The 144179-nt window shown below is 39.4% G+C and overlaps 1 long non-coding RNA gene across 1 annotated transcript; it reads left to right on the top strand.

Moving 5' to 3' along the window:
* The first annotated feature begins 53462 nt into the window (after positions 1–53462).
* LOC122022640 lies at positions 53463–54142 on the top strand. The gene is made up of 3 exons (XR_006123048.1): positions 53463–53634; positions 53819–53877; positions 54089–54142. It is a non-coding gene; the product is annotated as an uncharacterized LOC122022640 (long non-coding RNA).
* Positions 54143–144179: the final 90037 nt, after the last annotated feature.

Genomic DNA, 144179 nt, shown 5'->3' with positions numbered 1-144179 from the left:
TTCGGAGACATCTCTTTAGATAGAGCTACTCCATGCCTAAAAGGTAAGAAACCTTTCTTGGAATCCTGCATGCTAAAACGAGTAAGGATTGTATCTATATATGAAGCTTGGGACAGACACAATATTCTTTTCTTGCGATCCCTTATAACTTTGATCCCAAGAATGTGTGCACAATCTCCTAAGTCCTTCATATCAAATTGTTTGGACAACCATACCCTTACGTCCGATAATACCTTGACATTGTTGCCAATTAACAAAATATCATTTACGTATAGTACAAGAAATACCACCACGTTTCTGTTACACTTCTTGTATACACAAGACTCATCCTGACACTGAATAAATCCATATGACTGGATTAATTCATTAAACCGGATGTTCCAAGACCTTGAAGTTTGCTTCAGTCCATAAATGGACCGATTAAGCTTCCACACTAGATGCTCTTTGCCTTTTTCAATGAATCCTTTTGGTTGCTTCATATGGATGTTCTCTTCAAGACTTCCATTAAGGAAAGCTGTCTTGACATCCATTTGCCAAATCTCATAATCCATATAAGCAGCAATGGATAAGAGTATCCGGATAGACTTAATCATGGCTACTGGTGAAAAAGTCTACTCATAATTGATTCCCTCTTTCTGAGTGTACCCTTTCGCAACAAGCCTAGCTTTGAAGGTTTCTACCTTCCCGTCTGTCCCTCTTTTTCTTTTGTAGATCCACTTGCATCAAACGGCTTTTACACCATCAGGTGGTTCTACGAGCTCCCAGACCTTATTAGAGTACATAGACTCTATTTCAGAATTCATTGCCTTTTGCCAAGATGCTACATCTATATCTTGGAGTGCTTCGTCATATGTTCAGGGATCAGGTTCATGTTTACCCGGGATCAAGTCCGAAGACTCTCCCAAAAACATGAATCTTTCAGGCTGCGTTACAACCCACCCACTACGACGAGGCACTGTCTGTGGTTGTGTATCATGTGTGACACGTGTTGTAGTCTCTTGTGGTACTTCATCTTGTACTGTTGGTGCTGAAGTAGACGTATCCTCTCTAAGTTCTTCTAAAACAACTTTGCTACTGGGCTTGTGATCCATTATATAATCTTCTTCTAAAAACTGGGCATTGGTGCTAACAATGACCTTCTTGTCTTTATGACTATAAAATAAACCACCTTTCGTTCCTTTGGGATACCCAACAAACACGCGAACTTCTGTACGAGATTTTAACTTATCAGCATCTGGTTTTAGCACATATCCTGAACTACCCCAAATCCGAATATCTTAGATTGGGTTTTCGTCCATTCCACAATTCTGTGGGAGTAGAAGAAACTGATTTAGAAGGTACTAAGTTCAGAATGTAATCTGCTGTTTCCAGAGCGTATCCCCAAAACGAATTTGGTAATTCTGAATAACTCATCATCGATCTAACCATCTCTATAAGAGTCCTATTCTTTCATTCTACCACACCATTCTGTTGGGGTGTACCAGGTGCAGACAGTTGGGATTGAATCCCGGCCTCTGATAAGTAATTCCTAAACTCTCCTAAGAGGTATTCGCCACCATGATCAGACCGTAGTGTCTTGATACTTTTACCTAGTCGTTTCTCCACATCAGCCTTGTATTCTTTGAACTTATCAAAGCACTCGGACTTGCGGCGCATTAGGTAAATGTATCCGTATCTTGAATAATCATCTATGAAAGAGACAAAATATTCAAAACCACCTCTTGCCTGGACAGACATAGGACCACACAAATCAGAATGAACCAATTCTAACACTTCTTTGGCTCTATACCCATTGGCCTTGAAAGGCCTTTTGGTCATTTTACCTTCCAAGCAAGAATCACAAGTTGGAAAATTTTCCAACTCTAATGAACTCAAAAGTCCATCGGCTATAAGTCTCTGAATCCTACTTAAGTTAATATGACCAAGCCTTAGAAGCCAAAGATATGCTTGGTTCATTTCCGAAGGTTCTTTTCTCTTATTAGAGTTAGAAGATGAGTTATAAATTTCCATGTTTTGCTTTGTGGGAGAAATTGGATTTAAAGTATACAAATTACCAACTAATGCACCAGAACAGATAATCACTTTATTTCTCTTAATAACTACATCGTTACTAAAGGAAACTGAATATCCATCTAGAAACAGTTTAGAAACTGAAATTAAATTCTTTCTAAAACTGGGTACATAAAGACAATTTCTTAAAACCAAATATCTATATCTATTAAAAGATAAGTAGACGTCTCCCACTACAACAGCCGCCACCTTAGTAGCATTGCCCATGTAGACGGTAATCTCTCCTTCAGATAGTCGTCGGGTTTCCTGGAACCTCTGCAAGGAATTGCAAACATGATCAGTGGCTCCTGTATCTTCACACCAGGTGCTGGTAGATAACACCGCTAAACATGTTTCAACAACTAGAGTATGAGATATACCTTTGTTGCTTTGATTCCTACGAGGACAGTCTGCCTTCCAATGCCCTGACTGCTTGCAGATGAATCACTTGCCCTTCGGCTTCTTCATTCCAGCTTTAGATCCTGTACTCTGAGATTTATTCACTTTCTTTGATGGACCAACTTGCTTCTTCTTCTTCTTTCCTTTCGGTTTAGAAGTAGAACCATTTTCAGCATAGTGAATATGCAAATTGTGACGAAACAAACCTTCTACTGCTTGAAGTTCTGTCAGTAGTTCCGCCAATGAATATACCCTTTTGTTCATATTGTAATTCAGGCGGAATTGCTCAAAACTTCTAGGTAGTGTTTGGAGGATCATATCGATCTGGGTTTCCCCATCAATTTCTCCTCCAAGGATCTGTATTTCGTTCAGATAAGCCATCATCTTTAGGATATGATCCCTCACAGGAGTACCCTCTTGCATGGTGGCTGTCATTATCTTTCTCATGGCTTCTTGTCTAGAATCCCGATCCTGATCACCGAAGAGTTCCTTGAGATTGTTCATAATATCATAAGCTGTTGGTAAATCTTGATGCTGATGTTGCAATACATTTGACATTGAAGCCAAAATGTAACACCGCGCCATCTCATCTGCCTTTACCCATTTCCTATGATATTCAATCTCCTCTTGGGTAGATTCACTAGTGAGTGCATCAGGACAATGCTCAGTCAGTACAAACTTATAGCTTTCAGCAGTAAGAACAATATCCAGGTTCCTTTTCCAATCTATGTAGTTAGGACCAGTAAGTCTATTCTGTTGTAGTATGATAGACAGTGGGTTGAAAGTCATCCTAAGAATCACAAATAACTTTTGGTCAGAACTCTAAATTTAGAATAATATTGATTCCTCAAACAATACTATTTTAAATTAACCAACACCTCAAAACACCGCGAATATTGTATGCCACGATAGTGTGGACGTATACAAATTCAGCATTTGTAAAAGGAGGGTTTTAACCCATTAATTTTATTATCTTGTCAACCTAACTTTTTGACAAATAAAATTAATAGTTGGTATCCTTTGGTCACACAAATAATAGCAGTGACTCCGATGGGGAAGATACTATTAGATGTGCCTAAGTGTATACCATTACTTGACACTAAGTCCATTAATAAGATTGTGCCCCTTCTGATGGGGAAGATCACACGCTCTTAATTAATTTCCTATAGTCATCCTAAATGTAAGTTTGTTCTAGTGATCCATAAACAAGCTCATCCGATATGGAGGAAGGCACTTAGAGCCAACGCGCAAGCTTGTTTGCATCACTTACAAACCAGTAATGGAGACCGTGGAATTTATTTAAAATCCCTCTCCCACTTAGTTATTTATAAATGAAGAATTTTAACTATGCTAGCCTACTAAACATGTATACTAACATACACACACATCACAATATAAAAGCAATAAATAGAAAATCTAATTTTCAACTATTATGGCTTTTATCTATGGTTGTCCTCCGTGTGTTGTCATCTCAAGCTGCTGCCATATTTGGCCACTGCCACCGGGTCTTGCTGTCGCATCCATCTTGCTCCTTGTTCTGCTGCGCCTCTGGTCCTTAAAAGGTTCCACGCCTTGCAAGATTCGTTCCGCGACACAAATAGAATTTTACATTTTTCCGATCCTATATTCCTCGAAGGAATGTACATGTAAACTAGATCGAACATAAAATAAAATTTACATCCATCGATCCTATATTCCATAAAAGGAATGTACATGTAACTAGATCAAAAATAAAATCCTAATAAAAACTAAATACAGCTTCTGCTGTATTTTATAATACAATCATGCACACATATATAAATGCCCTTGGCATGTCCAAGGGTCCAATCACACATAAAAAACTATAAGCCATAATAGTTGGATCCTGCATCCACAAAGTTAGAACATCCTACTATTAACCTGCCTAAATTATGTATGACATGTGCATAATTAAACTAATACCAAATACACAGAGGCAAAACCCTAGCTCTTATACCAATTGTTGGTTGCTACTCGGAAAACCTAATGGTATCACTGTACAAAAATTTTGTACAAAGGTCTGAACCTTTTCCTAGCTACCATGTGTTCTTTTAAATTAAACTTGGATTGCCTGCGAAACTTAACACGTTTGATCTAAAGTTTAATCTATTTGTTCTTTTAGGTTTTGACTTGGATCTCCTGCGGAACTTAACACGTTCGATCCAAATCACCTAAGTTATTAATTCCATTAAATATTAGTTTCCATAATTGGTTCCCAGTACTGACGTGGCGAGGCACATGACCTTGTTGGATATGGGAGCAACCACCACCGACTAGACAAAACCTTTTAAGGAAAGCTAATATTTAATTTCCTAAAATAACTTTAGGTTAACCGAAAGGAACAATCAAATCACAAGGAAAAAAGAAAAATAACAAAGAACACAACATCGAAAATAAATTTGAAATACTAGAATCGCATGTCTCTTGTATTTGGTATTATTTCCAAAAATAATTAGTATGATGCGGAAAGGAAAAATACTAGTTATACCTTTTAGAAAAACCTCTTGATCTTCTACCGTATTCCTCTTCTAACCTCGGACGTTGTGTGGGCAACGATCTTCCAAGATGAGAAACCACCAAAGCACCTTCTCCTCCTCCTTGCTAGGTTCGGCCAAATCAAAAGCTTCACCAAGGATGAAGAAAAAACACCAACCAAGCTCCAAGGGATGCAAGCTTTCTCTCCTTCTTCTTCTTCTTCTCTAAGTAGTATCCGGCCACCACAAGAGCTCCAAACAAAGAAGGGTTTCGGCCACCACAAAGAGGAAGAGAGGGAGAGAGGATGGCCGGCTTAACACCAAGGAAAAGAGGGAGAGAATAATAGAAGTTGTCTCTCATGAAGGCACCCCAACCCCCTCTTTTATATTCCTTAGCTTTGGTAAATAAGGAAATTTAATTTCAATAAAATTTTCTTAACTTTCCTCGACAACAATTAATTAAGAAAAATTAAATAAAATTTCCTAATTAATTGTATGTGGCCGGCCACATCAACAAGACCAAACAAAGCAATTTCAATCACCAATTAAAATTCCTTATTTGTCTTCGGAAATTTTTAAAAAATAAAATTTCCTTTTAAAATCCCTTCATGGTTGATAAAAAGAAATTTCTATAATTTTAATTATTCTACATGTGTATAATTTATAAAGAAGAAAAATAAAATATCTTTCCAATCTACAAATAAGGAAAGAGATCTAATCTCTTTCTTTAATCTTTTGTAGATCCTTTTAAAAGAGATATTTTAATTTTTAATCTCTCCAATAAATTATATCTTTCACATAAGAAATATTTAAAATTAAAATTCCTTTTAATTTAATGGAGGTCGGCCACCTAAGTTTGGGTTCAAGCTAGGTCCGGCCACCCATGAATCAAGGCTTGGCCGGCCCTAGCTTGAACCACAAGATAGCTTGGCCGACCCCTATATCATGGGTACGAAGGTGGGTATAGGTGGGTATAGTACTCTATAAATAAGAGGCTACGATAGGGACCGAGAGGAGGAATTGGTTTTGGTCTCCCGATAAAATTAAGCATCCCGCGTTCGCCCTGAACACACAACTTAATTTTATCAATAATAATTCATTCCACTAGAGAACTATTATTGAACTACCGCACCAATCCCAAATTATATTTTTGGGCTCCTTCTTATTATGAGTGTGTTAGTCTCCCTGTGTTTAAGATGTCGAATGTCCACTAATTAAGTGAGTTACTGACAACTCATTTAATTAATATCTTAATCAAAGAATAGTACCACTCAACCTTATCGTCATGTCGGACTAAGTCCACCTGCAGGGTTTAACATGACAATCTTTATGAGCTCATCTTGGGGACATTATCAACCTAGATTACTAGGACACAGTTTCCTTCTATAATCAACAACACACACTATAAGTAATATCATTTCCCAACTTATCGAGCTTATTGATTTATGGAACTAAATCTCACCCATTGATAAATTTAAGAAATAAATATCAAATATATGTGCTTGTTATTATATTAGGATTAAGAGTACACACTTCCATAATAACTGAGGTCTTTGTTCCTTTATAAAGTTATTATAAAAGAAACGACCTCTATTGGTTCTACTCAATATACTCTAAGTGTACTAGTGTAATTATATAGTCAAGAAAAACTTATACCTAATTACACTACGACCTTCCAATGGTTTGTTCCTTTCCATTTTGGTCGTGAGCTGCTGTTTATAATTTATAAGGTATTGATAACATCCTCTTCTGTATGTGGCACCACATACTATGTTATCTACAATATAAATTAATTGAACAACTACAACTAAATGTAGACAATATGACCAAATGTGATTCTTTATTCAAAATAAATGTTTATAAAAGCTTAGGTTTTCAGTATACATTCCAACAACTAGGACACAGTTTTCTTCTATAATCAACAATATACCATATAAATAATATTATTTATCAACTTATCGGACCTATTGATTTAATGAACTAAATCTCGCCCATTGATAAATTAAAGAAATAAATACTAAATATATGTGTTTGTCATTATATCGGGATTAAGAGTAGGCACTTCCATAATAACAGAGGTCTTGTTCTTTTATCCAAACAGTATAAAAAGAACAACCTCAAATGGTCCTGCTCAATGCACTCAGTGTACTAGTATAATTTTATAGTCAAGATAAACTAATACTAAATAACACTACGACCGTTCCAATGGTTTGTCCCTATCCATTTTTGTCGTGAGCTACTATTTTTAATTTATAAGGAACTGATAACATGATCTTCTGTGTGACACCACACACCATGTGTTGGGTTCTTCGGACCGCGAAAATCGCTTTTTCACGTCGCGGAAACCCCGAGTCACCCAAAGCCATGGATCTCGTGCAAAGATTCGTAAACAAAATTTTCAAAAAACCCTTTCTTGTACGAGTTTGTAAAAACTTTAGATCTACACTAAAGTTAAGATCATTACCCTTGTAGCGAAGCCCTTCGCGTTCCCGCTTGTCCAAGATGTCGCCGGATCTCTAGTTGTCAAAGTAGACAACCTCTATATGTATCCACACGGACACAAGTAGAAGGAGATGACCAAAACACAAGGTGTGCTAGCACCAATGGAGTGTTCGGCCAAGGAATGGGAGAAGGAGAAGAGAGAGCACCCAAGGGAGAAGAAGAGTGAATGAATCAATGAATGGAAATTCAAAAAACCCCTTAGCCATCAAGTGGCCGGCCACTCTAGGAGGTGTAACCCCCACATTAATTCCAATTAATGTGGAGACCATTAAGAGTTGTAACCCCCATGAGGTGGCACTCTAGGATGATGTGGATCAACACTATTGGTCCACATCTTGCCACCTCACTAAATGACATGGCAACAAGTGTAACCTCCTCATTTAATGTGGGTCGGCCACATTAAATGCTATGGAGGCTTGTAACCTCCATGAGGTGGCACACATTGATGATGTGGAGCAATCCTATTGGTCCACATCTTGCCAACTCACTAGTGATGTGGCAAAAAGTCAAGTCAAACATGACTTTTTCTCTTCCTCTCAAATCAAGTCAAACTTGATCAAATCTCTCTCATGGTTGATCTAATCCAACTATATGATTCATGCCAACTTAATATAATGAATCTAATTCATTAAATTAAGTTTATTTAATGAGTCATAATCTAAATTAGACTCATTGAATACATGAATCAACTTGAGTCTAACTCAATTAGCCCAATTTGGATTACTCTTAATCCAATATGATTCATCAAATGAATCTAATCCTCTTGGTTCATCATATGAACCAAATCTCCATCTAATTGTCCTTAGTGTGTGACCCTATAGGTTCTTGTAACGTTGGCAATGCCCTAAACCCATTTAGGAGAATAAGTAATGAGCGGTATCTAGCAACACATCATTACTACCCAAGTTACAAGAATGTCGAGATCCGACATCACCTTGTGACTACCAATTGTGACTCCTCACAAAATATGTCAAATGTCCTTCTATCCTTGACATCTAGATTGATCAATGTGAGGCATAGACCGTGTCATCCTCTAATCAATCTAAATCTTGAACTCCAAGTAGACTCACTCGATCAAATGAGCTCAGCATCTCATGTTGACTCATTTGGGCATGGCCATGCACTTCGTGGTCTAACTCTATCAAGAATATTGATGTCGCTCCCGTCATATGGGAGGGATAGATCCCATCTACATCACTCACATCCCTCTACATAATTTATTACATACCCATTAATCGCCTTTACGGGTGACGTTTGACGAAACCAAAGTACATAACCCCTTATGTAGGGATCCATGGTGACTTCAGGTCTAAGGACTAATAGTCATACTAATAGCCACATGAGAAAATATATGACACTCATATAACGATCCATGATATTTTCTCATGGCGGGTCATTCAGTATACATTCTCTAATGCATACCCATGTGTCAGCTTGATATCTCTATATCCATGACTTGTGAGATCAAGTCATTGAGCTAACCTACATGCTAGTCTTATTGTATTAACATTGTCCCTGAATGTTAATAATCGACTAGGAATGATTTAGAGTAGTGTTCCCTATATCATCTCACTATCGATTCAACCAATCGATTGATATAGGTAAGAACCTTTCTACTCTAGGACGTTACTATACTTATTTTATCTGGCACTAATACAAATAAGCATAATAACCAAAAATCAAATGCCTTAATATATATACATGAATATGATATACATGAGTCCATACAATCATCAAATGATTGGCTCTAGGGCTCTAACTAACAATCTCCCACTAGCACTAGTGCCAATCAGTATAGGCTCTAAGGCCTAATGACCTAGTGTGACCATCATGCTTCCTCTGTGCCAAAGCCTTGGTCAAGGGATCTGCGATGTTAGCCTCTATAGGTACTCTGCAAATCTTCACATCTCCTCTATCGATAATCTCTCGAATGAGATGGAAGCGCCGTAGTATGTGCTTAGTCCGCTGGTGTGAGCGAGGTTCCTTCGCCTGTGCTATAGCTCCATTGTTGTCACAATAGAGCTGAACTGGATCAGCGATGCTAGGAACCACCCCAAGTTCAGTGATGAAATTACGGATCCAAACTGCCTCCTTTGCTGCCTCTGATGCAGCAATATACTCGGCCTCTGTTGTAGAATCAGCTACTGTGTCCTGCTTCGAACTCTTCCAGCTTACATCACCACCATTTAAGCAAAATACGAACCCTGACTGCGATCGGTAATCATCCTGATCGGTCTGGAAGCTGGCATCACTGTAACCCTTTACAGTTAGCTCATCATTGCCTCCATATATCAAGAAATATTCTTTAGTCCTTCGTAAGTACTTAAGAATATTCTTGACCGCTATTCATCTCCTCTCTAGAAGAGGGACCTTGAGTCTTCGAAAGACTCACTCCATGTGACATCGGCAGAAATCCCTTCTTGGAATTCTGCATGGCAAACCGAAGGAGTACCTTGTCAATGTATGTACTCTAACTTAGGCCAATCAATCTCTTAGATCTATCTCTATAGATCTGTAACCCAAGAATGCAGGATGCCTCACCTAAGTCCTTCATTGAGCAGCAACTCCCTAGCCAGGCCTTGACAGACTGAAGCATAGGGATGTCTTTCCCAATGAGTAGTATGTCATCCACATACAATATGAGGAAAACAACTATGTCCCCTACAACCTTCTTGTAGACACAAGGCTCATCTTCGTTCTTGATGAAACCAAACTGTTTGATCGCATCATCGAATCGAAGATTCCAGCTCCGAGAAGCTTGCTTTAGTCCATAAATGGACCTATGCAGCTTGCATACTCTACTAGTATGCTGTGGATCTACAAAACCCTCAGGTTGTGTCATGTACATATCCTTGAGTAGGTTTCCATTCAGAAACGCAGTTTTGACATCCATCTGCTATATCTCATAGTCATGGTAGGCTGCAATAGCAAGCATGATCCGAATGGACTTAAACATCGCCACTACAGAAAAGGTTTCATCATAGTCAATACCATGAATCTGCTTGAAACCTTTAGCAACCAAGCGACCCTTATAGATAAGTCCATCCATGTCAGTCTTTCTCTTAAAGACCCACTTGCACCCAATGGGTTTTACCCCTTCAGGTGGATCAACCAAAGTCTATACTTGGTTGGTGTACATGGATTCCATCTTGGATCTCATGGCTTCTAGCCATTTCTCGGAATCTGGTCTCATCACAACTTCTTGATAGGTGGTAGGCTCATCCTCTATGAGCACAATGTCATCATGGTCAGACAAGAGAAAAGAGTATCTCTCAGGCTGACGACGTACCCTATCAGACCTGCGAAGAGGTATGTCTACTTGAACTGGTTGTTGTTCCTAAACTCCTTGTGGAACATCATTCACAACACTTTGTGGTTCCAGTTCAATTTCCATCGAGGCATCAGTGCTATTGTTCGCATCTTGAACTTCTTCAAGATTGAACGTGCTCCCACTAGTCTTTCTAGAAACAAAGTCCCTTTCTAGAAAGACTCCAGTCTTTGCCACAACTACCTTGTGCTGACTGGGAGTGTAGAAGTAATATCCCTTAGTTTCCTTGGGATATCCGATGAAATAGCACTTGTCGGATTTGGGTCCTAATTTGTCTGAGACTTGACGTCGTACGTAAGCCTCATAGCCCCAAATCCTCATGAAAGACACCTGGGCATCTCTCCCAGTCCATATCCTATATGGTGTCTTTATCACGACCTTGGATGGAACTCAGTTGAGAATGAAAGCTGCCGTGTCTAGAGCATAGCCCCAAAGGTATGTCGGAAGATCTGTGTGACTCATCATAGATCGTACCTTATCTAATAAGGTACGATTCCTCCTTTCGGATACACCATTCCACTGTGGTGTTCCAGGAGGAGTGAGTTGGGATAGAATCTCACACTCAGCTAAATAGTCACGAAACTCATGGCTTAAGTATTCACCACCTCGATCTGATCGAAGTATCTTAATACTCTTGCCAAGCTGGTTCTGTACTTCATTCTTGAATTCTTTGAACTTTTCAAAGGATTCCGACTTATGTGTCATCAAGTACACATAACCGTATCTACTGAAATCATCAGTAAGTGTGATGAAGTACCTATAACCGGCTCTAGCAGCGACATTGAAAGGGCCACATCCATCACTATGTATGAGTCCTAACAGATCAGTCGCTCTCTCGCTGTGCCCACTAAAGGGAGTCTTGGTCATCTTGCCTCGTAGGCATGACTCGCATATCTCATATGATTCTAAATCAAATGAGTCCAGCAAACCATCCTTATGGAGCTGGGATAAGCGCTTGTTATTTATATGACCTAAGTGACAGTGCCAGAGATAGGTGTGGTTCATATCGTTCGATTTGAATCTCTTAGTACTAACGTTATAGATAGAGCTCTCAAGGTCTAGAATATAGAGTCCGTTCATCAGAGGTGCACTATAATAGAACATATCGTTTAAATAGAAAGAACAACATTTGTTCTTTATTATAAACGAGAATCCTTTCTTGTCCAAACAAGAAACTGATATATTGTTCTTAGTCAATGCAGGCACATAACAACAATCGTTTAACTCTAGTATAAGCCCAGAGGGCAGAGATAGAAAATAAGTCCCTACAGCAACAGCAGCAACCCGTGCTCCATTGCCTACTCATAGGTGTATCTCGCCCTTTGTCAATGCTCTGCTATTTCTCAGTGCTTGTACATTAGTACAAATGTGCGAAGCACATCCGGTATCTAATACCCACGACGAAGAAATAGAGAGGTTGACTTCTATAACATTTATACCTGAAGTAGAAATCTTATTTCTCTTCTTGTTAAGATCTTCCAGGTGTCCTGTGAAGTTCCTCTTCCAGTGCCCTGCTTGTCCTTGATATAGTTGACGAAGATGTGCAACCATATCGTAAGCACCCATTAACTCATGTTGCTTCTAAAGCTCAGAGTTCATGGTTGCGAGCATTAGACAGGACACATCTAATGCGTCATCTTGATGCTTCTTGTAAGCATCGGCCACCGCATGGCGGTGGCGGGAGGAGCCCGAATGGGGTGCTCCAAAACATACGCTTTACGTTCGAGTGAGAACTATTCTCGTGTTCTGTACCGATCACCAGAAATTTGCTCCGTTGAGCTTGTCCTTCTTAAGGACAGATCGCAGAGAGAAAGTGTTCGTATTCGACGTCATGGTTATCTACAACAGAAAATTTGCAGAAATATATATCATATTCTTTAAAAATCATTTAATTAGGCCTTTAATTAAATGACGCTCCCACTGAATTCTATAATTCTTGTGGGACAAGATCCACATCATACTAACCCTTGAGTTAGCTTTGGCTAATACGCCCGAGGCTTAGTATGATCGGTAGGTAACGATTACCAATTACATCTCTATTCAACTCTTGTTTATAGAATCAATATCCGTATTTATATTAAAACTCGAGTTAGCTTTGGCTAATACGCCCGAGAGTTAATATAAACGTGATTTTGTCCTACCTTTCCAACTATTGGAAGAATGCCTATAGTTGACTCGATCCAACCGAGTAACTAGGAATACTCAATCTAATTGAGTTTGTATTCACCTATGCATTGATAGGCGGGACCAAGATTGTCCCTCCGTACCCTACCAAGATAATATGTATTGCTCTGCTTTGGCAGATTCAACAATACATGTGATCGAGGTAGTGATAGGTATCACGGCACGGTTAGGCATTTAGAGTTGGTTCGATCTAGATCTAATCTAATCGAGAAGGATGCATCTTGTGCACGACTTAGATCTAATCTAATCGCAAGGGTGCATCATGTGCACGACTTAGATCTAATCTAATCGTTAAGGCTCTAATTAATTAATTAATTATTAAACATGCATCAGATACATAACAATTAATTAATTAATCTATTTGTGATTTAGTCATGGCCCTACTACGATCTTCTCAAGCCAATGAGAAGATCGAATGGTCAACCTAGGGTCAACAACTTCTCCAAGCTCCTCCCTTTGACCACCTTGTGTTGCTCGTGCCCGCCTCGGAACTCCGTCTCGTGTGGACCCTCCACCGCTCCAATTTGTACATTACAATTCGAAACTTGAGTTACATTCGAGTCTAAATCTAATTTACAACCAGAATAAGAGAAAGGCACGACGCACAGGCCGTGGAAAAAAAAAAAAATACAGCACACACAATCATATGACGGCACGCAGGCCGTATTATGAATTACAACACAAATCCAATCTTATTGGGTATTTTGGGCCATGACTATCACAAATTAATATATAATTCAAAATTATATATTTTTCATAATTTTACTGTAATTTTAAAAATAATTTTTACAATTTTTATGAGTAAAATTTCCCGGCGGTCCCGTGCGCAATCGCGGAACGGATCCCCTTGCGGGGCCCAGGGGCAGCGCCCCTACCCGCGATCTAACCATCGCGAGGGTTCTTTTGCGATCCAACAGCGCCTAAACCCGCTGTCCCAAAATGATTTGGGTCGAGACATTGCCGTTTCGGAAAATTCTTCCCGGCGGGTTCGTTTTTAGCGATTTCGGGTGCAATCGCTAAGCAAATTCCCTTGCGGGGTTAGGGGCAATGCCCCTACCCACGATCTAACCATCGTGAGTTGCTCCTTTGCGATCTAATGGCACCCGACCCCGCTGTCCCAAATGGATTTGGGGCAAAAACGAAGTCGTTTAAAAGAAAACTTTCCGGTAGCCGAAGCCTACAAGTGCCGAGACACTTGTGCTTCGATTCTACAGAAAAATTACTCATAAAAACTCTAAAAACTCAATTTTTAAAGAAAATCACAGAAGGTATATTTTTTATAAAAATACAAACGAACTCGTACATGTCTTTGCACGTGGCTCTGATACCACTGTTGGGTTCTTCGGACCGCGAAAACCGCTTTTTCGCGTCGCGGAAACCCCGAGTCACCCAAAGCCATGGATCTCGTGCAAAGATTCGTAAACAAAATTTTCGAAAAACCCATTCTTGTACGAGTTTGTAAAAACTTTAGATCTACACTAAAGTTAAGATCATTACCCTTGTAGCGAAGCCCTTCGCGTTCCCGCTTGTCCAAGATGTCGCCGGATCTCTAGTTGTCAAAGTAGATAACCTCTATATGTATCCACACGGACACAAGTAGAAGGAGATGACCAAAACACAAGGTGTGCTAGCACCAATGGAGTGTTCGGCCAAGGAATGAGAGAAGGAGAAGAGAGAGCATCCAAGGGAGAAGAAGAGTGAATGAATCAATGAATGGAAATTCAAAAAACCCCTTAGCCATCAAGTGGCCGGCCACTCTAGGAGGTGTAACCCCCACATTAATTCCAATTAATGCGGAGACCATTAAGAGTTATAACCCCCATGAGGTGGCACTCTAGGATGATGTGGATCAACACTATTGGTCCACATCTTGCCACCTCACTAAATGACATGGCAACAAGTGTAACCTCCTCATTTAATGTGGGCCGACCACATTAAATGCTATGGAGGCTTGTAACCTCCATGAGGTGGCACACATTGATGATGTGGAGCAATCCTATTGGTCCACATCTTGCCAACTCACTAGTGATGTGGCAAAAAGTCAAGTCAAACATGACTTTTTCTCTTCCTCTCAAATCAAGTCAAACTTGATCAAATCTCTCTCATGGTTGATCTAATCCAACCATATGATTCAAGCCAACTTAATATAATGAATCTAATTCATTAAATTAAGTTTATTTAATGAGTCATAATCTAAATTAGACTCATTGAATACATGAATCAACTTGAGTCCAACTCAATTAGCCCAATTTGGATTACTCTTAATCCAATATGATTCATCAAATGAATCTAATCCTCTTGGTTCATCATATGAACCAAATCTCCATCTAATTGTCCTTAGTGTGTGACCCTATAGGTTCTTGTAACGTTGGCAATGCCCTAAACCCATTTAGGAGCATAAGTAATGAGCGGTATCTAGCAACACATCATTACTACCCATGTTACAAGAATGTCGAGATTCGACATCACCTTGTGACTACCAATTGTGACTCCTCACAAAATATGTCAAATGTCCTTCTATCCTAGACATCTAGATTGATCAATGTGAGGCATAGACCGTGTCATCCTCTAATCAATCTAAATCTTGAACTCCAAATAGACTCACTCGATCAAATGAGCTCAACATCTCATGTTGACTCATTTGGGCATGGCCATGCACTTCGTGGTCTAACTCTATCAAGAATATTGATGTCGCTCCCGTCATATGGGAGGGATAGATCTCATCTACATCACTCACATCCCTCTGCATAATTTATTACATACCCAGTAATCGCCTTTATAGTCCACCCTGTTACGGGTGACGTTTGACGAAACCAAAGTACATAACTCCTTATGTAGGGATCCATGGCGACTTCAGGTCTAAGGATTAATAGTCATACTAATAGCCACATGAGAAAATATATGACACTCATATAATGATCCATGATACTTTCTCATGGCGGGTCATTCAGTATACATTCTCTAATGCATACCCATGTGTCAGCTTGATATCTCTATATCCATGACTTGTGAGATCAAGTCATTGAGCTGACCTACATGATAGTCTTATTGTATTTACATTGTCCCTGAATGTTAAAACTCGACTAGGAATGATTTAGAGTAGTGTTCCCTATATCATCTCACTATCGATTCAACCAATTGATTGATATAGGTAAGAACCTTTCTACTCTAGGACGTTACTATACTTATTCTATCTGGCACTAATACAAATAAGCATAATAACCAAAAATCAAATGCCTTAATATATATACATGAATATGATATACATGGGTCCATACAATCATCAAATGATTGGCTCTAGGGCTCTAACTAACACCATGTTATCTACAATATAAATAAACAACTACATTTAATATAAATGAAGATATATTTGACCAACATGATTCTTATTTCAAAATAAATGTTTATTCAAAAATCTAGGCTTTTAGTATACATTTTAACACTTATTTCTGACGGTCACCGCATTTTGCTGTCTATAATCGATGCACAACCTCATAGTACTATCATTTTTCTTGACGAACAATACCGGAGAACCCAATGGAGATACACTAGGGCAAATAAATCCCTTGTCCAATAACTCCTGGAGTTGGACTTTAGCTCGTCTAACTCTTTCGGTGTCATACGGTAAGGAGCTTTTGATCCCGGTGCGATTCCCAGAATCAAGTAAATAGCAAACTCCACTTGCCTTCGGGGAGGCAAACTTGGTAGCTCATCTGGAAATACATCCGGATACGCTCAGACCACTGGAACGTCTAAGAGCTAAGAACTACTGGTGTCGTAAGCATTAATTAAAGATAATAGAAATCCCTGATAGCCATGTGACAACAGCTTCTGAGTCTAAATCGTAGAAATGGTCGATATATCATCATCCATGATGTCAGTGAAATCCCATGAGGGTTGGTTCAGAGGTCGGAATGCGACCACCCTCGTGTGGCAATCAACCGTGGCATGATATGCTGACAACCAATCCATGCCAAGGATAATGTCGAACTCGACCATTTCCAGTACTAATAAATCAGCAGTGAGTATATTGTTGTCGAAGTCCAATGGACATCCTCTGACCTCTTGAGTGACGTCCAATGTATCACCGGACGGTAGGGCGATGGTCAGTCACCATGGTCTAAGGATAGATAGTCTGCCAATCTCCCTCATAAATGTACAACAAATAAAGGAATGCGAACTACTAGTATCAATTAGCATATCAGCACTAAATGCATATAGTAAAACCACGTGAATTCATCCAGTCTCTGGCGGGGGTGGAGGTGGTAGCACTGCTAGAGGCTGCTACGCCTGAGTCTAAGCCTACCACTGAGGCGGTGTTGGATACTGAGCCAAAGATGGATATGAGGGCTACGACTGATACTGAACCGATGGCTGGGGCTTCGACTGGTACTGAACCAGTGACTGAGGCTGTAGTTGATACTGCCCCTACATCAGATACTGAGGTCCTGAAATAGAACTCTATGATACCATATGGGCATTGGAGTGCTCTTGTTTGAGCATGTCATATGCAGCTATTGCAGGGGATGCCCTCTACTGGCAATGCAAAGATTGGGCTTTCTGCCCTCCTCGCTGAGTCCCTGTCTGACTGAACTGTCCTCCCTTAATCAAAACCCTGGAAGGCACTTTCTGAGCCTTCAGTAAACAATCTCGGCTCATGTGCTCAGGCAATTTGCAATAATAGCAAACTAACTGCCCTAGGGAGAAGGCTAATGTGATGTGATCTCTTGACCCACATCGGGTGCGGTGAATGTCACTGGCAGGTTGTTTCTGGTTCTACTGAGAAGATCGGGAACGTCCTGATGAAGACTGCCCTCACTTCTGAGGTAGACTAGATACCCCAGAAGTACCTTGACCTAAACAACTACGACCACTCTGTTGCTGTTCAGTAGCCTATGGCTACTGGTTCTGTCCTGAAGTCCGATCTATCTGCCCCCTTTTCTTATCTGCATTAGTTCTCTGCTGAGTCGACTCGATCATAAGGGCTCGATCCAATGCCTCAATGTAAGATGAATTACCAAAATCCACAATCTTTACTTGAAGATGTCCATCCAGTCCTTGAACAAACTGAAGTATACATGGCCTATCCTCAACAACTAACTCTGGACAAAATCTGGCTAACCAATTAAATTTAGCATTGTATTCCGTCACTGTATGAATGTTCTGCCGAAGACTTAGAAAATCCTGACGGCGTGTCATCTGATATGACCGTGGAAAATACTAGCTCTCAAAAGCCTCTCTAAATTTCGCTCAAGTGATGTGCTGCTCGCCTATGATCGAGCGCTGCGTGTCCCACCAGATATCGGCCTCGTCCCGTAAATGGAAAGTAACCAGCTCTGCCTTCTCCCACTCATAGCAAGCCATATAGAAGAAAGTCTGCTCCAAGGTCTCTATCCAAGACTGAGCCACACTTGGATAGGTCTCTCCACGGAATAACGTGAATCAATTTTTCATCGACTCCGCCAAAGCTGGGATCCTAGCTCGTGCCGCAATAATATCAGTAGGGTGAGTAAAGATCACCGCGGGAACTGGCGGAACCACTGGAGCTGGTACTATAAGTGGTACTACTGGATAGGCCGTGGAAGGTACCCCTGGTGCTGTTGCATAAGTCGGGGTAGGTACCGCTGGTGGCACTGCAGGCAAAATATAGATAGGAGCGACTGGTACTGCTGGTGTGATTGTTGAGTATGCAATAGCAGGAACGACTAGTGGGGGTGCTAGGTATGCCGCAGATGGTATCGCTGATGGTACAGTGGACACTGTAAGTGTGGGTTCGACGGGTACGGTCGAGGTAGGTACCTCTGAAGAAGGAACCGTCGAAATCTGGGAGCCCGATGTGCCCATGGTACCATGAAGAGTCTGTCCCTAACCGACATGCTTGACCCTAGTAGCCCTCTCTAGCGACTTTGTCGCCAGGGATTCCAACGCCCCTTGCGTGGCCGTCCTACACCACGTCTCGACGCGGAAACACGTGTAGCTCACTTCATGTCTGTTAAATCATTACACAAGTATTACTATGGTTACCAAAATCTTAAAATTAATCATCATACCTATTTGCCATCTGGAGATGTTCCATCGCTGCCAAGTCCCCAATTGAGCTTGTCAAGAATACTTCGGAATTCTGAAACATGAAAATCAACAGAAAATCCATATAAATCTGAAAATACCCAGACTAACTCACAAAATTGAGCTCTGATACCAAATAAATTATCGTGCCCCGGGGGAGTCCCTGCTAGTGAAATTTCGACAGCATCTCCCCTATACAGGTGACAATCTGGAGCCTGACTACACAGCCCTCAGGGCCTCTCAATCCTCAGCCAACACGGCTAGTACATATACAATAATTAAATAAATAATCTATGTAGTTTATATAGTGCAGCCTCCGGCTGACAATCACAACCACACAGTTTAATAAAAACCTACTCCACTACATCGAGGAAAACACAACCCACAACGTAAAACTAACGCAGCGAAAAACATGGGCATCATACCCAAATCAAGATATAAAATCCACGAGTGCAAGACACACGCATCACCAGTATGTATATACATAACAAGAAAACAAAGACTGAAAATAGAAAGCCATCACAACACGGAGTGGGAACTGGCGACTGGAACCTCCTAATAGCTTCAACCTGAAATAGGAAAATAAAGCAACGGGGTAAGTTCAATGAACTCAGCGGGTATCAAGCTGACATGCATAATAAGATATAGCTATCAGTAATAATCATGGAGTAAAGTCTCCTGATCAATAACAAGAAATGCAAAAACTGAACCAACAATGATGTTGTACTCACCAGGACCTCCTATCCGGATATAAGGGTCGTCAGACCAAATACCTCATGTCTCCTATATGCATGTCAATCATATGCAACCACAAAAATGAAGCATCCAATATGCAGTAATCACAAGCAATAAATACAATCCATATATATGATGCAAATGACATGGTCACCCCTAACGGCAGTCAACCACCTCACATGCGATGGTGAGATCGAGTGGGTAGGGCTATGATAATTGTGCACTCTGCCATCACTTCTCCTAAGTAACCGAGTGGACAGGATGCTATTGGAGTACACCTATCCTCCTACCCCAAACAGAGTGGGGGAGCCAAAGCTCTCATCTCCCTGTGTCATAATCAAGAGGAGGGATCTCTGCCAGCTACCACGTTGCAGTCACACTACTCATGAGCAGACCAGCGGAGCCCTGATAGAGCAATCTGCACACACACCTTGCTTGAAATACCACTAACCCATGAGTGGTTGTGTGTCTGTAGGTCATGTAACTAGGGATGTGCTCCACAACAATGGAGCCGACAATCGCACAGCCTATAATCATGCAAAATGGTGCATGACACTAAGCATGTAAATCCTCAAAATACCAGCCTCCTTATAATGTGTACCAAAAAGAAAACCAAGTCCATAATAATGATCTAAGTACACATGTCAGATGATAAACCTAGGTACACATGACAAGTAATAAAACTAGTAGCTAGACATGTATCCGATAACGTATTGTTTGTCACTACATAATTACACATGGCAAGAATCAAAAAGGGCATACACATAAATTCACAACAGATAACAAAATAGGTATAATACGAGTATCAAATAGTGACATACCTAGCAGATATCAGCATAACTCTTACTACTAGTTATAACTCACAAAGCATATCAGAATGACAATATCAAAAAGATAAGTTAAAGGTACTCATCTCAAAAATGTAGATCGTATAAAATAGACCCCACGTCGAGACGATCGTCTCGAATCAAAGTCCTGTAACAACATGCATATAATTAATCCACTCTAATCACTAATCAAAATTTCCATTAAACCAAGAAACCTTAATTCATTCATTGAACTTGGTTAACTAAATAAATCGGATACAGCCTGAAGCCTAGATTGAATCCAACATATAACCTCAATCGTTCCGAAACCACATGATCATCTATCCTTAACCATACCAGCATTAATTCAGATTAAGCAAAAATAGGAATCCAATTCCAACAACTTACCTTATTACAAGTCTTCTCCTATTGATGCACCGCCAGGAAGATCAGCTGCAAGAAATTGCTAGTCGGAGGTAATTGCTACTGGAGAATGGTGGCATCGACTATGGATCACTCCCGAACAGCTATGCTAGGACCTACAGTGGAGTTACTGATCTCCACCACAAATGTCCCAAACCAGCAGTAAGCATAAACAACACCTCACATCGAGCAATCACAGATTTATCAGTGTATAATTCAGATTAATCAATTCGTTACCTATTTGGCAGCACACGGCTCGATGGTTAATCGAAGAAGATGGATGGTCGGAGTCATGACTCAAGAGTGAAACTAGGGCAGAGGGGAGGCGCTCGGTGGTGAAGATGGGAGAGCTTAAGTCTCCGGTGGTCGGCGATCGGCTGGCACCGATGTGCTGGCTCGTGCGGGAAGAAGGATCGGTAGGGAAAGGGGTAGGTGAATTGGGCACATATCCTCTCGGTGAAGATGACAGAGGAAGGAAGGAGGTGCTCTGCCGAGGTGCGTCCGTGCAGAGATGGCCGAGGAAGAAGGAAGAAACCCGCAAGGAAGAAGGGCACGGCGGTAGGTTTCTCGCGTGGAGGAGGCGACGGCGGAGTAGGAAGGCGAAGGGGAGAGGAAGGCAGTGGATCGATTGGAGGATTCAGCGTCGCGAGCAAGGGGGAATCGATGTGGGGGAACCTAGGGCACGGGTAAGGAAGAGAAGGAAAAGAAATGGAATGTTATAAACTTAGGGTTTTTAATTAAACCCTAGGTTAAATTCCTCAATGAACTCCCATTTTTGGGTATTCCAAACAGGCTTTTCCAAAGCCTATATATGCATCCTCTTAAACTCGTCGTACGAGCTCTGATTAAATTCTAGAAAATTTCTAAAAATTCTAAAAATTTTCATTAAGGTTATTCGTCTATTTAACCTTATTATTTAATTATTATTTGGATACCTTATTTTACACACAAACTTCAAACACATTTCCAAAGTCAAGATCATTAGAATATAGATCTTCAATGTATTCAAATCCTAACAATTTAGTGTTCAAAGTAGAGAACAGGGTATACCTTTGAAACAAAGCATCGACAACAATATTTTCCATACCTTGTTTATACTTGATCACATAAGGGAATGATTCAATGAATTCTACCCATTTTGCATGACGTCTATTCAACTTACTTTGGCTCTTCAAATGCTTCAATAATTCATGATTAGTTTGAATAACAAACTCTTTGGCCCACAAGTAATGCTGCCAAGTCTCTAAAGCCCTTACCAATGCATACATCTCCTTGTCATAAGTTGGATAGTTTAAAGCTGCTCCACTGAGTTTCTCACTAAAATAAGTAAGCGGTCGACCTTCTTGTATTAGCATATCTCCAATACCTATTCCTGATGCATCACACTCAACTTCAAAAGTTTTAGCAAAGTTAGGTAATGCAAGTAATGGTGCCGAACTTAGCTTCTCCTTAAGTAAGTTGAAAGCTGAAACTTGTTCACTATCCCAATGAAACCCAACATTTTTTTTAACAACTTTAGTCAATGGTGTAGTTATAGAACTAAAATTTTTTAACAAACCTTCTATAGAAACTTGCCAACCCATGAAAGCTACGTACCTTAGTTATCGTTTTTGGTGTTGGCCATTCACGTATTGTCCTAACTTTTTCTTCATTAACTGCTATTCCCTTAGCACTAACAATATAAACAAGAAACTCTATCTAATTAGTGAAAAAGTACATTTTTGAAGGTTAGCATACAATTTTTCATTTCTCAAAACAAGTAGAACTTTTTGTAAATGATTGAGATGCTCATCTAAATTTTTACTATAAATCAAGATGCCATCAAAATATGCTACAACAAAGTTCCCAATATAAGCACACAAAATATGGTTCATTAATCTCATAAAAATACTAGGTGCATTAGTTAGCCCAAATGACATGACCAACCATTCACACAAATCATACCTAGTCTTAATAGTAGTTGTCTATTCATCTCCCTCACGCGTGCGAATTTTATGATAGCCAGACTTCAAATCAATTTTAGAGAAAATGCAAAAACGATGTAGTTCATCTAGCATATCATCTAATCTAGGAATAGGATGATGATACTTTACTACAATCTTGTTGATAACCCAACAATCAATGCACATTCTCTAGGTTCCATCCTTCTTAGGCACAAGCAAAACAGGAACTGCACAAGGACTCAAACTTTCTCGAACATACCCTTTTCACATCAACTCTTCAACTTGGTTTTGAAGCTCCTTTATTTCCATAGGATTGCTCCTATAGGTTGGCTGATTAGGAATGACTGCTCTTGGGATGAAGTCAATATGGAGCTCTATTCCCCTAAGTGACAACAATCCATCAGGAACTTCTTTCGGAAAGACATTATCAAATTCCTACAAAAGAGATTTAACAACACTAGGCAAAGAAGGGTTAAGATTGTTAGTGTTGTACAAAAGTACAATCATCGGCTGTTGAGAATAATATACTCTCTTAACCTCTCTTTCTTTTGCATAAAAGCTCTCTTTTTTACTCCCTTGCTCTTGATTTTTTTTCTCTTTTTCAATCTTTTTTTCACTCCTCTCATCCACACTTTTTCTTTTCTCACACTCCTTTTCTTTTACATTTTTTTTCTCTCACAATCTTTTCTTTTTTCACTCTCATTTTTTATTCTCAATTGATCTTCATATACTTGCTTAGGAGTTAATGGTACAAGAGTTACAAGTTTACCATGCATCTTAAAAGATTATTTATTTGTAAACCCATCATGCATGACCCTCCTATCAAATTGCCATGGTCTACCTAAAAGCAGATGACTTACATGCGTTGGTACTACATCACAAATAACATCATCATGATACCTACCAATGGATAATGAAATCAACATTTGCTTAGTGGCCTTAACTTCCCCGCAATCATTCAACCATTATAGTTTATAAGGTCTAGGATGTTTAGTGGTAGGTAAGCATAATTTCTCAACCAAGATAGTACTAGCTATTGGGACCTTGACGCCGCTAGAGGGGGGGGAGGGAGGGTGGTGAATAGCGACTCACCCAACGTTTACTTCCTACAATGGTTAGTATGCACAGCGGAATACAAAAACAAATACTAACAAGAGAAAGCAAACCTAACACGTTGATTTAACGTGGTTTGGAGATAAAGCTTCTAATCCATGGTTGTCCATAAGGTGGGTGATCCCGATCCATCGGTGGATGACTCCCTGGAAAACCTCCGTCTAGCTCGAGTAGCTCCTTGTGGGTGGAGAAATCTCGCCACAAACTCGCAGAAGCTCTTGATCACTCAAGAAGACCTTAGAGACTCTAATAGAGGTTAACTACCTCTATTGTCATCAACATTGGCCAAGCACCCCGAGCTCTATTAAATAGAGCTCGGGAGAAAACACCTAGCTGTGTTTCCCGCCACCAGTCGACTGGTACAACCACCAATCGATTGGACATAAGTGAAATTCGATCGTTATAAGCCAACGGTCGGCTACCAGTCGACTGATGAAAATACTAGTTGACTGCTACAGTAACTCTACAGTACTGCTACACTACACACTAATATTTTACCCTAAGTACAATCTCTCATGCACTCATCCTTGCCCGCACAACCTAGGCCTAGCCTTCTAGCCTCCTCCATCTGCCTTGCGTCCCTCGGATGCCTCCCCATCCTTCACGCCTTGCCTTCTGGAGCCTCCATTAGCCTTGTCATTATTGTCCGGTATTCACTGCCAAGAGCCATGCTCCGAGACTTCATCCTTTTCCAAGTCACACTTGGACTTACATTGCCAAGACTGCATACTTAGACTTACACCGCCAAGACTCACCCTTGGAGTTTCCTCATTTGCCAATATCACCCTTGGACTTTCCTTATTGTACTTGTATCCTGCATACTCACAATGCATATCAAATACAACAATAAACCTAACTTAAATCTTTACACAAACATCAAAACCTAGGGTACCCAGATTGCTCCAACACTAGCCACATTAGTGTAACTTCCCCCATCTATAATCATACTACATACCATGTCTTTGATGTGGCAACGGGTATGAAATATGTTGTCTCATTGTTCTTCATCTTCTTCCTTCATTTTCACATTTAGAGCATGCATAGTGACAAGGGTTTCACCTTCAATGGCATACTCTTCTACTTCACTTTCCATCAATGGTGGCAAGGGATTATCATCTTCGGACTCACTCTCAGTTTCAATATCACCATTTTTTTTCAAAAGCATACTTCTTTTGTTTGGACATCGTGAATCAATATGTGCTCTTCCCAAACACTTAAAGCATTTAATATCTCTATTTCTTGAAGATTGGATAGGTTCTTTACCTTTAACCTATGGAGAATTATCATCTTTATTCTTTAAAAACTCGGTCATACTCTTTGATGTAACTTTATCATCTCTTTTGTTCCAACTAGATTTCTAAGTGGATGAATTAGAACTTTGACCATGCTTGATTGAACCCTTCCTTTTGAGTTGCCTTTCAACTTTCATGGGCATATGCACCATATCTTCCAGCTCCAAATAATGTTGCAACTCTACTATATTTGCAATTTCTGAACTCAAACCTTGTAAAATCTTGCCATGGTTGCTTCTCAGTGTTGGGTTCGTCGGGCCGCGAAAATCGCTTTTTCGCGTCGCGGAAACCCCGAGTCACCCAAAGCCATGGATCTCGTGCAAAGATTCGTAAACAAAATTTTTCGAAAAACTTTTTCTTGTCCGAGTTTGTAAAAACTTTAGATCTACACTAAAGTTAAGATCATTACCCTTGTAGCGAAGCCCTTCGCGTTCCCGCTCGTCCAAGAAGTTGCCGGATCTCTAGACCGTCAAGCGTCGGTCCTCTAGAAGTATCCACACGAACAATTCTTGATGGAGAAAACCTAAACAAAGGTGTGCTAGCACCTTGATAGGTCACGGCAAAGAAGAGGAGGGAGAGCAAGGAGAGAACAAAAGGAAGAAGGAGTTACACCACATCAATGGAAAAATGAATTCCCACACCAACACAAAGTGGCCGGTCACTCTCAAAAACTCCCAAATTAATTGCATTAATTGCAATTAATATGAAGCCATTAAAGAGAATGGCTTTGTAACTTCCATGAGGTGGCACCCATGATGATGTGGAACATCATTATTGGTCCACCTAATGCCAACTCACCAATGAGGTGGCAAAAGGTCAAGTCAAAATTGACCTTTGGTCTGCCTTCTCAAGTCAAGTCAAACTTGACTCAATCTCTACCATGGTTGATCTAATCTAACCATTTGATTCGAGCCAACTTAATATAATGAATCTAATTCATTAAATTAAATTGATTCAATGAGTCAAAATCTAAATTACACTCATTGAACACATGAATCAACTTGAGTCGAACTCAAGTTAGCCCAATTAGGATTACTCTTAATCCAATTTGATTCATCAAATGAATCTAATCCTCTGGGTTCATCATATGAACCTAATCTCCATCTAATTGTCCTAAGTGTGTGACCCTATAGGTTCTTGTAACGTTGGAAATGCCCTAAACCCATTTAGAAGCATAAGTAATGAGCGGTATCTAGCAACACATCATTACTACCTAAGTTACAAGAATGTCGAGATCCGACATCACCTTGTGACTACTAATTGTGACTCCTCACAATATATGAGACATTATCCTTCTATCCTAGACATCTAGATTGATCAATATGAGGCATAGACCGTGTCATCCTCTAATCAACCTAAATCTTGAACTCCAAGTAGACTCACTCGATCAAATGAGCTCAACATCTAATGTTGACTCATTTGGGTATGACCATGCACTTAGTGGTCTCACTCTATCAAGAATACCGATGTCGCTCCCGTCATATGGGAGGGATAGATCCCATCTACATCACTCACATCCCTCTACATAATTCGTTATATACCCAGTAATCGCCTTTATAGTCCACCCAACGGGTGACGTTTGACGAAACCAAAGTACATAACTCCTTATGTAGGGATCCATGGTGACTTCAGGTCTATGGACTAATAGTCATATTAATAGCCACATGAGAAAGTATATGACACTCATATAACGATCCATGATACTTTCTCATGGCAGGTCATTCAGTAGACATTCTCAAATGCATACCCATGTGTCAGCTTGATATCTCTATATCCATGACTTGTGAGATCAAGTCATCGAGCTGACCTACATGCTAGTCTTATTGTATTAACATTGTCCCTGAATGTTAATACTCGACTAGGAATGATTTAGAGTAGTGTTCCCTATATCATCTCACTATCGATTCAACCAATCGATTGATATAGGTAAGAACCTTTCTACTCAAGGACGCTATTATACTTAGTCTATTTGGCACTAATATAAATAAGTATAATAACCAAACAAATGCCTTTATTAATATACAAGAATATGATACAATGAGTCCATACAATCATCAAATGATTGGCTCTAGGGCTCTAACTAACAATCTCCCACTAGCACTAGTGCCAATCAGTATAGGTTCTAAGGCCTAATGACCTAGTGTGACCATCATGCTTCCTCTGTGCCAAAGCCTTGGTCAAGGGATCTGTGATGTTAGCCTCTGTAGGTACTCTGCAAATCTTCACATCTCCTCTATCGATAATCTCTCAAATGAGATGGAAGCGCCGTAGTATGTGCTTGGTCCGCTGGTGTGACGTTCCTGTGCTATAGCTCCATTGTTGTCACAATAGAGCTCAATGGGGTCAACAATGCTAGGAACCACCCCAAGTTCGATGATGAACTTGCGGATCCAAGCGCCTCCTTCACGCCTCCGATGCGCAATGTACTCATTGTAGAATCATCTACTATATCCTGCTTGAACACTTCCAATGACAAGACCACCATTTATGCAAAATACGAACCCCGATTGCGATCTATAGTCATCCTCGGTCTGGAAGCTAGCATCACCGTAACCCTTTACAGCTAGCTCATCATTGCCTCCATATATCAAGAAATATTCTTTAGTCCTTCTTAAGTACTTAAGAATATTCTTGACCGCTATCCAATGACTTTCACCTGGATCTGACTGGTATCTACTCGTCATGCTCAAAGCATACGAGACATCAGGTTGAGTACATAGCATGGCGTACATGATCGATCCTATGGCTGAGGCATAAGGGATCTGATCCATGCGGTCTCTCTCCTCTCTAGAAGAAGGACCTTGAGTCTTCGAAAGACTCACGCCATGTGACATCGGCAGAAATCCCTTCTTGGAATTCTGCATGGCAAACCGAAGGAGTACCTTGTCAATGTATGTACTCTGACTTAGGCCAAGCAATCTCTTAGATCTATCTCTATAGATCTGTATCCCTAGAATGCGGGATGCCTCACCTAAGTCCTTCATTGAGAAGCAACTCCCTAGCCAAGTCTTGACAGACTGAAGCATAGGGATGTCCTTCCCAATGAGTAGTATGTCATCCACATACAATATGAGGAAGACAACTATGTCTCCTACAACCTTCTTGTAGACACAAGGTTCATCTTCGTTTTTGATGAAACCAAACTGTTTGATTGCATCATCGAATCGAAGATTCCAGCTCCGAGAAGCTTGCTTTAGTCCATAAATGGACCTATGCAGCTTGCATACTCTGCTAGTATGTTGTGGATCTACAAAACCCTCAGGTTGTGTCATGTACACATCCTCGAGCAGGTTTCCATTCAGAAACGCGGTTTTGACATCCATCTGCCATATCTCATAGTCATGGTAGGCTGCAATAGCAAGCATGATCCGAATGGACTTAAACATCGCTACTGGAGAAAAGGTTTCATCATAGTCAATACCATGAATCTGCTTGAAACCTTTAGCTACCAAGCGACCCTTATAAATAAGTCCATCCATGTCAGTCTTTCTCTTAAAGACCCACTTACACCCAATGGGTTTTACCCCTTCAGGTGGATCAACCAAAGTCCATACTTGGTTGGTGTACATGGATTCCATTTCGGATCTCATGGCTTCTAGCCATTTCTCGGAATCTGGTCTCATCACAGCTTCTTGATAGGTGGTAGGCTCATCCTCTATGAGCACAATGTCATCATGGTCAGACAAGAGAAATGAGTATCTCTCAGGCTGACGACGTACCCTATCAGACCTGCGAAGAGGTATGTCTACTTGAACTGGCTGTTGGTCCTCAACTCCTTGTGGAACAACATCATCCACAACACTTTGTGGTTCCAGTTCAATTTCCATCGAGGCATCAATGCTATTGTTCGCATCTTGAACTTCTTCAAGATCGAACGCGACTAGGCTTTCTAGAAACAAATTCCCTTTCTAGAAAGACCCCAGTCTTTGCCACAACTATCTTGTGCTGACTGGGAATGTAGAAGTAATATCCCTTAGTTTCCTTGGGATATCCGATGAAATAGCACTTGTCGGATTTGGGTCCTAATTTGTCTGAGACTTGACGTCGTACGTAAGCCTCACAGCCCCAAATCCTCATGAAAGACACCTGGGCATCTCTCCCAGTCCATATCTTATATGGTGTCTTTATCACGGCCTTGGATGGAACTCGGTTGAGAATGAAAGCTGCCGTGTCTAGAGCATATCCCCATAGATATGTCGGAAGATCTGTGTGACTCATCATAGATCGTATCATATCTAATAAGGTACGATTCCTCCTTTCGGATACACCATTCCACTGTGGTGTTCCAGGAGGAGTGAGTTGAGATAAAATCCCACACTCAGCTAAATAGTCATGAAACTCATGGCTTAAGTATTCACCACCTCGATCTGATCGAAGTATTTTAATACTCTTGCCAAGCTGGTTCTGTACTTCATTCTTGAATTCTTTGAACTTTTCAAAGGATTCGGACTTATGTGTCATCAAGTACACATAACCATATCTACTGAAGTCATCAGTAAATGTGATGAAGTAGCTGTAACCGCCTCTAGCAGCGACATTGAAAGGGCCACATACATCACTATGTATGAGTCCTAACAAATCAGTTGCTCTCTCGCTGTGCCCACTAAAAGGAGTCTTGGTCATCTTGCCTCGTAGGCATGACTCGCATATCTCATATGATTCAAAATCAAATGAGTCCAGCAAACCATCCTTATGGAGCTGGGATAAGCGCTTGTCATTTATATGACCTAAGCGATAGTGCCAGAGATAAGTTTGGTTCAGGTCATTTGACTTGAACTTCTTGGTATTTATGTTATAAATTGGGCTCTCAAGGTCTAGAATATAGAGTCCGTTTATTAGTGGTGCACTACAATAGAACATATCTTTTAAATAAACAGAAGAACATTTGTCTTTTATTATAAAAGAGTATCCTTTCTTGTCTAAACAAGAAACTGAAACTATGTTCTTAGTAAGAGCAGGCACATAACAACAATCATTTAAATCTAGTACAAGCCCAGAGGGCCGAGATAGCTGATAAATTCCTACAGCAACAGCAGCAACCCGTGCTCCATTGCCTACTCGTAGGTCCACCTCGCCCTTTGCCAATGCTCTGCTATTTCTCAGCGCCTGCACATCAGCACAAATGTGAGAAGCACATCCAGTATCCAATACCCATGATGTAGAAATAGATAGATTGACTTCTATAACATATATACCTGAAGTGGAAGTCTCACTTCGCTTCTTCTTAAGATCCTCCAAGTATACCTTGCAGTTCCTCTTCCAGTGCCCGGTCTGACCGCAGTGGAAGCAGGTAGCATCCTTGGCGACCCCTCCTTTAGGCTTCAGTGCCTTGCCTTTGCCCTTGGTTTGGGACTTTCCCTTACCTTTGGGCTTGCCCTTGCCCTTGTGCTTCTGGACCATCAGAATGGGCTTAACCTTCTTAAGGTTAATCTCAGCAGTTCGTAACATACTAAGTAGCTCGGGCAGTGACTTGTCAATCTCGTTCATGTTATAGTTGAGAACGAATTGACTATAGCTATCCGGCAAGGACTGCAAGATCAAGTCAGTGGCCAGCTCTTGGCCAAGTGGGAACCCCAGTCTTTGTAGGTTCTCTATGTACCCAATCATCTTGAGTACATAAGGACCTACGGGAGCCCCGTCTGACATCTTGCACTGAAACAGTGCCTTAGAGATCTCAAATCTCTCATGCCTCGCTTGTCCCTGATATAGTTGGCGAAGATGCTCAACCATATCGTAAGCGCCCATCAACTCGTGTTGCTTCTGAAGCTCAGAATTCATGGTCGCGAGCATTAGACAGGACACATCTAATGCGTCATCTTGATGTTTCTTGTAAGCATCTTTGTAAGCTCGCGGGGCATTGGCAGGAGGAGCCTCCGGAATGGGCTGCTCCAGAACGTACTGTAACGCCCGCCCTCCCTGCTAACAACAAGGGACGGGGCTACGATACTCTACGTACGTATTACAGCGGAAGACTTAAAATTATTTTTCTTAACTTAATTAAAACCGAACTACACTAACATGGTTTCATAACATGGTAGCAAAATAAATAAAAACTTAACATCAAGTCACCCATATTGTATTACATTTCACAAAACCAAAGCATAGTTCTTAAAGGTTTTAAAGCAGGTTCTTAATTAGTTGCCTAGCCACCGCCACACACATCTTCGTTGCCCCTCCTGCTGCTCCTTTAACTCATCCAGCTTTTTCCTTTATCTGTGGCACAAGGAAAGTAAGCTATGAGCACTCATGGCTCAGTAAGTTCCTTTCCTACTCACTAAAACCAACAATCAACACATAATCAAATAATGTCTCAACTTAACATGATCTCAACTAGTCATGGCATAACATATCATACTCTTTAAGCTTATCATGCAACATAACTAACATTGTAACTAGTCATGGCATATCATCTCTTAAAGCATAGCATGAAACATAACATAATCATATCATGACATATTATCTCTTAAAACATAGCATGAAACATAACATAATCATATCATTGCATATCATCTCTTAAAACATAGCATGAAACATAACATAATTATATCATGGCATATCATCTCTTAAAGCATAACATGAAACATAACATAATCATATCATGGCATATCATAAATCATAGCATCATCACAACATGATAATAAGGTATATGCAATATGATTTTTGAAAACATGTATCCGAAAAACATGTATATGTGTCATGATCTTTAAAACCATTTCTTCTTACATATATACTTGAACATAATCTCAACTTAAAGGGGATCCGGCTATGTACCACTTATATATTGCGTGCAACCTATGTAGGCCCAAGGTAGCAAGTCTTGAACCCAACAAGGCAAACATACTAGGCCCGAGTCTTACTCCATCGACCTAGGGGCACTTAGGAGTCCATCCCTAACGAGGCCCGAGTCTTATTCCATCGACCCCGGGGCGCTTATGGAGCCCACCCTTGGTACAAGCCACATAAAGTAAAGTACATGTCATTCATATATCATAAAAGCATGCATCACTTAGGCACACATCATGTCATAAAATTATGCATCACTTAGGCATACATCATATCATAAAAGTATGCATCACTTAGGCATACATCATGTCATAAAAGTATGCATCACTTAGGCATACATCATATCATAAAGGTATGCATCACTTAGGCATACATCATGTCATAAAGAAAAACATGCATATTTTCACCACATAGCATATCATAAAAAGCATGCATATTCTAAGCATATAGCATATCATCAAGCATGCATATTCTAAGCACATATCATATCATCAAAGCATGCATATTTCTAAACATATATCATATCATAAAAACATGCATATTCTAAGCATATAGCATATCCTCAAAGCATGCATATTTCTAAACACATGTCATATCATAAAAACATGCATATTTTAAGCACATAACATATCATTAAAGCATGCATATTTCTAACCACATATATCATAAAAACATGCATATTCTAAACACATATCATATCATAGAAAGTATAAATCACAAGCATACATGTTTAAGCATAAGGGTGTATCATGTGATTATACTATCATAAGAAACATGGTAACATAGTTAACTTGCATTCTAAGCTTCCTAAACCCTTGGGTTCCTATCATGGACGAACCCCCTTAGGTCTCAATTTAGGTAAAAACAACCTCCAAGCATGCGAAACCTAAATCATCTTCACATAAATTTCATAGGAAGCATTATAAGCATGATTAACTTGGTTTCTAAGTTCTCCAACTCCTTAAACTCATGTGGCCGAACCCTATCAGTATATAAACAAGGTCCCAAATGTCATGAAAGCATGGAAACCTTAAACCATATTTATAGCATTTTTTTCAAGTAACATAGTAAGCATATTGAGCTAGTTCTTAAGTCCTTCAAGCCCTTAACGTATATCTTGGTCAAACTTTTAACAAGTGTTCATTAGGGATAAAAACAAACATACAAGCATGTGAACTTGAACTAACATCATGTATAAATTCATAACAAGACATCATACAATAGGTATGGCCGAAACTTACCCTAGCCTCATTTAGGTCACTAAACAACATATAGTATGAGAACTTTGGTTTTCTACTTATCATATTTCATGTAGAGTGACATAAGAATATTTAATTCTTGTTCTAGGGTTTCTAGGGCATCTATTCATTCATGGACGAAACACACAATGATCCATTTTAGTCATGGAAAAATTATACAAATATGTGACACACTCAACACCTAATCATATTTTCATAAGAAGTACTTTTAACACATTTGGTTTCATTTCTAAGGCCTCTAGGTCTTTTAAACCCTACTTGGCCGAAACTCACAGAATATAAACTTGCTTCAAATAGCCTAAAAGCATAAGAAATCATACAAGTTTCATAGCATGTATAAAGACAAGCATAATAAACATACATGTGAATTGTGTCTTAGGCTTCCTAGGTTTCTTTCCTTTTTTTTCTTTTATTTTTTCCTCATGGCCGAAACCTACCAATCTTTAAACTAGGTTTTAAGTGGCCTAAAGCATGGAAAACCTAAGTAAGTTTCATGGCAAAAATTACTAAGAACATCATATACAAAGTCGGTTCATAAACAAGCTAGGACCCTTATGATCTTACATGTCATATATCATGTAACTAATTTTCTATACTCAATTTAAACATAAGAGCATTAAACAAATTTCATATCATAATATCACAGAGGTCTTGAGCATATTAGAATTTTGTTTAAGTTTTTCTAAACTATCCATCTTATCATGGCCGAAAATCTAAAATAAGAGTTCATGAATTTCTAGCAATGTACAACATGCAATTCTTTAAGAGAACTCTATATTCTATCATACAAACATGGTTATTTAAATTTAAAGGTCTTCCTAACCCTAAGCCCTTTTCTTGGCCGAAACATGTAAATGGATTTCTTTGGTTTCAAGTAACTTTCAAGCAAGAAAACCAATAAAAACCCTTAGTAGTTCATGGGAGAAATTTTGTACTAGTTTAGTTAAACAATATTTTTCCCTAACCTCCTTAACATATTTTTGGCCGAAATTCTAGGGTTAGGTACTCCTCTGATCAAACATCATTTAAGTATAAAAACATGAAGAAAATCCTTCCTACATAGCATAGAAAGAATATCATGAAATAAGGACTTGTTTAAATCATCCTAGATTTGAAAACCCTTTCTTTAGCCGAATTTTCTTAAATTCTTTCCTAGGTTTTCTAATCCTTATAGAATCCGAAAATCACATAAAAGCCTTGTACCACAGGTGAGGGGAAGCTTACATCCTTTTCGCTTGTGGATCTAAGGTATGGTGGAGAAGAAGTAGCCTCTTCTTCTAGTTCCTTTCCCTTGATTCCATTGCTAAGTCCTCCTTGTATCTTAGGCTTTCTTCGGGAAAAACTTGGCTTTGGGGCCGAAGATGGAGGAGAGGGGACTGAGGTGTTCTCGGTGAGGGAGAGGATGAATGAGAGAAAATGAGAGAAAATAGAATTTTCCCTTTTACATATTCTCTTTTATGTTAAGGGGGAAGAGGTAGCAAACTTGGTTTTTGCTTTCCTTCTCCCTTAGCCTTTTTTTTCTATTTATTTTTATTTTTATTTATTTATTTATCCTCATCATTCATGGTGAAATAAGGGGGAATGAATCCCCTTAATTAGCCTCTTTTATTTTCGGCAAGAGAAGAGAGAAAGAGGGAGAGAAAGGGAGGAAGACAAGTTGCCTTTCTCTTGCTCCTTACTTGTTTTCTTTTGGCTAGCTTTTACTCTTACCTTTATCATGAGTTTCCCTCCTTTGCTATCAATATCTTCTCTCTATCCCAATTGGTTTCCACTAATTAATTCTATGAAATATAATATAAGAGATTCATGGTTCAATCCTTGACCTTCACTTCTTTTTATTTCATTTTATTTCTTTTTGCTTCAACTCACTTCCTATTATTTTTCTAAGGAAAAATCCCACATTCATATATTTATCTTACAAGCTTAGTGGGTATTACAGTACCCCGTACCTCATAAAAAGTTCGTCCTCGAACTTTAAAATAGTTGCATTAGGTGGCACTGAACTTTCGGCTGAGTGCATCGGCAACTTTGTTTGCCTTTCCTGGGTGATAAAGAATCTCGCTGTCATAATCTTTAACTAATTCGAGCCATCGACGTTGTCTCATATTCAGATCTTTTTGCGTGAAGAAATATTTCAGACTCTGATGGTCGGTATAAATCTTACACTGAGCTCCATATAAATAATGTCTCCATATTTTGAGAGCGAAGACCACGGCTGCTAGTTCTAAGTCGTGAATGGGATAATTCTTCTCATGTTCTTTAAGTTGTCTAGAAGCGTAGGCAATGACTTTGCCATCTTGCATGAGTACAGCTCCAAGTCCTGTGATGGAAGCATCGCTGTACATATCGAAACCTCTGTTGGTTTCCGGAAGAGTAAGAATCGGAGTACTGGTCAGTCTCCTTTTTAATTCCGCGAAACTCTTCTCGCAAGCTTTTGTCCATTCATACTTTGTATTTTTCTTGGTGAGGGCTGTCATAGGGGCTGCGATTTTGGAGAAATTCTCTACGAATTTCCTGTAATAACCTGCTAGTCCGAGAAAACTCCTGACTTCGCTGGCATTCCTTGGTCGGTTCCAGTTATTTATAGCTTCGATTTTACTTGGATCCACCGTAACTCCATCTTTGGAAATGACATCACCTAGAAATATTACCCGGTCAAGCCAAAACTCGCATTTGGAGAATTTTGCATATAATTGTTTCTCTTGGAGGATCTGTAGTACAGTATTCAGGTGTTCAGCATGTTCTTCTGGGGTTCTCGAGTAGATAAGTATATCGTCAATAAAGACGATTACAAACTTATCAAGATACGCCGTAAATACTCGATTCATCAGGTCCATAAATACTGCAGGAGCCTTGGTTACTCCGAAAGGCATAACTATGAACTCATAGTGTCCATATCGGGTTCGGAATGCTGTTTTTGGTATATCATCTGTTTTCACCTTCACTTGATGTGTAACAACCCAATTTTCCTCATTAGGAGTTTTAAAAAGTTCTTAAAAATATTTAGAAATGCTATAGAAATATTCTAGAGATTTTTAGAGATTTTTAGAGTATTTTTATGTAATTTTTGGAGTTCGTTTGGTATTTTTACTAAGAGGAAGAAGTTAAAAAAAAAAAAGAGAAAAAGAATATGTTGAAGTGGGGTTTTGAACCCAAGATCTCGAACTAGAACCCGATTCTTAACCGAACTCAGCCAACCATCTAGTCTGCGAATATTTTGTTAATCAAAAAGGAGAAATATTCTATTTAAGCAGTAGTTAATGAATAGGAAATAAATAGGAAGGAAAATAGTTATAGCCGAGTTTCGAACCAGCGACCTTTGGCTCGGTCAAAACCCAGCTGACCAGGTGTGCTGGCGATCATTGCTGGTAAAATAAGAAGCAAAATTTATTTAAGTAATGATTAAAACAGAAAATAAATTGGAAAAAGAGTTCGGCTGGGGATTTGAACCTGCGGCCTTTGGCTTGGTCAAATCCCGGCTGACCAAGTGATCCAGCCACCGGTTCTGTTTAGAAAAGGTAGGAAAATTATTTAACAAGTTAACATAATATGGAGATTATAAAGAGGGATAAGTTGAGGTGGTAAATTCCCAAACCGAAAACCCTTTTCCCTCTCCTTTCCTCTCCCGATCGCGAGCGACGGCGATTCCTTCTTGGGCGAAGACAAAGTCGCGGCTAGGGCATAGTTTTCCGGTGGCCGGCCAAGGTTCATCCGAGAGCTCTTCGCCTTCCCGAGATCCTCTCACCGAGAAGAAGCTATAGGCGCAAGGAGAGGCCGGGAAACTCGAGCTATCCGAACCCTAGAAGCCTTTTCTCCTTCGGTAGAGAGTCCAAGAACGCTAGGTAAGTTGCTACTCACCTACAGTAGGATAGCTCCGAGATTTATTGCTTGTTCCTCTCCTTGTTCCCGAAGCTTTGCATGAGTTTCCTTGCCTTTTCTATTTTCGGATTCAAGCTAGCTTCTTGTTTGGATTTCGAAGCATGTTTAAAGAAGTTTTTGCTTTTGGTGCTGGCTGCCATGAAACCTAAAGAAAGAAGGAGAATTTGTATAGGTTAGGCATGCAATTTAGATCCTTCTGTCTTATGATTGCATTTCAGATTGAGACGTTCCCTTTTGCTTCTGATCAGTTTGTATTCGGCTTCCGGATTTTAATGGCTTTGTTTCCATGCTTCAGATTTAAGAGCAGCAAGTGTATCATTGTTTTCTTACAGCATTAGGATAGCTTGAAGTTTAAAGGGCAGCAAGTGCTTTATTGTTTTCCTTGTTTCGGATTTCCCTCTGTACATCTTTGGGGTGGCTTGAAGATTTTTATTGCTCTTTAAAGGAATAAGTTTTCATAGGTTTTACATAGATTTTATAAAGCCATTATTATTGAACCTCTAAGGGCAGGTTTTATAGAAGTTAAAGCTTCAACAAGTTCAGTTCTTTTGGTGCTATAATGTGGCACGTACAACCCTTAATCTATGCACCTAGGATTAGTTTTCCCTCGCAAATCAGTGAGCTTGAATGGTCTAAATTAATGTATGCAAATCTTTGATTTCCTTGTTATCGAACAGCATGTACAGTTAGATGCCATTCCTTATGTTCACAGCAAGTCTTAACGAAGTGAACTCGTTCTATGCAACTCTAGAATTCATATGTACATATAGTGTTCTATCTAATCCTTTTAGGGATTCATGAGAAGTTATAAGTACAGTAAAGACCAAGTCTGGAGAAGAAAAGATAAATATCATCATGGTTTATAATGCAGTTTTCATATGCAGTTATCTTAGTTAACGCAGATGTGTAAGCATTCGTTTGTTTTAATGCAGATTTTTGTGAGCAATCATTTTGGTTTTAAATCAGATTTTTCTTATAAGCTGTAGAATGAATCAGATTTGTTAGGTTCATACTAATTATTGTAGTGTACTAGTTTTAGAGCTTACATTGCAAATATTTGACTGTTAGCTTAGCGTGCAGAATTTTAAGTGCAGATTTCTTTCATTAAATGCAGAATTCATTAAGTGCAGATTTTAGATAAGCTGTTATGCCGATTTTTATTGAGCTAGTATGCAGATTTCTGTTGAGTATTAGTGCAGATTTTTGATAACTATTGTATGTGCAGATTTCCTTTGTATTCTATGCATGATTATGTGTTACATAGTTAATTTCATTCATAGATGCATCCGAAAGATACCCTAACAGTATTTTGGGTTTAAGAAAAGTATAAGAAAGATAAAGAAAAGTATAAGAAAGATAAAGAAAAGAAAGAAAAGGCCGAGGCCTTAAGTAGATCCCAAGGTCAAGACTTTAGGGATTTTTGGCACACAAGGTGCCTATTAAAATGCTGAGGCATTTAAAGAAGAAGTAATTAAGATTTAAAAGTATTTTACTTTTAAGAAGAGGCTAGTACCCGACTTCCGAGGTTGTCGTTAAACAAATCCAGGTGTCCAATTCCGAGGTCTTGGCCCTGGTAGACCGAGGTCTGCTCTTTTAGGATTGGTGGCTCGCTACCCCAACCTATTAGGGAATGCGCATAAGATGGTACTACGCCTGGGCCCAAGAAGAAAGTTGATTATTATTTTGAAGTATTATAAGTATAAGTTTTTGAACAAGTAAAACGAGTTTTACATAAGTATAAAGCATTAAAGAATAAGTCTTTAAACAAGTGGAATAAGATTCAGAAGATGTTTAGAATTCAGTAAGTTTAGTTCTTTATTCTACCATGTTTATCTAGTGGATGAGTAGTTTCATGTTTACCTATTAGATGAGTAGCATGATTAGCGAGTAGAATTACATGAGTAGATTTCTTAGCTTTTCTTTGCTATTAGTTTGACATGAGCAGTTATGTTTATGCTTTATTCCTTTTTAGAGCATATAGTTTTTAGTTCTTTTCGTATACATGCACATTCGTGATTTTGTGAGTTAGATAGCGCTTACTAAGCAAATTTTTCTTATAGACTATACTTCCTCTTACTGCAGATACAGGAAAGGAAAAGATATAGAAAGGAAGACGACAAGGTGGCGCGGATGGTGTGTGATGCCAGGACTATGGAAGCCTTGGGACTTAGTTTAAGAATTTATTAAGATTGTCATTTATTAAGAATGTATTAGATAAGTCATTTAGTCTTCCGCTGTTAGTTAATTATATGTTTATTTTGTTTCCACTATTTATTACTTGCATGATTTGATTTCATTAAACTGCGTGGTGATGTTATTCCTTTTGTGTGTTTGATATGTGTTCCAGCCGCATGTGGCTGTGTATATTATGTTATGTATGTCAGTTTAAGGTCACCGGTACAAGGGAGATTCTGCCGAAATTTTTCGGTAGGGTTTCCATGTGATTTTTAATCATACCGGTTAAGTAGAGTTAGTAGTTAAGTAACGGTCATCCTTAGAGAATAGTAGTAGTAAGAAGGGTGGTCGTTACATGATGATAACCGGATCGTAGATCTATCTTTGAGAAAACGGTCGCACCCTTCAGTTGATCGAACAGGTCATCGATTCGTGGGAGTGGGTACCGGTTCTTGATCGTCACATTATTCAGCGCTCGATAATCTATACACATTCGCATAGACCCATCCTTCTTCTTTACGAACAGCACTGGAGCTCCCCAAGGAGAGTGACTAGGACGAATAAGTCCCTTGTCGAGTAATTCGGATAACTGTTCCTGAAGTTCCTTTAATTTAGCCGGAGCCATACGATAAGGTGCTTTTGAAATCAGCTGAGTACCAGGAATCAATTCGATTCCGAATTCTATCTCTCTGTCAGGGGCCAACCCTGGTAGTTCATCGGGAAATACTTTTGGATAGTTGCATACTACTCTGACGTCTTCTAACTTCGGGTCTTTGACTTGATTGATATCAACCACGTGTGCTAGAAACCCCATACATCCCTTATCTAACATCTTTTGTGCTTTAATAGATGACAATAACTTCTCCGTTCCTTTTGATTCCCCGTAAAATTCAAACTCTGGCTCGTTCTCGGGTCGGAAAATCACTTTTCTTCTACGCCACTCGATTGATGCGTCGTACTTGCTAAGGAAATCCATGCCCAAAATTATGTCATAATCCTGTATATCAAGTACTATCAGATTGCAGTAGAGTTCTCTGTTTGCGATCTGAATAAGTACTGCTTGCAGCATATGATCCGATAGCAAAATCTCCCCCGATGGTAAGGTTGTTAAGAAGGTGTCCTCTAGAGTTCGGAGTGGTATGTCTAGCTTCTTCATAAAAGGTGTTGAGACAAACGAGTGTGTTGCCCCGGTATCAAATAATACTACAGCATACTGATTGTAAATAAGTAGCTGACCTGTGACAACGGTAGAGGCATTCGCCACGTCCTCCTTGGTAAGAGAGTAGACTCTGGCATCGGTCATAGTAGGAGGGGCCTCCAATCTTCCTTGGCTGATTGAAGTCCCTTCTATGGCGGTATGCATATGGTGAAGCTGTGCGGGGGCACTCCTGTTCTGAAAGTTCTGCGAAGGTAGTGCCTGAGACTGAGTAGGGCAATTTCTTGCCAAATGACCTTCCCTTCCGCAGTTGTAGCACTTTTTGGTGCTCAGAAGACATACTCCAGAATGCATCTTTCCACATGTGGCACACAGAGGGTACTTAGTCTGCTTATTGGCCGGACCACCTTTTGTTTTATTCCACTGTTTCCTCTTTCCACCTGAGTTTCCTTTCTAGTCGGTTCTGGTACTGTGCAATTTTTTTGTCCTCCGGTCAGTACTTGGTTCTTGCCCTTATTCATTGCTTCCTGATAGTGCTCGGTAATCAGGGCACTGCTGACTAGCTCCTCTGCAGTCTGCGGTCTATTAATTCCGCCGGCTACGTTCAGAGCTATCTCGGGTCGGAGCATTTTTAACATTAACTGGACCCTTTCTTTTTAAGTTCGGGCCAGTTCTGGGCACAATCGGGCTAGGCGGTTGAACCTCTTGACGGCTTCATTAACTGACAGATCACCCTGTCGGATCTCAGTGAACTCGTCATAGTGCTTGTTGGTCACTTGCATATGGAAGAATTCCTCTAAGAACTCTGTCTCAAAATCTGTCCACTGCATTTGGTTTACTTGTCTTTTCGCCTTTACTCTGTCCCACCACATCCGGGCATCTCCGGTAAGATTGAACGACGTGCATTTGACCTTCTCGTGTTCAGGCCAATCCAATAATTCCATTATGTTCTCCACGGTTTTGAGCCAGGCTTGCGCATCCCATGGTTCACAGTTTCCCGAGAATGCTTCCGGCTTAAGCCTTTGCCACTGAATCAAATAGGCCTCTTGTCGGACCATCGGAGTAGGGGCTGCCGGGGGCACTGGTGCGGCTGTAGGTACAACAGGTAGTGGATTCACCGGTGGGGTGACTGGGTTGCCTTGCTGACCCATTAAGGTAGTGATCAACTGCTGTTGCTCTACGATCTGATGCTGGAGGTCTGCGACTACCTGTGTCAGATCTGGTGGAGTCACTGTTCCTCCGGTTCGGGCATTGCGTGTCCTAACCATGTTTATCTAAATAAGGACAAACAGACTAGTGTAAGTGGTTATCGTTTTTAGCCAATCTAACCTATTGTTTTGTTTCTATCTATTTGTTCTGGTATTATTCCTAACCTACCAATATGTAATCCTAATCTAATTTATAACTAAAAGTATAGAATAAAGCATCAAACATAAGCAAGTAGAACATGAAACTAAAGCATAAACAACATAAGGAAAAATAAGGAATATAATGACAAACAATGTAACATAAGAAAATAAAGCATAAGCAATGTAGTAAAGAAAATGAAGCATAGGCAATATAACAAGAAAGAAAAAAATAAAGCATAAGTCATATAATCATGAAAATTAAGCATAAACATGTAACAAGAAAATTAAACATAAGCATATAACAAGTAAATTTAGCATAAACATTCTTACTTTGAGCGGCAGGTAGGAGGCTCGATGTGTGTGTAGTGAGCTGGCAATAACATGGCTCTGATACCAACCTGTAACGCCCGCCGGCTACGATACTCTACGTACGTATTACAGCGGAAGACTTAAAATTATTTTTCTTAACTTAATTAAAACCGAACTACACTAACATGGTTTCATAACATGGTAGCAAAATAAATAAAAACTTAACATCAAGTCACCCATATTGTATTACATTTCACAAAACCAAAGCATAGTTCTTAAAGGTTTTAAAGCAGGTTCTTAATTAGTTGCCTAGCCACCGCCACACACATCTTCGTTGCCCCTCCTGCTGCTCCTTTAACTCATCCAGCTTTTTCCTTTATTTGTGGCACAAGGAAAGTAAGCTATGAGCACTCATGGCTCAGTAAGTTCCTTTCCTACTCACTAAAACCAACAATCAACACATAATCAAATAATGTCTCAACTTAACATGATCTCAACTAGTCATGGCATAACATATCATACTCTTTAAGCTTATCATGCAACATAACTAACATTGTAACTAGTCATGGCATATCATCTCTTAAAGCATAGCATGAAACATAACATAATCATATCATAGCATATCATCTCTTAAAACATAGCATGAAACATAACATAATTATATCATGGCATATCATCTCTTAAAGCATAGCATGAAACATAACATAATCATATCATGGCATATCATAAATCATAGCATCATCACAACATGATAATAAGGTATATGCAATATGATTTTTGAAAACATGTATCCGAAAAACATGTATATGTGTCATGATCTTTAAAATCATTTCTTCTTACATATATACTTGAACATAATCTCAACTTAAAGGGGATCCCGGCTATGTACCACTTACATATTGCGCGCAACCTATGTAGGCCCAAGGTAGCAAGTCTTGATTCCTACAAGGCAAACATACTAGGCCCGAGTCTTACTCCATCGACCTAGGGGCACTTAGGAGCCCATCCCTAACGAGGCCCGAGTCTTATTCCATCGACCCCGGGGCGCTTATGGAGCCCACCCTTGGTACAAGCTACATAAAGTAAAGTACATGTCATACTTATACATATCATACATCATAAAAGCATGCATCACTTAGGCACACATCATATCATAAAAGTATGCATCACTTAGTCATACATCATGTCATAAAAGTATGCATCACTTAGGCATACATCATATCATAAAAGTATGCATCACTTAGGCATACATCATGTCATAAAAGTATGCATCACTTAGGCATACATCATATCATAAAGGTATGCATCACTTAGGCATACATCATGTCATAAAGAAAAACATGCATATTTTCACCACATAGCATATCATAAAAAGCATGCATATTCTAAGCATATAGCATATCATCAAACATGCATATTCTAAGCACATATCATATCATCAAAGCATGCATATTTCTAAACACATATCATATCATAAAAAATGCATATTCTAAGCATATAGCATATCCTCAAAGCATGCATATTTCTAAACACATATCATATCATAAAAACATGCATATTTTAAGCACATAACATATCATTAAAGCATGCATATTTCTAACCACATATATCATAAAAACATGCATATTCTAAACACATATCATATCATAGAAAGTATAAATCACAAGCATACATGTTTAAGCATAAGGGTGTATCATGTGATTATACTATCATAAGAAACATGGTAACATAGTTAACTTGGGTTCTAAGCTTCCTAAACCCTTGGGTTCCTATCATGGCCGAACCCCCTTAGGTCTCAATTTAGGTAAAAACAACCTCCAAACATGCGAAACCTAAATCATCATCACATAAATTTCATAGGAAGCATTATAAGCATGATTAACTTTGTTTCTAAGTTCTCCAAGTCCTTAAACTCATGTGGCAAAACCCTATCAGTATATAAACAAGGTCCCAAATGTTATGAAAGCATGGAAACCTTAAACCATAATTATAGCATTTTTTTCAAGTAATATAGTAAGCATATTGAGCTAGTTCTTAAGTCCTTCAAGCCCTTAACGTATATCTTGGTCAAACTTTTAACAAGTGTTCATTAGGGCTAAAAACAAACATACAAGCATGTGAACTTGAACTAAAATCATGTATAAATTCATAACAAGACATCATACAATAGGTATGGCCGAAACTTACCCTAGCCTCATTTAGGTCACTAAACAACATATAGTATGAGAACTTTGGTTTTCTACTTATCATATTTCATGTAGAGTGACATAAGCATATTTAATTCTTGTTCTAGGGTTTCTAGGGCATCTATTCCTTCATGGCTGAAACATTCAATGATCCATTTAGGTCATGGAAAAATTATACAAATATGTGACACACTCAACACCTAATCATATTTTCATAAGAAGTACTTTTAACACATTTGGTTTCATTTCTAAGGCCTCTAGGTCTTTTAAACCCTACTTGGCCGAAACTCACAGAATATAAACTTGCTTCAAATAGCCTAAAAGCATAAGAAATCATACAAGTTTCATAGCATGTATAAAGACAAGCATAATAAACATACATGTGAATTGTGTCTTAGGCTTCCTAGGTTTCTTTCCTTTTTTTTCTTTTATTTTTTCCTCATGGCCGAAACCTACCAATCTTTAAACTAGGTTTTAAGTGGCCTAAAGCATGGAAAACCTAAGTAAGTTTCATGACAAAAATTACTAAGAACATCATATACAAAGTTGGTTCATAAACAAGCTAGGACCCTTATGATCTTACATGTCATATATCATGTAACTAATTTTCTATACTCAATTTAAACATAAGAGCATTAAACAACTTTCATATCATAATATCACAGAGGTCTTGAGCATATTAGAATTTTGTTTAAGTTTTTCTAAACTATCCATCTTATCATGGCCGAAAATCTAAAATAAGAGTTCATGAATTTCTAGCAATGTACAACATGCAATTCTTTAAGAGAACTCTATATTCTATCATACAAACATGGTTATTTAAATTTAAAGGTCTTCCTAACCCTAAGCCTTTTTCTTGGCCGAAACATGTAAATGGATTTCTTTGGTTTCAAGTAACTTTCAAGCAAGAAAACCAATAAAAACCCTTAGTAGTTCATGGGAGAAATTTTGTACTAGTTTAGTTAAACAATATTTTTCCCTAACCTCCTTAACATATTTTTGGCCGAAATTCTTGGGTTAGGTACTCCTCTGATCAAGCATCATTTAAGTATAAAAACATGAAGAAAATCCTTCCTACATAGCATAGAAAGAATATCATGAAATAAGGACTTGTTTAAATCATCCTAGATTTGAAAACCCTTTCTTTAGCCGAATTTTCTTAAATTCTTTCCTAGGTTTTCTAATCCTTATAGAATCCGAAAATCACATAAAAGCCTTGTACCACAGGTGAGGGGAAGCTTACATCCTTTTCGCTTGTGGATCTAAGGTATGGTGGAGAAGAAGTAGCCTCTTCTTCTAGTTCCTTTCCCTTGATTCCTTTGCTAAGTCCTCCTTGTATCTTAGGCTTTCTTCGGGAAAAACTTGGCTTTGGGGCCGAAGATGGAGGAGAGGGGACTGAGGTGTTCTCGGTGAGGGAGAGGATGAATGAGAGAAAATGAGAGAAAATAGAATTTTCCCTTTTACATATTCTCTTTTATGTTAAGGGGGAAGAGGTAGCAAACTTGGTTTTTGCTTTCCTTCTCCCTTAGCCTTTTTTTCTATTTATTTTTATTTTTATTTATTTATTTATCCTCATCATTCATGGTGAAATAAGGGTGAATGAATCCCCTTAATTAGCCTCTTTTATTTTCGGCAAGAGAAGAGAGAAAGAGGGAGTGAAAGGGAGGAAGGCAAGTTGCCTTTCTCTTGCTCCTTACTTGTTTTCTTTTGGCTAGCTTTTACTCTTACCTTTATCATGAGTTTCCCTCCTTTGCTATCAATATCTTCTCTCTATCCCAATTGGTTTCCACTAATTAATTCTATGAAATATAATATAAGAGATTCATGGTTCAATCCTTGACCTTCACTTCTTTTTATTTCATTTTATTTCTTTTTGCTTCAACTCACTTCCTATTATTTTTCTAAGGAAAAATCCCACATTCATATATTTATCTTACAAGCTTAGTGGGTATTACACGTACAGTTTACGTTCCTGGGTGAGAACTATTCTCAAGTTCCTGTACCAGTCCAGGAAATTCGCTCCGTTGAGCTTGTCCTTCTCAAGGACAGATCGCAGGGAGAAGGAATTCGTGTTCGACGTCATGGTTATCTACAACATAAAATTTGCAGAAATAAATATCATATTCTTTTAAAATCATTTAATTAGGCCTTTAATTAAATGATGCTCCCACTGAATTCTATAATTCTTGTGGGACAAGATCCACATCATACTAACCCTTGAGTTAGATTTGGCTAATACGCCCAAGGCTTAGTATGATCGGTAGGTAACGATTACCAATTACATCTCTATGCAACTCTTGTTTATAGAATCAATATCTGCATTTATATTAAAACTCAAGTTAGCTTTGGCTAATACGCCCGAGAGTTAATATAAACGTGATTTTGTCCTACCTTTCCAACTATTGGAAGAATGCCTATAGTTGACTCGATCCAACCGAGTAACTAGGAATACTCAATCTAATTGAGTTTGTATTCACCCATGCGTTAATAGGCGGGACCAAGATTGTCCCTCCGTACCCTACCAAGATAATATATATGTATTGCTCTGCTTTGGCAGATTCAACAATACATGTGATCGAGGTAGTGATAGGTATCACGGCAAGGTTAGGCATTAGAGTTGAGTCGATTGAGATCTAATCTAATCGAAAAGGATGCATCTTGTGCACGACTTAGATCTAATCTAATCGCAAGGGTGCATCATGTGCACGACTTAGATCTAATCTAATCGTAAGGCACTAATTAATTAACTACTTATTAAATATGCATCACGTACACAAGCAATTAATTAATCTATTTGTGATTTAGTCATGGCCCTACTACGATCTTCTCAAGCCAATGAGAAGATCGATTGGTCAACCTAGGGTCAACAGCTTCTCCAAGCTCCTCCCTTTGACCACCTTGTGTTGCTCGTGCCCGCCTCGGAACTCCGTCTCGTGTGGACCCTCTACCGCTCCAATTTGTACATTACAATTTGAAACTTGAGTTACATTCGAGTCTAAATCTAATTTACAACAAGAATATAAGAGAAGGCACGATGCGCAGGTCGCGAATATAAAACAACACTCGCAAACACATAACGGCACGCAGGCCGTATTATGAATTACAACACAACCAATCATATTGGGTTTTTGGGCCATGACTATCATAAAATTAATATATAATTCAAAATTATATATTTTCATAATTTTCTATAATTTTAAAAATAATTTTTACAATTTTTACGAGTAAAATTTCCCGGCGGTCCCGTTTAGCGGTTTCGGGCGCAATCGCGGAACGGATCCCCTTGTGGGGCCAGGGGCAGCGCCCCTACCCGCGATCTAACCATCGCGAGGGTTCCTTTGCGATCCAACAGCGCCCAAACTCGCTGTCCCAAAATGATTTGGGCCGAGACATTGCCGTTTCGGAAAAAATCTTCCCGGCGGGTTCGTTTTTAGCGATTTCGGGTGCAATCGCGAAGTAAATTCCCTTGCGGGGTTAGGGGCAATGCCCCTACCCACGATCTAACCATCGTGAGTTGCTCCTTTGCGATCTAATGGCACCCGACCCCGCTGTCCCAAACGGATTTGGAGCAAAATAAAGCCGTTTAAAAGAAAACTTTTCGGTAGCCGAAGCCTACAAGTGCCGAGACACTTGTGCTTCGCTTCTACGGAAAAATTACTCATAAAAACTCTAAAAACTCAATTTTTACAGAAAATTACAGAAGGTATATTTTTCATAAAAATACAAACAAACTCGTACAAGTCTTTGCACGTGGCTCTGATACCACTGTTGGATCTTTCGGCCCGCGAAAACCGCTTTTCGCGTCGCGGAAACCCCGAATTACCCAAGGCCAACGGATCTGTGCAAGGGAAAAAAAACCGAACGAAAAATACGAGTACGAGTTTCAAAATCTTTAGATCTACTCCTAGATCTATGTGTTGAGAACTTTATCCTTGTAGCGAAGCCCTTCGCGTTCCCGCTCGTCCCAGAAGTTGCCGGATCTCTAGACCGTCAAGCGTCGGTCCTCTAGAAGTATCCACACGAACAATTCTTGATGGAGAAAACCTAAACAAAGGTGTGCTAGCACCTTGATAGGTCACGGCAAGGAAGAGGAGGGAGAGCAAGGAGAGAACACAAGGAAGAAGAAGGAGTTACACCACATCAATGGAAAAATGAATTCCCACACCAACACAAAGTGGCCGGTCACTCTCAAAAACTCCCAAATTAATTGCATTAATTGCAATTAATATGAAGCCATTAAAGAGAATGGCTTTGTAACTTCCAAGAGGTGGCACCCATGATGATGTGGAACATCATTATTGGTCCACATCATCATGGGTCCACCTAATGCCAACTCACCAATGAGGTGGCAAAAGGTCAAGTCAAAATTGACCTTTGGTCTTCCTTCTCAAGTCAAGTCAAACTTGACTCAATCTCTACCATGGTTGATCTAATCTAACCATTTGATTCGAGCAACTTAATATAATGAATCTAATTCATTAAATTAAATTGATTCAATGAGTCAAAATCTAAATTAGACTCATTGAACACATGAATCAACTTGAGTCGAACTCATGTTAGCCCAATTAGGATTACTCTTAATCCAATTTGATTCATCAAATAAATCTAATCCTCTTGGTTCATCATATGAACCTAATCTCCATCTAATTGTCCTAAGTGTGTGACCCTATAGGTTCTTGTAACGTTGGCAATGCCCTAAACCCATTTAGGAGCATAAGTAATGAACGGTATCTAGCAACACATCATTACTACCCAAGTTACAAGAATGTCGAGATCCGACATCACCTTGTGACTACTAATTGTGACTCCTCGCAATATATGAGATATTATCCTTCTATCCTAGACATCTAGATTGATCAATATGAGGCATAGACCGTGTCATCCTCTAATCAACCTAAATCTTGAACTCCAAGTAGACTCACTCGATCAAATGAGCTCAACATCTAATGTTGACTCATTTGGGCATGGCCATGGACTTAGTGGTCTCACTCTATCAAGAATACCGATGTCGCTCCCGTCATATGGGAGGGATAGATACCATCTACATCACTCACATCCCTCTACATAATTCGTTATATACCCAGTAATCGCCTTTATAGTCCACCCAGTTATGGGTGACGTTTGATGAAACCAAAGTACATAACTCCTTATGTAGGGATCCATGGTGACTTCAGGACTAAGGACTAATAGTCATACTAATAGCCACATGAGAAAGTATATGACACTCATATAATGATCCATGATACTTTCTCATGGCGGGTCATTCAGTATACATTCTCTAATGCATACCCATGTGTCAGCTTGATATCTCTATATCCATGACTTGTGAGATCAAGTCATCGAGCTGACCTACATGCTAGTCTTATTGTATTAACATTGTCCCTGAATGTTAATACTCGACTAGGAATGATTTAGAGTAGTGTTCCCTATATCATCTCACTATCGATTCAACCAATCGATTGATATAGGTAAGAACCTTTCTACTAAAGGACGCTATTCTACTTAGTCTATTTGGCACTAATATAAATAAGTATAATAACCAAACAAATGCCTTTATTAATATACAAGAATATGATACAATGAGTCCATACAATCATCAAATGATTGGCTCTAGGGCTCTAACTAACACTCAGCCCTCCTCCACATTGGTTCAAATCATGGCAATCTCCATCTCTTTGTGTTATTCATCCATGTTCTTGGATCCTTGGGTTAAAATCTATAGCTACAAATCTCGATAGTAATGTGATGGAATGAACCTCTTTCTCATAATTGATTTCATCTCTTCCCAAGTGCCAATGGGTCTCTCATTGTTTTTTCTCCTGCTTAGAATAACTTGATCCCACCAAATAATAGCATAATCAATAAATTCGACAACAACAAGTTTTACCTTCTTCTTTTCAGAGTAGATGTGATAATCAAATACTAATTCTACTTTCTTTTCCCACTCCAAATATGCGTCTAGATTACTTTTGCCTTGAAAAGAAGGAATTTTCATTTTGATATTTCCCAAGTTTCTATCAGTATAATCACTCATCCTTCCCCTTCTACCACCAATTCTGATAACACCAGATCTGCACTAGAAGCTCTATCATCAATGTCCTTAGAAATATCATCATCATCATCATTGTTGTCTTCATGGTTATATTACCTTGAACTTCATGTAGGAATTCTACCAACTTGACTATTTTGCAATTCAATAATTACAGCATCTTGTCTCTCCAATTTGTTGAGGATTTGATTGAATCTAATTTTCATGCATTCTAAGTGTTGTCTAAAGGCACATTGTTCAAGTGTTTCTCTAGGTCCTGCTTCTTCTCCACTTGTCGTTATTAATGCAATCTGTTATCACTCAATCACTCAACTCACTAATGTTAGCTCTTTAAAGAACTTAGAATTGTGGCAATTCCTTATAAACAATCATTGAATAATTGAAAATCTCAAGGGTATTAGGATAAAAGAAAGGAATTGATAGAAGAATCACTACAAGAAATTATAGATTTAACCACACCTAATAGACAACAGTTTTTTGAGAAACTGTTGTCTTTTTGTTATTTAACAACGATTTTGTTGAAAACTGTTGTTGTTAGTCGTGTTTTTTAAAAAAAGACAACAATGTTTAAAAAACCGTTGTCTTTGACATACATAAGACAACGGTTTTTTAAACATTGTTGTCTATGAGATATCTTTATTTGGCATACGACAACAGTTTTAATCAACCGTTGTCTATTAGTGTTGTTTAAAACTATGTTGAAACTATGTTGTCTATTAGTTTTAATCAACATAGTTATTTTGCCTATTTTAAGATGGATGGATTTATATCCCTTTATTAATTTCGTTTTCTTTTTACCACATCGCCCGCACTGCCACCAAAAACCCGCGCTAACCCTAATCGCGATCTTCTCCCCGACGGCGACCGCCATCTTCTCTCCTTCCAGTCCACGCCGGTCACAAGTTCGCGATCGCCGTGGCTCATTTTGTCCCGAGGTGCGTTTTTCTTCTTCTAATCTGGTGAAGAATCATAGCTCCTGAACTCTTTTCTCTCTTCTTTGCGCTTTTCTCGGAGGCATAAAAGTGTCTTGTTCTCTTTTAGTCAATTGTATATCATTTCTTTGAAACCACACTGCCAAAGAACACACCATCAGAAGCATCATGAACCACATATCTTTCCTACAACCTACGTGCCATGTATTACATATATCTTTTTCCATTCTTCCACTTTCATTATCTTCTGTCTTCTTAAAGTTTGAAGTAAACTTTGAGGGCCCAACATTGTCAATGTGTGCAGCATCTTTAGCCAATTGTAATTCTAAATCATCATCATTTTCTGGGTGGGCATCCAAATCTTTGAACAGAAGGCTTCCCCTGGCATCTGAATCTATGTTTAAAATGTCACTGCTAGCTGAAACATCTGGATTTGCTGGGTTTGCAAGGATCCTTTCAATCTTTTCATTTCTGCTAACTTCCTTGTCTCCTTGCAGCATTGTTTGCTTCATAGATTTTTCTAGCAAACAAGGATCATGAACTGCCTATGGCATCTCATCATACTTATGGTCTTCACCTAGTAGTTGATTTGCCCTGAATTCATTGCAATCTTGTGAGAAAGCACCGCCTGCTTTTGCATTATTGTGTTCTTCGTATAGCATAACTCCAGTTTCTTTTCGATTCATTGAGTTTCCACCAATTTCATCTGTATCTTCATCAACTACCAGCCCAGATACAAATTTCTGAGACATGGATGACTCTTTCTTTGAGCATGGTTCCTGCCTAGCTTCCTTCAGGGTTTCCACTGAATTTCCATTATCTTCTTTTATTTCAAGATGTGTCATGAGCTTGTTGTTCTTGTCAATGATTTGCTCTTATATACCTACACTAGATGTTATTCAAACATGATAGGCACAAGATTTTAGTCATCTATGAATGTAAAATAAGATCAGTATGATATTGGAAAATTAAAAGTGTCAAGCAATCTATGTAATAGTTTCAGTGGCACTAGATAACCTCCTAGCTTGTAGAATAGCTTCCTCTTGTAGTTTCTCAATATGCTGAATATTAGAGGATTTCACCATATATTGAATGTTAATTGACAAATTGTTAACTCAAGTTTCTCATAGTTGCCTGCAGACTAGCTTCCTATTTCTTTATTCTTCAATGAAACAATAGTTGCCTAAAGTTTTTCAATATTCTTGCTTGCTTGACAAATTTTTAATCTGCTTTTGGTATTCATTAATAGTCCTATCTTTGAGCTAGAGTTCACGTTATAGTTTATTTCAAATATTTTTTCATCTAAGGTGGTTTTGAACCCTTCACGTTTTTGCACTAAACCCTTCCCTTTCTTCACATCCATAGATAGTTTTTCTCTTATTAGCAGATTCTCTTATTTTAATAATTTAGTTACTTGATTGTATAGATTGTATGCTAAGAATATCTTATGTTTCTTGTTCATTGTGTTAAGATCTTGTTGTGTAAAATACCGGAAAATAGGCGGATATTACTAAGGGATTTTTTCGGAATTTTTGGAAATTTTTCGGAAATTTTTCCGAGCTCGTACGGACGAGTTATCGGGGATAAAAACGGGGTCCGGGAAAGCCTGTTTGGGCTATCCCATTTAAGCAGGAAAAGTTTGATTTTTCTTTTCCTTTTTATTTTCTATTTCTTTTCTTTTCCCCCGTGCCCGCGCCGTCCCTTCTTCACTTCCTCTTCTTTGCATTTCCCGACGGTTTTCCCTTCCCATACCGACGACGCTGCCGATTCTTCATCTCCTTCTTCCTATCGCCCACTGCCGACATCGCAGTGCCTTCCCCTACCCAAGACTCCAACCAATGTTACCTGTTCGCCGGCACCCGAGTACCACCGTCGATGTTCAACCGTGCCCTAGCACGGGCGTCGACCACTGGAAACCCCAGCGCTGCCGCCGCACGGGACATGCCGACCTTTCTTCTTCTCCTCCTCTGAGCGCCGGCAGCCGAGCACCTCTCCTCTGCCCTAGCATCTGTGCCGTAGCCGCTCAGCACCGCCCGACACCTCCGAGCACAGCCGGATCTCTTACACCTCCGCTGAAAGCTTCTACCTCTCCCTCACGAGCCGCCCTTACTACAACCTGTGCCCTAAGCACCGCTATCTCCTCCCTGTGCCCTAGCCGGTCTACCCAGCCGTCTCCTTCTTTGAGTCGCTAGCCGAAGTACTAGCAACATCTCCTGGTCGCAGAGGTTCATTTTTCTTCTGGAATATGGATGCTTCAAACGCTACATAATCCTGTTTGTTGAAATGTCTTTTAGAACTATCGATTGCGATTTGTGCTCTGTTGTGTCCAATTTTGCCATGAGGATTACTGTGTTGGAGTGGAAGTTTATGCTAATTTGGGAATGGTGGTTCTGGTTTTCGCAACAGCAGTTCCGGTTTTGTTCTCAGCAATAACTTCATTGTAGCTCCGGTTGATCATCCGGATTGAGGTGAGTTTTGTTTAGCTTTCGGGTTAATGTAGAGTGATGACATTCAGTAGTTAATTGTTCTGATTTGATGAAGAGAAGGGGTTTGATTGAGGAGTTAGATGCTCCAATTAATATTTATAATTGGATTTGGATTTAGGTTAGCTTCTCGGAGATTTGATATAGCTAATTAATTTATATGCAATTAGCTAAATCTGGATACCATGTATTACAGGACTCTGGTTCGTGACGAGCACTTCGACGTGGAGATTGTCTAGCTCGATCTACATTTGAGGCGGGTACCTTTTGACTTATCTTTTATGATATCGTCATTTGGATATGCATAGTACTTTATAGATGCAAGCAATGAACATGTTTACCTTTGGTATGTCACTGTTTGATATCCATAACATGTTAGATTTGTCGCCTATGTTGTATCCGTGCTTATATCTCGTGATTTGTTGCCATGAGTATCTTAGTTTCTAGAGTGACATACCATGTTTTACTGAGGTTAGGACTAGGTTCTGGACTTTTGGTTTCAGTCATGTGTATCGAGACTGTCTGATACTTAGGTTTTATGCCATGACTGGCTTGTGTACCTCTATTTGTATATCATATATGATTCGTGTACCTAGACCTTGATTCTTGATATGTGCATATTGTTGGTACATATGTTATGGAAGGAGATATGTTTAGGATCTAGGTTGCTATACCATAGAGGACCTGTATGCCCTAGATCCGTGGATTGACCTACTGATACTGTGGTACCCATATTATGTATATATGGATTTTTCTATGTTGATCAGGATATTCCATACTTATTATGTTCAGGACATAGGTTTTTTTGATATTCTATCTGACCTGTGTATTATAGATTTTGGTATGTGACTATCACTTTTACAGTACCCATTTTGTATATATGGATATGGTTATGTTGATCAGTTTTTGTTATGCATAGTGACATGCATCATGATTGCATGCTGTGCGATTGTCGGCTCCACTATGGTTGAGCCCATCGCAAGTTACATGTATTGCACACACCCCCACTCATGGTTTAGTGGTATATCAGGCAGGTGTGTGGCGGTTCTGCTGTTTGGCTCCGTTGGTCATATGACCCAGCGTGGTAGCCGGCAGACAGTTCCGCTCTGTTTGGCTCCGCTGGCATTTAGTGTAGCAGCGTAGTAGCCGGTGGATTTGGCTCCGTTGGTCAGGTGACTCAGCGTGGTAGCCGGCAGAGATACCTCCCCGTCATCGTGTACCGAGAGTTGAGAGCATTGAGCTCCCCCATTTATGATTTGGGGTCAGGACAGGAGTACTCCGACAGCATCCCGTCCACTCGGTCACTCATCAGGAGTAGTGACGACAGAGTGCACGGTTGTCACAGCCCTACCCACTCGGTCTCACCATTTGTGTGTGAGATGACTGACTGGCGTCAGAGGTGACCAGGACGCATCATTAGCATCATATGCATTGATGCATTTATATTCTTATGATTGTGTTTGCTGCATTTGGTTGCTGCATTTTGGTTGGATGCATACTTTTGACCTGCATACAGGATTATTGACACTTTCGGTTTGACGACCCTTTTGTCTGGATAGGAGTTTCTGGTGAGTACAACTTCCTCAGTTACTTTTCAGTTTTGCATATTCCCTATATATATGATTAGGAAGCTGTATTCCATGTTTGTTGCTGTTAGATATACCTTACTACTCATGTCCATTGGTATTCGCTGAGTTGTTGAACTCACCCCCGTTGACACTATCCTTTTTCAGGTACCAGGTTATTTATGGTGTCGCTTGGAGCATCCTGTCTGCTGGTCCCCACGTCACATCAGAAGACTTATCGGTTCAAGTATGTTTTGTTTGTTTTATGTATAAGTTTGTTTAGCTCTGTACTCTGGTTTTATTTTTGGAGTGTCGACGTTCTTATGTGGTATTTTGTATTTATGTTATTGGTTGTGTAAGTCTAGCCGGCTAGCAGTTTTATGTTTTGGTTTTGGTACAGCCGAGTGGGCTGCTTTATTTTTAACTGCGTGGTTGTGTCAGCCAGAGGCTGAATTTGATATTAACTGCGTGGTGTTTGTTTTCTTTTATTGTTATTATTCTAGCCGCATGTGGCTGAGGTATATAGTGCTTGTAGAAAAGTTTCAGATTGTCCGCCGTACAGGGGAGATGCTGCCGAAATTTCTTCGGACAGAGACTCCTCCGGGGCGTGACAATTTAGTGGTATCAGAGCAGGTATACGATACTTGCTATGTGTTTTGGATTTTCGAGATTTATCTGATATCAATTTATTTGGTATCAGAGATCGGCTTACGAGTCTTATTTTCCCGGTGTTTCAGATTTTCTGTTTTGGTCTTCTCGATGTGACTTTTCGGATTTTGGGACCTGGCAGCAGCAGGACATCTCCAAGCTATAGGAGGTATGTTGGTATATACTGTTGTCCTACCTCTCTGTTAGTATATGCCCTATATTACAGTTTATCATCTGTATTAGCATTCTTTATTAGTATCTATCTGGTTGATGTAGCACGTATTATATGTGATGGGATAGCCACTGATCTTTACCGACCTTAATAGAGATTAAGGAATATAGTCTCTGCAGATCTTTTATATCATACCATTAGTAGTATTAACTTCTGTTACTACTAATTGGTTAGGAAATGGAGGCACATACCAGCCTTTGTTATTATTAGTGTGTAGTAGATAGTACCTTCATATTCATGTTGACTAGTCAGTAGAATACCGATATACTTTAGTTAGTTTTCGTCGGTAGATGATTATTGTACTCTGGTTAGATCGATAATAGAAAACTGATTTACACATATTGACTTGGGGTAGTCGTGGGTTGATTTACCTTAGACGCTTGTAAGGCTTTATTGGTTCTTGATTAGTTAGTAGATGACTTATTTAGTTTTGTTGGACCGATCAGTAGAGGACCATCATACCCTATTTTATGGAGATGCTGATCTTTGGGTTGTTTGTGCTTAGTTTGATATCTAGAGCACATTTGAGTACATGTTTTGTACTGACGTGGAAAAGACTGAGTTGATCGTAAATCATTTTCGATTTTGGTCAGTCTTTAGAGGATCGATGTATCCTATTCCATGTGGACTTTAATTTTTCGACTGTATGTACCTAGTGGGATAACTTAGAAGGTGACCCTACCGTTTCAGAATGTCAGGTTGATTGGGTCAAATATGTTGATTATCCCTAGCTTTGTTTCGTGTACATATGACTGTAATGAGTTATAGGAGTTCTCTGATGGTTAGTTCATTTGCAGGAAGTGTGAGTATTCACATCTAGATATGGTTATTGTATGTTCCTTGTGGATTATAGCTTCTTAGTTAGCTGTACGTGTCTGATTGACATATTGGAGGTATCTTGTTGATTATGTGTGATTTGTGAATGCACCTGGGTTTAGTATGTCTTATTGGAAGTATATGTTGATTATACTCTTGGCATATGTGTATATTTGTCATGTGAGTATTGTTTGAGGGGTATTGTTGATTTTACCTACGATGATATATGCACACGGGTTCAGTATACATTGTTGGAGGTATCATGGTGATTTATACCTATGATGTGAGTATTTTTGGTGTGTACTAATTAGAGGATTATGTCGATCATACATATGTTGTGTGTGCACGTGTGTCAGATGTATGGTTGGTAGCATCATGATGATTCTACCTATGTTTAAAGTAGAATGTAAAATGTCTACATTATGATATTGGTTGTTTTACCCACTAGGAGGATGATAAAGTTGACTATGGATTTGATTTGCTTACTAGGTGGTTATACCCTAGGCTAACCACATTGATCTGTGGTAGAGAGATCTTGTGCAGTCTCTAGCTAGATAGTTAGGTGCTTGGGCACTTATGTATTGTTGTGGTAGAGCGTAGCTCTCACATGTTATGGATCGTTTGTGGTAGAGCGTAGCTTCCACATATTCTGGATTCCCACATATTTAGAGATTGTTTTGTAGTGGAGCGTTGCTCCTACATATTGCGGATTGTTTGTAGCGGAGCATTGCTCCCATATTTATTGTGGATACATATTTTGGATTATTTGTGGTGGAGCGTTGCTTCCACATATGGAGGATTTCTTATGGTAGAGCGTTGCTCCCACATATGTGGTATTTCGTGTGATAGAGCATTGCTCTCACACTAGAGGTTCTATTCTTTGGTGATTATATATCGTTGGTGATTAGATCTGTTTATTGTTGGGGATCTTATTGTTAGGAATGTCTGTGATACGGACATTATGTGTCTTGGTTTTACCATTAGTGCTTGCGGTGCCCTAGATGTTATCATGGACTCGATGATTTGGGTATCCCTAGAATGTTTGGATCGATTTCCATTGTCTTTGTTGACGATGTGGTGATCTATTTCGGATCCGCGGTGAGTCACGTACACCACCTTTGCTTAGATCTAGAGATGTTTCGACGAGAACATCTATATGTGATGATCAGTAGTGCTTATTTGGATTGTCTTATGTGATGATGATTAGGACACGCGGTCACCAGTAGGAGTATACCGTGGTTCCACAGGAGATCGAGGTTGTTACCGTTGGGAGTAGACGGAGTCTATAGAAGAGGCTCACAACTTCCTTTGTTTGGCTCGATATTTCCGGAGATACGTTGAGGATTTTTCACGGATTGCTATGTTACTTACACGCCTGATCATGAAAGGCGTGAAGTTTACTTGGACTGTGGAATGCAAGACCAGCTTCTAGGAGCTGAAATGGAGACTAGTGTCGGTTTCGATTTTTGGTTTTACCTTATGGAGAGAACGGATATGTCCTCTATACTGACGCACCTCTACCGGGTTTGGACGTTGTTTTGATGCAGTGCGATAGAGTAGTCTCCTATGCTTCTCGTCGGTTGAAGAAGCATGAGAAAAACTACCCTGTACATGATCTGGAGCAAGTCGCCATTATTTTTGCCATGAAGATTTGGCGACATTATTTATATGGCGTTACATTTGAGATTCTCACTGACCATAAGAGTCTCAAATATCTGTTTACTTAGAAGGAACTTAATCTCCGACAGAAGAGATGGATGGAGTTCCTGAAGGATTTTGATTGTACCATTAGCTATTACCAAGGGAGAGCTAATGTGGTTGCCGACGCACTTAGCAGGAAGTCCAGAGGGACTTTAACTTGACACCGAGTTGTGGTCACAGACTTGATTTAAGGTTTCTCTGATTTGGGTCTTGAGGGGTAAGGACAGACAGAGCAGGGTACTCTGGTTACCAAGGTTGCTCAGTCGTTGATCAGGACAAGGATACGAGAGCCATAGGCTGCTGATCAGTATTTGCAGTTTATTTACAGCCAGATAGCTTCCGGGCAGCAGACCAAGTTCACACGAGACGAGGAGAGTGTTATACACTACCGAGGCAGATTTTGCATGCTTCAGTCTCATCCGGTCCTATAGGAATTACTTCCGGAGGCTCATCGCTCATGATTTGCTGTCCGCCCATGCGGTACCCGTATGTACCAACATTTGAGATGTTTCTATTGGTGGAACGACATGAAAGAAGACATCGCAGATTTTGTAGCTAGATGTCTCGTCTGTCAGCAAGTGAAAGCCGAGCATTAGAGATCTGCCGGCTTAGTTCAGCAGATTTCTATTCCTGAGTGGAAATGAGAACATATTACTAAGGACTTTGTGATGAGTTTGTCGAGGACATGACGAGACCAAGACGCGATTTAGGTAATCGTTGATCAATTAACCAAATCTGCGCACTTTTTAGCGATCCGGAAGACTGATTTCCTGGATCGATTGGTAGATCTGTTTTGCCGGGAGATCATCAGATCACATGGTGTCCCGTTGACTATTATTTTGGATAGAGGCCCTGTTTCACGTCTCGTTTCTGGCAGAGTCTACAGCAGCCTTTAGGCACTGAGCTCTGTTACAGTACAGTTTTCCATCCGCAGACAGATGGACAGTCAGAGCGGACCTTTCAAACTCTAGAAGGATTGCTGAAGTCTTGTGTATTAGATTTTGGAGGCAGTTGGGAGAACCATTTGTCGTTGGTAGAGTTCGTCCATAACCACGGTTTGCATTCGACTATCCAAATGTCACACCGTTGAAGCATTGTATGGTAGGTCTTGTCGGACACCCACCCTCTAGATGAGGTTGGGGAGGCCCAGTTGTTGGGACCTCATAGAGCTCAGCTTGAGACAGACTTGGTCTGTACTATCAGACGGAGGATGTCAGAGGCGCAGGACCAAAAGAAGAGTTATGCAGACCGGAGTCGGAGACTCTTAGCGTTCTCTATTGGCGACCATGTATTTCTGCGAGATTCACCCACAAAAGGATGAAGAGATTTGGCCCCGAGGTAAGCTAGCTCCGCGATACATTGGACCTTTCCAGATCTCGGAAAGGATTGGAGCAGTAGCTTACCGGTTGACATTATCATCGTCCTTGGCAGGCATTATCATTCGGACGACGAGGCTACTTGGGAGCTCGAGGATACTATCCGAGCTAGATATTCTCATCTTTTCACTTGAGGTATGTGATTTGTTTACCGTTCAGCATTTATACTTTATATTTGTTGTTAGTACTTGCTGATAGTAGATATGAAATTTGGGGACCAAATTTTTTTTTAGTGGGGGAGAATGTAAAATACCGGAAAATAGGAGGATATTAATAAGGGATTTTTTGGGAATTTTTCGGAAATTTTTCCGAGCTCGTACGGACGAGTTATCGGGGATAAAAATGGGGTCCGGGAAAGCCTGTTTGGGCTATCCCATTTAAGCGAGGAAAAGTTTGATTTTTCTTTTCCTTTTTATTTTCTATTTCTTTTCTTTTCCCCCGTGCCCGCGCCGTCCCTTCTTCACTTCCTCTTCTTTGCTTTTCCCGATGGTTTTCCCTTCCCATACCGACGACGCTGCCGATTCTTCATCTCCTTCTTCCTATCGCCCACTGCCGACATCGCAGTGCCTTCCCCTACCCAAGACTCCAACCAATGTTACCTGTTCGCCGGCACCCGAGTACCACCGTCGATGTTCAATCGTGCCCTAGCACGGGCGTCGACCACTGGAAACCCCAGCGCTGCCGCCGCACGGGACATGCCGACCTTTCTTCTTCTCCTCCTCTGAGCGCCGGCAGCCGAGCACCTCTCCTCTGCCCTAGCGTCTGTGCCGTAGCCGCTCAGCACCGCCCGACACCTCCGAGCACAGCCGGATCTCTTACACCTCCGCTGAAAGCTTCTACCTCTCCCTCACGAGTCGCCCTTACTACAACCTGTGCCCTAAGCACCGCTATCTCCTCCCTGTGCCCTAGCCGGTCTACCCAGCCGTCTCCTTCTTTGAGTCGCTAGCCGAAGTACTAGCAACATCTCCTGGTCGCAGAGGTTCGTTTTTCTTCTGGAATATGGATGCTTCAAACGCTGCATAATACCTGTTTGTTGAAATGTATGTTAGAACTATCGATTGCGATTTGTGCTCTGTTGTGTCCAATTCTGCCATGAGGATTACTGTGTTGGAGTGGAAGTTTATGCTAATTTGGGAATGGTGGTTCTGGTTTTCGCAACAGCAGTTCCGGTTTTGTTCTCAGCAATAACTTCATTGTAGCTCCGGCTGATCATCCGGATTGAGGTGAGTTTTGTTTAGCTTTCGGGTTAATGTAGAGTGATGACATTTAGTAGTTAATTGTTCTGATTTGATGAAGAGAAGGGGTTTGATTGAGGAGTTAGATGCTCTAATTAAGATTTATAATTGGATTTGGATTTAGGTTAGCTTCTCGGAGATTTGATATAGCTAATTAATTTATATGTAATTAGCTAAATCTGGATACCATGTATTACAGGACTCTGGTTCGTGACGAGCACTTCGACGTGGAGATTATCTAGCTCGATCTACATTTGAGGCGGGTACCTTTTGACTTATCTTTTATGATATCGTCATTTGGATATGCATAGTACTTTATAGCTGCAAGCAATGAACATGTTTACCTTTGGTATGTCACTGTTTGATATCCATAGCATGTTAGATTTGTCGCCTATGTTGTATCCGTGCTTATATCTCGTGATTTGTTGCCATGAGTATCTTAGTTTCTAGAGTGACATACCATGTTTTACTGAGGTTAGGACTAGGTTCTGGACTTTTGGTTTCAGTCATGTGTATCGAGACTGTCTGATACTTAGGTTTTATGCCATGACTGGCTTGTGTACCTCTATTTGTATATCATATATGATTCGTGTACCTAGACCTTGATTCTTGATATGTGCATATTGTTGGTACATATGTTATGGAAGGAGATATGTTTAGGATCTAGGTTGCTATACCATAGAGGACCTGTATGCCCTAGATCCATGGATTGACCTACTGATACTGTGGTACCCATATTATGTATATATGGATTTTTCTATGCTGATCAGGATATTCCATACTTATTATGTTCAGGACATAGGTTTTTTGATATTCTATCTGACCTGTGTATTATAGATTTTGGTATGTGACCATCACTTTTACAGTACCCATTTTGTATATATGGATATGGTTATGTTGATCAGTTTTTGTTATGCATAGTGACATGCATCATGATTGCATGCTGTGCGATTGTCGGCTCCACTATGGTTGAGCCCATCGCCAGTTACATGTACTGCACACACCCCCACTCATGGTTTAGTGGTATATCAGGCAGGTGTGTGGCGGTTCTGCTGTTTGGCTCCGTTGGTCATATGACCCAGCGTGGTAGCCGGCAGACAGTTCCGCTCTGTTTGGCTCCGCTGGCATTTAGTGTAGCAGCGTAGTAGCCGGCAGACGGTGGACTCTATTGGCTCCGTTGGTCAGGTGAGTCAGCGTGGTAGCCGGCAGAGATACCTCCCCGTTATCGTGTACCGGGAGTTGAGAGCATTGAGCTCCCCCATTTATGATTTGGGGTCACAGGACAGAGTACTCCGACAGCATCCCGTCCACTCGGTCACTCATCAGGAGTAGTGACGACAGAGTGCACGGTTGTCACAGCCCTACCCACTCGGTCTCACCATTTGTGTGTGAGATGACTGACTGGCGTCAGAGGTGACCAGGACGCATCATTAGCATCATATGCATTGATGCATTTATATTCTTATGATTGTGTTTGCTGCATTTGGTTGCTGCATTTTGGTTGGATGCATACTTTTGACCTACATACAGGATTATTGACACTTTCGGTTTGACGACCCTTTTGTCTGGATAGGAGTTTCTGGTGAGTACAGCTTCCTCAGTTACCTTTCAGTTTTGCATATTCCCTATATATATGATTAGGAAGCTGTATTCCATATTTGTTGCTGTTAGATATACCTTACTACTCATGTCCATTGGTATTCGCTGAGTTGTTGAACTCACCCCCATTGACGCTATCTTTTTCAGGTACCAGGTTATTTATGGTGTCGCTTGGAGCATCCTGTCTGCTGGTCCCCACGTCACATCAGAAGACTTATCGGTTCACGTATGTTTTGTTTGTTTTATGTATCAGTTTGTTTAGCTCTGTACTCTGGTTTTATTTTTGGAGTGTCGACGTTGTTATGTGGTATTTTGTATTTATGTTATTGGTTGTGTAAGTCTAGCCGGCTAGCAGTTTTGTGTTTTGGTTTTGGTACAGCCGAGTGTGGTTGTGTCAGCCAGAGGCTGAATTTGATATTAACTGCGTGGTGTTTGTTTTCTTTTATTGTTATTATTCCAGCCGCATGTGGCTGAGGTATATAGTGCTTGTAGAAAAGTTTCAGATTGTCCGCCGTACAGGGGAGATGCTGCCGAAATTTCTTCGGACTGAGACTCCTCCGGGGCGTGACATGTTGTATACTGTTCAATTGTTTTGAAGGTAGGTGTTATCTCATTTCTAGCTGATTAGTACTTATAACAAGAATGGACAAAGAATGGATGTCAAAAGATAGACTATCTAGTGAATATGATATTGGAGTAGAGTCTTTCTTGCAATTTGCACTGGAAAACGCTAACGATCCTAATGCAATACCTTGCCCATGTGCAAGATGTGGTAACATAAAGAAGAAAAATGTTGAAACTATAAGGGCACATTTGTATTGTAATGGTATAGATTTTACATATCATACATGGATATGGCATGGGGAAAGAACTATGACAGAAAACTCAATGAACAGTAATGATCGCGTGGGGCAAGATGAATACAAATATTTTGCCGAGGAGCCTATTGATATGGTAAAAGCTGTATATGATAGTTATGCTGAGAATCCAAGCGAGTTCAATAAGCTACTTGAAGATGCCGAGAAATGTTTATATCCTGGATGCACAAAATTCACAAAGTTATCTGCAGTTGTGAAATTATTTAACTTGAAGGCAAAATATAGTTGGAGTGATAAAAGTTTTACCGATTTACTTATTTTGTTAGGAGAAATGCTTTCAGATGACAATGAATTACCTTTATCTTTGTATGACGCAAAGAAAAGCTTACGTGCATTAGGGATGGATTACGTGAAAATTCATGCTTATCCTAATGATTGTATCTTATACCGGAAGGAGTACGAAGATTTTGCCAATTGCCCTACTTGCGGGACATCAAGGTGGAAGTTGAGCAACAAATCCAAGATAAAAGAAGGAGTTCCTGCAAAGGTCTTGTGGTATTTCCCACCCATGCCAAGATTTCAAAGAATGTTTCGGAATAAGGCGATATCCAAGGAGTTAACCTGGCATACTGATAAAAGAATTCATGATGGAAACTTACATCATCCAGCTGACGCACCTTCTTGGAAATTAGTTGATCGCATGTGGCCTGATTTTGCTTTTGAGCCCAGAAATCTGAGATTGGATATATCAGCAGACGGGATTAATCCCCACAGTTTGTTGAGTTCTACATATAGTTGTTGGCCAGCTTTAATGATCACATACAACCTTCCACCATGGTTGTGTATGAAGAGAAAATTTATTATGCTCACTTTGTTGATATCTGGTCCTAGACAACCAGGAAATGATATTGATGTTTACTTAGCACCTCTGATTGATGATTTAAAATGTTTATGGGATAAAGGTGTCGAAACATATGATGCATATTGATCCTGTCTGAGAAGCTTACCGCGACGGAGATCCGGAAGAAAGGAACCCAATGTACTGAGGAAGAACAATTCCGATAGAACTTCGATCCGAGAAACCCAAAGCGGATCGAAAGAAAACCAGGATCACCGGAAGTAATCTGATAAGCAGGAAGAAATCGTAATCCACAAGGGGAGAGAAACCAAACTCCCCAGCTTCGAGGCCCCCTACACACAAGAGACCAACCAACACTATTGTCAGTGACCTAAGACCGGGGTGGGAATCCCTGGCTAGGCCCTCCGACGCTCAAGTTAGAGATCTCTCTTGATGTGAAGAAGGAAGAAGAAAGAAGATGAATAGTAGTCTGAAAAATTAGGGTCCTGAAAGTACACGATGATCTCAACCTGCCTCGCCAACGGAGAGGATTCCCCCTTTTATACCACTTCATATAACCTCCGCAGTCATGAAGTGGACCCCGGTTTGTTAGAGTTCGTTATGACATCAGCTGCGTACTTGGGGAAAATGATTTTTAAGGAATCTTTTTTGTACCCCAGATGTACCTTCTTTGTCGTTTAGCGCCTGCAAGACAATCTGAAAGTATATTTCCCGCCAAAATATATATTCTCTATCATGAATTATTCTATTCGATATATTCATGTATGATTCTTTTTCATGCGACTTTTGTCGTGTCAAAAAATAATATTTTATTCAACATGTTTCTAAGGTATTCATTGAAGGAACTGTGTGGGTTCTTGCTCGAAAGAACCCTCTTGACCGATATTGGCCTATCTTTATTCTGAAGGTATGTCCCGACCAATATTGGCTTACCTTCATTCGGCAGGCATGTATCGACCGATATTGGCCTATCTTTGCTTTGAAGGTATGTCCCGACCGATATTGGCTTACCTTCATGCGGCAGGCATGTATCGACCGATATTGGCCTATCTTTGCTTTGAAGGTATGTCCCGACCGATATTGGCTTACCTTCATGCGGCAGGCATGTATCGACCGATATTGGCCTATCTTTGCTCTGAAGGTATGTCCCGACCGATATTGGCTTACCTTCAGTCGGCAGGCATGTATCGACCGATATTGGTCTATCTTTGCTCTGAAGGTATATCCCGACCGATATTGGATTACCTTCATACGGCAGGCATGTATCGACTGATATTGGTCTATCTTTGCTCTGAAGGTATGTCCCGACCAATATTGGCTTACCTTCATACGGCAGGCATGTATCGACCGATATTGGCCTACCTTTGCTATGAAGGTATGTCCCGACCGATATTGGCTTACCTTCATTCGGCAGACATGTATCGACCGATATTGGCCTATCTCCTTTGATTCTTTCTTCCTTTTCTTTCCTCATCTGGAGACTCATAAAACCTACCCCATATCACATATCGAGAAGAAAGTTTCTCTCTTAAAGCTGTTCTGCTATGGACAATCAATGATTTTCCTGCATATGGGAACATGTCAGGATGTGTTGTGAAGGGATATCATGCATGCCCTATTTGTGCAGAAAAAACTTATTCAACAAGGTTGAAGCATTTTAGAAAAATGTCATATACAGGCCATAGAAGGTTTCTACCTTTATGTCATCCTTATCGAAGGCAAAAGAAGGCATTTAATGGGAATCAAGAATTTAACCTTGCACCAAAGCCATTGAGTGGCCATAAAGTTTTGGAAAGAGTTGAAAGAATTAATTATCAGTTGGGAAAAATCAGCGGAAAGCTATCATCAAAGAGGAATGATGGAGAAACATGTTGGAAAAAGAAATCAATATTCTTTGAACTTGAATATTGGAAAGAGCTACATGTTCGACATGTTCTTGATGTGATGCACATTGAAAAAAATGTCTGTGAAAGTCTCATCAGTACATTATTTGACATTCCAGGAAAAACAAAGGATGGAGTCGCAGCAAGATTAGACCTTATGGAAATGAATTTAAGAACTGAACTGGCACCAAGGATTGGGAAGAAAAGAACGTTTCTGCCAGCTACCTGTTACACTCTAAGTAAAGCTGAGAAAAGAAGTATTTGCAATTCTTTGTCAGGAATAAAGGTCCCTGAAGGTTACTCATCTAATGTTAAAAACCTTGTGTCGATGAAGGATTTGAAACTTGTTGGCCTTAAGTCACATGACTATCACACTTTAATGCAACAATTGCTTCCAGTGGTTATTCGTGGTGTCTTGCCAAAACATGTCAGAGATACTATCACTCGGTTGTGTTTCTTCTTCAATGCGTTATATAGTTAAGTAATAGACGTTTTAAAGATGGATGACTTGCAAAGAGAGATTGTAATGATATTGTGTTTGCTTGAAAAGTATTTCCCTCCTTCATTTTTTGATATAATGATTCATTTAACTGTTCATCTCGTGCGAGAGGTCAAATTGTGCGGACCCGTTTGGTATAGACACATGTACCCATTTGAAAGATACATGAAGATTTTGAAAGGTTATGTGTGCAATCACAATCGGCCTGAAGGGTGTATAGCCGAATGTTATATTGCTGAAGAGGCTGTCGAATTTTGCTCAGACTATCTATCTAATGTACACACAATTGGGATACCATCAAGTCATCACAAAGTAGAACGTACTAAGCCTTTATCGGGTGCAATAGTGCACTCCGCTAGGCATGATGAGTTGCAACAAGCACATCGTTACATATTGACGAATGATGATGAGATTGATCCTTATATCGAGTATGTTCTCTAACTTATCAATACTTTTATGCAATTTGAATTCATTCTATTGGTTTATTTATTTAAAATAATTCTATTAGGGCACACATGGTGGAGTTGAGAGCAAGATTTCCTCAAAAAGCTAAGTCCAAAAAGTGGCTACAAGATGAGCATAACCGAACATTTATTAACTGGTTGCATGATATTGTACGTTCCAAAACTACTATGTATTAGCATACATACAACTCTTGGTATCTTACGCAAAAATTTAAATTTTATTATATTGTTAACTATAGGTTGAACGTGCGGTTGACCATTCGACCCTTCAAATATCTGAAAGATTAAAGTGGATAGCGCGTGGACCTAGCAAGAAAGTGTTAAAGTATTCTAGTTATTTGATTGATGGGATTACTTATGCGACGAAAGAACGTGATGATGTATGAGTTGCTCAAAATTCTGGAGTAAGCTTAGTCGCAAAGACAATGCAAGTTGCCAGTGCAAAGGATAAAAATCCAATTGTGTCGGACATGATTTTTTATGGAGTTATTGAAGAAATATGGTTACTTGATTACCACAAATTTCAAATTCCAATGTTCAAATGTAATTGGGTGGAGAATAATAATGGTATAAAAGTAGATGATCTTGGTTTCACATTGGTAAATTTGAAACGAATTGGATTCAAATCAGATTCTAATATCTTGGGAAGTCAAGCGAAGCAAGTATTTTATATTGAAGATCCTAAAGATCCTGTATGGAGTATTGTCTTGCAACTCCTACTAGAGAGTCATTCGAATATGCAAATGGGGATGAATTGGAAGACACTATAGTCCACTATCAATCTTTTACCAGAGAGATACCATCAATGGATGCTTACGGAGTAGATGACAATGAACCCCAATGCCTTCGTGAAGATTGTGATGAGACTTGGGTTGAAAATGTTTAACCAATTATATTTTTCTTTTGAAGATATGTTTGTAGACAATATTGATATGTATCTTGTTTTTGAATATGATTTTGTGCACATTATGGTATTTCAAATTTTTATCTATGTATGTTGATTTTCTTTTGTAGGTGAATTTCTTATTGTGTATTTTTTTAAAATATTGATATGTTGTTTCACTTTTTTATCAATAGACTAAATTTAAGCTCTATGGCATCCTTTGAAAAGCTTAAAATCAAATCTGATGGTGATGACACAATTCATGCTTCAAGCAAGAAAATAGGACAACCTGCAATGATTGGGAAGGGCAAAGAAAAAATTGCATCTACATCCACTAACAACGGTTTACAAGTTGAGACAATGCTGGAATCTACAGACACTGAAACAACAAGAACATCTAGAGGTCGTACCCATCTGGATAAGCTTACTAAACAAAGGGTTCAAGGAATTCGAAACGAGGTAAGATTTAATAAACTTGGACAGCCAGTAGGAGAAGCTACTATTGCAATGCAAAGTTACATTGGCTTGCTTGCTCGAGAAAAGGTCAAGATATCTTACAAGACGTGGAAACAAGTTCCAAATGAAGTTAAAGAATTGATATGGGAATCAGTTAATGTAAGTAAGTTAAATAAATTCTGGTCAATTATCATGTTGCAAAATTTAATTGTCATATCATGGCATGCATGAAAAGATGAGTTAAAGATAGTAAAACAGTATGAATTGCCTGCTGTTCTTGCTACTCCAGCATTCAACAGTATGATTTTTATATATACAAGTTAAAGATTGGTTTTCTATTTCAAGTTGCTCTGCTGCATTCATTTCAGGTTTAGATTGTTCAGTTGAAGGTTCTTAAATTTCACAAAGTTCTGCTTCCTTTCTTTCAACTTCGTATGCTTCAATAGGAATTGCCTGCTGTTCTCCCTAATAGTTTTCTAATGAAAATCTCATGTATTGCCTTAACTGCTAAGCTAATTTTGCTCATTCCCTCTGAGTGTTTATAAATGGATGTTTTTCCATCCAGTTACAGAATCTGTTCTCGTCTGGCCAAACAGAAGATCAAAGAAATTGTTAAATTATCTTAAACAATTAATTCTACAGAAAGATTTTTTTTCTTTTATTTGAACTCTACAACAAGTAGAACTGCGAATAAAGATACTTGTGTATCTTGTAGTACTCTTCTGTCAATGGGCTAGACGAGAAGATGCATGAGGCGGGTATACTTTACTGGTCAACATTTTTTTTGGTAATATCCGATTTCGGTATGAGTTGTTTGTCTTATCTAAAATCAAACAGAATAGGCCACTGATAATCATCAAACCAGATGATAACCTGGAAAAAGAATACCTGGACGCCTTGGCTAGCAAGAAAATGCTTGAAATCTGCCAATTTCATATCTCCAAAACACTCAATGATGAGAATGCCTTAAACTTAATGAATGTGTGTGTTGTTTCAATGCTAGAATAATTTCCAGAAATTGTGTTTGCTTATGGTGTCAATGATGAATATAGGTACTAATCAGTTTATTGTATTCCCAATTGTGTTTTATAGCTGACATATGATGTTCCCCCAAGTTGGAAGAAGGGATGTCTGAATTCAGCAAGTAATAAGTGGCGTCAGTTTAAATCCCATCTCACTCAGACATTCATTTTGAAGAAGCTTGACAAACTCGAAGAGTTGGATGAACCACCTAGTGGCTATGGTCTTGCAAGAGATGATTGGATTTCTTTTGTCAGGACTCGCATATCTGACAACTTTATTGTAAGTTTAGTCTTTTGTTCTTTCAAAATAAGTAGATATTAAGGTAAATGATGAATTAGTAAATTTGATATGTGGAATGTTTCACTTGACTAGAAACTAAGTGAACAACAGAAGGAGAAAAGAAAGAAGAACATATACCCCCATCGCCTTGCTCGTAAAGGATATGCACGATATGCTGAAGAAATAGTAAATATATTTTGCTTATAAAATTCGTATAACGGTTTTGTTTAGCATTTAATAATCATTCTTATTTAACATATATCATTCAATTATTCTTGTTCTTAGGCAAATGAATTATGTGAAGATGATGAAATCAATAGAGCTATTATTTGGAAGAAAGGAAGGGTTAATAAAGAAGGGAAATTTGATGGCCAAGAGTTGAAACAAACAATAGACAAGATTGTGAGAAGCTATGAGTAAAAATCAATTATTGTATTTCAATTAAACTTTTAAAGTAATTTTTTTTTATTTGGATGACAGGATGATTATATACAACAGAAGCGTGAGGGTACACTCGAAATTAATGGGACAAAAGAAGATATTCTTACCAAAGCACTCAATTCAAGAGAGCATAGTGGACGTGTGAGGGCTGTTGGAGGTCCGAAAAGTAGCTAGAGGGGGGTGAATAGCTTCGCGTGTGCTTGTCGTGCTTGGTTGCTTGTTTCTTCAAAGTGATGCGCAGCGGAATACAAAGAAACAAACTACAACAATGCTAACAATAGGATTTTACTTGGTATCCACCTCACAAGAGGTGACTAGTCCAAGGATCCACGCACATACACACACCTCCACTAATAAACACTCCTTTTCGGTAACTACCGAAGGCGGAGAAGCCCTACAAGACTCTCAATACAAGTAGAAGAAAGGGTAGTAAAGAATAAGCAAAAGCTTACAAGAGATGCAGTAAAAACCCTAGCTTCTTCTTCTTCTCGTTGCAACTCGCCTCTTGACTTGGATGAACCTCCAAGAACCTTCAAGAACTGGCTGTGAGGAGCTTAGAGAGTGCTGGGGAGGAGCTGTGATGAATCTGGAATGAATCGGTGAAGTTTTTATGAAGGACTCGCACGCCAACAGCTATAAACGACGCCAACGGTCGAATCCCAATCGATTGGATTGCTCCCAATCGATTGGGGAGGCTTTGGATCGATCCACGGATCGATCCAGAGTGCCTCTGTGCTCTGAAAAAATGTCTGGATCGATCCACGGATCGATCCAGCGCTTATCGCGTGAAGCAACAGCGTCCCAATCGATCCACTGATCGATTGAGACCTCTGGATCGATCCACTGATCGATCCGGAGGCTTTCTGTTCGCTGGGAAAAAGCCTGGATCGATCCACTGATCGATCCGGAGGCCTTGATCGATCCACTGATCGATCTAGAGGCTTTTTGTTCTCTTGGAAAAGCTTGGATCGATCAACTGATCGATCCACTGATCAATCCACTAATCAATCCACTGATTGATTCAGCTCTTGGTTTTTACCCAAAACCAAGTCACAAGCCTCCCAAACCAACATCCGGTCAACCATGACTTGTTGGTACATAAAACCTAGCATCCGGTCACCCTTGACCAGCTAGGACTCTCTCACCAAGTGTCCGGTCAATCTCTTTAACCCACTTGGACTTTTTTCTTCTTGCCAAGTATCCGGTCATTCCCTTTGACCTACTTGGTCTTTTCTTCCTTGTACCAAGTATCCGATCAATCCCTTTGACCTACTTGGACTTTTCACCAAATGTTTGGTCAACCTTGACCCATCTGGATTTCCCTTGCCTGACTTCACTCACCAGGACTTTCATACTGCGTAGCTTCACTCACTAGGACTTTCATACTGTCTAGCTTCACTCACCAAGACTTTCACCAAACTTCACTCACTAGGACTTTCCTCGTCAAGTATCCAGTCAATTTTGACCTACTTGACTCTTCTTCATCTACACTGATCAGTCCCTGATCAGACTCTTCCCACATAGACAACTGCACCTACATTGTCCATGTGTCTACCTGTGTTGTCAAACATCGAAACCATGACCAAGACTCAAGCTTGGTCAACTAGGTCAACCTTGACCTGATGGATATTGCACCAACAATCTCCCCCTTTTTGATGTTTGACAATACCACATGTTGAGTTAGGAAATTAGACTAATCCCATAGCCTCAACTCCCTTCATGCCAATATATGAATGATGGTTTCCTTCATTCTCCTCCTTTTTTAGAGGGCAAACTCCCCCTTTAGGTAATGAAGACCTAACTTAACCATACATTCTCCTCCTATTGGCACACATCACAAACATGCCCCCATCTATGGGTACACATCAACAACTTAACTTGTTGAATAACTCTCCCCTTTGAGACTCTCCTCCTGAAGAGTTTCTCATCGTTGTTCACAACTTCACTTGTTGTGATCAACATGATAAAGAAGGTCACATACCCTTCATTTATCCTAAAATCTACATTCTCCCCAATGTAGTCAAATGCCCATCCTTGAGCATTTTGAACGTGTCACAACTTGTAACCACTTGAACAATGAGGATATGCACTCCCCATTAAAGTTCCAACGCTCAACCTTGAGCATATTTTTAAAAGAAGGTTAATCACCTTCCAAGGTTCATTAAAAAATAGGTTTCGTGCCCTTAGTGAGTAACTCCCCCTAAAGACATGGTGATAACTTCTGTCATTGCACCAACAATGACTTGGAATCCCTAAACCTTTAGGAAACCCAAAATTAGAAGTTTCGAGATTCAAATATTCAAAATTTGAAACAACCTCAGCCTAAACTTCTTCTTAGTCTCACTTAGCCAATCCATCCTTGTTTTCAACATGAAAACACTCTTTTTATGTATACAAATGTATTTAGAGGATTTGAAAAGGTTCTCTAGACTAAACATGGTTCAAAAGTGCTGAAATTAGGCTTTCCCAGCCAAAATCAGCAACTTGGATCGATTGGAGTTGGGTTCCAATCGATTGGACCATGTTGAATCGATTCACTGATCGATTCAGGCTTCCTGGATCGATCGACTAATCGATCCAGTGAGCTTCTGCTCGCGGAAACTGCCTTCTCAATCGATCCACTGATCGATTGAGGCACTCCAATCGATCGGGTGATCGATTGAAGCCCTGATATTTTTGAAATTAACTTTCAGTGAATTTCAGAAACCCCTAGAAAAATCTACAAAATTCCAAAAATCGCAAAAATTTTTGTAGACATTATTTAGGGTATACTTTATCATGGAAAAATAGTTTTCTAAGAAAATATTCATATTTTCAAAGATTGACACAAACTTGAAAACTTGCAAAAACTTTAGTGTTTTCTTCAAGTTTGTGTATAACTATTCAATGATGATTACTATCAAAATATAGCCTTCACCAAGGATTTCCAAAAGAATTTTAAAAATATTTTCAAAACCAATATCCCACCATGTTCCTTGGGCTTAATGCACATGACTTGTACATTACTTTCCCAATGATGGGAAAACACATAACTATGTGTTTTGATGAACTTAAAACTCAAGGAAATGCACTAACTCAGCATGTTGAGTTTTGTTCATCTTCCTAACATCTCACTTGTATCTATTGTGCATAAAACACGTACAAGTCATCTTATAGGTCTTTGTGAGATGTTAATTTTGGTTTTGCCCTAACCTAGGGTTCATGCATATTTATCTAGGCATCTTGTGGATATTGACCATCCACCTAGGATGTCATTTGGTATACCACTTGATGATAACTTTCATTTGTCCTTAATTTTAAGGAAATAACATAATGCATGATAATGTTATGGCATACATCAAAAAGAAATAATTTTCAGAAGAAAATTTCCTATAACTATATGATGTATGTATGTCATGACATGGTATTTTTGAGTTTTTCATAATAAGTCATGAATGCACAAATAAAATATGATGTCATGGCATATAATGGGCAACCAAACATGGCAAGATTTAGCATAATTAAAATATACCTAGATTATCTATCTAAGTATCCTTAACCCTTAGCTAATCCTAAAGCATAAACCCTAGATTTGCCCAATTTCCTTAAGAAAATGCCAAAACCCAACTTGACATTTCTTTAATCTCTTGAATTAATTATGCCAATTAAAAATTTAAAACATTCCTCAAATGTTGGCATATTTCATTTTCCCATAAGAGTAATCACTTTAAATTAAGGCTTAGATTTGCCTTAAATTCCTAAGACAATACCAAAGTCCCGATATGGTATTTCTTAACACTTGATTTCTTGTGCCATTTAAAGTCATCTCAAATTTCTTCCTTTATAGCACATTTTACTCTTTCCAAGAGTAACAATAAATCCATTTCATTTTCAAAAGTTAACAAAAACCTTGAAAATGCTCCTTGAGTGTCAATTTCTTCAAAGTTGGGTTAACTACCCTTCTTCTCAGAGTTGACACTCTCTAACCCATCTATGGGATAGATAAAATGCTCCTAGGAACCCAAAACCTATTGGTGCTCCTTGGATGCTCTAGGTATTCACTAGGGATAACTTCCCTAGATACCTTCCTAGTGACCTTGTTTGGCTTCTTAGAAGTCTTGGTCACTTTTTCTAGGTCAACTCTTGGGATTGCTTCCCTTGTAACCTTCTTTGTGACTTTCTTAGACTTCTTAGAAGTCTTAGTCACATTTGTTACAAAAATACTCTTAGGGATAACTTCCCTTGTATTTTTGGCTTGACCACTAGACCTAGGGTTGGTTCCATAACTATATGGAACCCTATGGTATGAGATTACATCCTTCTTAGCCTTTGGTTTGTATCCCAAACCCCTATGGCCATTAGATGACCTTTGTGCTCCTAGACCTAGGCTATGCTCATTTTTCCCTTTTATGATATTTTCCATCCTTTTTAGGGTCTTTTCCATTTTATCAAGCCTTGACCTCAAGACTTGATTTTCTATCACTAAGTCCTTAGTTTTTGGTTTTCCATTAAATTTATGAGCATTTTTATTTCTAGGCTTGTAGCTAAGGTCCTTAGTGTTATTGCCTAGATTTTTATCTACCTTCCTAATCCTAGGTGTGGTAGTTTTAGCATGGTAAGCTACATTATTTTCCTTAATTTTACCATGCTCTCTATTCTTATGGTAAATAGCATTAAAATGATATAAGTTAGAACTAGCATGCTTTTTACCATAATGTAAAGGGGTAGGCTCAATAAAAGTTACCTTCCTTTTTACCTTAGAGGCTCCCCCTTGACTTGAGCTTCCTCCTTGAGCCTTGACCATCTTCTTCCCCTTAGGGCATTGACTCCGGTAATGCCCCTTTTGATTGCAAGAGAAGCACACAATGTGCTCCTTGCTCTTCTTTGTTCCGGGGATGGTCTCCTTTGGCTTCTCCTTGCCCTTAGGTGTCACTTGGCCCTTCTTCTTGGCCAATTTAGGGCACTTGCTTTTGTAGTGCCCATGTTCCCTACATTCAAAACATATAATATGATTCTTATTATTAATTGAACTATTTATACCTTCTTGTGTAGGGGTGGCACTTGCTCCTCCATTTGATATGAATGTAGAGGCTTTCTCTTGATCCGAAATCGATTTCCCTCCAATTGATTTATCTTGACTTGTGTAGGTGGAAGCTTCTTCATCCTCTTCTTCTCTTGACCCGGATGTGGAGGATTCTCCTTCTTCTTGATCCGGTGTCACCAAGAGTTGCTCCCCCTCAATCCTAGAGGTGGAGGCTTCACCTTCTTCTTCATCCTCTTGTACATGAAACAAGGAATATGCTCCTTCCTTGCTCTTTTGATTACACTCCCTTGAGAATGAAGCTTCTTGGATTTCCTCTTCTTCGGAAGTTGAACATCTCTCAACTTCGGAGTCCTCCTCTTGATCTTGCTCCAATGAGTCACCCTCTTTGGATTCTTCTTGGTTAGGTACAGTGGAGGGGATCTCATGAGCCTTTTCCAATTTGCTCCATAGCTCTTTGGCATCTTCAACTTCTCCAATTTTCTCCAAGATGTTGCTCGGCAATAGATTGACCAAAAGCTTGGTCACTTTGTCATTGGCCTCACATCTTTGGATTTGTTCTTGGCTCCATTTGCTCCTTTTGAGAACTTTGCCCTTTGAATTCCTTGGAGCCTTAAAACCTTCCATTAGAGCAAACCATTGCTCTATCTCCATCATCAAGAAATTTTCAATTCTTGATCTCCAAGAATCGAAGCTTGTGGATGTGTATGGTGGAGCCACCCTTGTATCAAATCCAAGTCCATCTTGGAATTGCATCTTGAAGTTGAGCTTCTTGAATTCTTTGACTTTGATGAATTTGCTCCAACTTCTTCACCCTCTAGCTTTGCTTGTTATGTTTGCCCCTTCCGGCGGTGATTCCGGTGAAGAGCAACCTTGCTCTGATACCACTTGTTAGGACCGAAAAGTAGCTAGAGGGGGGGGGGTGAATAGCTTCGCGTGTGCTCGTCGTGCTTCGTTGCTTGTTTCTTCAAAGTGATGCGCAGCGGAATACAAAGAAACAAACTACAACAATGCTAACAATAGGATTTTACTTGGTATCCACCTCACAAGAGGTGACTAGTCCAAGGATCCACGCACATACACACACCTCCACTAATAAACACTCCTTTTCGGTAACTACCGAAGGCGGAGAAACCCTACAAGACTCTCAATACAAGTAGAAGAAAGGGTAGTAAAGAATAAGCAAAAGCTTACAAGAGATGCAGTAAAAACCCTAGCTTCTTCTTCTTCTCGTTGCAACTCACCTCTTGACTTGGATGAACCTCCAAGAACCTTCAAGAACTGGCGGTGAGGAGCTTAGAGAGTTCTGGGGAGGAGCTGTGATGAATCTGGAATGAATCGGTGAAGTTTTTCTGAAGGAATCGCACGCCAACAGCTATAAACGACGCCAACGGTCGAATCCCAATCAATTGGATTGCTCCCAATCGATTGGGGAGGCTTTGGATCGATCCACGGATCGATACAGAGTGCCTCTGTGCTCTGAAAAAATGTCTGGATCGATCCATAGATCGATCCAGCGCTTATCGCGCGAAGCAGCAGCGTCCCAATCGATCCACTGATCGATTGAGACCTCTGGATCGATCCACTGATCGATCCGGAGGCTTTTTGTTCGCTGGGAAAAGCCTGGATCGATCCACTGATCGATCCGGAGGCCTCGATCGATCCACTGATCGATCCAGAGGCTTTCTGTTCGCTTGGAAAAGGCTGGATCGATCCACTGATCGATCCACTGATCAATCCACTGATCAATCCACTGATTGATTCAGCTCTTGGTTTTTACCCAAAACCAAGTCCCAAGCCTCCCAAACCAACATCCGGTCAACCATGACTTGTTGGTACATAAAACCTAGCATCCGGTCACCCTTGACCAGCTAGGACTCTCTCACCAAGTGTCCGGTCAATCTCTTTAACCCACTTGGACTTTTTTCTTCTTGCCAAGTATCCGGTCATTCCCTTTGACCTACTTGGTCTTTTCTTCCTTGTACCAAGTATCCGATCAATCCCTTTGACCTACTTGGACTTTTCACCAAATGTTTGGTCAACCTTGACCCATCTGGATTTCCCTTGCCTGGCTTCACTCACCAGGACTTTCATACTGCCTAGCTTCACTCACTAGGACTTTCATACTGCCTAGCTTCACTCACCAGGACTTTCACCTAGCTTCACTCACTAGGACTTTCCTCGTCAAGTATCCAGTCAACTTTGACATACTTGACTCTTCTTCATCCACACTGATCAGTCCCTGATCAGACTCTTCCCACATAGACAACTGCACCTACATTGTCCATGTGTCTACCTGTGTTGTCAAACATCGAAACCATGACAAAGACTCAAGCTCGGTCAACTAGGTCAACCTTGACCTGACGGATATTGCACCAAGAATATCACTCCATCATTGTTCTTTAATGTTAGTAGATGGAAGACTGACAATGTTGATAGAGAGCTACTGATTGAGCAAAAGTGAGAGTTGGTGGAGGCTAGAAAATTAATTCAAGAACAAGATACACGCATTCAAAAACTTGAAACAATTGTCTACAAAAAGGGTGCATGGGGCAGTGACATTGATGACAAAGGAAGTTGCTCGGTAAAGTTACCTCAACAAAATGACAATAAACTGAACACCGATAAGACTTTCCCCAGTTATGAAGAGTTCAATGATGTCGAAAGGCAAGTTGTGGATAAAGAAGTTGCTTTACAGGTATATAAGTTGTGGTTATATTTATTATTAAAATAAAGAGTTAGTATAATTCAATGACACAACTATTTATCTTATAGGGTAAATCAGTTATTTTGACATTGGATTCTAGCACAGACATTGTTGCATATGGTACAGTTGTTGAGGTCATTGGAGTTAATCACTCTCTCCATGGTGTTCCATTACCCAAGAAATGTATGCGTGTATCCATCGATGAAGCAATGCAGAAATCAGCATGTTTACCAGTTCCGATTCCCAATGAATGTGAAACTATTGGTGATGCTGTTGGAACCCATGTGGCTTGGCCAAAACACCTGCTGATGCTACGTCAAAAGGTACATCTAAGATAATATTTCAAAGTAAATATCTATGAAACTATTTAGTATTGCACCTATCTAAAAAGTTTACAATTACAATTATTAGAAGCGTCAAATGAAGAAAACGGCACATGTAGAAAATAACCAGACTTTGTTATCAAGTGTGCCAAGATCATTGCGCATGGTGTATTGTTATTGTAAGCGTGATCTTGAGAATGGAAGGAAATTGTCAATTGCTTTAGATCATGAGGTATTTCAAGATGATTATGAACTGAACTTGCATCTTGAGGACATTAGTGCTTTGTATCACTTGGAGCCAATTTCAGGAAATTGTGTGGTTGTTTACATATGGTAAGTCTTCGAATTACCTTGCAGTATTGTTTGTTCTTTTTTAAATTTAGTATATAAGAAGCACATACTTTATTAGATCAGTATTTAATATCTAATGTAGTTCTGATTTTTTTTATTTCAAATGGCAGGCATCTTTATAAAAAGTTGGTAAAAGGAAATAAGATTGATAAATTTAGATTTGTAAATCCGCACAGCATCCCAAACTTTCAAAAAACCACACAAGACAAAATAGGTAAAATTGAACGGTTGAACCAGAGGGTGAGTTTTTTAGTAGATAGGATGAGTGGTGCATCAATTAATCAATTAGTTTTGGTGCCAAGTTGCAATGGGTAATGAACATCTTTAATATCATTTTCAAATGATTATTTTAGTGAATTGTATGCACTAATTTTGTATTTGTGTGTAGTTTCCATTGGAATTTGACTGTCATTAAACCTCATAAGGAGATTGTTTACTTGTTGGATTCTTTAAGTCATCGCATTCGTGATGAAGATTGGAAATATGTGTAGGACCATGATCGTTCGATAGAGGGGGGGGGAGTGAATATCGATTCGATCAAAACCTAGGTTAGACCGTTAGTGCTACCCGCACCAACAATATGTTGTGGAAATGTGAGTTTATATATGCTTTTTATTATGTATTTAATTTAGTCATAAAACACTTATATATCAACTATGTTGAATGTATATATGAAGGGCGTTAAGATTGTTTAATTCGAACAATGGAAGGAAAGGAAGAAAGCATGTACAATGGGAAGTAATCAAGGTATGGGTACTTCTATTTCAATCAATCAAGGTATGTGTATATTTATCATTAACAATATCAATTGCCTTTAACGTAGGTTCCTAGGCAGCCAGATGCGAAACAATGTGGTTATTACGTGATGAGATTTATGAGACAAATTACTGAAGAAAATGCAATGATCGAGGGGGATACACTACCATCGATAGTAATATTATCTTTATCATCTCAAATAATTAGAAGTTATTTAGTTATTATTTTTTTCAATTAATTATATTTTGTTCTTTAAGATCATATAATTTATGTGTGTTCACAGTTCACAAAAGCGGAGTACTCTCAAGAAGAAATTGATGAAGTGCGCTCTGAGATAGCCGAATGCATACAAGATCATATTTATGAATAGGTATATACATGAGTTCATATTATTTCATTTGACAATAATAATATTCAGTTAAATTGAATACATGCAGCTTATACTTGATTGCACCTGATTTGGAGATATCTGTCTCTGAGTCCATTTACCAAATCCAATCGGCATGACTAAACTGCACACTTGATGCACCAACATCAAATACAAACCGATAACTTAATCCTTTGTCAAATATAAAAAATGATTAACCTTAATCCTTTGTCAAATATTTATACTGTATTTTGGTTTACATAACAAACAATTTGGATCTCAATTTTATAATGTAGATGTCTTTGTTTAGAAGGGTAATAATCTTGTTACTGCAGCATCTTTATGCTTTAGTTTTTTTTCGAGATATTGAAATATCATTCAATTGAGCAGGGGCATCTATTGTTGGTTTAGTCGGTAATGTATTCCAAGCTAATTACAGTCCTGCAAAGGCAAGAGTGATTTGTCTCACCAAGACTATTGCAAAAAAATACGCAAGAAAAAATATCAACGCAAGTGTGTTTTTTTTTGTTGATTCCCTAAATGCAACTTAATGTATGTCTAACGGGGCTTTTACCATGTATAGTAACTAACAGAGATATTTAATGTTTGAGGTCCAAACTTTGATTGCATATATCACCCTGTAACATAAGTAATTCAATATTGGTAGGAAGAATCCATTTTTTAGATGCCTCCATTATTAATAATGACGAAGGGGGTATTTTACATCAAATTGAGATGATTATGGTCAATTTTTTCTAGGGTTCTATCAGTTCTAATAGGAAGATTCACTGGATCTCTTGGAAAGATATTTGTAAACCTAAGCTAGAAGGAGGATTGGGAGTAGAGAACACACTTGTCGAAATTTATGTCTAGCATGTACTGTGGGTCAGTCTCTCCTGTGGTGGTTTTACTCAAAAACAAAGCTTCACATTGTTGGAAAAGGACGTTACAGATGAGAAACGTAGCAGAAGAGCATATTAGATGGCGTTTAGGTGAAGATCATATTAATTTCTGGTTTGATACATGGTTAGATGTAGGTCCTTTGTTAAATCCCTCAGTCTCATCGTTAAATCTTGGGCTTTTATGTTCTTTACTAGTTCTATCTGTGTGATTTCCATGATCTAATTAGCGGTATCCTCTATGATGTTGTCAGAAGTTTGGATTGCTCTTTTCTACTCTCTATTCCGTGTAAAAACTAAATAAACTGTCTCTATGCTTTTGCATGATTGTCGGAGAATTTTATTCGAATATGAATTGGGGAAAATGCTAATATAGTTAGGAATTTTGATTCCTGCTAGAAGTTAGGCCGTTTACTGAGTCTATTTGAGTATCAAGAGAGTAGATCCTTATGATAATTGTGGGTTGATCAATTTGCTTGCTCTGTGAATTTAAATTAGTAAAGCTTGTTTGCTTAATTCTCTGTGTGCTGCTTTGTTGCTTCAGCCCTTGTTTGTATTTGAGATTTTGTATGCTCCGGAAATAAGTTGGAACTTGATTTTTCATGTCTAATTTAGCTAGATTCTATAACGCTTTTTTGATGCTCGATGATAGAACCAGAATCTGGTTGTTGCTCTAAGCCATTTCTGCAAGTAGATTTTCCTGAATTTGCTATTAATTAAGAAAATGCTATATGTAGATCTACAAGTCTTCGATTTTTAGATTAATTTAAATAATTATGCTGATTTACTAAATAAATTTTAGATTGAAAATGCGGACCTGTCTATTAAACTTTCACAAATCTCTCATAATTTGTGCATTACCTAAGTGAGTAGATGAAGAATGTGTGGTCTTGATAACCATTGTTAGCTTCAGCTCTCTAATTCCATAAATCAGAGACATCTGAGTGCGGTGTTTAGTGGGTTGTGTTTGATTCTCAAGACAGAATAACTTGTGGGTTGTGTTTAACAAGAAAAGAAAAAGGAAAAGGGGGAAAGAAATTAATATTCTACATTAGAATTCTTATCTTATCTTGATTTTTGAACACTAAGTTGCTGGCGGATTATCTCGCTAACAAAGCAGTTGAACCCATAGTAGATGGAGTTTCGCTAGACTTCAAATTGGATAGAATTTTTTTTGGTATATGTAAAGTTGATAGGTTTGGTTTACCATACTTAAGAGTTACTTGTAAAGCCATATAGCTGGTCTTTTAAGACATACTACTCTTTGACTTTTTGTAAAACTGTAATAAGGTCAGGTGTGAAATTTCCAAGAGATCCATTTTTTATGCCATTTACTTCTGGGAAATGAATTAACTTGCAATCATATGCTATTTACCTCAGGGAAAAGATAATGACCCGTTTATGTGAAAGGAGAAGGAAATAGAAGCTAGGAGGGAGGAGAAACCAGAAAAGGCTGCAGTTTAGAAGATGCACAGGCTATTTAGAAGATGCATAGGTAGAGAAGACGTGCTCCAACAAAACATGATATTTGGACTTTATATATATGTGTGATATATATAAACTTTTGGCTGTGTAAACTTTTGTGATGTTTGAATGTTGATGTTTGGTACTTTAATGATGTTTGGATGATGATGTTTGGTACTTTAATGAAATTTGCATTGTAAATATTGATTATGTAGGTTTTTTATCAATGAAATTTGCACTGGATGAAATTTGTACTGGATGTTTTTTATAAACCGTTGAGTAGGAAAAGATTAATAAGTTTTTTATTTATTGTCAAAATGTTGTATATTGTACCCAAAGACATCAGTTTAAATATGTCAAACTGTTGTCAATGGCGTTAAAAGACAATAGTGACAAACTGATGTTATTTAACATTGTTCGCTAAAATGACAACGATTTTTAACCGTTGTCAAACCGATGTCATTGGCAAAAAAGACAACGCTTTTTAGCCGTTGTCGTAGACAGTTCAAAACTGTTGTTGAAGAGCCTAGGCATACGCTCAAAGACAACGGTGAAAAACTGTTGTCTTTGAAGGAAAAGACAACAGTTTTTCACCGTTGTAAAAATGTTGTCTTTGCCTTCAAAGATAACGGTTAAAAACTGTTGTCTTTGGCCACCCTTTTAACAACACGGCCTTTAACAACAGTTCAAAATGGGCTACGACAACGGTGAAAAACCGTTGTTGTTTGACTTTTTTCTTGTAGTGAATGCAAATTACAGAATTGAAGACTTAAATTAAGTTCAGAAAGGAAATTTGCCAAAATTGAATCTAGGCAAAACTTATGAGAATGCGGGACTAAAAGATAAAGATAATTAAAATAAGAACTGAAAAGGAATTTTCCAGAAATTAATCTAGGCAGGTATCAGAATTAAATCTAAGCAAAACTTTAAAGGAAATGTGAATTAGAAAGTGCAAGCATACTAGGAAAACTTTAAAGGAAATGCAGGATTGGAAAGTTCAAGTATAATAGGCAAAACTCTAAAAGAAATGCAGAATTGGAAAGTGCAAATATACTAGGAAAAATTTTAAAGGAAATGTGGAATTGGAAAGTGCAAGTATAATAGGTAAAACTTTAAAGGAAATGCGGAATTGGAAAATACAAGTATAGAAATAATAATTCTCTACACTCACCTTTTTGTTTGTTTCCTTTTTTTTTCAAATTTCAGCCTCCTTTTTTTTCTGAAAATATTTTTGTTTATTTTTTTTGAAATTTCAGCCTTTTATATATATATATATATATATATATATTGAATTTTGGCCTCTCTTTTTTTGTCGAAAATATATTTTTTAGAAACAAGATGAATAAAACTCACTAAGATCGAGATGATAATGATAAGTAGATAATGTTAAACAAATAGACAAAGATTTAAGCACAAAGTAAAAGGATAACTAAATTTATTTATAAAAAAAACTCAAAGCTCTGATACCAAATGATGTGAACCCAACGAGAAAGATATCTCAAGAACCCACAATGAATTGAAGACAGAAAGAAGGAAGGTCTAAGATGATAAGATGGATGAAAAGAAACCTCAACCCAATGCTTAGGAAAACATGAAACTTGGTAGAGAAGATGGAAGACGCCACAACCTTAGGATTGAGGTTGATAAGTCTTTGAACGCCACAAGGAGATGCCTTGATAAGTTCTAGTTCAATGAAGAACCAACAAGCGAGTGCCTCACCATGCTTTAGATTGAAAAATATCTCAAAGATACATAAGTGGCCATAACCCCCTTTATTTATAGCTATAGGGTGACGAAAAAACCCTAAAAGGCTAAAAGGAAACTCATTTAGTAAATGCCTATATAGACTACTTAGCCATTTTAAGCTTATGGCATTATTACAACCCAAATAAAGGTAGAAATTGAGTCCAAATTGAGCCTACATATCCATACTACATAGATATGAGACTTAAATGCTAATTAAACTCATCTAAGGCTTGAATTAGGTTGAGTAAGCCGGATGACTTGCTCTTGGTCAAACCTTCTTCAATTGTAGCTTTAGCCTTCACATCTTCAATTAGCACATAAGTGCTTCCTTCATCTTTTTAGCCTTATCCCTTGTAATTGGGACTCTATTGATGCATAATGGATCATCATTAATATCTAAAGTGGGTTGAGCATGATCCATATCATAAGCTTGTTGCGCAACTTGTTGTTCTCTTTCTTTTACTCCGTCAGAAGTATAATTTGCTGATGGAATTGGTGTGTGAAATTAATTTTCATCTTCTCAAATTTGGAAATAAAGTTGTATCTAGATCACTGAGGATTCCTAAAGTTTAGCAACTACTAGTAGATTTTATGAATTTGGTATCATATGATTTTCCTCCTGGGCTGTTGGATCGAATGAGTGCAATAAAAGGGGGGGAGTGAATATCACGCTTTTAAAACTTTTCTTTGACTTTAGAAAATAGAGTCGTGCAGCGAAAAGTAAAAGGGACTCGTTTGGTTACTTGGTTCGAAGTCTAGGTCGACTCCTACTCCAAAGTCCGCGATCCTTGACCGCACCGATGGGCAATCCACTAAGATTCTTCATCCCGAAAACCTTGGAAAGAAGTAATGTGTACAATATGCAATGATATAAGATAGTAACAATCCTACTATCTTATATGAATTTAAGTGCAATACAAATAAAGTATACTGACAATAGTAAGTGAAGGTCGAAGCTCGGTCGGTACTTCTGGACGGAGTAGCTTGAAGAGTCGTAGAGAACATGTAGCATAATCTGCTTGCAGAGAAGAGCTTTGAGATGATCAGAAAAGTATTGTCCAACCTTAGACCTCAAGCTTCTTTTTATAAGATCGTCGATGTTCGGTCGATCGATCCCTGGGTTCGGTCGACCGAACCAGCTTCATTCCTTCCTGGCTGAGATCCGATCTTCGGCATTAACTGGTCATTAAGGGTTCGATCGACCGATCCCTTTGTTTGATCGATCGAATGGGCTCCTTCCATATTCATCAAGATTTGTTGAGATTTGCATTTACTGTGCCTTTAATGTTGATTGTTCGATCGACAGATCCATGGGTTCGGTCGATCGATCAGCTCAATTTCCTTTTCCTTCTAATCGTTGCTGACAGAATTGATCTGTGATGAGTCATCTTGGTTCAGTCGACTGATCCCTTTGTTTGGTCAATCGATCCGACCGAACCTGCAACACAGAGTTAAACAAAGTATCCCTGCAACCCAAAGCTTAGTACAGTAATATATATAATGCATGAGTAATATTAGACAGTAGAACTGTCTTGATCTCAACTTGGAAACCTTCCCGGTTTCTTTAGTTAGATCAGCAACCTTAGGTTGTTCCTTTCAGGAACACGACCTCACTGTCGCTTCTCCAGTTGCATACCTCAACTTACCTGCCAAACATTGGTCCTCCAGACATGTTTGGACTTTGCATGCTTAGTGTCTGATCGCCTGATCCAATAAAACCTTTCCTGCAATACTATATTAGCCAAACACAATAATAATGCAGAATACAATGGTAAACCTAAACCTAGATTTACTGAGATCCTCTGGTCTGATCAACCACGCACGGTCGATCGAAAACCATCCGATCAACCTTGCTTGGAGTTTACTCCTCTAAGACTTCTCATTACCTAAGATTATCTCCCCCTAGGTTTTCACCACTTGGCTTCACTCACCAAGACTTAGTATTTGGCTACCCAGGGATCAGGTCCTCCAGACCTATCCACCTGGCTTTCACGATTTACCGAGATTTCCCTTGCCTTAGTATTCGACTACCCAGAGATCAGGTCTTCTAGACCCATCCACCTGGCTTCCACGATATACCAAGATTTCCCTTGCCTCAGTATTCGGCTACCCAAGGATTAGGTCCTCCAGACCTATTCACCTGGCTTCCACGATATATCGAGATTTCCCTTGCCTAGCCTACAACTAGGACTTTCCAAGACTCAGTTGACTTCTCACCCTTGCCTAGCCATGACTAGGACTTCCCATGATCAAGCTCCATTAAACATACCTAAACATATTTGTTGGAATTAAAACCTTGGAGGTCGATTACACCAATAATCTCCCCCTTTTTAATGTTTGACAAATATGTTTAAGTTAGGTCTATTCATAAGATTTAGATTTCTAACTTAAAAGCTTCTTCTCCCCTTTTGTGATTCATTAACAAGAATCCTTCATAAATTGATTTCTAAGTTATCCCTAAGTTTTGCACCAACAATGATGTAAAACCTGAAACATTCTCAAGATATTCCTAAGGTATTCCCTCACTCTTTTGAAAGATAATAATAAGATGTAATTGGGTTTTCAAATTGAACATGCATCAATTATATTTTGAAAAATATTGATTCTTAGTGTCAAAAAATTCTTTTGAAGAAGTTTTCAAAATCATTTTCAAAATAAAGATAAAATATTTCAAGGCTAATTTGAAAATATTTTCAAGGATTTTACTAAGATATTCCAAGGCTTAAAATATTTTTTGCAAAGATTTGATACCAACCAAGATATGAAGCTTTTAAAAATATTTGTAAAGAAATAAGAGTTACATAAAAATAATTTTCAAAAAGATTTGCAAAGATTTTTTCAAAGTACGAAACATAAATTTTGTAAAAGTTACTCTTGAAAGCAATTTTCAAAAATATTTTCAAGTTAATTTCAAAACCAAGATTCTTTAAATAATTTTGTGAAAGTAATTTTCAAAAAGTATTTGATTAAGAGATTTTAAAGATAATTTTCAAAAAGATTTATAAAGAAATTTTATCAAGCAGTTTTCAAAGAGTGTTTTGAAATATTTTTCAAAATATGTTTTCAAAAGAAAGATTTTGAATAATATATATAAAAAAATCCTTGAAAAATATTTCAAAAACAAATGTCCTTCAGTAAAGTCTCTCCCCCTTAACTAGACACTCTTGTTAGATATGCTTGTTACCCACAAGGAAGATATTCCTAGATGTGTCTAAGGGTCACGGTTGACTTAAAGATCTAAAGACTTAGATGGTGAATAATTTATATAATACACCCAATCAATCATCAATCAAAATTTGAAAAATATTTCTTAAGAAAATAGATTTATAAGTTTTCAAAACATTTTAAAAAATTTATATAAATTTTAATTTTCTTAGCATCTCACCCATTCTAAATTTTCAAGTATAGTAATCCTATAATTGTGTGAGATCACTTTATTGATTGTGAATTTCATTATAATTAAGTTAAAATTGAGTTTTAGTTGAACTTCAATTATGTTAAATTAATTTTGGGTTAACATGGATTATTAATTAATTTTATATTAATCATAACATTTATTTTTATTTTGTGAATTAATTGAATTTATAAATTAATTTTAGTTTAGAATTGTAAAGTTATTTGGTATAGATAATTAGCTAATTAATAAAAGATTTAATTTAGGGTCAATTAAGTTGATTTATAATTAGATTAAGAATTGATTGTAATTGTTATAGTTATAGGTTGAATTTTTAGATTAATGATCCAGTTAAACTTAATTTGGAATAATTCAAAGTTAGTTTCAATTGAGTTTAATTTACTCTGATTATTAATTAAAGATTAAAAATTTGATTTATAATTGTTAGATTAATTATTGCTTATTTCAATTAAGGTTGATTACAAGTTTCATAATTAATAGTTATGGATTAATTGATTATGAATTATTATTAATTTAATTAGTTTCTTAGGAATTAATTAGGTAAAATTTTGGAATTAGTTTTAATTAATTTTGTTTATGGTTAAAATACATTATTTGATGATTAAAGTTAAGATTTCAAGTTGAAATTCATTAAGAATTAATTAAGTGTATTAAGTTAAGTCAATGATTAATTTAATTAAGTTAAAGTTATTAATTATTGATTAATTTATTTATTTATTAAAGTCATTAAAGATTAATTATGTCTATTAAGGTAAATTAGTTATTGATTAGGGTTAATCAATTAATAATTAATTTAGTTTTATTTTAAAGTTGTTTTAATTTTCTTTTTAAAGTACACTTGAGTTAATTCAAGTTTAAGTTTAGTTTAAATTAAGTTTATTTTAATTTTATTTTTGTTTTATTAATTTAATTTGAGTTTTAATCAAGTTTTGAATTAAATTTTGATTAATTTAATGTTGTAATTAATTTTAGATTTTAAGTTATGTTTTTACATTTTATTTTACATTTAAATTTAATTGGGTTTTCATAATTAGGTTTATTATTTGAATTAAAGTTTTAAAATAATTTTGATTAAGTTTGATTAAGTTTAAAATATTTTTAATTAAATTTAATTTAATTGAATATGTATTTTGAAAAAGGTTATTGAACCCATGTTAGATTCAAACTTTGCTTTGGGTTAATCAAGCAGGCTTCCTAAGGATAAGTTTTCAGTTCATTGGCGAGGCATATAGCCTTCTTGTGTATCAACGGTGGACCACTTGCAGAATACTTTCCAAAATAGTCTTACCCAAAAAACTTAATACTAGGTTTTGGTCTAACTAGCCCATGTTTGATTGGGGTAGCTTCGATCAAATCCATTAAGTCTAGTGCACCAGGTAGAATACACAAGATTCAGCCTAGACATACCTTCGACAAAGTTTTCTTGACGTACTATCATCCCAATCCATTCCGATGCTATGTTGTTAGGGTTTGGTAAACCTTTTATAACGAACCATTCTAAACTAACAGCATAAAGAGAAGATACATAACATGGTATTTAACAGATAAGTATGCATGATCATGGCAAGTCAAACAATTCAAACAAGTCATGCATGATACAAATTGTTTGTGTTGTTGATGTTGTTATTGTTGTTTTATTATTGTTTATTAATGATTGTTGTTGTTTTAATATTATTATTTTATTGTTGTATTGTTGTTGTTTTAATATTATTATTTTATTGTTATTATTATTATTATTATTATTATTATTATTATTATTATTATTATCAATATTGATTATTTTCATAATTAAAGGGTACATGATTATAATTAAGTTTATGAAAGTTTTGTTTTAGATTTGATTTTGATTTATAACTTAAATCTAGATTTTGTGAGTTGATAAAATTATTAATAATGTTTTCTAATTTATTAATTTTATTTTTCAAAATATTATTTTGTTTTTCTAGTTTTCTAAAATTTGATTTATAGTTTAATTTCTTATTTTTACTTTCTAAGTTTTTAGTTAAGTTATATTTATTGTTAGTTAATTTTAGATTATTATTATTTTGATTTAAATTCAAATTATCTTCAATAAATGAATTTTGATTAACTAGATCTAGGTCTTGATTAATGTTTGGGTTGATTTGATCAATTTTAGTTACATTTAAATTAATTAAGTTTTTATTAATTAAATTAGTTTTGTTAAGTAATGTAGGATTTTCATGCTTTTTAAAATTCATAGTATGATTCAAACAAGAAGGATCTAAAGCATGCAAATTTTCATATAATTTAAATTTATTTATCATAACTCTTCCCCCTGAATCCTTGGGTCTTCTCTTCGGACATTAAGATGTGTAGTGTCCCATCTTTTTACATTTGAAGCATTCTATCGGGTCCTTCTTTATCCGGACTTTGGGCATCAGTTCCTCCTTTACCTCCAGTTGTGTAGATCGATTCTTTGGACATTTATTTTTATAGTGTCCCTTTTCATTGCAATTAAAATATGTTATGTGTTCTTTAAATTTTGTATTTACAAGATTACCTTTTGAATTCTCATTAGAATTCTCCCCCTTGACCATTGCCATTTCGAATTCAGGCTCGAGCATTTGGTCAGACTTAGGTTCGGGTTTGGAGACATGTTCTGACTCGAGTTTGGATCCATCAACCTCCTCCTCAACCACTAGTGCGATAAAGTTGATTTGGTCTTGTTCTTCTAGATCTGGTTTTGAGGATAGCTCTCCGGATTCGGACTCGGATTCAAACTCACTTTCGCCTTGATCTTCTAGCCTCGACGGAGTCTCGTGAAGCTCGATCAATTTGGTCCACATCTCGAATGTGTTCTTGTAAACTTCTAATTGACACAGAACTTCATTAGGCAAAATATTTATCAATATAATTATTATCTTTGTGTTCGACTATGAGTTTCTAGAAGGTTGTCTTAGCGCAATCCAGCTGTTAAAATTGTTGCTTCCAATAAAGCATTCCATCATTTGCCTCCAGGAATTGAAGTAGATTTTATCATATGACGGAGGTTCATAGATGTTTCTCCCTTCTTGATAGGATGTCGACATTCTTGCAAGAAAAGAATAGAAAACAAATTTGCAAGACTTTCGTCTTGGGATTAGTAGTGTGGGATTAAGAGAAAAAGAATTAAAAGAAAAGGTTTTTAAAAGTTGCTCGAAAAATGGTTAAGTAATTTCAGAGCTACCAGGCTCTCATACCAATTGTTGGATCAGATGAGTTCGATAGAGGGGGGGGTGTCACGCCCCGAGAGTAAGGTTGTCCGACGAAAATCGGACAGCACCTCCCCTGTAGCAGTGACAAATGAAACCGGTATACATCACCAACAGATAATACATATGCAAATTAAATCACAACCATGCAGATAATATGCAGTCCACACGGCTGGAAAATTAAACACAGCGGAAAATAAAAATAACAAGTATACGGTAACGAAAACTCACCACGGGGCGGCCCGGCTTGACTCCTCGATAAAACAACCAAATACAAAATACAAGTCCACAACCCAATTATTACAATGCTAAATTCAAAGGTTTAACTCACAATAAAATGAAAACCAAAATCATAAAACCGTCCACGGAAGCGACGTGGGACCGGCAGTCAGGAACCTCCTCCAATGTACTCGTATCATTTATCGACTACCTGGTGAAATTACCAATGTGGGTGGTGAGTATAAAGACTCAGCGGGTAATAGAATAGACAGTGCATGAGTATCATAAAGAACAAGAATACAAAAGGATACAGTCTCGGAAAGATAAATTGCAGATACTATTGGGTAAACAAAGTATATATCCATACCTGAAACTATATCATAGGATAACAGTGTAAGGTCTGAGATAACGTAAACTGCTACAGTACTGCTCATAACTACCAGAATCACATATAAAGTATACTGTAATAGTAATAAGTGTCCAAGCATATATAACAGGTACGTGATATCAGAACTGCATAAGTAAGCATAAACAGCATAAGCAGGTATATCAAAAGGTAGCGTATGCATGGATGGTCACTCCCGCCCACCCCTCAAGTCCATGACCCCAGTATGGACGAGAGGCCGGGACAATGACAGACTGTACACCACTCCAGCTACCACTACTCTCGAGTGGCCGAGGGGACAGTTGCATAGTAGCTGAATAGCTACGTCTGCGACGTGGGTCCCTTCTGCCCGCGACTCCAGCAGACACTACCCATGAGTGTGCGAGTGGGGGGGGGGCATGACAGGACATGCAGCACGCTCCAAGCTACCACAACCCATGAGTGGTCGAGCGTGCGACCCAGGCCAACGACCGTCTCAACCACAAGGGAGCCAAAGTCATTGGCTATGTATGCAATGCCATGATGCGAATAATGCAGCAGTCATCATATATATATAACAGGAAATCAGGTATGCTACAAGAATCTGCATGCTGAATACTATGCATAAATAAATAGTAGTCAAACAGGTAAACATGGCATATAGTATCTGCTAGTTATCAAGAATAACAACGGGAGACTGTATCGATAAGAAAGTGAGCATCTCGAAGATTGAGTGGATAAAGTATCAAGCACAAGAAATAAAATGAGTGGAGTCAAGATAACCTCTACTTTATCTGGCCTACTCATGCACCAAGAACAATAACTAAAGAAACAAGTAAAAAGTACCCGCCTCTGAATGTTGTCAGAATTCCAATGTCAACTCCGTCACAACACCTGCCTCAATCAAAGTCCTGCATCAACATATCCATCGTAACTAAATTCGTATGTATGTAGATGACCCAGCCAATACACGAGACAGGTAAATTTAATCGGAGTTCATTCATTATTCTCTAATAATTCTCATTACCGTTCTATCGAATCACAAGTCCATCCTTAATTCACACTACACAATTAGAGTTACTAAATCATGAGTTATTTTCCTAAATTCAATATAACATTACTACAGATCAATCCACACTAAAGATTCGAAACCAATCACTTAATCTTACAATAACTCACCTTGGATGACCCACTGCCCGAAGATGTTGCCGGCACCGTACAGGGGCACTGCCTACTACCACAGATCAACAATAGAGCCTCTACAGGGCTACACACATACGCAATCAACCCAATAAACACAAGCTCACTGCCAAAACCCAACATCAACACTACAAATCTGTAACCAATACTAAAGATTCCTTACCTAATGAATCGAAGCCGGGAATACACTGCCGAGGAGGTGTAATCGTCGGCACAAGCACACCGGTGCTGCCTGCCGCCACAAATTCACAGATCGAAGCTCCTACAAAGCTACCAAAAACACCATCACACTGGTCAGTACCCAGTACACATTGAATCCAACACTTAGGTCTACAGATTTAACTTATGAAGTGATCGAGGCCTTACCTATTGCTTCCCTGAAGAAGAATAGCTGCTGGAATTAGATCTGAGCCCTTCACAGCAAGTCACTAGTGACTCACGGCCGAAAATCCCACTGCTGAGGAAGTCCACCGGTGTTCGTTTGCTGCTGGAGAATCCTGGCCAAGCTCCTCATAGTGTGACACTGCCGGAACAACACCCCAATCAACGCCACATCCCAATCTAACCTCAAATCACAGAACTAAAGTCTCAGAACCCTAATCGAGCCATTCCATAACTCCACTTACCTCAATGGCGGAAACCCTCACAGTCGGCGACAAGCACCCGACGGAATCAGCTCGATGCGAGGCTACACTCCGGAGAAAGCTCCACTGTCGCGACCCTCGTTAAGGAGTTGAGAAGCTCGGAGACTCGATCTGCGACAAGGCGCCGGCGATCGGGTGTGGTGTGAGTCGGAGCTGTGCCCGTCGGCGAGAATCGGGGGAGGGTGGCGAGAGGTCGGCGAAACCAAAGGAAAGGAGGCACGGGTACAGGTTAGGGCACTGTTGCCCTACTTATATAAGTAGGGTTTAACTTAACTCCCAATTAGCCCCTTCAAATAGTAAATTTTCCATTGCCTCCTTAGACTCAATAATTTATCCTCTTAAACTCTACCACACAACCTCCAAATAAATCGGAAAAAATATCTAAAAATTCCCATAAATCATTATAGGTTATTTTGTTTTGTTGTATCTCACACTCTCCCCCTCTAATAAAAATTTGGTCCCCAAATTTACGACACAACTGCATTAAATGACAACCGGCATGCGTGATCATTATTATAAATGAAATTACTTCACATACCTTCATTAAACAAGTGAGGGTACTGCGCTCGGATCTCATCCTCTAGCTCCCAGGTTGCTTCGCCATCTGAATGATGCTCCCATCCAACCTTGACCAATCGGATTGTCTTGTTTCGCTGCTGGCGTTCCTTGCGATTCAATATCCGCACAGGAACCTCCTCATAAGTTACATCTGGCTAAAAGGTGATCGAGACATCTGTCAAAATATGCGTAGGGTGTGGCACATATTTCTTCAACATAGATACGTGAAATACATCATGCACCCCGGCAAGTGAAGGTGGCAGCGCCAATCGATACGCTACCTCCCTAATCCTCTCAAGTATCTGAAAGGGTCCGATGTAACGAGGAGCTAACTTCCCTTTCAATCCAAATCTCCTAACTCCCTTGGAAGGAGACACCCGCAGAAACACATGATCCTCCACATAGAACTCCAAAGGTCTCCGTCTCGGATCCATGTAGCTTTTCTGTCGGTCCCGGGCTTCTGACATTCTGCGTCTGATGGTGCCAACCAACTCTGCATCTCGCTGAATACGCTGGGGGCCCAAGACTGACGATTCTCTAACCTTGTCCCATAAAGTAGGAGATTTACATGCTCTACCATATAATGCCTCGAATGGTGCCATCTGAATCGCTGAGTGGTAACTGTTATTGTATGCAAACTCCACCAAGTGCAAATGATCCTCCCAGCTACCGCCGAAGTCCATAACACAAGATCTCAATAGATCCTCCAATGTATGGATCGTACGTTCCGACTGCCCATCCGTCTGAGGGTGAAATGTAGTACTAAAACGGAGTTCCGTACCCATAGCCTGCTGAAGAATCCGCCAAAATCGAGAGGTAAATCGTGGATCTCTATCTGATATAATACTCAGAGGTATACCATGCAATCTGGTAATCTCTCTGCAGTATAACTCTGCCAATCGGTCCAACGAATCCGTCCGACGGATCGGTAAGAAGTGTGCAGATTTGGTTAACCGATCAACGATTACCCAAATCGCATCCTGACCCTTCCGGGTCCGGGGTAGTCCTACCATAAAGTCCATCGTGATATGCTCCCATTTCCATTCCGGTATTTCTATCTTCTGCAGTAACCCAGCTGGTCTCTGATGCTCTGCCTTAATCTGCTGACAAACTAAACACCGCACCACAAATGTCGCAATATCCTTCTTCATACCATTCCACCAGTATGATCGTTTCAGATCCCTGTACATGCGAGTACCTCCTGGATGAATTGCAAATCTAGATCGATGTGATTCCTGTAGTAAGTCCTGCTGGACAGGATGTGACTCAGGGACACATAATCTACCGCGGAAATACAGAATTCCACTATCATCACAGGTAAACTCTGTCTGCTGTTCTGAGGTAACTCTGCTACGTAAAAACTGCAAATGCTGATCTGTAGCCTGAGCCTCTTTGATACGCTCCACTATAGGTGACTGAGCAACCATGGTGACTAGCAAGTCTCGCTCTGTCCGTGCTTGCTCCAACAACCCCAACTCAGAGAAGCTCTGTATCAACTCAGTAACCATCACTCGGTGACAAGCAAAAAATCCACGGGATTTCTTGCTCAACGCATCGGCCACCACGTTGGCTTTCCCCGGGTGATAGTTAATCGTGCAATCATAGTCTTTCAAGAATTCCATCCATCTTCTCTGACGCAGATTCAGTTCCTTCTGGGTGATCAGATATTTGAGACTTTTATGATCTGTATAAATCTCAAAGGTGATCCCATATAAATGATGTCGCCAAATCTTCAATGCGAAGATGATAGCTGCCAACTCTAAATCATGAACTGGATAGTTCCTCTCATGATCTTTCAGCTGACGTGAGGCATATGACACCACACGATCGCGCTGCATAAGTACGGCACCCAATCCCTGATATGATGCATCCGTGAAAAGTACAAATCCATCCATGCCAGAGGGAAGTACTAACACTGGTGCAGTAACAAGTCTCCGTTTGAGCTCCTGAAAGCTCTGCTCACAATATTCTGTCCAGCTAAACTTTTCCCCCTTTCGGGTCAATCGTGTCAAAGGCAAGGCTATGTTGGAAAACCCCTCGAAAAATCTCCGATAATACCCAGCTATACCCAAAAAGCTACGTATCTCCTGTACTGTCTTCGGCTGCTCCCAGCTAGTGATTGCCTCAATCTTCTGTGGGTCGACTGATATACCTCTGCTAGAAACAACGTGTCCAAGAAAACCCACCGAAGGTAGCCAGAATGCGCATTTACTAAACTTCGCATAGAGGTGTTCTCGCCGTAGCGTCTCCAAAACTATGCGAAGATGTTGCCTGTGTTCCTCCTCAGATCGGGAATATATCAGAATATCCTCAATGAACACAATGACGAACTGATCTAAGTACTGAAGGAATACTCTGTTCATCAGATCCGTGAACACTACTGGGGCATTGGTAAGCCCAAATGGCATTACCAAGAACTCGTAATGACCATAACGAGTGCGAAATGCTGTCTTCAGAATATCTGCATCTCCAACCCTGAGCTGATGATAGCCTGAGCACAAATCAATCTTTGAATATACACAGGTATCCTTCAGCTGATCAAATAAATCCTCTATACGTGGCAATGGATATTTGTTCTTGACAGTCACCGCATTCAGCTGTCGATAATCAATACATAATCTTAGTGATTCGTCTTTCTTCTTAACGAAGAGTACTGGTGCTCCCCAAGGAGAAACACTGGGGCGGATAAATCCTCTGTCCAACAGCTTCTGCCACTGAACCTTCAACTCCTCTAACTCCTTTGGTGCCATGCGATAGGGGGTCTTGGATACCGGTGCGGTTCCTGGAACCAACTCAATCGTAAACTCGACTTGCCTTTTAGGAGGCAACCCGGGGAGTTCGTTAGGGAATACATCAGAAAATTCTCGAACAATAGGAACGTCCGAGAGTCGTGGTAATGCATCCGTATCAGCTTTAACCATTGACAGCAAATATCCCTAACAACCCTGCGACAGTAATCTCCTCGCTTGCATTGCTGATATGACTGATATCCCATCACCCCCGGTTCCGATGAATGTCCACGATGGTAGACCGGGAGGTCGGAATGTGACTACTCTCGCTCTGCAATCAACTGTGGCATGGTTCATGGCCAACCAATCCATGCCTAATATAATATCAAATTCTACCATCTCTAATACCTGCAGATCCACCATAATAGTCTGACCATTGAAGTCTAAAGGACATCCTTTGACTTCTAGACTAATACTTATTACCTCGCCAGATGGTAGAGATACTGTCATCCCGTGTGTCCGACGACTAGGCAATCTCCCGATTTTACCTAGAAATACTCGAGATATGAATGAATGGGAACTACCAGTATCTATCAATAAATCTGCAGTAACTGTATAAACTGAAATAGTACCTCGAAAAACCGATCCCTCAGCTCGCTGTGCCTCCTCCCGTGTAACAGCATAAACACGACCCACCTCTGAGCTCGGTTGTGGTATCCCTGAAGTGGTCTGCGTTGGCATTGTAGGTGCGGGAACCGGCTGCTGATACTGAGACTGAGGCTGCTGCCGATATGCTGAGTAAGGCTGGGGTGGATAAAACTTCGGTTGTACCGGAAGTGCCAGATGAGAAGATGCCGCGGTAGAATACTGAGTAGTCGCTGTTTCCTGACCCTGCACATGATATATCTGTCCCTGAGAAGGCTGTGGGCGTTGCTAACGTGGGGCACTCTGAGTCTTCTGCGATCTCCTCTGTGAACGTGACTGAGAGGATGATTCCCCCTGAGATGTAACTTTAGGAGCCTCCAACTGTGCTTTCAGAGTACAATCCCGACTCTCATGCCCCGGAAGTTTACAGTAGAAACATATAGCATGATCCAACGGGCAGCTGTTCCTGGTGTGACTCTTGGACCCACACTGGAAACACCTAGTCCAACCAAAGTTCTTCTGATCATGATGAGGGGGACGAGAACCTCCATCCGATGTTCGCCCAGTCTTCTGAGGCCGAGAAGATCCTCCAGAAGGAGCCCGAGAACTCTGACCTTTATTCCCTCTCTTTTGCGACGACTGCTTATCATGTCCTTTCTCCTGATTTACCTGCTGCTGAGTCATCTCTAAAAACAGTGCTCGATCTAGAACCTTTCGATAGGAACTACCTGGAAATCCTAACATCCGGATCCGAATGTATGCTGCAAGACCCTGAATGAATTGCTGCATACGATCATAATCTTGTGCCACTAAGTGAGGACAAAATTCTGCCAACCTACAGAATTCAGCATTGTACTCCATAATTGACCGGTCACCCTGCTTGAGACTCAGAAATTCCTGGCGTCGAGCTAGACAGAAGGTCACTGGGAAATATTGCCGCTCAAACACATCTTGGAACATCGTCCATGTGATGCGCTGCTCTCCAAAGATCATCTTCTGCATGTCCCACCATGTGACTGCCTGACCCCGGAGATGATACGCTGCCAGTTCCACTTTCTCCTCGTCCGTGCAACTCAGGTACCCAAAGGTGCTCTCTAAATTCTTCAACCAACTTCGAGCAGCCCAAGGATCTGCTCCGCCCAAATATAAGGTAAACCTGTCCTTGACGGACCTTGCCAGCAACGGTATCCGAGTTCTGTCCCTCATCCAATCAGTAGTAGCAGGAGTAGGAAATGCTGATGGTATCCCGGAGGGAATCCCCTGAGGCTGAAATTCCCGATTTCTACCAGATGGTATGACTGAAGGGATCTCCTGAGGCTGACCTCCTTGATCTCTAGGAGTCTGATGGGTCTATCCTCGACTAACCGTCTCAACATCAGTTGGATCCCTAGAAGAATCTGCCTCCTGAGTCACTGGTTCTAGTTCCTCAGCCTCAATGGGTTGTTTCCGTGGTCGTCCCAGACCACGACGAGAACCGGCTACCGATCGACCACGTCTCATACCAGGTGTAAACCACTAATAAGTACTACAAACAATATAAGTTCGTACTTATAAAACTTACAGCCTATAACTTGGAGGTGTTCCGCCGCCGCCTGGTCCCAAAATCCCAAAAAGTCACCTCGAGGAATAAAATCACGGAAAATCCAAAACGTACGAATCTGGCATCGTAAACCTGTAGCTCTGATACCAATAAATTATCACGCCCCGAGAGTAAGGTTGTCCGACGAAAATCGGACAGCACCTCCCGTGTAGCAATGACAAATGAAATCGGTATACATCACCAACAGATAATACATATGCAAATTAAATCACAACCACGCAGATAATATGCAGCCCACACGGCTGGAAAATTAAACACAGCGAAAAATAAAAATAACAAGTATAAGGTAACAAAAACTCACCGCGGGCCGGCCCGGCTTGACTCCTTGACAAAACAACCAAATACAAAATAACAAGTCCATAGCCCAATTATTACAATGCTAAATTCAAAGGTTTAACTCACAATAAAATGAAAACCAAAATCATAAAACCATCCTCGGAAGCGACGTGGGACTGGCAGTCGGGAACCTCCTCCGATGTACTGGTATCATCCATCGACTACCTGGTGAAATTACCAATGTGGGTGGTGAGTATAAAGACTCAGCGGGTAATAGAATAGACAGTGCATGAGTATCATAAAGAACAAGAATACAAAAGGATACAGTCTCGGAAAGATAAATAGCAGATACTATTGGGTAAACAAAGTATATATCCATACCTGAAACTATATCCTAGGATAACAGTGTAAGGTCTGAGATAACGTAAACTGCTACAGTACTGCTCATAACTACCAGAATCACATATAAAGTATATTGTAATAGAAATCAGTGTCCAAGCATATATAACAGGTACGTGATATCAGAACTGCATAAGTAAGCATAAACAGCATAAGCAGGTATATCAAAAGGTAGCGTATGCATGGATGGTCACTCCCGCCCACCCCTCAAGTCCATGACCCCAGTATGGACGAGAGGCCGGGACAATGACAGACTGTACACCACTCCAGCTACCACTACTCTCGAGTGGCCGAGGGGACAGTTGCATAATAGCTGAATAGCTACGTCTGCGACGTGGGTCCCTGCTGCCCGCGACTCCAGCAGACACTACCCATGAGTGTGCGAGTGGGGGGGGGGGGGCATGACAGGACATGCAGCACGCTCCAAGCTACCACAACCCATGAGTGGTCGAGCGTGCGGCCCAGGCCAACGACCGTCTCAACCACAAGGGAGCCAAAGTCATTGGCTATGCATGCAATGCCATGATGCGAATAATGCAGCAGTCATCATATATATATAACAGGAAATTAGGTATGCTACAAGAATCCGCATGCTCAATACTATGCATAAATAAACAGTAGTCAAACAGGTAAACATGGCATATAGTATCTGCTAGTTATCAAGAATAACAACGGGAGACTGTATCGATAAGAAAGTGAGCATCTCAAAGATTGAGTGGATAAAGTATCATGCACAAGAAATAAAATGAGTGGAGTCAAGATAACCTCTACTTTATCTGGCCTACTCATGCACCAAGAACAATAACTAAAGAAACAAGTAAAAAGTACCCGCCTCTGAATGTTGTCGGAATTCCAATGTCCACTCCGTCACAACACCTGCCTCAATCAAAGTCCTGCATCAACATATCCATCGTAACTAAATTCGTATGTATGTAGATGACTCAGTCAATACACGAGACAGGTAAATTTAATCGGAGTTCATTCATTATTCTCTAATAATTCTAATTACCGTTCTATCGAATCACAAATCCATCCTTAATTCACACTACACAATTAGAGTTACTAAATCATGAGTTATTTTCCTAAATTCAATATAACATTACTACAGATCAATCCACAATAAGATTCGAAACCAATCACTTAATCTTACAATAACTCACCTTGGATGACCCACTGCCCGAAGATGTTGCCGGCACCATACAGGGGCACTGCCTACTACCACAGATCAACAATAGATCCTCTACAGGGCTACACACATACGCAATCAACCCAATAAACACATGCTCACTGCCAAAACCCAACATCAACACTACAAATCTGTAACCAATACTATAGATTCCTTACCTAATGAATCGAAGCCGGGAATACACTGCCGAGGAGGTGTAATCGTCGGCACAAGCACACCGGTGCTGCCTACCGCCACAAATTCACAGATTGAAGCTCCTACAAAGCTACCAAAAACACCATCACACTGGTCAGTACCCAGTACACATTGAATCCAACACTTAGGTCTACAGATTTAACTTATGAAGTGATCGAGACCTTACCTATTGCTTCCCGGAAGAAGAATAGCTGCTCGAATTAGATCCGAGCCCTTCACAGCAAGTCACTAGTGACTCACGGCCGGAAATCCCACTGCTGAGGAAGTCCACCGGTGTTCGTTTGCTGCTGGAGAATCCTGGCCAAGCTCCTCACAGCGTGACCCTGCTGGAACAACACCCCAATCAACACCATATCCCAATCTAACCTCAAATCACAGAACTAAAGTCTCAGAACCCTAATCGAGCCATTCCATAACTCCACTTACCTCAATGGCGGAAACCCTCACAGTCGGCGACAGGCACCCGACGGAATCAGCTCGATGCGAGGCTACACTCCGGAGAAAGCTCCACTGTCGCGGCCCTCGTTAAGGAGTTGAGAAGCTCGGAGACTCGATCTGCGACTAGGCGCCGGCGATCGGGTGTGGTGTGAGTCGGAGCTGTGTCTGTCGGTGAGAATCGGGGGAGGGTGGCGAGAGGTCGGTGAAACCAAAGGAAAGGAGTCACGGGTACAGGTTAGGGCACTGTTGACCTACTTATATAAGTAGGGTTTAACTTAACTCCCTATTAGCCCCTTTAAATAGTAAATTTTCCATTGCCTCCTTAGACTCAATAATTTATCCTCTTAAACTCTACCTCACAACCTCCAAATAAATCGAGAAAAATATCTAAAAATTCCTATAAATCATTATAGGTTATTTTGTTTTGCTGTATCTCACAGGGGGTGAATATCGCGCTTTTAAAAATTTTCTTTTACTTTAGAAAACAGAGTCGTGCAGTAGAAATTAAAAGGGACTTGCTCGGTTACTTGGTTCAAAGTCTAGGTCGACTCCTACTCCAAGGCCCGCGATCCTTGACCGCACCGATGGACAATCCACTAAGATTCTTCTTCCTGAAAACCTAGGAAAAAGTAATGCGTATAGTATGCAATGATATAAGGTAGAAACAATCCTACTATCTTATATGAATTTAAGTGTAATACAAATAAAGTATACCGACAATAGTAAGTGAAGGTTGAAGCTCGGTCGGTATTTCCAGATGAAGTAGCTTGAAGAGTCGTAGAGAATCTATGGCATGGTCCGCTTGCAGAGAAGAGCTTTGAGATGATCAGAAAAGTATTATACAGCCTCAGACCTCGAGCTTCATTTTATAAGATCGTTGATGTTCGGTCGACCGATCCTTGGGTTTGGTCGACTGAACCAGCTTCCTTCCTTCCAAGCGGAGATCCGATCTTTAGCATTAACTGGTCATTAAGGGTTCGGTCGATCGATCCCTTTGTTCGGTCGATCGAACAAGCTCCTTCCCTGTTCGTCGAGATTTGCCGAGATTCGCATTTATTGTGCCTTAAATGTTGATCGTTCGATCGACTAATCCATGGGCCGGGTTCGATCAACCAATCAGCTCAATTTCCTTTTGCTTCTAATTGTTGTTGACAGAACTGATCTGTGCTGAGTCAACTTGGTTCGGTCGATTGATCCCTACGTTTGGTCAATCGTTCCGGCCGAACCTGTAAAATAGAGTTAAACAAAGTATCCCTACAACACAAAGGTTAGCACAATAATATATATAATGCATGAGTAATATCATGTTAGGATGTATACTAAAAGCCTAGTTTTTGTATAAATATTTATTTAGAAATAAGAATCACATTGGTCAAATGTCTACATTTATGCTAAGTGTAGTTGTCCATTTAATTTATATTGCAGGTAACATGGTGTGAGGTGACACCCAGAAGATCAAGTTATCAGTTCCTTATAAATTATAAATAGTAGCTCACAACCAAGATGAAATGGACAAACCTTTGGAGTGGTTGTAGTGTAATCTGGTATTAGTTTATCTTGACTATAAAATTACACTAGTACACCATGAGTGTATTGAGCAGGATCATTTGAGGTAGTTTCTTTTTATACTGACTACATAAAAGAACAAAATATTTGTTATTATGGAAGTGCGTACTCTTAATCATGATATAGTAACAAGTACGTATACTTAATATTTATTTCTTTAATTTATCAGAGGGTGTGATTTAATATGTTAAATCAATAGGCCCGATAAGTTGGGAAATGATATTATTTATATGGCGTGTTGTTGATTATAGAATGAAACTGTGTCCTAATAATCTAGGTTGATGATGCCCCCGTGAGAAACTCAAAAATATTGTTATGTAAACCCTGCAGGTGGACTTAGTCTGACATGACAATAAGGTTGAGTGGTACTACTCTTGGAGCTAGATATTAATTAAATGAGTTGTCAATAACTCATATAATTAGTGGGCATTCGATATCTTAAACACAGGGAGACTAACGTACTCATGATAAGAAGGAGCCCATATTGTAATATGAGATTGGTGCGGTAGTGCAATAATAACTCTCTAGTGGTATAAGTTATTATTGATGAACTTGAATTGGGTGTTCGAGGTGAACACGGGAAGCTCAAGCTCATCGGGAGATCAAAATCAATTCCTCCTCTCGGTCCCTGTTGTAACCTCTTATTTATAAAGTCTTATATCCACTTAAAGCCATGCTTCTTACCCATCTTATTGTGGCCGACCAAGCCAAGCTTGGAGCCCAAGCTAGGGCCGACCAAGCCCTTCATGGAGCCCAAGTAGGGGTCGGCCAAGCCATGCTTGGTGACCAAGCATGGGGCTGACCTAAGTAAAATAAAAGAAGGTTTTGTAAACAAAATTTTGTTAAATCTTTCCTTATTTGTAGTAATCTACAATGGTTAAAAGAGAGATTTTATTTTGTTAAAATCTTTCCTTTTTGTAATTATCTACAATGGTTAAAATAAATATTTTAATTTTGTTAAAATCTTTCCTTTTATAGCCATCCTCATGGTTTTAAAAGAGAATTTTAAAATTTTAAAATCTTTCCATTTATAGCTATCTACAAAGGATTAAAGAGAGATTTTAATTTTGTTAAAATCTTTCCTTATTTGTAGTTATCTATAATATTTAAAAGAGATATTTTAATTTTTGATAAAACTTTCCTTTTTGTAAACATGTTTTAAAAAGAGAAGTTTTAATTAATCTTTCCTTTTGTAGTTGTCTACATATTTTAAAAGAGAGAGATTAATTTTAAAACTTTCCTTTATTGCCATGTACAATAGGAAATTTAGAAAAGAGAGATTTTAATTGTTATTAAAATTTCCTTTTTTAAACGGAGACCACAAATAAGGAAGTTTTAATTATGTTTAAAATTTTCCTTTTTTGCCTTGACCAAGGATTATAAAAGAGAAGGAGAGGGTGCCTCATGAGAGACACAACCTAGAGCCCTCTCTCTTTTCCTTGGTGTGGCCGGCCCTCTCCCCTCTCCTTTTCCTCTTCTTAGGGACGGCGGCACCTTCCTTCTTCTCTTCTTTTCTTCTTTCTAAGGTCAGCATCCATATTCCTTGGTGGCTGAAACTTGAAGGAAAAAGGAGAAGACTCTACATAGGTGGTCGGTTACTAGAAGGAGAAGAAGAAGGAGAAGAAAGGAAGAAAGTTTCGTATTTTGGCATCCCTTGGTGGCTCATGAGTATTGGAGGAAAAGAAGGAGCTTGGGTGGATTTCATCTAGGTAGATCATCGCCCACACGACGTCTAAGAGGAGGAGAGGAATATAACAGAAGATCAAGAGATCTAAAAGCTACAAAGAAAGGTATAACTATTTATTTGTTTCGCATCATAACTAGTTCATGTTCTTTGTATGGATCTTGAAAAACTAAACACAAGAGGCTATCGATTTTATGTTATCATTTTTGTTATCGATTTTATGTTTCGATTTCATGTTTCGATAATGTGTTTCTATTGAGGTCTCTATAGTTAAACGTAGTTTACTGTAAGAAGTTAAATATCCGAGTTCTTTATGAGACTTTATCTAGGAAGTGGTGGATAATCCCATACCCAAGAAGGCCTAGTGTCTCGTCATGTTTAACCTGGAAGCCGATCTTTGAAATAGATATTTGATAACTTCTGTAATATGGTTTACCTTAGGAAGATCACATCGGTTAAACTTGAGGTAAAAATGTTAAGTATCGTTTCCAATCCAAGTTTAACTTCTGAAGGACAATTTGGATTAATAATGTTAAGCATCGTTTGCAATCCAAATTTAACTTCAGTAGAGCACATGGGTAGCTAGGATAGTTCTATGCTTGTACAAATTTTTGTATAGGGGAACTAGGACGATATTTCGAGTAGCAACCAACATATTAGGCAGTAGAACTGTCTTGATCTCAACTTGGAAATCTTCCTGATTTCTTCAGTTGGATCAGTGACCTTAGGTTATTCCTTTCAGGAACACAACCTCACTCTCGCTCCTCCAGTTGCAAACCTCAACTTACCTGCAAAACATTGATCCTCCAGACCTGTTTGGACTTTGTGTGCTTAGTGTCTAATCGCTTGATCCACTAAGACCTTTCCTGCAATACTATATTAGCCAACAACAATAATAATGTAGAATACAATGGTAAACCTAAACCTAGATTTACCGAGATCTGCTGGTTCGGTCAACCACGCACGGTCGACCGAAAACCATCCAATCAACCTTGCTTGGAGTTTACTCCTACAAGACTTCTCGTTACCTAAGGTTATCTCCCCCTAGGTTTTTCACCACTTGGCTTCACTCACCAAGACTCAGTATTCGGCTACCCAGGGTGTTGGGAATAGATTGCTAAACACGCAAACGTGCAGCGAAAATGTTGGGTTTTTCGGGCCGCGAAAATCGCTTTTCGCGTCGCGGAAACCCCGAATCACCCAAAGCCGTAGATCCGTACAAGGAAAAACCGAATGAAATACAAGTACGAGTTTCAAAAACTTTAGATCTACTCCTAGATCTATGTGTTGAGAGCTTTTACCTTTGAAGCGTGCCCTCGCAAAATTCCCGCTCGTCCAAGGTACATGTCGGATCTCCAAAGTATCAAGGTAGATACTTCTCTAGTGATATCCACACGAACAAGGAGTGCTCTCTAGCACTCAAGGATGGAGAAGAGAGCCCCAAGTGTGCTAGCACTTTCTAGAGCTCTCGGATAGAATTTGAAAAAGAAAAGGAGAGAAAAATAAGAAGACTCTCACATACTCAACTAGTAGTATCCTCTTCTTGTGTCCTTCACAATCTCTTATCTTTTCTTGGATGAAACTCAACACCTTCTCACCTTCCTAGACCCCACGGCAACAGCAAGGAGAAGCAAGCATCCAAGGAAGAAGAAGCTAGAATGAATGCAAATCAATTGCATTCACCCATCATCAAGTGTGTGGCCGGCCACACAAATGTAACCCCCTCATTTAATGTGGCCGGCCACATTAAAAGGAATGGGTGTGTAACCTCCATGAGGTGGCACACCATTATGAGGTGGTGATGATGTGGCAAGGATGTGTCATGCCATGTAGGATGAGTCAACCTATATGATGTGGCAATGCATCAAGTCAAACTTGATGTTTCAACTTCCATTTGGTCAAGTCAAAATTGACCAATTTCTTCCTCGTTGAGTTAAATCCAACCTTTGATTCAAGTCAATTTCAATTTAATGAATCTCAATTCATTAATATAAATTAACTCAATGAATCAAATTTAAATTAGACTCATTCAACAATTGAATCTAATTAAGTCTAACTCAATAAGTCTAATTTGAATCCAATCTTTGGTGCATCATATGAACCTAATCCAATTGGTTCATCATATGAACCTAATCTCTATCCACTTGTTCTTTGTGTGTGACCCAATAGGTTCTTGTAGCGTTGGCAATGTTTCTAAACTCTTTTAGAAACATAAGCAATGAGCGGCATCTAGCAATACATCATTGCTACCCAAGTTACAAGAATGTTGAGATCCAACATCACCTTGTGACTACTAATTGTGACTCCTCACAATATGTGACATTGTCCTTCTATCCTAGATATCTAGATTGATCAATATGAGGCATAGACCGTGTCACCCTCTAATCAATCTAAATCTTGAACTCCAAGTAGACTCACTCGATCAAATGAGCTCAACATCTAATGTTGACTCATTTGGGCATGGCCATGCACTTAGTGGTCTCACTCTATCATGACTACCGATGTCACTCCCGTCATATGGGAGGGATAGATCCCATCTACATCACTCACATCCCTCTACATAATTCGTTATATACCCAGTAATCGCCTTTATAGTCCACCCAGTTACGGGTGGCGTTTGACGAAACCAAAGTACATAACTCCTTATGTATGGATCCATGGTGACTTCAGGTCTAAGGACTAATAGTCATACTAATAGCCACATGAGAAAGTATATGACACTCATATAATGATCCATGATACTTTCTCATGGCGGGTCATTCAGTATGCATTCTCCAATGCATACCCATGTGTCAACTTGATATCTCCATATCCATGACTTGTGAGATCAAGTCATCGAGTTGACCTACATGCTAGTCTTATTGCATTAACATTGTCCCTGAATGTTAATACTCGACTAGGAATGATTTAGACTAGTTTTCCCTATATCATCTCACTATCGGTTCAACTAACCGATTGATATAGGTGAGAACCATCTACTCAAGGACATTATTATACTTAGTTTATTTGGCACCAATACAAGTAAGTATAATAACCAAAATCCAAATGCCTTTATTTATATAGAATATGATACAATAAGTCCAAAATACAATCATCAAATGATTGGCTCTAGAGCTCTAGCTAACAATCTCCCACTAGCACTAGTGCCAATCAGTGTAGGCTCTAAGCCCAAATGACCTAGTGTGACCATCATGCTTCTTCTGTGCCAAAGCCTTAGTCAATGGATCTGCGATGTTAGCCTCTGTAGGTACTCTGCAAATCTTCACATCTCCTCTCTCGATGATCTCTCGAACGAGATGGAAGCGTCGTAGTATGTGTTTGGTCCGCTGGTGTGAGCGAGGTTGCTTCGCCTGTGCTATAGCTCCATTGTTGTCACAATAGAGCTCAATGGGGTCAGCAATGCTAGGAACCACCCCAAGTTCAGTGATGAACTTGCGGATCCAAACTGCCTCCTTTGTTGCCTCTGATGCAGCAATGTACTCGGCTTCTGTTGTAGAATCAGCTACTGTATCCTGCTTCGAACTCTTCCAGCTGACAGCACCACCATTAATGCAAAATACGAACCCCGACTGCGATCTATAGTCATCCTGATCAGTCTGGAAGCTAGCATCACTGTAACCCTTTACAGCTAGCTCATCACTACCTCCATATATCAAGAAATATTCTTTAGTCCTTCTTAAGTACTTAAGAATATTCTTGACCGCTATCCAGTGACTTTCACCTGGATCTGACTGGTATCTGCTCGTCATGCTCAAAGCATACGAGACATTAGGTTGAGTAAATAGCATGGCGTACATGATCGATCCTATGGTAGAGGCATAAGGGATCTGATCCATGCGGTCTCTCTCCTCTCTAGAAGAGGGACCTTGAGTCTTCGAAAGACTCACGCCATGTGACATCGGCAGAAATCCCTTCTTGGAGTTCTGCATGGCAAACCGTAGGAGTACCTTGTCAATGTATGTACTCTGACTTAGGCCAAGCAATCTCTTAGATCTATCTCTATAGATCTGTATCCCTAGAATGCGGGATGCCTCACCTAGTTCCTTCATTGAGAAGCAACTCCCTAGCCAGGTCTTGACAGACTGAAGCATAGGGATGTCCTTCCCAATGAGTAGTATGTCATCCACATACAATATGAGGAAGACAACTATATCCCCTACAACCTTCTTGTAGGCACAAGCTTCATCTTCGTTCTTGATGAAGCCAAACTGTTTGATTGCATCATCGAATTGAAGATTCCAGCTCCGAGAAGCTTGCTTTAGTCCATAAATGGACCTATGCAGCTTGCATACTCTACTAGTATGCTGTGGATCTACAAAACCCTCAGGTTGCGTCATGTACACATCCTCGAGCAGGTTTCCATTCAGAAACGCGGTTTTGACATCCATCTGCCATATCTCATAGTCATGGTAAGCTGCAATAGCAAGCATGATCCGAATGGACTTAAACATCGCTACTGGAGAAAAAGTTTCATCATAGTCAATACCATGAATCTGCTTGAAACCTTTAGCTACCAAGCGACCCTTATAGATAAGTCCATCCATGTCAGTCTTTCTCTTAAAGACCCACTTGCACCCAATGAGTTTTACCCCTTCAGGTGGATCAACCAAAGTCCATACTTGGTTGGTGTACATGGATTCCATCTCGGATCTCATGGCCTCTAGCCATTTCTCGGAATCTGGTCTCATCACAGCTTCCTGATAGGTGGTAGGCTCATCCTCTATGAGCACAACGTCATCATGCTCAGACAAGAGAAACGAGTATCTCTCAGGCTGACGCTGCACCCTATCAGACCTGCGAAGAGGTATGTCTACTTGAACTGGTTGTTGTTCCTCAACTCCTTGTGGAACATCATCCACAACACTTTGTGGTTCCAGTTCAACTTCCATCGAGGCTTCAGTGCTAGTATTCGCATCTTGAACTGCTTCAAGATCGAACGTGCTCCCACTAGTCTTTCTAAAAACAAAGTCCCTTTCTAGAAAGACCCCAGTCTTTGCCACAACTACCTTGTGATGACTAGGAATGTAGAAGTAATATCCCTTAGTTTCCTTGGGATATCCGATGAAATAGCACTTGTCAGATTTGGGTCCTAATTTGTCAGAGACTTGACGTCGTACGTAAGCCTCACAGCCCCAAATCCTCATGAAAGACACCTGGGCATCTCTCCCAGTCCATATCCTATATGGTGTCTTTATCACGGCCTTGGATGGAACTCGGTTGAGAATGAAAGCTGCCGTGTCTAGAGCAAGCCCCAAAGGTATGTCGGAAGATCTGTGTGACTCATCATAGATCGTACCATATCTAATAGGGTACGATTCTCCTTTCGGATACACCATTCCACTGTGGTTTTCCAGGAGGAGTGAGTTGGGATAGAATCCCACACTCAGCTAAATAGTCACGAAACTCATGGCTTAAGTATTCACCACCTCGATCTGATCGAAGTATTTTAATACTCTTGCCAAGCTGGTTCTGTACTTCATTCTTGAATTCTTGGAACTTTTCAAAGGATTCGGACTTATGTGTCATCAAGTACACATAACCATATCTACTGAAGTCATCAGTAAATGTGATGAAGTATCTATAACCGCCTCTAGCAGCGACATTGAAAGGGCCACATACATCACTATGTATGAGTCCTAACAAATCAGTCGCTCTCTCGCTGTGCCCACTAAAGGGAGTCTTGGTCATCTTGCCTTGTAGGCATGACTCGCATATCTCATATGATTCAAAATTAAATGAGTCCAGCAAACCATCCTTATGGAGCTGGGATAAGCGCTTGTCATTTATATGACCTAAGCGACAGTGCCAGAGATAGGTGTGGTTCATATCATTCGATTTGAACCTCTTGGTACTAACGTTAAAGATAGAGCTCTCAAGGTCTAGAATATAGAGTCCGTTCATCAGAGGTGCACTACAATAGAACATATCGTTTAAATAGACAGAACAACATTTGTTCTTTATTATAAACGAGAATCCTTTCTTGTCCAAACAAGAAACTAATATAATGTTCTTAGTCAATGCAGGCACATAACAACAATCGTCTAACTCTAGTATAAGCCCAGAGGGCAGAGATAGAAAATAAGTCCCTACAGCAACAGCAGCAACCCGTGCTCCATTGCCTACTCGTAGGTCTATCTGACCCTTTGTCAATGCTTTGCTATTTCTCAGTGCTTGTACATTAGTACAAATGTGCGAAGCACATCCGGTATCTAATACCCATGGCGAAGAAATAGAGAGGTTGACTTCTATAACATTTATACCTGAAGTAGAAATCTTATTTCTCTTCTTGTTAAAATCTTCCAGGTATCCTGTGAAGTTCCTCTTCCAGTGCCCTGCTTGTCCTTGATATAGTTGACGAAGATGTTCAACCATATCATAAGCACACATCAACACATGTTGCTTTTGAAGCTCAGAGTTCATGGTTGCGAGCATTAGACAGGACACATCTAATGCGTCATCTTGATGCTTCTTGTAAGCATCCCGGTCAGCTCGCGTGGCAGTGGCAGGAGGAGCCTCCGGAATGGGCTGCTCCAGAACGTACAGTTTACGTTCTGAGTGAGAACTATTCTCAGGTTCCAGTACCAGTCCAGGAAATTTGCTCCGTTGAGCTTGTCCTTCTTAAGGACAGAACGCAGAGAGAAAGAGTTCGTATTCGACGTCATGGTTATCTACAACAGAAAATTTGCAGAAATAAATATCATATTCTTTTAAAATCATTTAATTAGGCCTTTAATTAAATGATGCTCCCACTGAATTCTATAATTCTTGTGGGACAAGATCCATATCATACTAACCCTTGAGTTAGCTTTGGCTAATACGCCCAAGGCTTAGTATGATCGGTAGGTAACGATTACCAATTACATCTCTATGCAACTCTTGTTTATAAAATCAATATCCACATTTATATTAAAACTCGAGTTAGCTTTGGCTAATATGCCCGAGAGTTAATATAGATGTGATTTTGACCTATCTTTTCCAACCGTTGGAAGAATGCCTATAGTTGACTCGATCTAACCGAGCAACTAGGAATACTCAATCTAATTGAGTTTGTATTTACCCATGCGATGATAGGCGGGACCAAGATTGTCCCTCCGTACCCTACCAAGATAATATGTATTGCTCTGCTTTGGCAGATTCAACAATACATGTGATCGAGGTAGTGATAGGTATCACGGCATGGTTAGGCATTTAGAGTTGGTTTGATCGAGATCTAATCTAATCGAAAAGGATGCATCTTGTGCACGACTTAGATCTAATCTAATCTCAAGGGTGCATCATGTGCACGACTTAGATCTAATCTAATCGTAAGGCACTAATTAATTAATTACTTATTAAACATGCATCATATACATAAGCAATTAACTAATTAATCTATTTGTGATTTAGTCATGGCCCCACTATGATCTTCTCAAGCCAATGAGAAGATCGAATGGTCAACCTAGGGTCAACTGCTTCTCCAAGCTCCTCCCTTTGACCACCTTGTGTTGCTCGTGCCCGCCTCGGAACTCCGTCTCGTGTGGACCCTCCACCGCTCCAATTTGTACATTACAATTTGAAACTCGAGTTACATTCGAGTCTAAATCTAATTTACAACCAGAATATATGAGAAAGGCACGACACACAGGTCGCGGAAAAATAAAAACATACAACACGCGCAAACACATAACGGCACGCAGGCCGTATTATGAATTACAACACAATCCAATCATATTGGGTTTTTGGGCCATGACTATCACAAAATTAATATATAATTCAAAATTATATATTTTCATAATTTTCTATAATTTTAAAATTTATTTTTTAAAATTTTTACAAGTAAAATTTCCCGGCGGTCCCGTTTAGCGGTTTCAGGCGCAATCGCGGAACGGATCCCCTTACGGGGCCAGGGGTAGCGCCCCTACCCGCGATCTAACCATCGTGAGGGTTCCTTTGCGATCCAACAGCTCCTAAACTCGCTGTCCCAAAACGATTTGGGTCGAGACATTGCCGTTTCGGAAAAATCTTCCCGGCAGGTTCGTTTTTAGCGATTTTGGGTGCAATCGCGGAGCAAATCCCCTTGCGGGGTTAGGGGCAGTACCCCTACCCACGATCTAACCATCGTGAGTTTCTCCTTTGAGATATAATGGCACCCAAGGCCACTGTCCCAAACGGATTTGGGGCAAAACGAAGTCGTTTAAGGAAAAACTTCCCGGTAGCCGAAGCCTACAAGTGCCGAGATACTTGTGCTTCGCTTCTACGGAAAAATTACCCATAAAAACATAAAAATCTAAATTTTATAGAAAATCACAGATGGTTTAGTTTTCATAAAACCAAAAAATTAAACTCGTACAAGCCTTGCACGTGGCTCTGATACCACTGTTGGGTTTTTCGGGCCGGGAAAACCGCTTTTCGCGTCGCGGAAACCCCGAATCACCCAAAGTCGTAGATCCGTACAAGGAAAAACCGAATGAAATACAAGTACGAGTTTCAAAAACTTTAGATCTACTCCTAGATCTATGTGTTGAGAGTTTTTACCTTTGAAGCCTGCCCTCACAAAATTCCCGCTCGTCAAAGGTACGTTTCAGATCTCCAAAGTATCAAGGTAGATACTTCTCTAGTGATATCCACATGAACAAGGAGTGCTCTCTAGCACTCAAGGATGGAGAAGAGAGCCCCAAGTGTGCTAGCACTTTCTAGAGCTCTCGGATAGAATTTGAAAAAGAAAAGGAGAGAAAAACAAGAAGACTCTCACATACTCAACTAGTAGTATCCTCTTCTTGTGTCCTTAACACTCTCTTATCTTTTCTTGGATGAAACTCAACACCTTCTCACCTTCCAAGACCCCACGGCAACAGCAAGGAGAAGCAAGCATCCATGGAAAAAGAAGCTAGAATGAATGCAAATCAATTGCATTCACCCATCATCAAGTGTGTGGCCGGCCACACAAATGTAACCCCCTCATTTAATGTGGCCGGCCACATTAAAAGGAATGGGTGTGTAACCTCCATGAGGTGGCACACCATTATGAGGTGGTGATTATGTGGCAAGGATGTGTCATGCCATGTAGGATGAGTCAACCTACATGATGTGCCAATGCATCAAGTCAAACTTGATGTTTCAACTTCCATTTGGTCAAGTCAAAATTGACCAATTTATTCCTTGTTGAGTTAAATCCAACCTTTAATTCAAGTCAATTTCAATTTAATGAATCTCAATTCATTAATATAAATTAACTCAATGAATCAAATTTAAATTAGACTCATTCAACAATTGAATCTAATTAAGTCTAACTCAATAAGTCTAATTTGAATCCAATCTTTGGTGCATCATATGAACCTAATCCAATTGGTTCATCATATGAACCTAATCTCCATCCACTTGTTCTTTGTGTGTGACCCAATAGGTTCTTGTAACGTTGGCAATGTTTCTAAACTCCTTTATAAACATAAGCAATGAGCGGCATCTAGCAATACATCATTGCTACCCAAGTTACAAGAATGTTGAGATCCAACATCACCTTGTGACTACTAATTGTGACTCCTCACAATATGTGACATTGTCCTTCTATCCTAGACATCTAGATTGATCAATATGAGGCATAGACCGTGTCACCCTCTAATCAATCTAAATCTTGAACTCCAAGTAGACTCACTCGATCAAATGAGCTCAACATCTAATGTTGACTCATTTGGGCATGGTCATGCACTTAGTGGTCTCACTCTATCAAGAATACCGATGTCGCTCCCGTCATATGGGAGGGATAAATCCCATCTACATCACTCACATCCCTCTACATAATTCGTTATATACCCAGTAAACGCCTTTATAGTCCACCCAGTTACGAGTGACGTTTGACGAAACCAAAGTACATAACTCCTTATGTAGTGATCCATGGTGACTTCAGGTCTAAGGACTAATAGTCATACTAATAGCCACATGAGAAAGTATAAGACACTCATATAACGATCCATGATACTTTCTCATGGCGGGTCATTCAGTATACATTCTCCAATGCATACCCATGTGTCAACTTGATATCTCCATATCCATGACTTGTAAGATCAAGTCATCGAGTTGACCTACATGCTAGTCTTATTGTATTAACATTGTCCCTGAATGTTAATACTCGACTAGGAATGATTTAGAGTAGTGTTCCCTATATCATCTCACTATCGGTTCAACTAAACGATTGATATAGGTGAGAACCATCTACTCTAGGACATTATTATACTTAGTTTATTTGGCACCAATACAAGTAAGTATAATAACCAAAATCCAAATGCCTTTATTTATATAGAATATGATACAATAAGTCCAAAATATAATCATCAAATGATTGGCTCTAGGGCTCTAGCTAACAAGAAAAACCTATTTCCTCCAGAAGATCCATGCGAAGGGAAACATAATCTTATATTAAGTTATATCTAAAGACATGATAGAGTTATACCTTTGAAGCGTCCTCACGATCTACCGATATCTCAGATCACAGCATGATCAATTGTTCGCGCCTCTATGGTATCCACATGAACAAGCCTTGCCTTTGATTGTCTCACAAACAAAGCATGATGGAGAAGAAAAACACACAAGGTTGTGCTAGCAACGTCAATGGTGTGTTCGGCCAAGCAAGGAAAGGAGGAAGAAAAAGAAGCAAAGAGACCTTTCACCTTCTCAAGTGATGAAAATCTAATGAAAAATATCATCCAAATGATATTTATAACCATCCCATGGTATACCAAGAGTCTCCACCCTTTCATATTCTAATCCAGTGGCTCAAAATCAACCATTCAATCCAATGGTTTAATTTTGACCATTCAACTTCCTTTGTGAACTCAAGTTCACCCAATGAGTCTAACCCATTGATTCCCCTGCAATTGAACTCAATCCAACAATTGGATCCCTTTGAGTCTAACTCAATGACTCAAATTTGGATTACACTTAATCCAATGATTCATCAAATGAACCTATCTCCATATCAACTTGTTCTTTGTGTGTAACCCTATAGGCTCTCGTAACGTTGGCAATGTACCCTTATCAACATTTGCTATACATAAACAATGAGTGACATCTAGCAAGGCATCATTGCTACTCAAGTGACGAGAAAGTTGAGATCCGACCTAACCTATCCGTGGCTATCATCATGTATGACTTGGTCCCTCTATCCTTGATATCTTGATTGATCAATGAGGCATAGTCTGTGTCATCCTCTTATCAATCTTTGTGTTTCTTGATCTCCAAGTAGACACACTTATCAAATAAGCTCAATATATCATATTTCCTTATTTACGCATGGCCATGCTTTCTTGTGTCCTACTAATCAAGGGGCCCACTGATATCGCTTCCGTCATATAGAAGGGATATATCACATCTACATCACTCACATCCCTCCGCATAATTCATTGCATACCTAGTGATTGACTTTATAGTCCACTCTGTTAGGGGTGACGTTTGATAATACCGAAGTATACAACTTCTTATGTAGGGAACCATAGTGACTTCAGGTCTAAGGACTATTCATACCAATAGTCACATGAGAATGTTTATGACACTCATACGACGATCCATGAAACATTCTCATGGTGGGTCATTCAGTATATATTCTCTAATATATACTCATGTGTCAACCTGATATCTCATATCCATGACTTGTGAGATCAAGTCATCCGTTGACCTACATGATAGTCTCAATGCATTAATATTGTCCTTGTATATTAATGCTCGACTATGAATAATTAAGAGTAGTGTTCTCTACAATATCTCACTATAAATTCAACCAATTGATATACTATAGATAAGAACCTACTACCTAAGGACATTATTATATTTATTCAATCGGCATTGAACTGCAATAAATATAATAACCAACTTTGCCTTTTATTAATAATGATATATGATACAAAATGAGCCCTTTACAATCATCTCATAATTGGTACTAGGGCTAATACTAACACAGGGATCAGGTCCTCTAGACCTATCCACCTGGCTTCCATAATCTACCGAGATTTCCCGTGCCTTAGTATTCGGCTAGCCAGGGATCAAGTCCTCCAAACCTATCCACTTGGCTTCCACGATATACCGAGATTTTCCTTGCCTCGGTACTCTACTACCCAGGGATCAGGTCCTCCAGACCTATTCACCTGGCTTCCATGATATACCGAGATTTCTCTTGCCTAGCCTACAACTAGGACTTTCCAAGACTCACTTGACTTCTCACCCTTGCCTAGCCATGACTAGGACTTCCCATGATCAAGCTCCATTAAACATACTTAAACATATTTGTCAGACATTAAAACCTTGGAGGTTGATTGCACCAACATGGGTAATAACTTGATATTACTCTAAACTTGATGACAAGTTATTTCAACCCATGGTGACTGATGCAGGAGGATTGACAAATTTTTATCATAATTTTTGTTAATTTTCATCTTTTTAGTATTTAAGATATTTTTAGTAATTTCTAACTTTTTATATTTTTGTATTTTGAGTCCATTTAGGATTTTTAGGATTGTGAGTGTGTTAATAATTTTTCCTTTCATTTAGAATTTCTTTTATTTCTTTGTAAGATCGGAATTATAGTCTATATATTATGATTTTTTTCCCTTTATTTTGGTTTTAGGGTTAGAATCTATATAAAAATTTGTTTAGTTGTTTGAAAGATAAACCTTTATTGATAATAAATATTTTTTTTAGTACAACATAGAGAACAATGGTTTTCTCTTTGTTATCGACATTTTCTCTTCTTGCCTTCTCCTCAACCCCCTCTTCTAGTTAGCTCGCAGGGTAATCACTATCCTGTATGTGCGTCAGTATCTGAGTCTACATTTGTTGTGCACAGTCCTTTGAGTTCCAAGTTGCATATTTAGATACTTGGAACCCGAAGTGAACTTTTTCAACATTCCCTTTAATTCTTCAACTTAACATTTCAAAAGCAAATTCTCTTCCTAAAGTTTTTGGACTTGAGTTGAGGTTTCATCTTGAATTTGGTCAGTTGAGGGACTAGGGTTAGTCTTTTCGTCAAGGACTTTAACCTCCCTAGTAGTGACTTGATCTGGACATTTGACTTTTCCAGTTTTCTAGTTAAGTAAGAAATCATATTGTATAACTTATCAACTAAGGGAGAATTTTCCTAATTATTCAGTTCATCTAAAATGAATACGAATCTGAGGCTTGATTGAGATTTGGGTTCAAACTTAAGTTTGAACTTAAGTTCACCTACTTTTTCATTCACCATTAGAGCCATGAAGCTTGTATGATTTGGCTCTTCCATGTCTAACTCTTTTAGGGATGATTCATCATCCTACATTTCATTGTTAGATAATTTATTTAAATAAAGATCTCTTTTTGTTACCTTTGAAGCATAGGTTTGCTGGTTAGTCCTAGGAAAATCGTACCGGTTCCACTGTACAATAATTTTGTACAAGTGTCGAACCTTTCCTTAAATAACCTATTGTGTTCTTTAGAAGTTAAAATTAGGAATCGCAGAAGAAACTTAACATCATTGATTCCAAATTTAACTTATCTATTCTTGATGGTTTAGATTTGGATCGCAAGCGGAACTTAACACTATTGATCCAAATCCACCTATGTTATTAATTCCATTAAATATTAATTTCCAAAATTTACTTCCAGGACTACATGGCGAGGCACATGACCTTCTTGGATATGGGAGCAACCACCACCGCATAGACAAAGCCTTTTAAGGAAAGCTAATATTTAATTTCCTTAAATAACTCTGGGTTAACCAAAAAGAACAATCGAATCACAAATTCGAAAAACAAAGAAAACACAAACGCGAAAATAAATTCGAAAAGCTAGATCTAATGCCTCTTGTGTTTGGAATTCTTACAAAGAGAAATAACTAGCATGATACAGAAAACAATTGCTAATTATACCTTCTCTTTGTATGCTAATAACCTCGAGATCTTCTGTCGTATTCCTCGCCTCGCCTTGGGCGTTGTGTGGATGACGATCCTCCAAGATGAACATCACCCAAAGAGCTTTCTTCTTCCTCCTTTAATATCCGGCCACTACCACCACCAAGGAAAAGAAAGCAAGGGAAAGGAGAGGGAGAGAGGGGTCGGCTACACCAAGATCCCCAAGCAAGAGAATAAGAATTCTTCTCATGAGGCCTCCTCACCCCTTCTTTTACATTACTTGCCCAAGACAAATAAGGAAAGACTTTTTACAAAAATTAAAACTTCCTCTAGTTTTTCCTTTTCCCTTTTAATTTTTCTTTTCTTTCCTCTTGATTGAATCAATCACCAAATCATGGATTTGGTTTAATCCTATTGGCCGGCCCCTTGCTTGGGCACCAAGCAAGGTAGCCGGCCACCTCATCAAGAGAAAAAATATTTTTTGTTAAAATTTTACAAGCTCTCTTCTAATTTCCTAAAGTAGGAGTTAAAAAAAGGAAAGTTTTAAAAATTAAAACCAAGTTTTATAATTTTAAACTTCTCTTATAAAATTTTCTTTTTTAATATGGTGATAGAAAATTTAAATTTTAAAACTTCTCTTCCTTTTTTTCTTTAACCATGAGGATGGTTAAAAAAGGAATGTTTTAAAACTTTTAAACTTTCATTTAAAACATGTGGCCTAATTCAAATAAGGAAAGTTTTTAAATTTAAAACTTGTAGTTTTCTACAAAGAGAAGATTTTAAAAATTCAAAACACCCCTCCTTGTTTGAATTATTCTGGTCGGCCCCTACATGCTTGGACACCAAGCAAAGGGGTCGGCCCCTTAAGAGGATAATGTGGCCGACCATTGCTTGGTCACCAAGCAATGGACCGACCCCCTTCTTGGACACCAAGATGAGCCTTTCTTTAGATGGACTTGAGGCTTTAATGAGGCTACGACAGGGACCTAGAGGAGAAATCGGTTTTGGCCTTCTGATGAGCTTGAGTATCCCGTGTTCACCCCGAACACACAACTCAAGTTCATCGATAATAACTCATTCCACTAGAGAGTTATTATTGCACTACCGCGGCAATCCCAAATTATATTATAGGTTTCTTCTTATTATGAGTGTGTTAGTGTCCCTGTGTTTAAGATAATGAATGTCTACTAGTTAAGTAAGTTACTGACAACTCACTTAATTAATATCTAGCTCCAAAAGTAGTACCACTCAACTTCATTGTCATGTCGGACTAAGTCTACCTGCAGGGTTTAACATGACAATCCTTATGAGCTCCTCTTGGGGACATTCTCAACCTAGATAAGTAGGATATAGTTTCCTTCTATAATCAACAACACACACTATAAGTAATATTATTTCCCAACTTATCGGGCTTATTGATTTATCGAGCTAAATCTCACCCATTGATAAGTCAAAAAATAAATACTAAATATATGCATTTGTTATTATATTAGGATTAAGAGCACACACTTCCATAATAACTAAGGTCTAGTTCTTTTATCAAGTCAGTATAAAAAAAACTTACCTAAAATGGTCCTACTCAATACACTTAGAGTGCACTAGTGTAATTTATTAGTCAAGATAAACTAATCCCTAATCACACTACGACTTTACCAATGGTTTGTTCATTTCCATCTTTGTCGTGAGCAACTGTTTATAATTTATAAAGAACTGATAACATAATCTTCTGTGCGTGACACCACACACCATGTTATCTATGATATAAATTAATTGAACAACTACACTTAACATAAATGTAGATATTTTTGACCAATGTGATTCTTTATTTCAAAATAAATGTTTACAAAAGCTTGGCTTTTAGTATACATTCCAACAATCGCCCACTTAAACTAAAAGACTATGCTGCCATAAATGCTACGATACATCTGATTCCCTACCCTTCAACATGCCCATCAAATGCTCTTGCCTTAAGGACCTTACTGAAAGGATCTATAGGTTATCACCTGATGCAATCTAGGCGGCAATAATTTCTCCTCGTTATACGATGTCTCGTATTGGGTGGTACTTGCGCTCTATTTTGTTTACTTGTCTTATGGACTTATGTTTTCTTCGAGTTTTCTACTGCACCACTATTATAACAATAAATTGTAATAATTTTTCGACAAACCATAAATCATATCTAAGTCCATCATGAAGTTTCTGAGCCATACAGCTTCGATGGTTGCCTTAGAGGCTGCAACATACTCAACTTCTATGGTGGAGATCGAAAAACATCTATGCTTAACACTCCTCCATTGTTATGCCTTTACCTCCTAAAGTAAACAAAAAACCCCGAGGTCGACTTACTATTGTCCCTATCAGATTTGAAGTCAAATTTCGTGTAACCCATAGGGATCAAATTATCTGCCGTGTAAACTTGCATATAATCTCTAGTCCCTCTAGAGTACTTTAATATATGCTTTACGGTAGTCTAGTGTCCTGGTCCTGGGTGAATTCAATATCTGCTAACTATGCCCTGGGCAAAACAGATATCCAGTCTTGTACACAGTATTACATACATTAGGCTTCCGATAGCCGAAGCATAAGGAACTATCTTCATGTCCTTTATCTCCTTTGATGTCTTCGGAGACATTTTTTTAGATAAAGCTACTCCATGCCTAAAAGATAGAAAACCTTTCTTGGAGTCTTGCAATACTAAAACGAGCTAGGATAGTATGAAACTTGGGATAAGCACAACATTCTTTTCTTGTGATCCCTTTGATCCCGAGAATATGTGCGCACTCTCCCAAGTCCTTCATATTGAATTGTTTGGACAACCATACCCTTACTTTTGACAACACTTTGATATTGTTTCCAACTACCAAAAATATCATCTACGTATAGTATAAGAAATACCACCACGCTTCCATCACACTACTTGCATACACAAGACTCATCTGGACACTGAATAAATCCATAGGTCTGGATTACTTCATTAAACCAGATGAACCAAGACCTTAAAGCTTTTCTTCAGTCCATAGACTGATTGAGCTTGCACACAAGATGCTCTTTGCCCTTTGCGATGAACCCTTCTAGTTGCTTTATATGGATATTTCTTCAAGACTTCCATTAAGGAAAGCTGTCTTGACATCCACTTACCAAATCTCATAGTCCATATAGATAAAAGAATCCGGATAGACTAAAGCATGGCTACCGGCCAAAAAAGTTTCCTTTTTCAACAAGCCTTGCTTTGAAAGTTTCCACCTTCCTGTCTCTCCCTCTTTTCCTATTGTAGACCTATTTACACCCAATGACTTTTACACCATTTGGTGCTTCTACAAGCTCCCAGACTTTATTAGAATACATATATTCTAATTCTGTATTCATTGCTCTTTACAAAGATGTTGTATCTTTATCTTAGAGTGCTTCATCATATGCCCGGGGATCAGGTTCATGTTCACTAGGGATTAAGTCCAAAGACTTTCCCGAAACATGAATTTTTCAAGTTGCCTAACAACCCTCCCACTACAACGAGGCACTTTCTGTAATTGTGTATCATTTGTGATACGTGTTGCAGTTTCTTGTGATATTTCATCTTGTATAGTTGGTACTAGATTAGACATGTCCTTTATTATTTTCTTAAGAACAAATTTACTTATGGGCTTGTGGTTTATTACATAGTCCTTTTATAAAAATTGGGCATTGGTGCTTGCAATGACCTTCTGATTTTTAAGGACTACAAACCTCCTTTTGTTTCTCTAGGATAACCCACAAACAAGTGAACTCTTGTCCAACTTCACAGTATCTCCCTTCAGCACATGTGCTGGCTTATCCCAAATCCGAATATGCTTCAGATTAGGCTTTTGCCTATTTTGCAATTCTATGGGAGTAGAGAGTTCTGACTTAGAAGGTACTATGTTCACTTCTGTTTCTAGAGTATATCCTTAAAATGAATTTGGTAATTCTGAATAACTCATCATTGATCTAACTATTTCCATAAGAGTCTTTTACCTCTACTACACCAATCTGTTGGGGTGTACCAGGTGTAGTTAGTTAGGATTAAATCCCGACTTCTGATAAGTGACTCATAAACTCTCCTATAAGGTACTTGCCACTACAATCTCACCATAGTATCTTGATACTTTTACCTCGACGTTTCTCCACATCAGCCTTGTACACTTTGAACTTATCAAAGTACTTAGACTTGTAGTATATCAAGTAAATGTACCCGCATCTCGAATAGCCGTCTATAAAAGAGATGAAATATTCAAAACCACCTCTTACCTGGATAGTTATAGATCCACACAAACCAAAATGAACCAATTTTAACACATCTTTGGTTTTATACCCCTTAGACATAAAAAGCCTCTTGATCATTTTCCCTTCCAAGCAAGACTCACAGGTTAGAAAGTTTTCCACCACCAATGAACCCAAAAGTTCAACGGCTATTATCCTTTGAATCCAACTCAAGTTAATATGACCTAGCCTTAGATGTCAAAGATATGATTGGTTCAAATCCGAAGGTTGCTTTCTCTTATTAGAGTTAGAAGATGTGCTATTAATTTCCATTTGTTATATCGTGGGAGTTATTGAATTTATAAATTGCCAACCAACATACCAGAATAGATAACTTCCCTCTTTTTCTTGATAACAACTTTGTTATTAAAAGAGGTAGAATATCAAGTTCTTTGAATAGTTTAGAAACTAAAAACTATTTCTTTCTAAACTTTTTACATAAAGACAATTTCTCAAAAATCCATGTTTTATTCCTATCGGAGGATAAACATCTCCCACTACAACAGCTGCTACTATTGCAGCAATGCCCATGTAGACGGTGATTTATATAGTTGTCGGGTTTCCTGGAACCCCTGCAATGAATTGCAGACATGATCAGTAGTTCATGTATCTACATACCAGGTACCGGTAGATAACACCACTAAATATGTTTCAACAACTAATAAAATACACCGTTATTGTTCTCAATTCTGAGAGGACAGTCTACCTTAATGTCCAAGTTTTCCAATCATTACAATTGGGACTACTAAGAATATTCTATAGTATAACAACTAGGGGATTGACTAACATTTGAAATCCTAAGAATCATAAAAATATTTAGTCAAGACCAACCTCTCAAAATCCCCGTGAATTTTGTATGGCACGATAGTCTGGACGTATACAAATTCTAAAAGAAGATTTTATCTATTAATTTTATTATCTTGTCAACTTATGACAAATAAAATTAATAGTTGGTCTGTCTTTGATCAAATATTTGGTTAAGACTCTAAATTCAAAATAATATTGATTCCTCTAACAATACTATTTAAATTTACATTGATCCTCTAAATTTCTTTGATCCTGGCGCTCACTTGGCTACCAGGATTCATAAACTCTAGTACTTAGCCTGGAGGTCTAGAGTTCAAATCCTAGGGAAGGCAAAAATCCACTGGCCAGGGGTGGGAAGACCTAGTGAGTAATAGCACGGCCGAGGGTCGTCGGTCGACGACATAAGGGGTCGCCAATTTGGAACGCCAGTTGGGCAGCCCAAGGGACCGCCAACGGGCCGCCAAATGGACCGCCAGTTGGGCCACCCAAGGGGTCGAGGGGCCGGGTCATTACAAAAAAAAAGGCGCAAATAAATTAGTCACGCCCCGGGGAAGTCCCTGTCCGAAGAAATTTCGGCAGCATCTCCTCTATACGACTGACAATTTGAGCCATTTCTACATGCACAATATACCTCAGCCACAGGCGGCAGGAATATACACACAACCACGCAGTTTATATGCAGCCTACTCAATTGATACAATAAAAACACAACAACGCAGTTATATGTAAATCTAACAGCCCACTCGGCTGTACCAAAACCAAAGACAACGGAAAATACAATGGGCAACATATTCAACTAAAAACAAAGAATGCTAGCCGGCTAGGCTTACACCACACCATAAAACAACACTCCAGAAACAAAACCGGAACACAAATGCTAAATACACAAATCTCATATACTAAAATAGAAATAAAACAAAAGCAGAGACAGGTCTTCTGATGTGACATGGGGACCAGCAGGCAGGATACTCCAAGCGACTCCATAAACAACCAGGTACCTAAAAAAGATAGTATCCACGGGGGTGAGTTCAACAACTCAGCAGATACCTAGTTGACATGTATAGTAAACTATAACAAATAGTAATAACTAAGGAGTACAGTCTCCTAGACAAAAGCTGGAAGTGCACAATAGAAAAGGGCTGAAGAGAACTATACTCACCAGGGCCTCTTATCAGAATAGTCAGGTCGTCAGACCGAGAGTATCATGAATCCTGTATGCATGTCAAACATATGCATCCATCCAAATGCAGCATATAAGTGCAACAAACACAATAAGTAAATGCATCAATGAATATGATGCCAATGACATGGTCACCCCTGACGACAGTCAGCCATCTCACACACGATAGTGAGACCGAGTGGGGAGGGTTGTGACAACCGTGCACTCTGCCATCACTACTCATGATGAGTGACCTAGTGGACGAGATGCTGTCGGAGTACACCTATCCTCCTACCCCAAATCATAAGTGGGGGAGCACAATGCTCTCATCTCCCGGTACACGATGACGGGGAGGAATCTCTGTCGGCTACCACGCTGTGTTACACTACCAATGAGCTGACCAACGGAGCCTAACAAATTCCAACCATCTGCCGGCTACCACACTGCTACACTAAACCAGGGGAGCCTAACAGAGCAGTACTGTCTGCCGGCTACCACGCTGAGTCACCGGACCAGCGGAGCCTAACAGCAGAACTGCCACACACCTGCCTGATATACCACTAACCCATGAGTGGTGGTGTGTGCAGATCCATGTAACTGGCGATGTGCTCGACAATAATGGAGCAGACTATCGCACAGCATGCAATCATGCGATATGATGCATGACACTAAGCATGGCAAAATCCTGAACAACATAGCAATATCCATATATATATAAAATGTGTACCATAGGATAATGAACCAAATCAAGGGAACACAGATCAGATAAGGTATAAAAACCTAGATCCTGAACATAATAAACACATGGTCGTGTCACTACCTCTATAAGCATGTATAATCAGGTGGGTACTAACATGAAGTGCATAAAAAGTAAACAAAACAAGCATGTAACAGGTATCGGGTAGTGACCAACCGAAGCAAAGACGAACATAATCATTACTAAAGGTTATAACCTACTAAACACATCAACATGACATTATCAAAGATAAGTCAAGGAACCCACCTCCAATAGGAAGGTCCAATCCAGTCCAAATCCGACGTCGAGATGCTCGTCTCGTGTCAAAGTCCTATAATATATGGTATCTAGATTTAGCTAATTACATATAAATAAATTAGCTAAATCTAATCCTCAAAAAGCTAACATAAATCCAGATCCAATTATAAATCCTAATTGGATCATTTAACTCCTCAATCGATTCTAACTAATCCATTCAAATTAGGGCTTGCAATCAAAATAATCAATCATAGCCTCTTACCCGATTTATCCCTAATTCAACACATATATCAAAATTTCTACCCCTTACCTCAATTCGCAGCCATGCTTTGTGCTGGAACTCAGGGTTTGCTGTTGGAATAATTCACGGCAGAGCTTTCCTCTCCCTCACAACCCCTGATTGTTGATGCACAGTACACAACACCCTGCTGAAATCCTTCCCTATGGTTCAATTCAAGGTGAAATCAATATGGAGATCACAAATGCAACAACAATAACCTAATCTAACCTCAACAGGGACCTTGGTCAGCAATAAGGAAGAAGAACAAGAACTGATCAGGGAATACAGCAAGAGATTGATCAGACACTTCCCCTCCTAGTCCATCACCGGAAGAAAATTACAACAAATAAAACCAATATATCACCTGAATCACAAGGCAGTGCACCTACCTCAAAGACCACTTCTAGGCCACAGAGGAAGGGGCTCGGCAGAATCTGGTGGGCGGCGACAATGAGGTGTAGAGGTGTAGCGATGGCTGTAAACCCAAAACTAGGGCACGGGCACAGTAAGGGAAGAGAGAAGAGATGGTCGGCAATGGTCGGAGGGCGCATAGTGGATTGCGGTCGGCTGTCGTCACTAGGGTAGAGGGAAGGGGCTCTGCCTGGCGATTGGCGATAGGGCTCAGCACAGAGGAGGCGGCCGGCGATCGGCTGGCGCCGCTGCGCTGGCTTCGTGTGTGAAGAAGGCTCGGCAGTGGCACGCAAAAGGGAGAACTAGGGCAGAGATCGGGAGAGGGAAGAGTAATCGGCGACAATGGTCTCGGCTTTGTATGCGTGGGAGGAAGGAAAACTGCCGTGTCCGGTTAGTGCAAAGAAGGCGACGGCTCGGCGCGAGGAAGAAGGAGATAGCGTGTGAGAGGGCTCGGTGAGGGCACGGGGAGGAGAAGAAAAATAAAATAAAATAAAATAAAAAGGAAAAATGAAACTTTTCCTCGTTAAAACGGGGTAGCCCAAACAGGTTTTCCCGGGGCCCAATATTATCCCCGTAAACCCGTCCATATGATCTCCAAAAAATTCCCAGAAAATTTTTAAAAATTCTAGAAAATTCCCTTATTATTATTTGCCCTTTTCGATATTTTACATTCTCCCCCACTAATAAAAATTTGGTCCCAAAATTTCATTATCTACCATCAACAAATACTAACAACAGGTAAAGAGTGTAAGTGCTGAACGGTAAATTTAATCACATACCTCAAGTGAAAAGGTGGGGGTATCGAGCTCGGATAGTATCCTTGAGCTCCCAGGTAGCCTCCTTGTCTGAATGATGCTATCATTCGACTTTAACTAATCAAATAGTCTTGTTCTACAACTGACGCTCTTTCCGGTCCAGAATCCATACCGGAACCTCCTCACAAGTGACGTCAGGCTGAACGGGAACTGAGATATCTGTCAGCACATGTGTCAGGTCGGGTATGTATCTCCTCAGTATAGATACGTGGAATACGTTGTGGATGCCTGCTAGAGCCGATGCTAGCGCCAGATGATAATCTACCACTCCAACTCTCTCCAAGATCTTGAAAGATCCAATGTATCATGGAGCTAGCTTACCTCTGAAGTCAAATCTCTTCACCCCTTTCGTGGGTGAAACTTGCAGAAAACATGGTCGCCAATAGAGAACTCCAGGGGTCTCCGTCTCCGATCAGCATAACTCTTCTGGCGGTCCTGTGCCTCTAACATCCTCCGTCTGATAGTACGAACCAACTCTGCCTCCTGCTGAGCTCTTTGACGTCCTAACAGCTGGGCCTCCCCAACCACATCCCAGAGGGTGGGTGTCCAACAAGGCCTACCATACAACGCTTCAAACGGTGCCATCTGGATAGCCGAATGAATGCTGTTGTTGTAGGCGAACTCTACCAATGGAAAATGGTCCTCCCAACTGCCTCCAAAATCCAATACACATGACCTTAGCAAGTCCTCTACAGTCTGAATTGTCTGCTCTGACTGTCCATCTGTCTGCGGATGGAAAACTGTATTGAATCGGAGCTGCTTGCCCAAAGCCTGCTATAGACTCTGCTAGAATCGAGATGTGAACCGTGGATCTCTATCCGAAATGATACTCAAAGGAATACCATGTAATTTGATGATCTCCCGGCAATACAGATCTGCCAATCGATCCAGGGAATCAGTCTCCCGGATCGCTAAGAAGTGCGTCGATTTGGTTAATCGATCAATGATTACCCAAATCTGTCATGGCCTCGTCGTGTCCTAGGCAAACTCACCACAAAGTCCATAGTGATATGTTCCCATTTCCACTCAGGAATAGGAAGCCTCTGTAGAAATCCGGCATGTCATTGGTGCTCAGCCTTCAACTGCTGACAGACAAGACATCTAGCTATGAATTCCGCGATGTCTTTCTTCATGCCATTCTACCAATAAGAATGCCTCAAATCCCGGTACATACGGGTACCGCCAGAGTGGATCGCAAATCGAGCGCGATGAGCCTCCTGAAGTAACTCCTGCAAGACCGGGTGAGACTGAGGTATGCACAATCTGCCTCGGAAGTATATTATACCCTCCTCATCTCGTGTGAACTCGGTCTGCTGCCCGGAAGCTATATGGCTGCAAATAAACTGCAAATGTTGATCATCGGCCTGGGCCTCTTGGATCCTCGTCCTGATCGACGACTGAGCAACCATGGTAACCAGAATACCTTGCTTTGTCTGTCCCTGCCCTTGAAGGCCCAACTCGGAAAAACCCTGAACCAAGTCTATAACTGAAACTCGGTGGCAAGCCAAAATCCCTCTGGACTTCCTGCTGAGTGCATCAGCAACCACATCAGCTTTTCCCGGATGATAACTAATGGTACAATCATAATCCTTCAGGAACTCCATCCATCTCCTCTATCGGAGATTGAGTTCCTTCTAAGTAAAAAGGTATTTAAGACTCTTATGATCAGTGAGAATCTCAAATGTAATACCATAAAGGTGATACCGCCAAATCTTCAAGGTAAAAATAATGGCGGCCAGCTCCAAATCATATACGAGATAGTTCTTCTCATGCTCCTTCAACTGCTGAGAAGCATAGGAGACTATCCTGCCGTGCTGCATCAAAACAGCGCCAAACCCTGTAGAGAAACATCGGTGTAGAGTACAAATCCGTTCTCTCCAGAAGGTAAAACCAAAACTTGAGCTGACACTAATCTCCGCTTCAGGTCCTCTAAGCTGGTCTCGCAGTCCTCTGTCCAAGTGAACTTCACGCCTTTCCTGGTCAGGCGTGTCAGCGGTATAGCAATGTGGGAGAAACCCTTGACAAAACGTCAGAAATATCCAGCCAGTCCTAAAAAACTACGGATCTCCTGCACTGACTTCGGCTGCTCCCAGCTTGTGACAGGCTCGATCTTCTGAGAGTCTAACGAAATACCTCTGCTAGAGACCACGTGTCCCAGAAAACCGGCAGAAGATAGCCATAAGGCACACTTGCTAAACTTCGCATATAGCTAATGTCGTCGAAAAGTCTCCAAGACTATGTGAAGATGCTGTGCATGTTCCTCCTCGGAATGCGAGTAGATCAATATGTCATCGATGAAATCGACAACGAACTAGTCTAGATACTCCATAAAGATGCGGTTCATCGAATCCATAAATACCACTGCAGCATCGGTAAGCCCAAATGGCCTTACCATAAAAACTCATAATGTCTGTACAACAAACATTCTGAACCAGAGATCCTCAATAACAAGTCCAGAATCAGATCACTAACCACAAATCACCAAAGAATAGATCATCTAATGTGAGAGCAATGCTCCATCGCAAGAAATACTATATATGTGGGAGCAATGCTCTACCACCAACAAGGCAACCTATATGGGAGCAGCGCTCCGCCATCACAATCCAAAATATGTAGGAGCAACGCTCCACCACAGTCAATCCATAACATGTGGGAGCAACGCTCCACCACAAATAATCCATAACATGTGGGAGCAACGCTCCTCCACAAACAATCCATAACATGTGGGAGCAACGCTCCACCACAACAATCCAAAATATATGGGAGCAACGCTCCACCACGAACAATCCATAATATGTGGGAGCAACGCTCCACCACAATAATCCAAAATATATGGGAGCAACACTCCACCACAACAATCTAAAAATATGTGGGAGCAACGCTCCACCACAGACAATCTAAAATATGTGGGAGCAATGCTCCACCACAAATGTCACGCCCCGGAGTAGTCCCTGTCCGAAGAAATTTCGGCAGCATCTCCCCTGTACGGCGGACAATCTGAAACTTCCTACATATCCATATACCTCAGCCACATGCGGTTGGAATAATAACAGTAAATATAACACAACCACACAAACATCCACGCAGTTATATATATAATCAAACAAAGCAGTAATACTCTGACTAGAAAACCTGTTGGAGTGTATACTAAAAGCCTAAGCTTTGTAAACATTCATTATGAATAAAGAATCACATTTAGTCAAATTGTCTACATTTTGTAGTTGTTCATTTAATTTATATTGTAGATAATATAGTATGTGGTGTCACATGCAGAAGATGATGTTATCAGTACCTTATAAATTATAAACAGTAGCTCACGACCAAAATGGAAAGGAACAAACCATTAGAAGGTCATAGTATAATTACGTATTAGTTTATCTTGTCTATATAATTACACTAGTACACTCAGAGTGTATTGAGTAGGACCATTTGAGGTCGTTTCTTTTATACTGACTTTATAAAAGAACAAAGACCTCGGTTATTATGGAAGTGTGTACTCTTAATCCTAATATAATAACAAGCATATATATTTGATATATATTTCTTTAATTTATCAATGGGTGAGATTTAGTTCGATGAATCAATAAGCCCGATAAGTTGGGAAATGATATCACTTATAGTGTGTGTTGTTGATTATAGAAGGAAACTGTGTCCTAGAGATACTAGGTTGATAATGTCCCCAAGAGGAGCTAATAAGGATTGTCATGTTAAAACCTGCAGGTGGACTTAGTCCGACATGATGATAAGGTTGAGTGGTACTACTCTTGGATTTAGATATTAATTAAATGAGTTGTCAGTAACTCACTTAATTAGTGGACATTCGATATCTTAAACACAGGGAGACTAACACACTCATAATAAGAAAGAGCCCAAAAATATAATTTGGGATTGGTGCGGTAGTTCAATAATAGTTCTCTAGTGAATGAATTATTATTGATAAAATTAAGTTGTGTGTTCGGGGCGAACACGGGATGCTTAATTTTATCGGGAGACCAAAACCAATTCCTCCTCTCGGTCCCTATCGTAGCCTCTTATTTATAGAGTACTATACCCACCTATACCCACCTTCTATACCCACCAATAGGGGGTCGGCCAAGCTAGGTTGGGAACCAAGCTAGGGCCGGCCAAGGTATAAAATTGGGTGGCCGGCCCTAGCTTGAACCCAAGCTAGTGGGGCCGGCCAAATTAAATTAAAAAGGGATTTTAATTTTAATTTTTATTATTTGGAAGAAATAATTTATTAAGAAGAATTAAAATTAAAATATCTCTCTTGTAAAAGATCTACAAAAGATTAAAGAAAGAGAATAGATCTCTTTCCTTATTTGTAGATTGGTGAGATATTTTATTTTCTCTTTAAAATTATCCACATGTTGATAAAATTAAAATTATAGAAATTTTTTTTTATCAACCATGAAGAGATTTTTAAAGAGAAATTTTATTTTTAAAATTTCCAGAAACAAATTAGGAAGTTTTAATTGTTGATTAAAACTTGTATAATTTTTTCCTTCATTGATGTGGCCGGCCATTAGAGTTTGATTTGGGAAATTTTATTTTATTTTTCTCAATTAAATGATGTCAAGGAAATTAAGGAAATTTTATTGTAATTAAATTTCCTAATTTGCCTAGGCCAAGGAATATAAAAGAAGGGGTAGGGGTGCCTTCATGAGATACAACCTCTATTATTTTCTCTCCCTCTTTTCCTTGGTGTTGTGGCCGGCCATCATCTCTTCTCCTCTTCCTCTTTGTGTTGGCCAAAACTCTCTATTGCTTGGAGCTCTTGTTGAGGCCGGATACTACTTGGAGAAGAAGAAGAAGAAGGAGAGAAAGCTTACATCTCTTGGAGCTTGGTTGGTGTTTTGTTCTTCATCCTTGGTAAAGCTTCTTTGTGGCCGAACCTAGCTAGGAGGAGAATAAGGTGGTTGGTGGTTTCTCATCTCGGAAGATCGTTGCCCACACAACGTCCGAGGTTAGAAGAGGATTACGGTTGAAGATCAAGAGGTCTTTCTAAAAGGTATAACTAGTAATTTTTCTTTCCGCATCATACTAGTTATTTTTGGAAAAATACCAAATACAAGAGGCTTACGATTCTAGAATTTCGAATATGTTTTTCGATGTTGTGTTCTTTTGTTTTTTCTTTTCCTTGTGATTTGATTGTTCTTTTCGGTTAACCTAAAGTTATTTTAGGAAATTAAATATTAGCTTTCTATAAAAGGTTTTGTCTAGTCGGTGGTGGTTGCTCCCTTATCCAAGAAGGCCATGTGCCTCGCCACGTCAGTACTGGGAACTGATTATGGAAATTAATATTTAATGGAATTAAAAACTTAAGGTGATTTGGGTCGAACGTGTTAAGTTCCGCAGGAGACCCAAGTCTAAACCTAAAAGAACGAATGGATTAAGTTTTGAATCAAACGTGTTAAGTTCCGCAGGCGATCCAAAATTTAATTTAAAAGAACACATGGTAGCTAGGAAAAGGTTCAGACCTTTGTACAAAATTTTTGTACAGTGGAACCTCTAGGTTTTCCGAGTAGCAACCAACAATTGGTATCAGAGCTAGGGTTTTGCCTCTCTGTATTTGGTATTAGTTTAATTATGCACATGTCATACATAATTTTGACAGGTTAATAGTAGGATGTGCTAACTTTGTGGATGCAGGATCTAACTATTATGACTTTTAGTTATTATGTGTGTGATTGAACCCTTGGACATGTCAAGGGCATTTATATGTGTGTGCATGATTGTATTAAAATACAGCAGGAGCTGTATTTAGATTTATTAGGATTTTATTTTTGATCTAGATACATGTACATTCCTTTTATGGAATATAGGATCAAAAATGTAAAATTCTATTTATGTCGCGGATCGAATCTTGCAAAGCGTGGAACCTTCTAAGGACCAGAGGCGCAGCGGAACTAGGAGCAAGATGGATGCGACAGCTAGATCCGGTGGCAGTGGCCAAATATGGCAGCAGCTTGGAATGACAACACACGGAGGACAACTAGAGATAAAAGCCATAATAGTTGAAATTAGATTTTCTATTTATTGCTTTTATATTGTGCTGTGTGTGCATGTTAGTTTACAAGTTTAGTAGGCTAGCATAGTTAAAATTCCTCATTTATAAATAACTAAGTGGGAGAGGGATTTTTAAATAAATCCCATGGTCTCCATTACTGGTTTGTAAGTGATGCAAACAAGCTTGCGCGTTGGCTCTGAGTGCCTTCCTCCATAACGGATGAGAATGTTTGCGGATCACTAGAACAGACTTCCATTTTTGGATGACTATAGGAAGTTAATTAAGAGTGTGTGATCTTCCCCAACGGAAGGGGCATAATCTTATTAATGGACTTAGTGTCAAGTAATGGTATACACTTAGACACATCTAATAGTATCCTCCCCATCGGAATCACTACTATTATTTGTGTGACCAAATGATACCAACTATTAATTTTATTTGTCAAAAAGTTAGGTTGACAAGATAATAAAATTAATGGGTTAAAAATCCTCCTTTTACAAATGTTGAATTTGTATACGTCTACACTAACGTGGCATACAAAATTCACGGTGTTATGAGGTGTTGGTTAATTTAAAATAGTATTGTTTGAGGAATCAATATTATTCTAAATTTAGAGTTCTGACCAAAAGTTATTTGTGATTCTTAGGATGACTTTCAACCCACTGTCTATCATACTTCAACAGAATAGACTTACTGGACCTAATTACATTGATTGAAAAAGAAACCTAGACATTGTTCTTACTGCTGAAAGCTATAAATTTGTACTGACTGAGCAGTGCCCTGAAGCACCTACTGGTGAATCTACCCAAGAGGAGATTGAGTATCATAGGAAATGGGTAAAAGCATATGAGATGGCGCGGTGTTACATTTTGGCTTCAATGTCAAATGTATTGCAACATCAGCATCAAGATTTACCAACAACCTATGATATTATGAACAATCTCAAGGAACTCTTTGGTCATCAGGATAGGGCTTCTAGGCAAGAAGCCATGAGAAAGATAATGACAGCCACCATGCAAGAGGGTACTCCTGTAAGGGATCATATCCTAAAGATGATGGCTTATCTGAACGAGATACAGATCCTTGGAGGAGAAATTGATGGGGAAACCCAGATCGATATGATCCTCCAAACGCTACCTAGAAGTTTTGAGCAGTTCCGCCTGAACTATAATATGAATAAGAGGATTTATTCATTAGGGGAACTACTGACAGAACTTCAAGCGGCAGAAGGATTATTTCGTCACAATTCTCAAATTCACTATGCTGAAAATGGTTCTACTTCTAAACCAAGAGGAAAGAAGAAGAAGAAACAAGCTGGCTCAGCAAAGAAAGTGAATAAATCTCAGAGTACAGGATTTAAAGCTGGAGTGAAGAAGTCGAAGGGCAAGTGCTTCATCTGCAAGCAGTCAGGGCATTGGAAGGCAGACTGTCCTCGTAGGAGCCAAAACAAAGGTATATCTCATGTTCTAGTTGTTGAAACATGTTTAGCGGTGTTATCTACCAGCACCTGGTGTGTAAATACGGGAGCCACTGATCATGTCTGCAATTCCTTGCAAGGGTTCCAGGAAACCCGACGACTATCTGAAGGAGAAATTACCGTCTACATGGGCAATGCTACTAAGGTGGCAGCTGTTACAGTGGGAGACGTCTACTTATCTTTTAATAGAAATAGGAATTTGGTTTTAAGAAATTGTCTTTATGTACCCAGTTTTAGAAAGAATTTAATTTCAGTTTCTAAACTGTTTTTAGATGGATATTCAGTTTCTTTCAGTAACGATGTAGTTATTAAAAGAAATAAAGTGATTATCTGTTCTGGTGCATTAGTTGGCAATTTGTATACTTTAAATCCAATTTTTTCCACAAAGAAAAACATGGAAATTTATAACTCATCTTCTAATTCTAACAAGAGAAAAGAACCTTTGAAAATGAACCAAGCATATCTTTGGCATCTAAGGCTTGGTCATATTAACTTAAGTAGGATTCAGAGGCTTATAGCCGATGGACTTTTGAGTTCATTAGAGTTAGAAAATTTTCCAACTTGTGAATCTTGCTTAGAAGGTAAAATGACCAAGAGGTCGTTCAAGGCAAAGGGGTATAGAGCCAAAGAAGTGTTAGAATTGGTTCATTCTGATTTGTGTGGTCCTATGTCTGTCCAAGCAAGAGGTGGTTTTGAATATTTTGTCTCTTTTATAGACGATTATTCAAGATACGGATACATTTACCTAATGCGCCGCAAGTCCGAGTGCTTTGATAAGTTCAAAGAATACAAGGTTGATGTGGAGAAACGACTAGGTAAAAGTATCAAGACACTACGGTCTGATCGTGGTGGCGAATACCTCTCAGGAGAGTTTAGGAATTACTTATCAGAGGCCGGGATTCAATCCCAATTGTCTGCACCTGGAACACCCCAACAGAATGGTGTAGCAGAACGAAGGAACATGACTCTTATGGAGATGGTTAGATCGATGATGAGTTATTCAGAATTACTAAATTCATTTTGGGGATATGCTCTGGAAATAGCAATATACGTTCTAAACTTAGTACCTTCTAAATCAGTTTCTTCTACTCCCATAGAATTGTGGAATGGGTGAAAATCCAGTCTAAGACATATTCGGATTTGGGGTAGTCCAGCACATGTGCTGAAACCAGATGCTGATAAGTTAGAATCATGTACAGAAGTTCGCGTGTTTGTAGGATATCCCAAAGGAACGAAAGGTGGTTTATTTTATAGTCATAAAGACCAGAAGGTCATTGTTAGCACCAATGCCCAGTTTTTAGAAGAAGACTATATAATGGATCACAAGCCCAGTAGCAAAGTTGTTTTAGAAGAACTTAGAGAGGACACGTCTACTTCAGTACCAACAGTACAAGATGAAGTACCACAAGAGACTGCAACATGTGTCACACATGATACACAACCACAGACAGTGCCTCGTCGTAGTGGGAGGGTTGTAAGGCAGCCTGAAAGATTCATGTTTTTGGGAGAGTCTTCGAACTTGATCCCGGGTAAACATGAACCTGATCCACGAACATATGACGAAGCACTTCAAGATATAGATGCAGAATCTTGGCAAAAGGCAATGAATTCTGAAATAGAGTCTATGTACTCTAATAAGGTCTGGGAGCTTGTAGAACCACCTGATGGTGTAAAAGCCGTTGGATGCAAGTGGATCTACAAAAGGAAAAGAGGGACAGACGGGAAGGTAGAAACCTTCAAAGCTAGGCTTGTTACGAAAGGGTACACTCAGAAAGAGGGAATCGATTATAAGGAGACCTTTTCACCGGTGGCCATGCTTAAGTCTATCCGGATACTCTTATCCATTGCTGCTGATATGGATTATAAGATTTGGAAAATGGATGTCAAAACAGCTTTCCTTAATGGAAGTCTTGAAGAGAACATCCATATGAAGCAACCAGAAGGGTTCATTGAAAAAGGCAAAGAGCATCTAGTGTGCAAGCTCAATCGGTCCATTTATGGACTAAAGCAAGCTTCAAGATCTTGGAACATCCGGTTTAATGAAGTAATCCGGTCATATGGATTTATTCAAAGTCCGGATGAGTCTTGTGTATACAAGAAGTGTAACGGAAATGTGGTGGTAATTCTTGTACTATACGTAGATGATATTTTGTTAATTGGCAACAATGTCAAGGTATTATCAGATGTAAGGGTATGGTTGTCCAAACAATTTGATATGAAGGACTTAGGAGATTGTGCACACATTCTCGGGATCAAAGTTATAAGGGATCGTAAGAAAAGAATGTTGTGTCTGTCCCAAGCTTCATATATAGATACAATCCTTGCTCGTTTTAGCATGTAGGGTTCCAAGAAAGGTTTCTTACCTTTTAGACATGAAATAGCTCTATCTAAAGAGATGTCTCTGAAGACATCAAAAGAGATAGAGGACATGAAAGCAGTTCCTTATGCCTCGGCTGTAGGAAGCCTAATGTATGCAATGCTATGTACGAGACCTGATATCTATTTTGCCGTGGGCATGGTTAGCAGATATCAGAGTAACCCTGGACAAGGACATTGGACTGCGGTAAAGCATATATTAAAGTACCTGAGAAGGACTAGAGATTATATGCTAGTTTATCAAGCAGATGATTTTCTCCCTGTGGGTTACACGGATTCAGATTTCCAATCAGATAGGGATAACAGTAAGTCTACATCAGGCTATGTGTTTACTTTAGGAGGTGGAGCCATTTCATGGAGGAGTGTTAAGAAGAAATGCGTATCGGACTCAACCATGGAAGCTGAGTATGTAGCAGCCTCTGAGACAGCTAAAGAAGCAGTATGGCTCAGGAACTTTCTAATGGACTTAGAAGTGATTCCTGGTTTGCCCAAAATCATCACAATTTATTGTGATAATAGTGGTGCAGTTGCAAACTCGAAGGAACCACGAGCTCATAAGGCAAGTAAACATATAGAGCGCAAGTACCACCTGATACGAGATATCGTGAAGCGAGGAGAAGTTGTCATCACCAAGATTGCATCAGCGGATAACCTGGCAGATCCTTTCACTAAGGCCCTTCCGGCGAAAGCTTTCGATCGGCATGTGGAGGGAATGGGAATCAGATGTATGGTAGAAGATATGGCAGCTTAGTCATTAGTATAAGTGGGAGATTGTTGGAGTGTATACTGAAAGCCTAAGCTTTGTAAACATTCATTATGAATAAAGAATCACATTTGGTCAAATTGTCTACATTTTGTAGTTGTTCATTTAATTTATATTGTAGATAATATAGTATGTGGTGTCACATGCAGAAGATGATGTTATCAGTACCTTATAAATTATAAACAGTAGCTCACGACCAAAATGGAAAGGAACAAACCATTAGAAGGTCGTAGTGTAATTAGGTATTAGTTTATCTTGACTATATAATTACACTAGTACACTCAGAGTGTATTGAGTAAGACCATTTGAGGTCGTTTCTTTTATACTGACTTTATAAAGGAACAAAGACCTCGGTTATTATGGAAGTGTGTACTCTTAATCCTAAAATAATAACAAGCATATATATTTGATATTTATTTCTTTAATTTATCAATGGGTGAGATTTAGTTCGATGAATCAATAAGCCCAATAAGTTGGGAAATGATATCACTTATAGTGTGTGTTGTAGATTATAGAAGGAAACTGTGTCCTAGAGATACTAGGTTGATAATGTCCCCAAGAGGAGCTCATAAGGATTGTCATGTTAAACTTTGCAGGTGGACTTAGTCCGACATGATGATAAGGTTGAGTGGTACTACTCTTGAATTTAGATATTAATTAAATGAGTTGTCAGTAACTCACTTAATTAGTGGACATTCGATATCTTAAACACAGGGAGACTAACACACTCATAATAAGAAGGAGCCCAAAAATGTAATTTGGGATTGGTGTGGTAGTTCAAAAATAGTTCTCTAGTGGAATGAATTATTATTGATAAAATTAAGTTGTGTGTTCGGGGCGAACACGGGATGCTTAATTTTATCGGGAGACCAAAACCAATTCCTCCTCTCAGTCCCTATCATAGCCTCTTATTTATAGAGTACTATACCCACCTATACCTACCTTCTATACCCACCAATAGGGGGCCGGCCAAGCTAGCTTGGGAACCAAGGTAGGGCCGGCCTAGGTATAAAATTGGGTGGTCGGCCCTAGCTTGTACCCAAGCTAGTGGGGCAGGCCAAATTAAATTAAAAAGGGATTTTAATTTTAATTTTTATTATGTGGAAGAAATAATTTATTAAGGAGAATTAAAATTAAAATATCTCTCTTGTAAAAGATCTACATAAGATTAAAGAAAAAGAATAGATCTCTTTCCTTATTTCTAGATTGGTGAGATATTCTATTTTCTCTTTAAAATTATCCACATGTTGATAAAATTAAAATTATAGAAATTTCCTTTTATCAACCATGAAGAGATTTTTAAAGAGAAATTTTATTTTTAAAATTTCCGGAAACAAATTAGCAAGTTTTAATTGTTGATTAAAACTTGTCTAATTTTTTCCTTCATTGATGTGGCCGACCATTGGAGTTTGATTTGGGAAATTTTATTTTATTTTTCTCAATTAAATCATGTCAATGAAATTAAGGAAATTTTATTGTAATTAAATTTCCTAATTTGCCTAGGCCAAGGAATATAAAAGAAGGGGTAGGGGTGCCTTCATGAGATACAACCTCTATTATTTTCTCTCCCTCTTTTCCTTGGTGTTGTGGCCGGCCATCATCTCTTCTCCTCTTCCTCTTTGTGGTGGCCGAAACTCTCTATTGCTTGGAGCTCTTGTGGAGGCCGGATACTACTTGGAGAAGAAGAAGAAGAAGGAGAGAAAGCTTGCATCTCTTGGAGCTTGGTTGGTGTTTTGTTCTTCATCCTTGGTAAAGCTTCTTTGTGGCCGAACCTAGCTAGGAGGAGAAGAAGGTGGTTGGTGGTTTCTCATCTCGGAAGATCGTTGCCCACACAACGTCCGAGGTTAGAAGAGGAATACGGTAGAAGATCAAGAGGTCTTTCTAAAAGGTATAACTAGTAATTTTTCTTTCCGCATCATACTAGTTATTTTTGGAAAAATACCAAATACAAGAGGCTTACGATTCTAGAATTTCGAATATGTTTTTCGATGTTGTATTCTTTTTTTTTTTCTTTTCCTTGTGATTTGATTGTTCTTTTCGGTTAACCTAAAGTTATTTTAGGAAATTAAATATTAGCTTTCTATAAAAGGTTTTGTCTAGTCGGTGGTGGTTGCTCCCATATCCAAGAAGGCCATGTGCCTCTCCACGTCAGTACTGGGAACCGATTATGGAAATTAATATTTAATGGAATTAATAACTTAAGGTGATTTGGGTCGAACGTGTTAAGTTCCGCATGAGACCCAAGTCTAAACCTAAAAGAACGAATAGATTAAGTTTTGGATCAAACGTGTTAAGTTCCGCAGGCGATCCAAAATTTAATTTAAAAGAACACATGGTAGCTAGGAAAAGGTTCAGACCTTTGTACAAAATTTTTGTATAGTGGAACCTCTAGGTTTTCCGAGTAGCAACCAACAAAACCACCCTACTCAACTACACTCGTAAAGCTCAAATCCGACGATAAGACCAACTTACCTCTTCTGCCGTCCAGGCAGGCATGTATTAGAACAAATCCAAACCATACAAAAATCCATCGATCATAAGACTCCATATAATATCCAAATCCTCAAATAGAATTAGTCTAACACAGTCTAAATAAGAAACCAAAAGATAAATACAGCTTGTGGTCTGCAGGGGACTAGCAACTGGAACTCTCTCCTGACAGCATCAACCTGAAAAATGACAACAATGGAGGCGGGGTGAGTCCAACACTCAGCAGGTACAATTGATATACAAAGTAAGGAAATAACACCTAGCACTAATCATGCGTACAGTCTCCTGATATAATAAGGATAAAAAAGCATCTGAAATAAACAGGAGAGAAACTGTACTAACCAGGACCTGGGTATAAAGACAAGCAGTCCAAGAGATATGGAAATCCTGTATGCATGTCAAACATATGTATCCAAACAATATGCATCATATAAATGCAGCAAACACAAAGACAAGCAATAAATGCATCATGCATATGATGCCAATGATGCGCCCTGGTCACCCCTGACGTCAGTCGATCATCTCACACAATAGTGAGGCCGAGTGGGTAGGGCTGTGACAACCGTGCACTCTGTCATCACTATTCCTGATGAGTGACCGAGTGGACGGGATGCTGTCGGAGTACACCTATCCTCCTACCCCAAATCATAAATGGGGGAGCGCAATGCTCTCAACTCCCTGTACATGATGACGCGGAGGAATCCCTGCCGGATAACACGTTGTGTCACACTACCCATGAGCGGACCAACGGTGCCTAACAGAGTCCCTGCTGCAACACACTCTGCCTGAATCGACCACTAACCCATGAGTGGTGGTGTGTGCAGATCCATGTAACTGGCGATGTGCTCAACAATAATGGAGCGGACTATCGCACAGCATGCAATCATGCAAATGGTGCATGGCACTAACCACAAAATATCCTGACCTAATCCATGTGTATATAAAAGTGCACCATAGGTCAACGAATCAAATCAAATCAAAGGTACACAGAAGGTATAAAAGCTAGGTCCTGAATATGGTAAAGTATGGTATATCACTACCCCTATAAATATGTATAAGCAGGTAAAGTATACATGAGATGCAAATCAAGAAATCAATAAATCATATAACAGGTATTGGGTAGTGACTAACCGAAACAAATAAGGAACATAATTAATGCAACTTGTTAAATTCACTACTATGTATATCAAATGACATAAGTCAAAAGTACCCGCCTCCAATCGAAAATGTCCAATCTGATAATCGAGATACTCATCTCGCGTCATATTCCTGTAGTAAATCGTACAGTTTAGCTAAGTTAATTATAAACAAATAGCTAAACAAATTTCTAATCCACCGACCATCTAGGGTTAGCTTCATTAACCCTTATTAACACATAAACAACTAATCACCCATTAAGCAAGCTATACAGATTAGTAACCTCAATATCCAGAAATGAACCAATCCTTTGCTCACCATTAACACTTCACACTTAAACACTGGAATCTATCTCTTATAGCTAACATAACAATGGATATAATTTGGCATAAATTTACTGTTATACAAACCTTACCCTAGTCCAAACCATAGCAAGCTGATTGAGGTGGCAACACCGACTCGAGCAACACTACGTCACTGCCTTCCAAACGACAATCCAGATTCAACACTACAAATGAATCAACTGCCCAACTCAAATACCATATTTAAATCACTTACCTTAATCTTGTGACCACAGCCTCCTGTCTGCTGGAACAGGGTGATAAGAGTCGTGGCTCACCTATGAATGATGCTGGCCTCATGAAAACGACAGTGGCACCAACCGATCAGGACTGTGGGACCTTCCTAATGAAATCACTGATGCTTGCTCACCTCTCTGCTGTCTTGTTTGGATCTGGCAGTATGAAGTAACCTAGGGAGCGCCATGAAGAAGGAGAGTCGGCCGACTGTGAATCCAAAATAGGGCACGGAATGTAACCACAGTGAGGGAGAAGGGAGAGAGAACCTCAGCGTTGGTTGCTCACGTGGAGAAACAGTGACGTCGGCTGTCAGCACTCGGGCCGACCAAGGGTTCGGCTGGCGACTCCGAGAAAGAGAGGAAGAAGATCAACTGAGGGCTAGGTCTAGCCTCGTCCTCTGTCGCGACCACACCCGATGCTGGTGGCCGGGCTATGGCATAGTGCGGCACTGGAGTTCCTGTGGCCGGTGATCGGCGTCGACGCGCATATCCAAAGAGGACTTAGGGCACGGCAGTCGGGGGTGGTCGGCGCTACTCGAGTGGCTGGCAATGGAAGATCGACGGGGCGGAGAGTGAAGTTGGCTAGGGCCCAGCGACGATCGGTAGAGGAGAAGAAGAGAGGGGAAGAGAAGAAGAAACCGCCTCCGAGCGGTTTTGGGCAAAAATGGTGGCTCGGCGCGAGGAGGGAGGCTAGGGCACGCGGTGGAGAACTCGGGCGCGAAATTTCAACGAGGAAAAGAAGAAATAAAAACTAAAGACAAGGAAATAGAAAAAGAATTAAGAATATAAGCATTTCCTCGCTTAAATGGGTAGCCTAAACAGGCTTTTCCGGGCCCCATTTTTATCCCCGTTAACTCGTCTTAATGATGTGGCACTTTATGATTGGTCCACATCTTACCAACTCACTAATGATGTGGCAAAAGGGTCAAGTCAAACTTGACTCTTACTCTTCCTCTCAAGTCAAGTCAAACTTGACTTAATCTCTCTAATGGTTGATCTAATCCAACCATATGATTCAAACCAATTTAATATAATGAATCTAATTCATTTAATAAAATTGATTCAATGAGTCATAATCTAATTTAGATTCATTGAACACATGAATCAAATTGAGTCCAACTCAATTAGCCCAATTAGGATTACTCTTAATCCAATTTGATTCATCAAATGAATCTAATCCTCTTGGTTCATCGTATGAACCAAATCTCCATCTAATCGTCCTTAATGTGTGACCCTATAGGTTCTTGTAACTTTGGCAATGCCCCTAAACTCATTTAGGAGCATAAGTAATGAGCGGTATCTAGCAACACATCATTACTACCCAAGTTACAAGAATGTTGGGATCCAACATCAACTTGTGACAACTAATTGTGACTCCTCACAATATGTGACATTGTCCTTCTATCCTAGACATCTAGATTGATCAATGTGAGGCATAGACTGTGTCATCCTCTAATCAATCTAAATCTTGAACTCCAAGTAGACTCACTCAATCAAATGAGCTCAACATCTCATGTTGACTCACTTGGGCATGGCCATGCACTTCGTGGTCTAACTCTATCAAGAATATTGATGTCGCTCCCGTCATATGGGAGGGATAGATCCCATCTACATCACTCACATCCCTCTGCATAATTTGTTACATACCCAGTAATCGCCTTTATAGTCCACCCTGTTACGGGTGACGTTTGACGAAACCAAAGTACATAACTCTTTATGTAGGGATCCATGGTGACTTCAGGTCAAAGGACTAATAGTCATACTAATAGCCACATGAGAAAGTATATGACACTCATATAACGATCCATGATACTTTCTCATGGCGGGTCATTCAGTATACATTCTCTAATGCATACCCATGTGTCAGCTTGATATCTCTATATCCATGACTTGTGAGATCAAGTCATCGAGCTGACCTACATGCTAGTCTTATTGTATTAACATTGTCCCTGAATGTTAATACTCGACTAGAAATGATTTAGAGTAGTGTTCCCTATATCATCTCACTATCGATTCAACCAATCGATTGATATAGGTAAGAACCTTCTACTCAAGGACGTTATTATACTTATTTTATCTGGCACTAATACAAATAAGCATAATAACCAAAAACCAAATGCCTTAAT

This window comes from Zingiber officinale, chromosome 9B (genome assembly GCF_018446385.1).
Source record: "Zingiber officinale cultivar Zhangliang chromosome 9B, Zo_v1.1, whole genome shotgun sequence".
Classification (NCBI taxonomy): Eukaryota; Viridiplantae; Streptophyta; class Magnoliopsida; order Zingiberales; family Zingiberaceae; genus Zingiber; species Zingiber officinale.
Note: the sequence above shows the minus strand (reverse complement) of the source record. Positions and strands in the feature narration are given on the sequence as shown.